General features: G+C 51.4%; 3 protein-coding genes across 6 annotated transcripts in view; all 3 read right to left on the bottom strand.

The window, feature by feature from the left end:
- SLC41A1 (solute carrier family 41 member 1) overlaps positions 1-5,106 on the bottom strand; it is a 21,721-nt gene extending 16,615 nt beyond the window's left edge. For 2 of the 3 annotated variants that reach the window (XM_059413266.1, XM_059413267.1), the window contains exons 1-2: positions 4,687-5,106; positions 1,920-2,961 (exon numbers count right to left, since the gene is read on the bottom strand). In XM_059413266.1, the coding sequence (XP_059269249.1) occupies positions 1,920-2,294 (375 nt within the window). In that variant the 5' untranslated portion in view covers positions 2,295-2,961; positions 4,687-5,106. The remainder of the gene's footprint in view (positions 1-1,919; positions 2,962-4,686) is intronic. The other variant, XM_059413265.1, reaches the window with a different exon arrangement.
- Positions 5,107-19,251: 14,145 nt separating this feature from the next.
- PM20D1 (peptidase M20 domain containing 1) lies at positions 19,252-40,101 on the bottom strand. Its single transcript, XM_059414092.1, has 13 exons — positions 39,858-40,101; positions 36,484-36,570; positions 34,787-35,019; positions 34,296-34,382; positions 33,091-33,224; positions 32,409-32,528; positions 31,646-31,721; positions 31,182-31,243; positions 30,852-30,930; positions 28,919-28,990; positions 23,888-24,056; positions 21,144-21,243; positions 19,252-19,963 (listed from the first exon to the last, which is right to left on the bottom strand). Exons 1-13 carry the CDS (start codon positions 40,024-40,026, stop codon positions 19,840-19,842), a joined length of 1,512 nt encoding a protein of 503 aa, XP_059270075.1. The 5' UTR covers positions 40,027-40,101; the 3' UTR covers positions 19,252-19,839.
- Positions 40,102-48,225: 8,124 nt separating this feature from the next.
- On the bottom strand, positions 48,226-77,053 carry SLC26A9 (solute carrier family 26 member 9). Of its 2 annotated transcripts, XM_059413268.1 has the most exons (21): positions 76,958-77,053; positions 69,109-69,251; positions 66,267-66,406; positions 66,032-66,142; positions 65,214-65,389; positions 63,234-63,398; positions 62,501-62,653; positions 62,108-62,190; positions 61,205-61,352; positions 60,778-60,891; positions 60,487-60,564; positions 59,834-59,929; positions 57,853-57,959; positions 57,150-57,219; positions 56,930-57,022; positions 56,701-56,814; positions 55,837-56,118; positions 54,723-54,777; positions 53,403-53,548; positions 51,685-51,756; positions 48,226-50,413 (listed from the first exon to the last, which is right to left on the bottom strand). In XM_059413268.1, the coding sequence occupies exons 2-21, from the start codon at positions 69,231-69,233 to the stop codon at positions 50,366-50,368; spliced, it is 2,376 nt and encodes a 791-aa protein (XP_059269251.1). In that variant the 5' UTR covers positions 69,234-69,251; positions 76,958-77,053; the 3' UTR covers positions 48,226-50,365. The 2 variants fall into 2 exon arrangements, with proteins under 2 accessions (XP_059269251.1, XP_059269252.1); XM_059413269.1 differs by lacking the exons at positions 69,109-69,251; positions 76,958-77,053 and having other exon boundaries at positions 65,214-65,342; positions 66,267-66,418.
- Positions 77,054-108,086: the final 31,033 nt, after the last annotated feature.

The following is a 108,086-nucleotide window of genomic DNA, read 5'->3' on the forward strand; positions in this document are numbered from 1 at the left end:
TTGCTCTTGTTCACTTTAGAATATGACTCCAATTGTTCCAGATTCTGATCCACCCTGTTCTTCAAGGGAAGACACAGAGAGCAGACTCCTCCCTAAGTCTTTAACCAATTGGTGAACCATGGACATGGTGTAGGCCATAGAGGTTCACGGCACCGGCTCTGAGTCAAGACGACCAGGGACAAGTTATCCAATCCCTCTAAGCCGAAGGTTCCCTAGCTACAAAATGGGAGATGATTATGTTTCCTCCTCACGGGCCTACCTCCAGAAGGGCCTAACAAATGCTCACCATTACTGTTATTAGTACCCAGAAAATAAAACAACTGGAACCTGGTGCTATGCCTCTATGTAAGTACCAAACCAGAACTCAAAACTCTTAAGAATGAGAATCAAGGTCAGAGGAAAGGGATGGAAGAGGCGGAGAAACTGCTACCCCCATCTTATTTCTCCTGCCACCAGCCCCCCTCACTGCCCTAGGAGGCAAAGCAGCCACTAGGGGGAGGGATCCAAGGCCTGCCTTCCCAGCTCCAGCCTGGTTTCCCAATCTCCTTGAGGAACAACCTGGAAGATAGTAAGTTAGGAGAGAGGGACCGCAGCACATTCTGGCATGACAAAAACACCATCCTCATTAGCAACAGGCTTCTCGTAAGGGCTCAAGTCAAAGTGGTCCGGGTGGACACCATTGACAGAACCACCTATAACCAACCACCCTCCGTTCCCTGGGACACCAGCATAGTGACCTCCATCCACCAGCAGGCCTCTCTGCATCACTGCACCGGTAGGGCTGGCTTGGCACTGAGAGGGGACACTGAGTTCCAAGTCCTCCTGGGAGATTTCATGGTTAGGGACAAATTGGAAGGTCCCCAGGGCCAAGGCCAGATCTCCTCTAGTCTTTGCATTTCTCCAAGTACCTAGGACAGAGCTCAGCATCCAGCAGGAATTTGATACCTGCTAATGATTACCTTTGATAACTCTAGAGCCTTGGGGGAAACTCCACCGCGCTTGTCATCCTCAACTTCAAAACTCTCCCCTGGTAACAAGACTGGAATGATGTCTTGGACCTGAAGGTTCTGGGTGAGTCCTAACCTGCCGTGCGTTACATAGCATATTCCTGGCTCTCAGCTTCCAGGTCCTGCCAGTTCCCATCCTTAAATTTACCCAGTAGCCCCACAAAGAGCCCTCTTTGCCTAGGGCAGGTTCATGAAAGACAGGTAAGAAGCAAAGAGAAGAGGGAGGTCTGCCCAGGCCCGGTTATATCCAGTCCCCATTTACGCCCCATAATTAGCACTTCCAGGTCTTGCCATGTCAACCCCCACCCCACCTCCTGCCCAAATCATGCATCAGATAGCATGTGCCCACCCCCGTTCCCCAAGGAGATCGTGCGGAGGTTACAGGCAGATAAGCAACACAGAATGCCTTTAAGAACCTTCCCACTTAATCTGAGACCCTCTTGGCAGCTGAATAAATTCCTACCCAGCAGGGGGATGGAGGGGAGACTTGAAACTGAACTTTCTACTGTGGCTATCCTTGAAACCCCAAGTGACGGGAAAAGAAAGCATAAAGAGGAGTCCCATGTAAGTGTCTCCCCTATGGAGCTGGCTCAGGAGGAACGCCCGGGAGGGACAGCAGGCAACAAGCTCATTCCATCTCTCCTCCTCCAAGCCTGAGCTCCGGAACAAATTCTGCTTCTGTTAAGCAATGCTGCGCTGACCACCTCCTCAGGGCTACTGGGCTTCCTCGAGGCTTCTGTAGAAAGTAACTAGACCAAGAAGAAATCGAGGACATGATCCAAAGGGAAACGGTTCTAGGAAGCAGCAGCTGCTTCTCACAGGGAGGTGGAGAGAAAGCTACAGGAGTCGGTTTCCCAGGAGGAAACGGTAGCCCCAGGCTCATGGTCAAGAGCTGCCCTAGCCAGGTCCTACCTGCACGATGTCCAGCACCATGCCAGCAGCCACAGTCCCAAAGCCTGCCAGGAGGAAGGGGAACAGCACTTGCAGCCCGATGGAAAAGGAGGTCTCCTTGAGTGGGGAGGGCGGTGCAGGGCCACGGTCCGTGCTGACATCATCACTTTCATTGCTCTGGCTCCCGTTCTCCAGCAGGGCGTCCTCCTCCCGGACCCCCTTGGCGTTGGCCCGGGACTCAATCACCACCACCTCCACCCCGGCCCCATCAGGCCCCAGGAACTCGGAGGTCCCGGCCAATGGCTCTCGCCCGGGGCCATCTGAAGAGCAGGGTGAGGGAGCAGGGCCAGTCCCGTTGAGCTGGTGGGTGTCCTTCGGCTCTGGCTTAGAGGACATGACGGGAAGGGAGGAAGGGAAGGGGGACCTTTCCTTTCTCTCTCCCTCTCTTTTTTTCTTTTTTCTTTCTCTCTCCCTAAGTCGGGAAAGCACTTAGTCTTGGGATGAACCCAGGCTTGGGCGCCGCGGGGCCTCTTCCCACGGCTCTCTGCTCCTACCAGGCGCTGCAAAAATGGATCCAGCGACAGGCAGCCCCATCAAGCACTGCAGCCGCGAGCTGGAGGGAAGCAGGAGACCCCCCACCAGACTCCACAGCCAGCCACCAGGGGTGCAGAGGCCTGACTCCGGCCGGCCAGCGCGCTGTTGCGGGGAAATGTATCTGGCCTCTTATCTTCTTTGGTTCTGAGCAGCAGGCTCCTCAGAGCCGAGGGCATCCAGAGTGGAAGAGCCCAGTCAAGTCGGGGGCACCCTCGGAGGTGGCCCTTCTTTCATGAAAAATAGCCTGAGTTCGAATCCCCCAGAAGGCAGCCTTGGCCTAGGGCTGTGGCTCCCGCCCACGCCTCTGGCTGGGCTCCTTCGGCTTCCCGCAGCTCCTCGGGCTCTGCTGGTCCAGGCGCACTGTCTGCTGTCCTTCCCCTTTGCTCCAGAGATTTCCTTCCTTCCTGGGAAGACCTTGTACTGCCCCAAATCCCTGGTCCTTCAAGTCACCGGAATCTGCGTGAAACACCTGGTGTGGGAAGGAAGAAGACAAAAAAGAGATGTCATGACCTAGCCGAGGACAGTTCACACCCAGACGACTTTCCCACAAGGCAGGCAAAAAGGGTTTGCTGATTTCCTCGTTCTTTTCACTAAAACTACCCATTCCTGCCCTGTGAACTCTGCAGGCCCAGCAGGAGCTATCCCTGCCCTCCTCCTGCCCAGCAGCCCACTGCTGCACAGGGATCATCTCACTGGTCAACAGCATTGAGATGAGGCCGGCCTGGGGATTGGGACGATGTGGCTGGCGCAAGAGACCTTGACATTGTCTTCTCGGAAACCAGGGGTGGACAGGGATGTCCTCGGGGAGATCCCTTCCTGAATGTTCATTAAAAACTCAGGATTATTTAAGTGTCGTCTCCCAGTGGGGTCAGTCATAAGTTCAGTCACAAGCTCCCTGCCACACAGCACAGACACCCCACTGTAGAAAGTGATTGTTTACAGTCACAAGACAGCTGCGCAAGAGAAACAGGCAGAATCTGATCATTAAATGAGAGTCTCCAGACCCCCAAATGTCCTAGCCCCCGAGACGGGGAAAACAAAACAAAACTAGGAGGACTCCCTGGGCAATGGGGCAAGGCTGCCAGACCAAGGCCAAGAGCCAGAGGCCTACCCACTCCTGCCCTTGAGAGTCAGCAATGTTACAAAAAGCTCAGACTCTGACTGGGATCCAGGCTTCTGTCTCTACTTCTCTCCCCCCTGCTCTTGGCCCTGTGGGTCTGTCAGATAGGACAAGAGAGTTATCTCAGTTTGAAGGGGGAGAGGGCAAAACTATTGGTTATTATGCACACGTTTCAGTTCCCTAGGTTCACCCTGTTCCCCTGGGTGACTGAGAGTTGGATATAGTGGAATTCTAAAAAACAAAAACAAAAAACAAAAGCAGCAAGCAAAAAAAAAAAAAAAAAAAAAAAAAGTAAAACAAAGCAAAGCAGAATACAAAGCAGTATAAGCCAAAATGCACTTGCTCCCAAAGGCCACCATCTAGATGGAATGGCCCCACTTTTCTTGTTTAAGGAATGCCCAAGCCCTGATCCCACTCTATCCCGTTTCACCAACATAGTTCTTACGAGGAGAAAAATAAATTTAAAGAGAATTTCCCTAGGCAGGATGAACAAGTACTTAAGTATTCCAGACACACACAATTAGTCAACTCCAGTTTGGGAAAGGGTGATTCAAACTCCAGTAACTGACCCATGGGAATTGTTTTCTCTTTCTATGGGCTCAAGTCACACATCCAGATTCCCTTTTCCAAACTCCTAAAACACAGTCCCGTGGTTCTCTCGGATTCTCTCAAAGACCCTCGCGGGAGATCCAGAAACTGCCCTCAAGGCGGGAGAGATGCCCCTATGCCAGCAGCGTCTGCTAGGACTTGACCCTCCCTCCTCCTCCCGTCTTCCTGCCAGGCCACCTAAACTGAAAGGGGGCTCGCAGGAAGAGAAGCCTGTCCCTCACCCCACTCCTTCCACTAAAGACACTCCGGACGGGCCTAAGGCCCTCGGATGAAAGCAGCAAAAGTGAACCAGGATGCCCTGAGGAGGGAACAAAAAAGACCCGTTTCAGTATCTGCAAACCCAGGGAGGGGGCGAAGTAACTGGGTGGCCTCCCCCGCCTCTCTCGCATTCAGACTCAGCAAATGCGCTGCGCGCCAGGGCTCCCGCCCTCCGCCACCCACCGCCCCAGACCCCACAGGACTGACCTGCCTCTCGCTTGGGAAGAAGGGGGGCGCCTGGCGAGTGGCAGCAGGGACCCGTGGTCTCGGGGGGTGCAGGGCTCCCCCTCTTCTCATCACTCCTCCTCGGCAGTCCTCCTCGGCCCCCGGCGTGCCCACCCCCCGCACCCCCGGCCAAGGCAAGCGTCCAGCCGCGACACCCGGCTCGCTACATTTCGCCTCTGCGTTACAGCGAGGCCGCCGCTCCGCTTCCACGAGGGGTAGGTGGCCGGGGAGGGCAGGATATACCGCCTCGGGCCCGGGCGGGGGGGACCCGGACGGGGGGACCGCGGGGCTGAACTCACTCGCCCCCAATCGCTTCTTGCCCGCGGACTTGGGCCCGACTGGTTGGCTGCTAGTGGCAAACGTGATCTAGGGCAGACTGGGTGGCACCCCCCCCCATCAAAAATAGGTTCGGGATGGACAACGGCAGCAGCCAATCGGAGGCCGGAGAGGGGGCGGGCTCGGCCTCAGCCCGGCCCCTTTCCTTCGCTTTGTGCCCGGGAGGCGGGGCGCCGGGGAAACGCAGTGCGAGGAGTGACGGGAGCTGCGGGCCCGCGGCCGGTGTCGCGAGCTCGCGGGTCCCCTCGCCCGACGGCCGGCGACCAGAGGTTCCCGCTGGCCGGCGCTCGCGGCTCAGGCCACCTCCTCCGGGGTCGTCCCGCCCCGCCCCGCCCCGCCCCGCCCCGCCGTGCCGGGAGCCCCCCTCGCCCTTTAAAGGCGTGTGCGCCTGTGCGCGTTTCCTCGCGCGTCTTGAGTGTTTCCTCCAGCCTGTGGCCTCCGGGAGGGCCGGGAAGCGTCGGTGTGGGGCTTGCCAGCTCTGGCCCCGCGGGCTCAAGCAGCCATCCCCGGGCTCCTTCCCGCGCTCGGCACCGGGAGAGAACCGTCCCCACCTCGTTCTTGGACACAGCCCCTCTCTGGTTGGCTCGGCACCTCGCGCTGCCTCCGGATCCCGCCTTCCTCTAAGCAAATGGCTCAGCCCTGACGGAACCGGCCTTAATAACGTCCCAGTTTTGGAAGGGGTGGGGATGGGCGGGCGGGAGGGAAAAGAGGTCAGACTCGCGCCGAGGGTCCCACGGGCACCACCTGAGGGAGGGGCGGGTGGGGGGAGCCTGCCTTCCTCTGACCCCCTGATCCTGGTGGCAGCACAGGGGAGAGAAGTCTCCATCCCGGCCTAAACGAAATCCAACTTTCCCTGACGCACCTTGTGGGATCAAAGAGGGGTGTTCCCATCGCAGCTTTTTTTTTTGCCACTTCCTCCCTGGGGTATCTCCACCTTTCCAAAGCAAACTCAGTACCAGCTCTCTTTGGGATGTTTTTGTGAGGGGGTGTGACCTACCCCAGAAAGGAATTGCCACCCCCCAGGTTTTCCCCTCTTGTCAGTGGAACCTGTGATCAGTGGTTCCTTCCTGCCCTCTTCCACTGGGAAAGTGGCTCAGGGGACATTCTAGCGTGACTCCAGACCCCTGGATGCGGTTTGGAATAGAGATGGGACTGGGGAGAGAACATAGTACTGGGTTTGAAGCTGTTGGCTGCCCCTTCCTCTCTCAGACACACAGGAAAGCACAAGAACCTTGAGTAGGTAATTCCTTTGGATGCGGTGACGACCATGAGCGCCTGGCCCCCTACCCCCGACTCTAGTATTTAGGATTATTTCAGTTTAGCTTAAAGGACATTTGCATCAACGGCCTGCCATCTCACAGGATCTCTAGAGGAAATGTCAGTGTCTTAGAACCCCAATTTTGGGGGCACCTGGGTGGCTCAGTCAGTTAAGCATCTGCCTTCAGCTCAGGTCAGGACCCCAGGATCCTGGGATAGAGCCCTGAGCAGGCTCCCTGACTTGAAGCCTCCAGAGCATCTCCCTGACTCTCTGCCCCTCCTCCTGCCCCCCCCACCTCTTTCTGTTAAATAAATAAATAAGTAAGTAAGTAAAATCTTACAAACAAAACAAAACAAAAAAAAACCCATCCAATTTTGGCTTAAAACATTGAGTCTCTTTGCCTGGAGACAGAAGTGGCAGTTAGACTGGGGAAACAGTGGGCTCCAGCCAGAAGGACCCGGTTTTGAATTAATAGAGGGTGTAGGATTAGGTGGGAAAGGAAGGCTGGTGTATCTGGAGACTTTTTGTCCAGGGACTGGAAACAATTCCTGTCCTGCTCGGTTCAACAACAGTCTTCCCTGCTGCTTTAAATCGGTGCCACAGCTCAGCCCCTTGGATGTAAAATCTTCATCTCCCCCTAGTCCCTCCCCACCTTCCATTTTTTACCCACCTGAAAACAGTTCGCTCTCCTGTGGGTTTTGTTGTTGTTTTTCATCAAAGTATACCAGACACGTGTGAACATGCACAAAGCCTAAGGGTACTGGTCAACAAATTATGACACAGTGAACATACCCATGTAACAGTGAACCAAGTTAAGAATTAAATCGTTGGGGCGCCTGGAAGGCTCAGTGGGTTAAAGCCTCTGCTTCGGCTCAGGTCATGATCTCAGGGTCCTGGGATCGAACTCCGCATCGGGCTCTCTGCTCCCCAGGAAGCCTGCTTCCTCCTATCTCTCTGCCTGCCTCTCTGCCTACTTGTGATCTCTGTCAAATTAATAAATAAAATCTTAAAAAAAAAAAAAGAATTAAATCGTTACTGGCATCTCAGAAGCCCTCCTCATTTCCCCTTCTAGCCACCACCTCACCCTCCTTACCAAAGGTGACCTCTAACACCATACAATGATTTTGCCTGATTTTGAGCCAGTATCATTAGGTATCATTTTGTGTCTGGTTTCTCTCAATATTATGTTTGTGAAATTCATGCATATCACATTGTGGTAGCAGTGATTCATCCATTTGCATTGCTTTACTGTATGGCATTAAATGAACATACTACAATTTAACTGTTATTCTCTCTCTCTATTTTTTTTTGTTTGTTTTTGTTTTGTTTTGTTTTGTTTTGTTTTAAAGTAGGCTCTATGCTCATGGAGCCCAACATGGGGCTTGAACTCACAATCCTGAGTTCAAGACCTGAGCTGAGATCAACAGTCAGTTATGATCTCATAACTAACCGAGCCACCCGGGTGCCCCTATCTGTTATTCTGTTGGTGGACATTTGAGTTGTTCCCAGTTTGGGGTTATTATGAATAATGCTGCTGTAGCACTTTTGTTTGTGTCCTTTTGGTATACTTACGTTCATCTTTCTGTTGGATATATACCTAGGAACAGAATTACTAGGTCATAGAGTAATCCTACGTTTAGTGTTAGTAAATGCTCCTAAATAATTTTTTGAGCTGCTCATGTTAATTATACTTCTGCCAGCAGTGTCTTAGAGTTCCAGTTACTTCACATTTTCAGCAGCATTTTGTATTATCAATCTAAAAAGGTTTAAAAATTTTAGTCATTTAAAATTAACAAGTCAGGAAATGACAGATGTTGGCGAGGATGTGAAGAAAGGGGAACCCTCCTACACTGTTGGTGGGAATGCAAGTTGGTGCAGCCACTCTGGAAACCAGTATGGAGGTTCCTCAAAAAGTTGGAAATAGAGCTACTCTATGACCCAGCAATTGCACTACGGGGTATTTACCCTAAAGATACAAATGTAGTGATCTGAAGGGGCACGTGCACCCGAATGTTTATAGCAGCTATGTCCACAATAGCCGAACTATGGAAAGAACCTAGATGTCCATCAACAGATGGATGGATAAAGAAGATATGGTATCTATATACGATGGAATAGTATGCAGCCATCAGAAAATGAAATCTTGGGGTGCCTGGGCCGCTCAGTAGGTTAAGCATCTGCCCTTGGCTTGGGTCATGATCCCAAGGGTCCTGGGACTGAGCCCCACATTGGGCTCCTTGCTCAGCGGGGATCCTGCTTCTCCCTCTCCCTCTGCCTGCCTGCATGCCACTCCCCCTGCTTGTGCTCTCTCATTATCTCTGTGTGTCAAATAAATAAGTAAAATCTTCAAAAAAATGAAATCTTGCCATTTGCAATGATGTGGATGGAACTAGAGAGTATTATGCGAAGGGAAATAAGTCAGAGAAAGACAATTATCATACGATTTCTCTGATATGAGGAATTGGAGATGCAGGGCAGGGGGTTGTTGGGGGTAGGGAGGGGAAAAAATGAAACAAGATGGGACCAGGGAGGGAGACAAATCGTAAGACACTCTTAATCTCGGGAAACAAACTGAGGGTTGCTGGGAGGTGGAGAGGGAGGGATAGGGCGTCTGGGTGATGGATTTTGGGGAGGGTATGTGCTATGGTGAGTGCTGTGAATTGTGTATTGTGTAAGATTGATGATTCACAGACCTGTGAATGAATCGAAGAAAATAATACATTATATGTTAATAAGAAAATTTTAGCCATTCAGGGGGGTATATAGTGGCATCGCATTAAATTGACATTTCCCTGATAACCCATGAGGGGAAGCACCTTTTCATATCTTTTGTCATTTGGATATCTGTTCAAGTATTTTGTCCGTTTTGAGGGGTCCATTTTTGTATCTGGCTTTCCGTCTTCTTGTTTTGTAGGAGTTCTTTAAATATTTCAAATATGATGGGGCGCCCGGGTGGCTCAGTGGGTTAAAGCCTCTGCCTTCGGTTCAGGTCATGATCTCAGGGTCCTGGGATCAAGCCCAGCATTGCGCTCTCTGCTCAATGGGGAGCCTGCTCCCCACACCCCTGCCCCACCTGCATCTCTGCCTACTTGTGATCTCTGTCAAATAAATCAATAAAATACTTAAACAAAAAATAAATATTTAAAAATATATATAAAAAATATGAGTTCTTTGTTGGCTTTAGATATTGGAAGTATTTCTACACGTACATAAATACAGAAGACTTTGGTTTTGGGGTTTTCTAGCCCCAGGACCTCTGGGACAAGACTGAGCTCTGGGTCCATTTTGATCACTAGTGTATTCTCGGTTCCTAGCCCTTAGCAGGACTCGGAAAATACACTGCATGAGTAATGGATGGGAAGCTAAGACTCGTCCAGGTAGTTTGTCCTGTGTTGTGCTGATCCCTAGGGTCAGACCTCCAGAGGGGCTGGAGGGAGCAGATTTCCTTCCAGCCCAGCCAGCTGTGACCTTGGGAAGGGGAAGACACCCAGCCCTTCCCTACTAGAAGAGCAGAAATAGCTACAATCTGTGAAGACAGAAGCACGGATGTAGGGAGCAGAGGTCACAGATGAAAAGGCAGGAACTAGCAGCAGGTAGCAAGCCAGCCAGATGCTTCAGAATGAGGGACCCAGTTGGGAGTGGATGCTCAGAGACCCCCAAGGAGACAGTGAGCATCACAGCACACAAGAACCTTCAAAGTTCACATGGGGCTCCTACTGCCTCAAGACATGCCCACTCCTAAAGCTTGACAGCTGAGGGAGCTCACCTCCACTTAAACACACCTCCCTCTCTGAAGGGGCTTCCTGGGGACTTCCGTTGCCTGGTCTCCTTCCCACCTCCCCATGCGGAACTCTTTTTTTCAGATTTGGGCCTTGATTTCCTCATGGCCTGTAATGTCTATCCTAAAGATGGGAAAAAATTACGTCACTCCCAGTCCCTTTTCCTGGAAGTCTTTGCCCAGGCCTGTGGCGTTCTCTAGCACTTCTCTGTCACTGTCCTTCTCTCCGGTGTCCTCTCCTTTCTTCCTTCAGCCATAGCAGATACCAGGTCAGCTCGGAAGTCTTTATAGGAGAGGGATTTCTCTCTTGCAACCCTCTAACACACTCACAGCGCCCCTCTCCCAGGTCCCTAGAGGACAGTGAGGTTAGTGGTGCCTTCAGAATTTTCTAGATAGGATGACTGTGAGGTAGAAGACTGGTGGGAGAGAAGCTACATGGCATGTCATGAAATGGTGTTTGTATCACACCCACAGTATTTTCCCTCAGAATATGAGATTTTTGGTGGGGTTGAAGGACTTGGGGGGAGGCGGAGGTGTTGCTCACTGATAGGGGCCTGTGAAGGAGCCTGTGAAGGAAGCATCTCTGTGGGGCAGGCTGCTTCAGTCTTGCATGGCATTTTTCCTAATATGGGGTTCAACCAGCCTCAATCCTGAGGTCCTCCATGTCTTGTGGCCTTCCTTTAGGGACAGCTGGTCTACCAATGGCTTCTCCATTGATTACCCGGATACTCATCCTGAAACATAAAATTCGAGAGCCCTGTTCATCCTGGATCCCCTAACGAGTGTGGCATAGTCACAAGACTAGCCCTGACATGGCTGGAAACTTTTCTGTCTTTTGTTCCTGCTCGGGAAGGGATGCCCCCTCCCATTTTTCCCCTTGCCATAATCCCTCCCCTGCTATCTCCCTCCCAGAGGTCAACTTCTTTCCTGCTGCCCAGAGCTGAGGTGATATCCCCTTCCGGCTTCATTCAGTTCTAGGAGGATGTAGTGATGGGGGTGGGATAGGGAAGTGTGGCCATCTGTGCTCAGGGCTGGTTGCTCTCACCATTGCCTTTGCTTCCCTATAACTGAGCTCCCCTTTCCCAAAGTCCCCTGGATACTCTCTCTGGATTCCTGTGGACAAGAAGGTTCCAAGTATTTCCGAGCTGCAGTTCTGAAATCACTGGCTATTGTTGGAAAGCCCCAGCTTCAAGTCAAATTATCTGGTGAAGAGTAACTATCCATGCTCGGCCACATATTAGGCCCATGACCTTGGGCCTTTTATGAGACCTTTGGGCTCTTTTATGTCTCTCAGGCATATCTGTAAAATGGAGACACTACTCCTTTTTGCAGAGATGCTGCGACGGTTGGTGATAATAGAGCCTTGGGAACACTTCCTGCACATGGTAGGAAAATTTTGATTCCACCAAAGAGGAAGAGGACGAGGCATCAAGGGGCAGGACGAGGCATATGGAAGGGGCAGGTCGGGTTCTCTCTGGGATGCACACCGAAGTATAGGCTTGAAGACTGTGTGGGTACTCCTAACTGGGAAGGGTTAGAGATGGACAGTCTTCAGCATGCCCATGCAGAGCTAGCAACCAGATATGGGTCATCTTTTTCTTTCCAGAGCCACAAGGCAGGAGGATCCTAATTTACAAATCAGATGATCATTTTGATCTGCCCTCCATGTTTTCTGTTCTCTAATTATTCAAAAGCCCAGGGTTTCCTCAACCGGCCTGGTCCTTGGAATCACCTGCGAGCACTTCTTTTAAAATATGGATTTCCAGGCCTCTCTTCTGGAAATTCTGTTTCCAGAATCTGCTGCCAGGCCAGGAAATCCACTCTTTTAATTGGTTCCCCAGATGATTCCCATGATCTGACCAATTTGGAGAATGGCACCCCAATCTGGTGGTTTTCTTTCTTTCTTTTTTTTAAAAGATTTTATTTATTTATTTGACAGATCACAACTAGGCAGAGAGGAGGAAGAGAGAGAGAGAGAGAGAGAGAGAGGAGGAAGCAGGCTCTCTGCCGAGCAGATGCGGGGCTCCATCTCAGGACCGTGGAATCATGACCTGAGCCGAAGGCAGAGGCTTTAACCCACTGAGCCACCCAATCTGGTGGTTTTCAACCACAACTGCCTATTAGAACCTCCCGGGAAGCTATAACAGAAACAGACCTTTGTTGTAGGAGGAAACACCGAACTTTGTCTGGGAAGGCTCTGGAAGTCTTCGAAGTCCTGGAGATGCTTCAGTTGAAACTTCCTGTGTGGATTTATCTATTAACTCACTTAATCCTAATAATTACACTATGAAGTGGGCTGTGGCAACACAACAGATCACAAACAAGACCATGATTCAGAGAAAGGTAGGTATATTGAAAAGTTATTTAGTTTAGTCCTTAGGGAAACGCAAATCAAACCACAGTGTGATACCACATCACACTCACTAGGTAGGCCATTAAAAAAAAAAAAAAAAGCAAATCCTAGGTTGGCGAGGATGTAGAGAGGTTGAAACCCTTGTACATTTGCTGGTGAGAATGTAAAAGGGTGCAACCACTGTAGAAACATTTCATTGTTTCCTCAACAAGTTAAGCTTAGAATGACCACGTCCCCAGCAATTCCACTCCTAAGTTGATGCCCAAAAGAATGGGGAGTAGAGAAAAGCATTCTAGTTGGAGGAAATAGTGAAATGGCAGGACAGGGAGAATGTGGCATTTTGGGGGGAACAGGTTTTTCAGTATGTAGCTAGATGCGTGTTGGGGTGCAGAGGGAAAAGACAGTGTGGTTTGTGATGTTATCAGTTGCACAGCTTGAGACTTATTTTACATGGACCTTTTGTTGGACATACTGGTTTTGTTTTCCCAAGTAGATTGCAAGGTCTTTGAGCATAGATACTTGATATTCTTAAATGTATACTAATTTTTAATGCCTTATATTTTAAAATTTCTGTGCTGTTGGCTGACACATTCTATTTTTTTTTAAAGACTTTTTTTTTTTTTTTTTAGGAGTAGCTTTGGATTTACAATAACAAAGGCACAGATACTTCCCATATACCTCCTGCCCCATAAACACATAGCCCCCCGTCATCAATCTCACTCACCAGAGTGGTACATTTCCTACGAAGGATGAGCCAACATTGACATATTGTAATCTCCCAAAGTCTTTTGTTTACCTTAAGAGTCCCTCTTGGTGCTGTACATTCTATGGGTTTGGACAAAGGTATAATGGTACGTTCATCATTAGAGTGTCATATACAGTATTTTCAAGGCCTTAACAATCCTCTCTGCTCTGCCTATTCATAACACCCCCTCCCCATGACCACCGATCGGATTATTTTCCTGTCTCCATAGTTTTGTCTTTTCCAGAATGTCCTATAGTTGGAACCATACAGAGTGTAGCCTTTTCAGACTGGCTTCTTGCACTTAATAATACAGATTGAAGCTTCCTCCATGTCTTTTCATGGCTTGATAGCTCATTTCTGTTGAGTGCTGAATACTATTCCATCGTGTGGACAGACCCCAATTTATCCATTCACCTACTGAAGGACATCTTCTTTGCTTCCAAGTTTTGGCAATTGTGAACCAGGTCTTTGTGTAGATAAATGTCTTCCGCTCTTTCGGTTAAATAAATACCAGGGAGTATGATTGGTGGATCTTACGGTGAGGGTTTTGTGAGAAACCGCCAAACTGCTTTCCAAAGCTGCTGACTGTATTCTCCCCAACAATGAAAGAGTGTTTCTGTTGCTCCATATCCTCACCAGCATTTGGTGATGTCAGTGTTCTGGATTCTGGCCATGCTAATAGGTGTGTGGTGGTAGTCTCATTGTTTTAATTAGCGTTTTCCTGATGATGTGTAATGTGGAGCATCTTTTCATGTGCTTTACTTGCCATCTCCTTTGATGAGGTGTCTGTGAAGGTCTTTTTATTTCTTAATTTTTAAAGATGTATTTATTTGACAGAGAGAGAGAGAGCACAAGCAGGAGGAGCAGCAGGCAGAGGGAGAAGCAGGCTCCCCACTGAGCAGGGAGCCCGATGTGGGGCTTGATCCCAGGACCATGATCTGAGCCGAAGGCAGACACTTAATGGACTGAGCCACCTGGGCACCCCAGGTCTTTTGTTTTAAACATTTTTAATTTGAGGGGCGCCTGGGTGGCTCAGTGGGTTAAAGCCTCTGCCTTTGGCTCAGGTCATGATCTCAGGGTCCTGGGATCGAGCCCCGCATCAGGCTCTCTGCTTGGCAGGGAGCCTGCTTCTCTCTCTCTCTGCCTGCCTCTCTGCCTACTTGTGATCTCTCTCTCTGTGTCAAATAAATAAAATCTTTAAAAAAGAAAAACATTTTTAATTTGAATTCAATTAACTATTATGGATTATTGGTTTCAGAAGCAGAGGTCAGTGATTCATCAATCTTATCTAACATTTATATAACATCATCTGTACATAACATTATATAAGGTGACATCACCTGCCCGCCTTGACGGCCACCACCCAGCCAACCCATCATCCCTTCACCTCCCTCCCTTCAAAGTCTGTTAAAGTCTTTGGCCCAATTTTTATTGAGGTTGTTTGTTTTCCTGTTGTCCTAAGAGTTTTTTGGTTATGTTTTGGATAGCAGTCCCTTACCAAAAATGTCCTTTGGCATTTTAATTTAAACTTACAATAAAGTTATGATACTTATAATAAAAGTTATAAAAGTTATAAACTTATAATAAAGTTAATTAAATAAACTCTAATTTAAACTTACAAATTGAGTTCTCCTTCCTCAGACCCTCAGATTGTGAGTCTCATTCACTCTCACCGGGTCAGTTTATGGTGTTAGGTTGATGACTCCCAGATACCTTTGCCTTAGTCTTTTCTTCTGAGCTCTGGGCTTGGATGTCTCAGTACTTTCAGCTCATAATATCCAAAATGCAGCTTGTCACTTCCTGGGTATCTGCTCCTTCTTCAGTGAATGAAGTCACACCTCTCATTCGCTCATGTCCGCCACCTGGGAGTACCTCTCGATGTCTTCCTCTACCCTACCTCCCTACTACCCATTGACTCAACCTTCGAAATACCTCAAAAAGAATTTTTTTTCTTGAGGTAAAATTCACACATAAAAATGAGCCATTTCAAAGCATACAGTCCACCGGCATTTGGTAAACTCACCATGTTGTGCAACCATCAGCTTTATTTAGTTCCAGGACATTTGCATCACCCCAAGAGGAAATCTTTTACCCCTTAAGCTCCACCCCCCTCTCTTCCCCAGATCTACTAGCCTGCTTTCTGTCTCTGTGGATTTCCCTACTGTGGACATTTCATATAGGAAATACGGAAACCATGCTATAGGTGGCCTTCTGCGTCTGGCTTCTTTCATTCAGCATGAGGTTTACAAGGTTTCTCCATGTTGTAGTGTGTGTCAGTATTTCACTCTTTTTTTATGGCTGAAAAGTAGTTCATAGTATGGATATAACATATTTTGTTTATCCCATTCATTCATTAATGGACATCTGGGTTGTTTCTACCTTTTGAATATTAGGAATAGTGAGGCTACGAGCTATTGGGTACAAACTTTTGTTTGAGAACTTCTTTTCAGTTCTTTTGGGTACATATGTAGAGGAATTGCTGGCTCATATAGTAACTCTATGTATCACTTTTTAAAAAGATTTTATTATTTATTTGACAGAGAGAGACAGCAAGAGAGGGAACTCAAGCAAAGGGAGTCGGAGAGGGAGAGGCAGGCTTCCCACTGAGCAGGGAGCCTGATGCTGGGCTCGATCCCAGGACTCTGGGATCATGACTTGAGTCAAAGGCAGCCATTTAATTACTGAGCCACCCAGGCACCCTTATGTTTCACTTTTTGAGGGAAACAACCAGATAATGAAATCTATTAAAAACCCAGGGGTTGGGGGGGCACCTGGGTGGCTCAGTGGGTTGAGCCTCTGCCTTCGGCTCAGGGCATGATCTCAGGGTCCTGGGATCGAGCCCCTCATTGGGCTCACTGTCCAGCAGAGAGCCTGCTTCTCTCTCTCTCTCTCTCTGCCTGCTCTCTGCCTACTTGTGATCTCTCTGTCAGATAAATAAATAAAATCTTTATAAAAAACCCAAAACCTAGGGGTGGGGCTCCTGGCTGGCTCAGTTGACAGAGCACACTACTCTTAATCTTGGGGTTGTGAGTTCAAGTCTCACATTGGGTGTAGAGTTTATTTAAAATGACCTCTTAAAGGGTGGTGAGATGGAGCCCTGCTTCCCGCTCCATGCTTGGCTTGGGGTCTGCCTGAGATTCTCTCTCCCCCTTCCCCTCCCACTTGTGCTCTCTTTCTCTCAAATAAAATTTCAGGACAAAAAAAAAAAAAAAACCAACAAAAAACAAACAAACAAAAAAACCAAGGATGTTTCTGTCACTTAGGGTTCAGCACGTGCAGAGCAATCTGTCCCCCGACCCACATATTCCTGAGATGAACACAGCTCCAGCCCCAGAGAAATATGTCCTCACAGAGCTTGCCCTATGTTGTTGGAAAAGAAATGACATGTGAACACCCTGAGTGGACTTTAGAGATGCCCGTGGCTTTGGAGCACAGGGAGGAACTGAGCTGCCCATGTGCTTAGCTCAGAGCAAAGAAAATTGACTTGTCAAATCCTTCCTCTCAGATAGCATGACTGCAACAGATTCTTGTGTGACACGTTCTTTCTCAGGAGTGCTGACTGTCCATTTTCCGGCTCCTCTTTGAGTTCCAGTTTCTGCTTCTGGACGTGGTCATGAGTGTAGTGTTTACAGCATTGCCCATGGTGGCTGAGGAATACTTTCTGGTATTAAACACTTTATATATATTTTTGTATTTGTAGGTTTGGGTGTAACCTACATGAAGCGTGCTGCTTATCCTTTTTATTGACAGCTACACGGATTCTGAACACTAAAATGGAAAATGGTTTCATTTTTATACAATTATGTACATTTTCCAAAGAAATGAATGAGTGCAGACTTTGTGTCTTTCTACTATCTCCTCTGGGGGAGAAGAATATTGGGTCCGAAAGGGCCAAGTTTTTAGCAACCCGGCTTCAACCTCCAAGGACTCCAGCCCCACTTTATTCCTTTCCTTTCCCTACTTCTTTGCATGACTATTTTGTCTTCCTTCCAACCTCAGGGAGTGAGGTGTGAGTAAGAAGCTTGAGCCAAGTCCTCGATGGGGATGTAGAGTACACCTGCGATTACTGTAGGAGATTTTCCAAGGTGGATTTGTGCAGTGGTAGATGGATGCAGGTAGGGGTGGAGGAAAGTTCCAGATTCATTGCCCCTTCCTGCCGAGTCTTAGAGCTCATGTTGTCCTGGTCTGGCCAACAACCTTTGCAGAAGCCTTCAAGGACCACAGGGCTGAAAGGTCTGCATTCTTGGAACTGGGATTTGGAGCAGTTCCCTGTTGAGGGCTTTCCTTCCCACTGCATTGTTTGGAACTAGACTATCCTTTCTGGCACTAGAAGAGAGCGGTGACACCCAGCGGGGACAAGGTCCCTGCTCATTCTTCTCCCAGTTATCCTGTGGATGATTGGAGACCTAGCTGTCCCCAAACTCAGACAAGGGGAAAAAACCGAACTCAGAAGCTGGGGTGGGGGTGGTAAGAAATGTTGGCAGACCGAGGGAGAGGTGTGAATAGAGAGGGGTCAGCCGGGGGAACAGCGAGAGCTTGAGCTATGAACCAAAGCCAACGGTAAAACAGCCTTTGTCCTTGAGATCTCCTTGGCCGGGTATGAATGAGCTAAACACCACGGGTCTGGGGGCGGGTAGTGGGTTAGGACTGCAAAAGCGCTGGACTTGGGCTTTTTGCCTGGCGCTGGAACTCCAGGGCTGCCCCTTAAGAGCTGTGGGATCTTGGGCAGATGACCTCTCTGAGTCCCAGCTTTCTCCCTCTTCAGTACTCTTAGCACAGGCTTTGGGCTCCAAGAGGTTTTGCCCTGAACACCTACATGACCTTGGGCAAATTACTTTATCTCTGGGTCTAAACTGCCTCATCTGGAAAATAGGAACAGTTTTCTCGTATCTTCCTCGGAGCTGTTGTGAGGATTCGGTACGATAATGGATGGGAAGTCGACTCCATTATTGATTGGGACCATGGAACGATGGTGCACTTGGGGGCCAGGTGACATGGGCTCGATCTGCCCCCAGCTGGGTGTATGACCCTCTGAGAACCAGTTCCTCATCTGTTCGGAAGGCTGGGAATACTTTCTTCATGGAGCTCTTCTGCGGCTCCGATGAAATCAGGTGTACGAAAGCACTTTCCGCAGTAGGAAGGTGAAGGATTATGTCTGCTCTTCAGCTCACCCTCTAACAAAGGCTGACTAAGTTCTGAATTGGCCGAAAAAAAGGAGGGTGAGGGAAGGAATGTGAATCTTAGGGGGAGGAGCAAAAAAGCTCAAATATTCCCCACACTGTGTTTCTAACTCTTTCCATGGAGCCTAAGCTCCAAGGAAGAGCCCGTGGCCAAGGGCACGGAGGGAAGTAAGGTGAATTGGGGGTATGGGGGTTGTGAGGTGGAAATGGGAGCCTTTTGCTGTCAAACCCCAGAACGGCATGAAAGGTCTTGGGTGAGGGAAGAGGAGGGAGTCTCTCAAGTCCCAGCTCCTCAGTCTCCCTCTCTGACCCCAGCTCCCTTGTGACTCACAAAGCTCAGCTCCCAGCCTTGAGCCAAGAAAGGCTGCCTTCCAGTGCCCCTACCTGGCAGCTACTAAGCAGATTCAAATCCGCTCAGGGTTGCATTCCAGAGAAAAAGGACAGGAGCGTTGCTGTGCCCTAAGGGAGCGTAGCTTACCCCTTCCAGGCCCACCCCATGGGGCAGAGCCCCTCAAGTCAGGCTCCTCCTTGCTCCCCCATGCCATACCCCCCACTTCCCTCTGAGAGGTCAGAACCAGGACCTGATGCCAGGGCCAGAGCCCTGCTGGTCCCGGGCCCCACTGCAAGGCGGGATCGGGAGTGCCCTTCTCTTGGGAGCTCAGCCCATAGGATGTGCCAGCAAAACGTTTCCACAGATTAGTGCCTCCCGGGGTGGGACAGCAGCAGCAGGTGGCAGAACAGGACAGGGGAGGGAGCAAAGCCCACGAAGCCCTTGGGAGGATCCCAAGGACAGAGGCTTTCTTCTCCAGCCTTCTGTCTCCAGAACCAAGAAGTTCTGGGGTTCCTGCAAAGCCCCTTGCCTCAGTTTCATCTCTCAGTGACTGATCGACGCTGCCTTGCTCACTTTATTTGACCAGTTGTTGTGGTAATTACAGGGGTCTTACAATTTGACTAAGTTCTGCTCCAGATGTAGCATCAACTGGAGGGATGCAGGGGCAGGAGAGGAGAGATGAAGGGCCAGCTGAAAACGCCAAGGGAAGACAGAGGACGAGAAAGGCAGTTACAGCGCAAAGAAACGTTATCAGTGATGGAGGGCAGCCTGGAGAGTGTGCCCTAAATTAAACACTTCTAGAAGATAAAACCTGGCTGAGGTTTTCCAAATCTGCATTTGTCGAGTCAGGCCTTAACAAGCAGCAGTTAAATAACCAGCATGAGACCAGCAAGCCTGGTAACTTGTAAGATCAGGGCATGAAGGCAGTAAATGCTGGTTCAGCCGAGGTATGCGGATGTCTGGAGGAAGGAGGAAGTCAGGCTCCTGCCTGCCCACCCCTACCCCTTGGCCTTTTTGGTGACTCTGGAGTGAGTAAGGCGGGTGGGTGATGGATCACCAAGTGGTTTTGACCCAAAGTTTCATCAACATTAGCTTTCCCCTTGGGTTAGTCACGGCTGAGGTCAGGCACCCCAAATCCAGCTGGCTCCTTGACCTCACAGTTCGTGCTGGTGGGGTGCTGGCTCCTGGTCTGCGTCAGCATTCTGGATGAACTCAAAGAGGAATTTCACCTGGGTCTCATAGGCCTGGACTGAGATTTTCTCATTGATTCCGTGGATGCTGAGCAAGAAAGTTTGGGGAAGAGAGGAGAGAGCCATGTGCTGTAATGGGTATTACAGAGAACCCCTCCACCCCACGTCCCCTGAAGCCACCAGCCTTTGACCCTCCAGGGGTAAGAAGTAAGGTTTCAGGAGACACAAGATCATCTCTCCAGGGTCCAGCCCCATGGCAGAGAACAGTATGGGGAATATAATAAAAATAAAATCCCAGGGAGTTCAGACTCGTTTCCTGCTTGGGAATCTACGTAATAATTTCTCCTCCGAGGGGAAATTATTTTCTGAATTCTCTTTCTCTTAGGCCAGAGTCTCCTGGCCCCCACTTTAATCCCTCTCCAAAAGGAGAGGGAGGGTGACTGCCCAGGGTCGCTGTGGGGCCTTCACTTCACCTGGGAACTACCCATCAGATCTCGTGCTCACGACCTGCCTCCACACAGCGCAACACACAACCAAACCACACATGTTCCTTCAAAGATAAATGTAACAGAGAGTAGCAACCTCCTCTTCCAGTTAACAGACAAAACCCACAAAGCTGTTCTTACACTCATATTCAAATGTTTTCGTTCTAGTGGCCTCTGACTTACGGGGAAATTAAACTGGGTATGATAAAGAACAGAAAGGTAAATGGAATTCAACGACCCCACCACCCCACACCCAGGACTAAAATTTTGCTGAAGAACCCACCCACAAAGTAGTAATTCACACACAGTAGTTGCAATTGGTGATCATGTCTTAGATTCCTACAGTGTGTTTTCTTCTGAGAATTCAAAGCATGTATCCATCTTTGACAACATACGGGTCTGGATTTCACTGAGTGGTCACTGACAAGTTTAGAGTCTCCCTTTTTGGGGAGAAAATGAAGTCCAGAGGGTAAGTACTTCTCCAAAGGGAGGAGGGAAAGGAAGGAAATCAGACCCAAGGGTCCTACTTCTACCAGGTCCTTTCCAATCGCCTGATTATCTCCATCCCCCCAAAATAGTGGCCAATTCGCCTACATTCTGGGGAGTGGCAAGACTCTGACAATGAGGAAAAAGTTGGCCAGTTGGGCTCAATAATGTCTCCATTTTAGTTTGTGCAAACCCTGGCTTTGCCCCATTCTGTGCACTGGCAGGAGAATGCGGTGGGGGTAGGCCAGATGTATCTCCTCTTTGGCCCTTGCTGTCCAAAACATCTCCCTCACTCACCTACGGAAGCTCTGAGGAGTCATGTAGAGGGGGTTGAACCGGTAGAGGCCAGCAGTGAGGTTTGCATAGTGTCTGCTGTCTGTGTTGCCAATACAAATGCCTAGATGGAGAAAATCAAGAATGGAGCTTTATGGGGGCCGCCAAGCCAAGGCAGATGGGGGAGGTGGGCTGACTGGGAAGTTAGGACTTCTGGGTCAATAAGAACATCACCAGGGCCCTCCAGGGAGCCTGCAGCTGTGAAAAGTTTTGTCCTTCAGGCTACCCATTCTTAAAACCTTACTAAAATGCTCTTTCGGCCAGAAGCATGGACTCTCGTCCCCATGACATGAGTGACCTACCCTTCAAATGACCCAGACCAAAGTGTCCTCTCTCCACGATGGCCAGGGAGGCCAATACCTTCATTTTATACCCTTAGCTGGGCTATTTCAGAAACTGAGCTCTCTAGAAATCTAGGTATCCCTTCTTTATTGCCTCAGCTCTTTATACCGCCCTAGCTCCAAAATAAACACCCTCCAGAGAGTGTTCCTGCTCTAAAGTGTAGTTCTCTTTAAGCAGAACATAATTTCCTGTTATTTTTATCCTCTGAAGGATGACTTTGTCTTCCAAGAGTCAAACTTCAGGTTAGGAAAGTCCCAGGACGGTCTCCAGTGTGTTCATCTCCAGAAGACAGTGGCAGCTCACCCCACGCTCTGGCTAGGGCTTGGGACCTGTCCCCACTGGGAGTGGTCTCTGAGAAAAGACATTCCCCCCACTCTCTACCCCGAATCACCAATTAAAGAATGGTGGGATGATCTGAGATGTTAACTGTGTTTTATTTCATTTTCCACTCCTGGTTTCCAAAGGGTAACTAGGCCCTTCAAACTCCTTGCTTTAGGGATTTCTACCAGTTGATGTCTGCCTATCTTTATTCTGTAAAGACCTAACCTTTAATGGGATTATGGTGGGTGCCCCAGAAGGGAGATGGTAGTTCAGGGAGGCTTTGAGGGCCAAGAAAGAAGAATTGGGACTAAGAGGGCCAGGATAGTGGAGACCCAGGCCTTGCTCTGTGGAAGGAGTTGGAAGAGATGGCCGACCTCAGAGGGGATGGCTGTCTGGTATGCTCAGGGAGGTGGGGTCTTAGGTCCAGAGTCAAAGATCCCACTCCCCGCACAGGCCAGGAAATCAATGGAGATCTCCAACCTGAAGTGACTTTCTAGCTGGGCCATGGATGTCTAAGGTAACTGCCCAGGACCAATGAACAATGGCCCAGGGACTCCCACGCCATGTTGCTTCCTAAGACCTCGAGGACTGGATTAAAAATGAGGTGGTGGTAGGGGTGCCCCAAGACCCTAACAGTTCCTTTAGTTGAATTGCCTGAATAGTGGGACTTAGAGCCAGATTTAAGTCGATTAAAAACCAAGGCTGACCTTTTCACACCTGAGGATATAGAACACCTGAGGATATAGAACCGTGTGCTCCTTAAGGGGCCTGTGCCCAGCATAGAGGCGTGTCCGAAGTTTGCGCTTCCAAAATGAGGGACCTGGGGCATATGGGTGACTCAGTTGTTACGTGTCCAACTCTTTTTTCTTTCTTTTTTTAAAAGATTTTATTTATTTATTTGACACAGAGAGAAATCACAAGTAGGCAGAGAGGCAGGCAGAGGCAGAGGGGAAGCAAGCTCCTTACTGAGCAGGGAGCCTGATGTGGGGCTCGATCCCAGGACCTCAGGATCATAACCTGAGCCAAAGGCAGAGGCTTTAACCCACTAAGCGACCCAGGTACCCCAAGTGTCCAACTCTTGACTCTTACTTTTGACTCAGGTCATGATCTCAGGGTCCTGGGATAGAGTCCCACGTCAGGCTCCTAGCTCAGTACAGAGTCTGCTTGTCCCTCGTCCCCCACCTGCTTTTGCTCTCACTCTATCTCTCAAATAAATTAACAAAATCTTAAAAAAAAAAAAAAGCAAATGAGGGTATCCATGATTAAACCTAGATTTTGAAAAACCTGGTCTTAGCATTAGAGCATCCCCTCTCCACATCATGGACTGGAGATCCTCAAACTGTGGGCAGCCATCACCTGGTCCCAGGATGCCCTCAGGGGATTTGTTAAAAAGGTGGATTCCAGGGTCCTGCCCAGATCGGGTTAGCCTGAGTCTTTGGGAGTCCAGATTACCTGGACCCACTTTAATGAGTTCCCTAGGGAATCCTCTGCCACTCAAACTGGGGAGCCACTGTCTCCCCAGCCTAGGTTTGGAAGGCAGGCAGGACAGGTAGGGAAGGGGCACAGAGGCACTGCTGCTGGGACTGGTCTGGGCTGGGAGAGCAGAATGGGGTTCCTGCCAATGGTATAGGCAGGGAGGCATTTCTGAGCTCTGATGCTGAGCTATTATCCTAGGATGGGCCAGAACCAGCCTCAGAGAAACTTGGCCCCTTTTGTGGCTCCTCCAGAGGAGTGTGTGTATATGAGTGTGTGTGGTGGTGGGGTGGGTTCTGGGCTGGGCTGATCCTGTCCTCCATGCCAGAGAGGCTGGACTAGGCTAAGCTAGGACCCAGGCATGACTGACCTAATTTATTGTTTCTGCTCTTTTCCTGTTTGCTTTCTGACTTCCACTCCGAGGGGAAAATACAGTTCCAATCTCATCACGAGGGGAGGCAGCCAGATGTTTCCAGGCTGAACAGCTGGGGTGGAGGTGGGGCAGGAGACATTAGAGAGGAAAACGCTTCCAGCCCCCACCTCCCTCCAGCCACAGCTGATGAAGTCATTACCTGGGACAACAGTGCTGACTTCCGGGAAGATGGACTGTATGGTCTGGCGGAGCAACTGGTAGCCCAAGGCCTGAGAATCAGAGGGGCTGATGGGAAGGGGGTCAACGGCAGTCAACACGTGGAACTGGACCCGGTCGTCAGCCACAATGTTCTTGACGAGGTCTAGAACCTTGAGGGAGCAAGGAGAGGGAGTCTGAATTCGTACTAGCTGCTCTCCAAGTACCACGTGAACTGCAATAGCTTTGATCTCTCTGCAGTAAGGCAGAGCCCTGCAGCACACGGGGGAGCCCATTTCTGCACTGGGCCATCAATTTCAAGCACACCGGCTGTAGGAGATGGAAGAGTTGGGTCTTCCTGGCAAGCAATCTACAGCATGGCGGACTGAGGTTAAGTGTTCAGGGGGTTTGCCTCACAGCCACAAGGCAGGCAGGGAATTAGAAAATTAGGAAATCGCATGTCCTTCCTGTGGGCTGAGTCATGGGCCGGGTGGAATGCAGAAGACACAGCAGAAAGGGGAACACGACCATCTTGAGGCAGGGTTGCAGATGTGATGACCTCACTTCAACCTGGGAATCTGAGACAGCTGAGGAAAGGGTCACACACTTTTCTTCCTCATCTCTGGGCATCCCTGCTTCCTGTTTGTAACCAACTGTACTAGAGCCAGGAAGATGAGCTCAACACAGACAAAAAGTCAGGAGTTGGGGGACTGGTATTCAAGTTTTCTCTCTGCCTCCTTTCCTCAGGAAGGAACCTGAGGAAGCTCCTAGAAAATTCAGTCTGAAACAACTAGAGTTGAATCCAGCACAAGTCCTGGTCCCAGGCAGGACGTAGACCAGACCCTGAGGATCAGGTTACAGGGAGACATGAGAGAATGGACCCGGAGGCTGGCTTAGGGAGGCCCCCTGCCCCAGCCCACCCCATAACCCAGGGAAAGCCCCAGCACCGGTCTCATCCCATCTGATCAGCAGTTGTTTGAACTGCCTCTGCCCTAGAAAGAGGGGTGTCTCACAGCTGAGGATCACCTGCATGGGGGGGCATTATCTCAAGAGTACCCCTTTTTATGGCACTGTCCCCTAGAATCATGCTAGGAACTGAGTCTGGAAAGGAATGAGGGTCCTATTTCTAGTTTAGAAACCAGCATTGAGCCAAACCAAACTCCCTGCTGCTGGATTAGTCTGAGGGTGGTAGAGGACAACTCACTTATCAGAGCTTTTTTTTTTTTTTTTTGATGCCAGCACTTCTGTCCTAAATCCTCTAGTATGTGAATTAGTACACAGTTGTGATGTGCCTTCAACCAACAGGGAAGTTCCCAGTCATCCCCTTTAAGGTTGGTTGGGACTATGCCACTGACCTCTGTCCCAAATTACTTGAACATTCCAGCCTCTGGAAAGTGAAGAGCGCACACAGATGGGACCCCCTAGCTCTGTGAGAGGCCACAGGAGCTCCGATTCCCCACCAACTCTCAGGCCAGGTCCTGATGCAAGAGGAGTGGCCACCTCATTTCTGTGTTTTCAGAACCAGGAACGTAAAAGGCATGCGAGGGATGCTGGATACAAGAACTTGAAAAGATAGGAACCAATAAAAAGAGTGGGCCTTGGCTCATGAACTTGTCCAGGATGATAGTGCCGCTGTGCTGGGTTCTCTGCACCTGGTCTCTGACTTCACAAGGATGAAGCTTTACTGCTTCCAAAGCGCCCCCGGGCTGAGGTGGTACAGAGCCGCACCCGCAAGAGGGCAGGGTTCGTTCAGATGGATTCCTTGGTGGTGTGGATTCCGAGCCCGAATTTGAAAGAAGGTCATGAAATGCATGAAGAGACAGTCTGAGCGGTAGAGGGCGTGCACACAAACTGGGGAGTGACACCCACCTTGCGCTGTGGGGGGCCTCTTCGAGCTGTGTGACCTTGGGCGAGCTCCTTAAGCCCTTGTGAACGTAAGGGTAACTAACAGTAGCGCTGACCTGGGAAGGGGGCTGTGAGCGCTACTCCATCCCGCCTTAGAGCACCTTGGTTGTGAATGTCTTCCTTAAGAGGAACTCAGATGTGGCTTCCTGAGCACCTCACCCCTCTCTTTTTTATCTTATGTATTTTATATCCTCCATGGGATACAGTACTTACAAGCCAGATCAACGGCATCTTACCTCTTTTGAAGTTTGAGGCCTGTGCCCTTGCTGCCTGGAGGCTGTCCCCAGGTCTCTGTTCTGCATCATGTCCCAGGGTAAATGTCACCCTGGAGGACTGACTGCCTGTTCCTACCCCACCCCACAGTCACTTTGTGACACAACATCCTAGGGTTTTCTTTATGGTACTTGCCTTTTAAAAAACCAACTTGGGGGGCGCCTGGGTGGCTCAGTGGGTTAAAGCCTCTGCCTTCGGCTCAGGTCATGATCCCAGGGTCCAGGGATCGAGCCCCACATCGGGCTCTCTGCCTGGCAGGGAGCCTGCTTCCTCCTCTCTCTCTGCCTGCCTCTCTGCCTACTTGTGATCTCTGTCAAATACATAAATAAAATCTTAAAAAAAAAAACCAAAAACCCAACTTGGTCATGTACTTGACCACTTGCGTGTTGCTGTCCCTTCCCCACTGGAACATCAGTGCCATCAGGATGGGAATCTTGGCTGTCGTGCGCACCGTTCTTCCAAGTGCTTAGAAGAATGTCCAGCTCATAGCAGCCACTCAGTAAATACTTGGTGAAGCAGTGAATGAAGGAAGGAAGGAATTTCCTGCGCTACGCTCTACAGAGGGGGGGCCATGACCCACCCCTTGAGCAGCTCATTACCATCCAAGGCGCCATATTCTTCCCCAACTCTCCTTCAAGTGGGGGCTTCCTGCAACAGCTCCCAGTGATCCCAGACACCAGCAGTGTCTGAGGGTAGAACCCGATGCACGGACAAAGCGGGGGTGGGATGGGGAGGGACCAGAACAAAAGGGTGCTGTGTGCTTTCAGATGCTGGAGGCTTTCCATTCCTCACTGGGCAGGTGGGCTGGATGCGCCCAGGGATTCCAGGGATTTCATGAGATAGACCGGGAAGGAAGGCCACTCTGGTGGGGGACCAGAGAGGAGGGAAGAGTGCCAGCAGCTGGGGAGATGAAAGCCCCAGCTGGTGGAAAACAGCCCTTGGAAAGGGCATGGAGTTGGAATGAGGCTGGAAAAAAACTGGTAGAAAGAAGTTCAATGAGGGGAATTCAGTGATTTCCTGGCCCCATGATCCTCTAGGGAGAGGACAAAGGTTGGCACTCGATGAAAAGCAGCAGAGCCCAGGGCTCACACCGGTCGCAGCTTCCCCCGAATGCTGGGTGATGCCGGGCTGGCCATCAATTCATTCCCCACCCCCCTGCAGGGAGGGTGTGCCTTGCACCCTGCGTGAGGATGAACAAAACCCTCCAGAGTGAAGAAAGTAGGGAGAAAGGAGTGTGGCTGACCCTCGAGGATTTGCACCAGAGACTCAGGGACCACAACCTGCTCCTAAGCCTGCTTCATTCTGGAATGTACTAGTCATTCCATAGTTGTTGCGCTGCGTCTTGAGATGAGTTTTTGAAGGATTAGATTTGCCTTTTGAACTTTTTTTTAGCTCAATCTGCTGTTTAAATAAGCTAGCCTTCCTGCAGATGCCAAACATTCTGCGCGACGGCTACTCAAGCCTGTATCTTTCAGGTCACATGTCACTTCCCCGGGGAAGCCTTGCCTGACCCCACGTGAGGTCTGGTTCCCTGTTACGTTCTCCACTAGCACCTGGTCCCTCTTCGTCATAGCACTCATCACAGCTTGCATTTATGCACGGATTTAAATCATTTTTAAATTGATGTTTCCAGAAGGCCACTCACTGTCAGGCTCTGTCCTCAATCCTCTTTACTTCTAATTTTATACATCCTTCCTATGGGCTTTTATTGACTCTAGAGGTTTCATTTATGTTAGTAACACTCCAGCCTGTATCTCTGGTTTATTCTATCTCCAGACCCGAGGTATTTATAATTGCCGAGTTATAATTTATAAGCTTCTCAACCATTATACTTCTCTCCCAACGTGCTCTACTTCCTGAACTCTCCATCTTTTGGTTAAAGGCATCAGCTCCTGGCCCACAATGCAGGTTAAAACCCTCGGAGCCATCCCGCCTTCCTGTCTCCCCTTACCCATGACGCACGACATTCTGCTGAACCCAGCCTTCTCTGTCCCATCACCGCCACTACAACCGCTGCCTGAGAGGCTGTCACAGCTTCCCAGCTGTCCCTTCCTCCATGCCCACCTCCTCTGTATCGCCACCGGCACCGTCTTCCCAGAAGCACATCTGAGGACATCGGGACCCTGTTTGAAGACCTCTGGCAGGTCCCTCTGTCCGTGGCACACAACACCCCGAGCCCCATGCTCCATTTTCACCACCTGCCACTTCTGCCGGGCTGTCCTCCTCTTCATCCCTACTTTACTTTAGCCGGAGTCTGAATGCCTGGCTTCTAGCTAAGTCCTACTTGTCTTTTATATGGTAGCTCACATGTCTTCTATACGGTAGCACTATTTCTACTGGTCAGGAAGCACTTTCTAGACCTTCAGAGACAGTGACAGTCCCCTTCTCTGCACCGGTCCTTCAGGAATTTATTCATCCCAAATCACTCTGGCCCTGGTCTGTTGTGGTGGTTGTGGAGCTAGACCCTTAGATGCGTCATCTTGAGTATATCACTTACCTGCCTTTTTGATCTGTGCCTCAGTTTCCCTGTTAAATAACGACCGTAGGGTGGCCATGGGCATTAAATGAATATGCACATACCTTAGAACAGTGTCACGTACCAAGCAAGCCTGCAGGATATTTCTGCTACTATTGTTATCATTCATCAGACTCCAAGCTCCCCCCGCCCAGAGGTCTCCTAATCCTAGTCCCGTTCTTGGAAGCCTCCAGAGAAGGCTGAACAAATGCTATTGGATAAACCAACCAAGGTTGGTTGAAAAATGGTGGCTGGCCAGCCTTGGGACGGCAGCTACACCCACATCCTGAGCACCAAACATCCGTGATACTGAACCAGTGGCTGGGAGCAGAAGTCACACACCTCCTGGACGGTCTGCGCAGAGTCAATCCGGAAGTTGACCACGGCCTGGGCCACTGAGGGGAGGACATTCACCTGGAGAGAGAACCACAAACCCTGGCCTGAGCCACACGTGCCTCCCACCCAGGAAAGGCCAACTACTACCAGTAGAGAAAGAGGAAGCTGATTTGATAAAGGCACAGAGCTCCATTTTCTGTCAGCTCCTTGTCTTCCTAGGGCTCCTGACAAGTGAGCAAGAGAGGTGTCTCTGCGATAGGCCAGACCTCCATGCTTCTTGGTCGTGGGGTGGGGGTCACAGAGAGCTGCTCAGTCCAAGACCGTTTTCTCTGAGGCCACGCAGACCTTGCTCTCCTGGCCCCATGCAGCATCGCGGGCTGTCTCCCGCACATGCTCTTTTCCAAGGCGCCTGGGCTGTCCCTGCAACAGCTAATGGTCACTCAGGACAGGGCGCCCTGAGCCACTGCAGGCCCCCATCACGCTGTGCCTGATCCCCACAGGCGGTGATCAGATGGTGGTCTCCCATGTCTAACTGCAAAATGTGCCTCTGTTCTCTGCCTGCCCAGGAAGAACCCAAGACTAACTGGAAAAGAGAACTGGGCTCTGAGTGGAGTTTTTCCTTGGAGGCCATGAGAGAACAGACTCCCCGACTCTGAATCTTTCTTTGAACTGCTATGGTGCAAAAAATCACTAGAGTAGGGGCAGGAGAGCTGGGCTGTTACAAATTAGCCATGGGATTTTGCGTAATTATAACTTGTTTGTGCCTCTGTTTCCCGAATGTCAACTGGGGCAACAGTACCAGGAGGGCTGTGAGCAGATTGAAAGGAGTAACAAATGTGACGGTATTCTGGACGGAAAAAATGGCATTCACACGCAAGGACACGCTATTACGATTTCGGGGAATACTCTAGGCACGCTGGTAAGGACAGCTCGGGTCCAGCGGACACACTGGACACTCCAGTCAGTGAAGCTAGGAGGTCAGTGATGTGCCATTCATTGGGGACCAGAGCTCCACGAGGCCACCCGGTAAGCTAGGGGTATGGCGCTCCCTAAAACAGCGCTGGTGGGACTGGTAGTAACTGGGCCAGTCTCACCTTTCTCAAGACTGCAGGAAGGCCTAGGCCCGGGCTATCCAGAGAGGCTGTGGCTTGTTCCTTGAAACAGACACACCCCTTTGTGGCCAACCCAACTGGAAGTAGACCAATTTGCTGAAAAGCAGTTCTTGGAAAAGAAAAATCCATCAAAGTCATCATTCACTCAAAGTTTATCTCTACAAGTGAATTTCTCCTAGAACTGAGGTCCTTTCAGATTACCCAGTATTAGTGTGTTTTAGGAAATGACTAATATATGCCTTTAGGTGTTGTATATATCACAAATGTTATTGTAGACTTTTTAAGTGGCAGGTGGGTTTCTCTCTTTTGACTCAGAATAGCACAAGGGTAAAATACATTAATCATGCATTAAATCTGTCGGCAGGATCAACCTTTCCAAGGATGGTGAAGAATAACCAAAAGACCCTTGATGGTAGAAAAGTTAGAACCTTTAGTCTGCCTGATCAAAACGCTAAATATTTAACATGCTGAATGAGTATCCTTCCAGAAATTCCCAATAACTTCCCTTCAAACCAGTATCATGGCTGTTTTTTTTTTTTTTTTTTTGAAGGGGTACAGATAGATCCAAGGAACCTGGGAGGGGCCACAGACACCCGCTAAAATACACATATGCAAAATCTGGCCAGCAATTTCAGAAGGTTTGTGACCCTCAGCTACATTTGTTTTTGAAGATTACCCAACCGGTACCACTGTGTAGTTCGGCCCTGGGCCTTCCTAGTATACGAACTGCAACCAGAGGAGGAAGAAGGGGTGGGAGACAAAGCCAAAGGTTGGAGAGGTGGGTGGACAGTGAGGAAAAGGTGTAGGGAGGATCCAGGAGATGTTACCTTGACTCCTGCGTTGAACATGGTGAGGGCCACAGTGGTCCTGACCAGAGCGTTGGTTATGTAATTCCTCTCCATATACCTAAAGCAAAAGGACTAAGGTCAGACATTAGGAAGAACCGTCCAATGTGGAGAAAGAATGGGTTAGACGATCACCCACTTTCCTGACTCTTGGAGATCTTTAAGACTAGGAGGGACATCCTATGTGTGAATCAGATGTAGTTCTGGTGGCAAAGGGATGATTAATCAGGCCCTGTTAAGCCAAGAAGAGGGGACTGGGTAGGGGGTAGGTTTGGGCTGGAGGATGAGAAAGAAGGAAAGATAAAACTTTACCTGCTTACAAGCGGCCCAAATAGCCACAGGTTGCTCAAGATAATATTGGCAGGGAAGGGGAACTGAAAGGGAAAGAACCAGATCAGCCAGATTTCAGAGGGGTCAAGGTAATGGGGTCCCTGTACCCGAGGCCTGGGTCTCTCCCTCCTTTAGATCTGCCTTGAGGGCCCTCAGCGGTAGCCTTGAGTAAGGACGAGTGGGAGGAACCAGCTCCCAAAGGGTGCCTGGGTGTGCCAAGTCTTAGGGTCTCAGAGGAGCACCAACACCCCTGGGAAGAGTCAGATCCTGGCTTTTACTGCCAGCTCTGTCTTGGCTCAGCCTCTGGCTGAAAACAGGTGAGCACATGCACAGCTCTGGTCAGCAGGTCAGCAGCGGGCCCCTCTACTACTCTGGAAGCTACATTTCTGCCACCCTTTCTTCCTCTTCCACAGCCAACCAGGAATGTGGGAGATGCCTTTTCCCACCTCGTGGGCCAGTTGCTGCAGTGTCATTTTCAGTGGCCCGCTTCCAAACATGTTCGGCATTGGGGTCTGCTCAAGGCTGGAAGAGAAACAGAATTCTCAAGACTTCCCCAACCCCGGTTAAAGGTCAGAGATCTGAACGCAAGAAGGAGGGAGACAGGATTTTTCAACAGGTCTGGCTAGGAGGTGTCGTCCTGTTCACCTGTCACCTCCACCTGTTTGGAGACCTCAACGCCCAAACAGGACACTTCAAGTCCATTAGCAGAAGCTGTCCCCGTCCGGCAAGTCCAAGCAGGTACCCCGACTCTCATACCACCTACCACACCGTAGCAGAGTTCTCAGTCTCTGTGGCTACCTGTGAGTTCCCTGAGGAAAGGGACGGTCTGTTCCTGGGCACGGAGCCTTAAACGTTGGTCATCAGTTACATCTTTAACTGAAGTAATATACTTCTTCTTCCCACTTTGCTAAGAACACCCAGCCGGAGGGAAGCTTTGTTGGGACAGACCCTGCTGTGCTCACCCTCAGTCTGCTGCCCTTAGGTCCTGCCCTGGCTTTTACTGCCAGCTCCTGCTTGCAATATGGGTAGATTCTTCTCTGACCTCTAATCCCTGCCTGGGTACTGGTGCCTCTGTCCTCCCAGCAGCCCCCATTGTGGCCTTTCAGCCCAGCTGCAGGGCAGGAAGCTTAGCCTCTTCCAACTCATAGTGGGAAAGTACCAGGTCTTCCATCCCGAGTGCGGCTAGGGAGCGGGGCCCGTGCTGCTTACCGGCTAACAGCGGCCGCGAGGATGCCGATGGTGGTCTCCTTTGGGGGAGCTGAGGAGTGGCCTGGACTCATGTTTACTTCAAGCCTGAGGTTAATTAAACCCTTCTCTGAGAGCCCAATCCTGCAGGAGAGAATCGGAGAGGAGCTTCCTGACTTCCTCCCACCCTGAATTATCCCATGGGCCCAGAGGTCTGCCTGTACGGTGGTCCGGTGGACTAGGAGATTGGCTTCATGCTGCCTAAAAAAACCAACCCTAGGGCGCCTGGGTGGCTCAGTGGGTTAAGCCGCTGCCTTCGGCTCAGGTCATGACCTCAGGGTCCTGGGATCGAGCCTCGCATCGGGCTCTCTGCTCAGCAGGGAGCCTGCTTCCCCCTCTTTCTCTGCCTACCTCTCTGCCTACTTGTGATCTTTCTCTCTGTCAAATAAATAAATAAAATCTTAAAAAAAAACAAAACAAACAAAAAAAACCAACCCTAGAGGAGAAAGGGAAAGGGGGAACCCAAACCTGGTGGGCATTCAGGAGCAGAGGAGTAAAATAAGGAGTTGCCTCAGTATGACTTACAGACACAAGGCTGGGGTCATCTGGAGGGGGATGAGAATACCTTCCAAAGTTGGGGTGGGCAGGGGTATAGCTCGGTGGTAGAGCATTTGACTGCAAAGTAGGGGTGGGGTACTTTACTCACATAGCAAAGGGCTTCTTGAGGTAGGGAATGAAACCATCCAAGATGAAGTTACCCTCGTCCACAATGAAGGCTAGCTTGACACCCCTTGCCTGTAGCAGGGCTGAGATCTTCTGGGCCCCATTATATCCCGACACCTGCAAACATTGAACCCATGGCCACGGTCCTTTGCAGCCAGACCTCCAGTAGCCAGTGGAGACACATTCAACATAGTTGGGGGCTCTAGAACCATCCTGCCCAGTCTCTTCCTGGGGAAGGGGCAGGGGTAAGGGGCCTAGACAATCCTGCTTCACTAGACCCTGGAATATCACAGCTGGACAGCCAGACCACCCTCATTTCACAGATGAAGAGACTGGGACCCACAGAATGGGGTTACTGGCCCAGGGTCAATGTAGGTGACATCACTGGAAACAAAATACTGATCCTTGCTCCCTGTTGGTTCTCTTTCTATCACACCCATGTTTCTCAAGGTGTCATGGATGGAACCTGCCTTAGACATTACCAGGGAGTTTGTTAAAAAATTCAGCACTATGCCTATCGCTAAATGAAAGAAGCCGATCTGAAAAGGCTGTATCCTGGATGAGTCCAACTATAGGACGGTCTGGAAAAGGCAAAACTATGGAGACAGTAAGGAAAAAAAAATCTGTGGTTTCCAAGACTTGCGGGAGGGAGAGAGGGATGAATAGGGGGAGCACAGGGGATTTCTAGGGCAGTGACACTACTCTGTATGACACTATAATGGACCCTATATGGTGGACCCATGTCACTGTTGGACCAAGCCAACAGAATGGACACCAAGAGTAAACCCCAGCGTAAACTAGGGCTTTGGGTAATTATGATGTATCAGTGTAGGTTCATCACTTGTTTCAAATACCCCTCCGCTGGAGATGCAGACAATGGGGGAAGCTATAAGGGAAGTCTGTAGACCTTCTCAGTTTTGCTGTGAATCGAAAACTGCTCTAAAAAATAAAGCCTTTTAAAACCAAATTCAGATCTATGGCTCAGGGTGTGGGAATCTGCACTTGGGTCCAGGGCCTTAGACCGTCCTGGCACAAAGATACCCAGAGAAGCTGGCAAAAACCACACACCATATTCTGGAGACCCTGCAGCTGGGGAGCAAACTGGCCTAGAGTGAAACTCCCTACCACCCCCACCGCCCCCCACAAACAGAGGTTCTCGAGATGGTTTACAGTGTGAGGAGGCTTTACCTCTTCATCATGGCCCAGAGCAATGAAGAAAGATCTTCGGGGGATGTAGTTTCTGTTCAGCAGGAGCTCCAGGGCCTGTAAGATCGCCTGGGGTGGGGAGAAGCAGAAGGGAAGAGGGAGAATCAGGGCATCGGTGACATACAGCTGCCTGCATCAGGCCTGCTGGGGCTGGCACCAGACACTCTCTTTAAAGAGAACACATTCAAGGGGCCCAGGGGGAGGGTGCTGAGGAAGCTTAGCTCCTTTCCTAGCATACATGTATCAGTTCACAGCTGAAAGTGTCCCTGGAGATCATCTACTCCAGTCCTTGTTTCGCAGTTGAGAAATCAAGACCCAGAAAAGGACAGTGACCAAGCGATGGCTGGAACCCAGGTCGCCTGGAGCCAAGGTTCTTTCCACTATAACCCCCTGAATCCCAGGGGTCAGCAGAGCGTGCCCAATCTGGGGGACTCTTTAGGGCCCCCAGGCAGAGGGAACAAAGCATTTCAGACCATCAGAGAGTTCTTGTTGTCCACTGTGCCTCGGCCGTGGATGAAACCATCACGCTCCAAGCCGGAGAACGGGGGCACCTCCCAGCCTTCTTCAGGGGCGGGCACCACGTCACTGTGCGCCATCAGCATGTAGGGCTGCAAGCTGGGGTCTGAGCCTCGGACAGTGAGCAGGTGGCTATACTCTCCTATGACTTCATGCTGAATAAAGCTGGTTTTGAAAATGGTCGGAAAGACTAGGGACAAAGGGATGAAAAGCAGGGAGAGAGAAAGCCAGATTTAACACTTTCCTTTGGATTTCTTACCATTTCATAGATGTCTTCCCGGGGCCCTGCCTTTTTAAAAACATGCAGCGTCCTGTAGGAAGCCTTCCGTCCTGTAGGAAGCCTTCCCGAACAAAGCCAGTGGGATTCCTGATGTGCCTGGCCACTCTCTAAAATTCCTCTTCCTCATATCTTAATGTGCTGCTCCTATGCAGGAATGGGCATATCAAGATTCTATCACGGTGACAGCTGACAGAGGAAGATCTGGTTTGGTGTGACTCACAATATGTTATCACAAGTATATGCTACTGGGCTATGAAGATGAGGAGTGCGTTAAATTTTAAATACAGCAGTCCCCAATATCCAAATTACTTGGAACCAAACATGACTTTTATATTAAAAAGAAAAAGAGAAAGGCCATTTTTTTACTTAAAAAATAATATTTCTACTGTGTGTATCACATGGAGAGAAGACTGCTCTGTCTAGCACAAGGCCACACTCCTGTGTGCTGGTGTGGATTTCTCAGGGTCGGTTACTTGGATTTCTCAGGGTCGGTTACTTGGGTTGCAGACGACGTTAGAGAGGGAGTTAATCACTATACACCTGGGCCGACTCCCCCCAGCTCTGACAACTATGGAGGGGCTGTTTTTTCCCTTTGACTTAGGAAGAGGGCCTCACTACTCTCCAGGAGCTTTCCACATGACGACTGGGGCGTTCCAAGCCTCCTGTTTCTTCTTGACCCATCCCTTCTTTGGCTCACATCGGGGTGACGGGCTGATAGCGCAGCTCAAAGTTGCCAAGGGCCTTGAAACTCAGAAATAAGTCAGTTAAAAATCTGGGGAAGGGCCCAGGTGGATGGAGTGTGTACAGAGGTGTGTAGGTGTGTGTATGGAGGTAGGGGTGGGAAGAGCCTGGGGTAGAGTTTCTAGAAACTTGCATGGGAAGAAGGAATGCCTATTCCTACCTTTTTTTTTTTCTATTTAAATTTGAGTATAGTGACACAAATGTCCCCTCTGTTTTCGGTATACAACGTGCTGTATTCACTGCAAGTGTAGCTACTGTCTGTCCCGACACGTGGCTGTTAGACTAGGACCAACTATATTTGTTCACCTGTGCCCTTTATTCCCCTTCTTCATTCCACCTGTTGATTACCTCATATTTACTGACCATAACATATTCAGGGCAAAGATCAGGAGAGTTGAAACTCCAACCCAACAGGGACGTGCTTTAATTTTTCAAAAGCCAAACAAAGCTTTAGTCTCTACTCTGCATTCAGACTCCTGGGGCACTTCTATTCCTCCCCACTGCGTGTAATAGGCCCACGGCAATTGGACTGTCCTCTGGTCAGTAACAAAAGACACTTCTTCATCACCTTATTAAAAAACTGTCTGCCGTTCTGCCCCCCCACCCCGCCCCTTTCCACAGCTTGTGGCAGACCTGTCTGAAGGTATTCTCCAAACTGAGCCAGGGCTGTTGTGTTCAAGTTCTCGGGGCTGAAGGACACTGTTGGAATCTGGATAGCACCTGTCGGGGCAGATAGAGATGGGAGATTACGGATGATAACAACCAGTGGTTTTCCCATAGCTCTCTGTGCAGAGAGAGTTCTGCCTTCTTACTGTGGAGGACAGAACGATCCTATGGGGTTATTTTCTCTAATGCGAAGGTGGGAAAACAAGTTAGAGGGGTTGGATGAGCTACTCAGGACTGTCCTGAAATAAGCAGCAGAACTGGGATTAAAACCCAGATCTTTAAGATTTTTTAGACTAATATATATATTTTTAATTTATTTGACAGAGAGAGAATGTGCATGAGCGAGGCTAGGAGCCTGGGTGAGGGGCCTGTTTCTCCCTCTGCCTACCGCTCCCCCACTTGTGCTCTCTTCCTTTTCTCTATGACAAATAAATAAATCTTACAAAAAAAAAATGGTGTGCTGACTATATTCATAGTTGCTTGGATTTACCCAGAAGATTTCCAGGATACAAAGGAAGCTAATGCAAGTAGCTACCTCTGCGTATTTGTGGGGGCAAGAAAATGGTGGTGGTTGGTGGGAAACAGGGCCACAAAGACAGGGTGGGACTGAGACACCCCCGCCCCCACCCCCGCCCTCTGACACTATTTTGGGTTTTAACTCTGTGAATGTATTACCTATCCAGAAATAAAGGAAACATTTTTTAATTGGCAAAAAAAGATGTGTGTGTGTGTGCGCCTGTGTGTGTATGTAATATTCAGCCACAAAAAGTGAAATCTTGCCATTTGTGACAGGATAGATGGACCTAGAGGGTATTATGCTAAGCGAGAAAGACAAACACCATATGATTTTACTCCTATGTGGAATGTGAAGGAAGGAGAGAAAGAGAGAAATTAAACAAATAATCAAATTAAAATAAACATAAATACAGAGAACAGACTAGGGGGTTCTAGAGGGGATCAACCATGTGTGATGGATGGGAACTAGACTTGTGGTGGTGATCATTTTTCATTGTATACAGATGTCAAATTACAAAACTGTACACTGAAATTTTAAAATAATAATAATAAAGAGTTAAAAAAAAAAAGGAAAATAAAGTCCAAGATGGGGGGTAGGGTAGGGGTAGGTGGACAGGAATAGATTTTGTGGATCCTGGGATCCACAGTGGGAAGCTGCTATAAATTGCTTCTAAGCCTCACTCTGCTTCTGAAACCATCATCCCTCCAATGAACCGGAGAAGCCCACTATCCTGGATCCCTACATGAGGGAGGCTTTGTGTGCAGAAAGCAGATTTATTCCTCATGGACTGGCTCACCCAGAGTCTCACTGATCTCTCAACAAAGGCCAGCATTCTGGCACATGATGGAAAGTGTGGATTTAGGGGCCCCTGAGTGGCTCAGTGGGTTAAACCTCTGCCTTCGGCTCAGGTCAGGATCTCAGGGTCCTGGGATCGAGCCCCACATCGCATGGGGCTCTCTGCTCAGCAGGGAGCCTGCTTTCCTCTGTCTGCCTGCCTCTCTGCCTACTTGTGAACTCTCTGTCAAATAAATAAATAAAATCTTTAAAAAATAAAAAACAAAACAAAACAAAAAAAGGAAGGTGTGGATTTAGAAACTCCTCTACTCCTCAGTCCTTAATCATTTCATCCACTTTACCCAGATGTGTCAGGTCTTAAGTTGCTACTAGGCCTGAAGGCTTTACACTTTGATCCATTATTACATGAAACACCTGTGGGAGGGGAATGCAGTAAGATAGGAGGTATTGATTAGCTATCCGGAAACACAGTGAGAAGAACACACACACCCAGGCATGCAGGCATTTATCAAGGGAGGGCCTGTGAAAGATATGCTTCCCTTTGTGAGTTTTGCTAAGGATCCGCCCTGCATCACAGTCCATCACATGTCCCACATAAGGAGATGTAGGCCATATAGCCACATGGTTATAAGGTCCCTACTGTGGGTTCTTTAAATAAGGAATCTTTTGCTTTCTTCTAGGTGAAAAGACTCTGGGGTGAGCAGCTGTCCCCCGGCTTTCAGAGAACTCACTATTTGTGCTGCTCTGCCTCCAGACCAATCGTTCAGGCACATGGACAATGTATCTTCAATCACGGGGGTTAGCACTGGGTCCCTGCATCTGCCTGCACATGTTTATGTAGGCAGTTTCTTTTAATCCATTATTTTAATGAAAGGGAAAAGACTGGAGCTAAGCCCAGTGGTGAGGGTTTCATTATTCCTTAGAATCTAGCCCTCCACAGAACCTTTCCTCTTTTCTCCTGGAAAACGCAGACTGAGAAGGCAAATGAGTTTTTTTTTTTTTCAAAGATTTAATTAATTAATTTATTTGATAGAGAGAGATCGCAAGTAGGCAGAGACGCAGGCAGAGAGAGAGAGAGGAGGAAGCAGGCTCCCTGCTGAGCAGAGCCCGATGCGGGACTCGATCCCAGGACCCTGGGATCATGACCTGATGAAGGCAGCGGCTTAACCCACTGAGCCACCCAGGTGCCCGGCAAATGAGTTTTTAACCTTGGTTTGAGGTCTAGGGGAGAGATGTCTGTTAATTTGGAGAGGAAATCTGCAACATCTCACACCCCAGGGTTTCGGAGTCCTTCCGAGCTGGATGGATCCTACAAGCTAGAGATGCTATCACACCCTGCTCGCTCCTTGCCCTGGAGTCTCTGGGGAAGGTCATTTAATTGACCAAAGCGTCAATTTCCCTCCACTGTAGATAAGATTAAGATAATTTAGTTTTAAATCACAGAGATTTCACAGAAGTGAAAACTTTCTAAGGTTAAAAGTACGGAAGAAAAGGGGCACCTGGGCAGCTCAGTGGCTTAAGCCTCCTCCTTGGGCTCAGGTCATGATCTCCGGGTCCTGGGATCGAACCCCGCGTCAGGCTCTCTGCTTAGCGGGGAGCCTGCTTCCCCTCCTCTCTCTCTGCCTGCCTCTCTGCCTCCTTGTGGTCTCTGTCTGTCAAATAAATAAATGAAATCTTAGAAAGTACGAAGTACAAAGAAAATTATTGCAGTATTGCAATACTAAGGAAAAGCAGGGGGGTAGGCTGGGTGATAAGCAAGGCAGCAGGGGCGGTGGTGGAAGCTGGGGTAGATTCCGGACAAGGCAGGGAACACCGGAGTCCCCCAGAAGCCAGATCTGGGGCAAGAGTGACGTCCCCAAGCCCCGGCAGGAGGTGCTGGGACTCGGGCTAGTGCTGGTCTGGGGAGTGTGGTGGCGCTCCAGTTCTAGTAATGGACCCTCTGCGGAGGGCGTGGGGCGGCACGGGTTGGGGCCCCAGGAGAGAGGGACCCTGTATCTGGGCGAAGCTGGCTGCAGGGGACCAGGCTCACCTTTCAGCGCTTCCTTCATCGCGAAGCGCTCGCCTGGGCTGAACTGAGAAGGGATTTGCGGCGCCTTCTGATGCTTCTGGCCCTTCAGGTCCTGCGATCTGGAGACTGTGGAGGTACCTAGCAGCAGCAGAGCCGCCAGAGCCAGCACGCAAACACACTGCGGAACCATGCTTCTCTCCGGTCTGCAAGTGGAGTTTGCACCTCAACTACCGAGACGGAGATTGTCGTCCTGTCATTGCTCCAATTCCCGCAATTGCATTAGCCCCACCCTATCCCCAGATCTGACCAATCGTCGCTGGCCCGGGGCTGAGGAACAACCAATCGGCGGGACGGCTCCGCCCAGGTGCGAAGGGCCTTTCGGGAGTGGTGGTTTCTCGGTCTGGGGCAGGCAGAAGTAGGTCGGAGGTGAGGGCTCCAGGTCCACCGTAGGTCTGGGGCGCCCTTGATCTTCTGCTTTGAGGTTCTCGGAAATCCCTTGCTATATGACAAACCAATTAAAGGGGGGAAACGCAAAATAAAATCAGCAAAGCGTGTCAGACCTTAATAGGCTTCTCACTTCTGAAGTTTAGAACTTGATTACCAGCCCCCTGGATGGGGGCTCCTGGCTTTATTTATTACCGGGCCCCCGGCTTTATTTAACCTGAAATTGAAACAGTATTCCTCTATCTATAGACGTGGCTTTGAATCAGCTCAGAGGGCTTGCCCCTGTTTCGCTGGAAGTGTTTTAGATATTAATGTAAACACTGCATTTTTGCAACTCTAGGCAAATACATGAAGACTGAAGGATGTTGAGAAAGATTGTGCTTCAATAATTTTGATGTACTTAATAAACTGAAATTTTAATAGCTGTTCACAGTAAAGGATCATTTTGGAAAAAGAAAGAAAAGAAAATTGGGACACAGAATAAAATTAGATTTATGGGAGCCAGAAAAAAACATTCCTTTCATATCCCTTGATGCAATTTAATCTGCCACCAGTCACATATTTTAGAATTCTCTAGAAAAAAAATCAACAGTAGGGTTGCATAGCTACTCATGCCCAAAGCTGCAAATTCACACTCCTGGTGTCTGCCAAAGCTCAGAGAGGGAGTGTTTTGTTCCCTTTCAGGAATAATAACAACAACAACAACAACAACAATAATAACAACAACAACAACAATAATTCAAAAAAAAAAAAGACTACAATCATATATTTACTTTTCAATAGCAATCTAAAAAACAGTATTATGAAACATTTCACACATACTGAAAGGTATAAAGAATAATATAATGAACATTTCTGTATTCACCACCCAGCTTAAGATCTAGAATATTAAAAATAGAGTTAAAGTGAGTTTTTAAAATTATAAATAGTGGGGGTGCCTGGTGTTGCCCTGGGTCATTAATTCAGGGTTGTGGGGTGGAGCCCTAGGCCTATTGGGGTATCTGCTTGGGATTCTTCCCTCTGTCCCTCCCCTTAAAATAAATAAATAAATCTTTTAAAAAAATGTGAACATTGGCAGAATTTTTATACAAAGTGGCTTAATTTCTACCAAACTTCAAAAACATTTTTAATAAGATTTTTATTTATTTATTTGAGAGAGAGATTACAGAGGTAGAGGGGAAAAGCAGGCTTCCTGCTGAATGCAGAGCTGGACGCAGGGTTCCCCCACAGGACACTTACCCAGCTGAGCCACCCAGGCACCCCCAAACTTCAAAATTTTTATGATTTTAAGATTAGTACACGTTTAGGCCCTTGCGAATTATTTGGAGAATACAAGGAAATATAAAGAAAACAAATTGTGCTTCTCACACAGTCCTTTTTTATTTTCTTGCTTAATAAATCTTTCTCTAGTTCAATATCATACATATATTTTGATGTGTCATCTTTTACAGTTTTAAACTTTTGCCTTTTATATGAAAAATAAAAAATCATTATGCAGAGATACTCACGCATAATATTTTGATGTGTTATTCAACTTTTTTATGCCCTCAAACACTCACATATAAGGTGTATGTTTTATTTATTTATTTAAAGATTTATTTTATTTATTTATTTGACAGAGAGAGATCACAAGTAGGCAGAGAGGTAGGCAGAGAGAGAGAGAGAGAGAGAGAGAGAAGCAGGCTTCCTGCTGAGCAGAGAGCCCGATGTGGGACTCGATCCCAGAACCCTGAGATTATGCCCTGAGCCGAAGGCAGAGAACACACACACACACACACACCTCAATGCATACTTTAAAAAGGAACCAAAAGTAAGGAAAAGTGATAAAGGATAGAGAGGAACAGTTCTGCTAAAATACAGATAAAGGGCTGCTCCATACAAAACAACATTGGGACTCTGAATCCAGTCACTCTGAGCACAAAGAAAATCACTCCACAAGGAACGTGGCTAAAGCTGCCAGCAAATTTCATTATGCAAAGCATAGGAGCCTTACACCCATTTTCCTCTGTATAGCATAAGTGAGCAACACTGCCAACAGGCCAGAGGATAGAAAGACACGCTCAGAGAAGGATGGCACCTGGGGATGAGAGTGGTGTGGTCTCACTCCCCAAAGCCCCTCTGTTCTTGCACCAGGCCAGGGCAGCTGATGGTTCTTCATTCTTGACATTTGACTTTCGACGATTTGATCTGGACCCTCACCCCCTCTATTCTTTCACTAGTGAACACGCCTTTATTTCAAACCTCTTAATGAACTTGAAGAAAAGTCCAGTGTTACTGGGGTGCCTGGGTGGCTCAGTCAGTTAAGAATCCACCTCTTGGTTTCAGGTCAGGTCAGGATCTTGGGTCCTGGGATCAGCCGGGTGTTGTGCTCCTGGGATCAGCCGGGTGTTGTGCTCCTCCCTCTCCCTCTCTCTTTCTGGAAGGAAGAAATAAATCCTTACCAACCCCCCCCCCAATGTTACTAAAATTAACTGCTGATATTCATACTGGCATGCTTTTTATTAAAAACTTAAAAACTTCAGACATGTAGCATACTTGGAAAAAATAATTTACTATGTGTAAATAACGATACAACAGGCAAGACCGAGAGTATGGTGCTCAAAGCATGCCCTAAAGGAGTCGATGACAGGGTGACATACACCAAAAGAACAGTTGTGAAACTCTTAAGGCCTAACACCTGCAGTTTCCCAAAAAAATATGTGTTCCTCAGGTGTTAATAAGGCATACCTAGAGACCAAGTAGAGATCTGAAGTAATGCGTTAGGAGGACGTTAGGTGGCGGAAATCCATTCAGGTTTGGTACACACAGAGCGTTACTCCGTGTTCAGGCAAGATGGGGAAGACAAAAAGGACACATACCTGTGCTTTGGGGGCACTTTCATGTGACTTGCATCTGGTACTGGGTTGTTGATTTTTCTCAAACACAAGATCCAAGTGCATTTGGGAGATCTAGCTCCGTTTCCCTGATTTAAATAGAAAGACCACCCAAGGGAGGGGGGTCAGTTAAATCAAGCAGGGTGGGGGTTGGGGGATGGGGATGACTAAATAAGGGTGTCCACTGCAGTCATTTCAGAGGACAAAGAGGGAGAAGTGATATATTTATTTGGTTTAACATCATCTCTTTCCAGTAGATCGCAAGTGACTTTAAATTAAACTCCTTTTTTCCCTGTATGCTTCCAACCCCTGTGCTCGCTTTACACTCATAACATTCAACTAACTACATAGATACTGCCCCAAATCTCTTCAATTTAGGGGCTTCCAATGTGTGTCTGTTTCAAAAAAAAAAAAACACAAAAACCAAAAAACCAGATACATACCATATACAAAGTCCTGTATTTTGCTTCTTTCCTTTAGCTTATATTAAAAACGTTTCCCTGAATTTAAATATCCTTTAAATTCTCTTACCATGTAACATTTGATACTCTATCTATGCAATGAAAGTGTAAAGCAAATAACACGACCCCAAAATCAATAATGGTAAAGGTGTGTGTGTATCCTAGTGCCTCGCTTCTTCCGTTCCCTGCTCTAGGTGACCACGCCCTGAAATGGGGTGTGTCTGAGTGTGCTTTCAATCATTCCACCCTGTATCGGGTTAGGAGAAAGAGAGAAAGAGAGAGAGTTTGGTTTCGCTTGCTTTTATAAAAGTGACAGCACGCTTTTTACAGTCTTTGCGGTTTTCACCCTACCAGGAGTTTGTGGGGTTTGTCCCTACTGTTCTCTCCCACTGCAGGCTGTTCGCATGCCCTGTGTAGGCTACTGCATTCTGCAAATACGTCATCACCCAGCATTCATGTGACCTGAGCCACAGGGGAAAGAGATTCTCGGAGGTCTCTACCTAGGAGTGGGAACGTTGGGTTGTATTATATGCGAATGATCAGCTTTATAAGATAATGCTGAATTATTTTCCAAAGCCATTGAACTAGTTCACTCCCCTCAATAAGCTGTGCTGAGTGTATGAGCTCCTGTTGCTTCATGTTCTGCATATTCTGACGAGCGAGTGCTTGGCATTTCAGACGTCTTAATTTTGCCCATCTAGCGGCCGGAAAAAGGATATCTCATCATGGTATTGATTTGTATTTCCAGTTTAGTAAGGACTTTAGGCATCTTCTCATTTGCTTACTGGATATTCTTGTATCTCAATAAAATCACTATCTCTGTCTTTTGCCCATTTTTATTTTGAGTCATTTGTCTTACTGGCTCTTAGGAGTTTCTATGCATATATTTATTTATTTTATTTATTTGATACAGAGAGAGACAGAGAGATCACAAGTAGGCAGAGAGAGAGAGAGGGGGAAGCAGGGTCTCTGCTGAGCAGAGAGCCGGATGCAGCCCTCAATCCCAGGACCCTAAGATCATGACCTGAGCCAAAGGCAGGGGCTTAACCCACTGAGCCACCCAGGCACCCAGGAGTTTCCATATATTAAATACTAATATTTTATCAGTTATGCTTATGTTGCCATATTTCTATCCATTTGTGTCATGTGTTTTCACATTATGGTCTTTGATGAACTAAAGTCTTAATTTTCATGTTGGTGAACTTATTTAAAAAAATCATTGGTACTTTTTATTTATTATTTAGTAAGTCTCTAGTTCAAGGTCACAAGTCTATTTCAATATATTATCTCTTAAAAGGTTTAAACTTTTACAGTGAAGTTCTTTTTTTTTTTTTTTTTCTCAAAGATTTTATTTATTTATTTGACAGGCAGAGATCACAAGTAGGCGGAGAGGCAGGCAGAGAGAGAGGAGGAAGCAGGCTCCCTGATGAGCAGAGAGCCCGATGCGGGGCTCCATCCCAGGACCCTGGGATCATGACCTGAGCCGAAGGCAGAGGCTTTAACCCACTGAGCCACCCAGGTGCCCCTACAGTGAAGTTCTTAATCCATCTGGAATTGACTTTTTTGTAAGTGGTATAAGATCACAGTACAATTTTATTTTTTTTCCAATGAGATAACCAGTTTTCCCAACACTGTTCCTTAAATAGGCTACCCTGTCCTCAGAGATTGGCAGAGCCAGCTCTGACATTTTACTATGTTTTCATATGTGAAAGGGCCTGTTATTGGGCTTTTTTTTTTTTTTTTGCCTTGGTTTCTTTGTTTATTTCTATGCTAATATGACTAACTCAATTATTATAGCTTTAAAATGTGTTTCCATATCAGGCAAAATGCTTTTCTCCCTTAGTCTGTTAATGTAGTGAATCACATTAATAAATTAAAAAAATGTAAACCACCCTGGGAAAAACCATTACTTAGATAAACCCACTGCTGGATTTTTCCTTAAGGATTTTTGCAATTCTGTTTATGAATTTGATTTTGGCCTGTAGTTTTTCTTTCTAATAATGTCTTTTGGATTCAATATCAAGTGTTCTAATAGCCTTGGAAATCCCAGACAAAATGGTAGAGATTTCCAGCTGACCCCCTTATCCATTCCCCTTCTTTCTAAGTAGCAAGAATTCTGAGTTTGAGCTCAGCAGTTGAATATTCAGCTGCAAGACCACATTTCCCAGCTCCTGGCAGCTGACCTCTGCCCTGTGACTACATTTGGAGAATGGAAGGCAAGCCAAACTGCTGCATGTGATTCAAGGAGGTGTTTTTATAGACACACTCTTGTTAAAGCCTTCCCTCTGTGCTCAGATGTGATGGCCATAGCTCTAGCAACCGTGTTGGACCATGATGGTGAGTTCTACACCTTGGGAGGAAAGTAGCCCGAGTCCTAGGGGAACCTCATGACAATCCCAGCCCTGGCATATATACCTTTGGATTACTTTTACAGAGAGAGAGAGACTTATTTTTACTAAATTTACACTATTAAAGGAGTGACTTTCCTCTCTCTCTCTTTTTTGCATTCTCTGTAATATTTTATATATATATGAAATTGGGCCCGAAACACAATATATTTTTCTAACAATTCTAAAAAATAAAGTAATCTGAGCCTGGTGCTTTCTCTGTTTTACCTAATGGCTGGAGGATTTTCAGACTTTCTACTGTTTTTTTTTTTTTAAATTTCATTTTGGTAAATTATATTTTATTAGCAATTTATTCATTTCACTTAAGTTTTTAACTTTGTAGTAGTTAAGAGCTGAAGCTCTAGAGCCAGATTACTTGGGTTGAAATCTTTTTTTTTTTTTTTTTTTTAAGATTTTATTTATTTATTTGACAGCAAGAGAGGGAACGCAAGCCGGGATAGACAGAGAGTGAGAAGGAGGCTTCCTGCTGAATAGGGAGCCCGATGTGGGGCTTGAGCCGGGGACCCTGGGATCATGACCTGAGCGGAAGGCAGCTGCTTAACCGACTGAGTCACCAAGGCGCACCCCTTGGGTGGAAATATTAAGCTCCTTCGTGTTCATGGAGTTGTGTTGAGTGGGAAACTTAGATGAAACCTGTCTGGGGGCGCCTGGAAGGCTCAGTCGGTTAAGTGTGTGCCTTCAGCTCAGGTCCTGATCTCCAGGTCCTAGGATGGAACACCTCGCCCTCAGTTCCATGCTGAGCAGGGCCTCTGAGCCCCCCACCCCTTGTGTTTGACCTCCCGCTCTCTCAAATAAATAAATAAAAATCTTAAAAAACAAACAAACAGACACACCTTTATGAGTTTCAGTTTCCTCATCCGTGAAATGGGGATAATAATAATCCCCCCTTCCCCTTGTTGGGAGGATTAGTTGAGTTAATATGTGTAAAGCATTTGGAAGCTTATAGTAACAGCTCAATAAATGTTAGCTATACTACCCTTACTATCTTTTTCTTTAATTTCTTTGAGTTTATTTGTTTGTTTGTTTTTAACTACCACGGTTGAATATCTGGTTCATTAACTGTCAACTTTTTCTTTTCTGTTTTTGAAGATTTTATATTAAGTAATCTCTACACCTAGTGTAGGACTTGAACCCACCCAGTGTAAGGCTTGAACAACTGGAAGATCAAGAATTGCATGCCCTACTGATTCAGTCAGCCAGGTGCCCCTCCCTGCAGGTATTTTTTTCTTCCTTAAAGATTTTATTTATTTATTTGACACAGAGAGAGAGAGAGAGAGAGACAGCGAACAGAAGCAGGGGGAGTGGCAGGCAGAGGGAGAAGCAGGCACTCTGCGGAGCATGGAGCCCAAGGTGGGACTCCATCCCAGGAGCCTGGGATCATCACCTGAGCTGAAGGCAGGCACTTAAGTGACTGAACCAGCTAGGTGCCCCTCTCTGTACTGTTTTGATACATAGTATTTGCATTCTTGTTTAAGTCTGAATGTTTTCAGTTTTCCATAGGATCACTTTTTGGACTCTGGGTTATTTAGAAGTATTTTTTTAAAAAATTCTAAAGGGGGGGTGTGTACCTGGGTAGCTCAGTTGTTAAGCATCTGGCTTGGGTTCAGGTCATGATCCCAGGGTCCTGGGATCGAGCCTTGCATCAGGCTCCTTCCTCCACGGGGAGCTTGTTTCTTCCTCTCCCATTTCCTCTGCTATGTTCCCTCTCTCAACTGTTGTCTCTCTGTCAAATAAATAATAAATAAAATCTTTAAAAAAATTTTAAAGGCATCCTTTTTTGGTGCAAGTTGTCTTTTTGTAATTGATTTGTAGCTTCAATGTGGTCATTGCTTGTGGAAAATGCCTCTTCTTCAAAATTTGTTGAGAATGATTTAGAGCCTAGAATGTGATCAACTTCTATAAATATGTTATGTGTACTTAGGAAGTAGAAATTTTAAATGTTGTGTGTGCAGTTTTACACATGTCCACCAGATCAAGATAGTTGACTTTGTTGTTTAACTCTTTCATATCATACTCCTTTTTTTTTTTTTTTTCCATCCGTATGATTTGCCAACAGTGAAAGAAATGTCCTGAAATCTTCCATCGCATTGGTGGATGGCTCCTAGCCCTTTGTGTCCCTCCAGGACAGAGCAAAGCAAGGCCAGCCTATTCTGGAGGTGACTTACTTTGCCTTGATGTAAAACCCGCCAAACACATGCATCTGTTCACATTTCAAAACCACTTTATTACCAAAATGAACAAAAGGAGAATGCTGTTTAAATTAAATAAATTACACAAACATCGCGAGTCCCGGGCTTCCCCAGGGATCCCATCGTCACAGGTCAGTATCAAGAAGAACATTCAAAAGTATTGAAATTCTGGATTATTTCACTACCTTGCCCTCTTTTCCTGCCTCAGTCATGTCCAGACAATGGTCTGTTTGACTTTGCTTGGGTTCTTTTCAAAGTCTTCCAGTAGTGAGGTTTTTGTCAAATCCTCCCTCTCCCAGATGTGTTTCCAATTTTACCTCCACTGTCTGGACACTTGGTTCAAAGGACACCTCTGCTGGGGATGTCTTGAGGCTCTGTGACCTCCCCCTACCTCCTGGGCCTGAGATGGACTTTGAAGGAGGTGGAGTAAGGGAGATGAGTTGTCATTGGCTAAAGTTCTTGTCCTCCTGGAATTTGGCACTTCGGGGGCTGGGCACGGTGAATCCCAGATAACATTGTCTTCTGCCTTCCAAGTCTTGAGTTCCATTGGCAGCCAGATGGCATAATGAAATCACAGAGAAGCAATGCTTGTAGGCCAAGAATCTGTTGGCTCTTTGCCAGCACCCTCTCCTTTAACTCTAAGAAGACTTGCTAGCTGACCAGCTCACTCAACACACAGACACACAGCATAGGTCAGGCTGATGTTAGGAATTGGGGCTTTTTTTTTCCAGGTTGGGCCAGCCCAACCTGTTGGGCAGGGTCATTGAGTTGAAGGAGCTTGGAAGAAACAGTGGAGGGAAGACGGAAAGGTTTTCTGGGCACTTCCATGGGAATTTCCCCAAATACTTGCACACGCCGTCTATTTATTTTCAAGTCAACAGTAGGGTTCTTCAATTAACCCTTCACATCCATGAAGAACATATCCCTCTTCTCATCTGTCCTAGACGATGACTTCAGGTCCTGAGTCTGTTAAGGAAGCCCGTGGAGGAAGACCCAATCTGGATCAGCCCTTTGCCGTGTTCTGCCCCCACTTGGGGGGGTGCCACTGGCTCTTGGGGGGGGGGGCTTCTTCCCCTGGCTGGCCGAAGGATCTAGGCTCCAAGCTGATAAGGGAGAGCTAAAATCATTGGCTCTTCACCAAGTGAAAAAGCACAAAGTTGATTTCCTAAGCGGGGGAGGCATTTATGAAGTCAAGGGGACCATCAGGGCTCAGGTCCCACCAGCCCTTGGTTGCCCCTAGTACACCCCACCCCCAAGTCTCTAGTACAAGAAAGGATTTCCAAGAGCTTTTATGCAGAATAACTGGCATCTGTTACTAGGTTGCCAGAGGACTTTGGTGGCTACCCACCTGTCCTTTTGGGTCTCAAGTGGAGGGGGGCAGCCCCTGAAGGCAGCAGGGAGAGATCATGTTTGGGGACAGCTACATTGGTGGGCTGCCCCAGGGGAGGTAGCTCTGATGGCCCCAGGACCCTGGCCACCCCCAGGCTTGAGTCTGAAGTGCTGAACAGCAGCGGAGCTCCCAGCAGCCTTGAGATGAGGAGGAAGGAGGCAGAGTCAAGACCGAGTCCTGGGTCGCAGGGAGCATGTGGTCCCAGGAGCACACAGCTGCCAGGGACAGAGTTGGGGCAGCAGGACGGGGCAAGCCATTGAGTCCTAAGCAAGTCCGTTCCTGTGTCCTGTGATGGCTTGACACCATCTGACACCAAACTGTTGGGGGCGCACTAGGTCCCTAGCCTTTGCACACTAGGTCAGCAGGGGCCCATTCTCCCTTCTGTTCTTGGCTCACTCTGAAAGGCAGCAATCTGGGCCAGGGAGCGGGGGTGCAGTGGGGGTCCCATCAGCTGCCTTGGGCAGGGCATGGGAGGGTGCGGTGGGGTGAGCTGTAGGCTTTCTCCTTCTGGCCAGGGCCCTGAGCATCAGCAGGAGAGTGAAGAGGTGGTTTTCCTTGTTGCTGAGGTTGGCTGGCTCTAGAGATGCCAGGAGGCCCGCGGGGGAAGGAGAGAGGAGGAGGAGGAGGGGGAGGGTAGGGAGGGGCGGAGGTCCTGGTGGATGTGCTCTCCTCTACCCACCCCTCCTCATGACCCCAGGCTCGTTCTTCTTGGGAGTCCCGGATGCCACGTGCTCTGGAGACAGTGTGGGGGGCTGGCTGGGCCCTCACAGGGCAGTCAGGGTTTCCGTGTGAAACATACTCCCAAACATCTCCTGCAGGAGGACAAGGGAGGGGAAGGGAGGGCGTTAGACCTGTCAGATTCCCAGTGGCTGCCACCGTGAGGTGACCCCATGAGCCCCTGGCCTGAGAGAGCTTCCTGAGGCAGCGTGTGAGTGTGAGTGTGTGCGTGAGCGGGGGAGAGGCGGGCCCCGCCTAAGAGGCCAACTGGTACAGAGGTAAGGAGAGGAGATGCTTGGAACCTGTGCAGAGTCACCTCTGGCAGGCTCTGTGACCTCCAGGTGTCCTCCTCCTTCTCAGCTTCACTTTCTTTGTTAGCTGACAGGAGGGGGAAGATCAGACACGCTCTAAAGTCCTTTCTTGCTCTGATAAGCTGTTCGGGGGCCTAGCCAAGGTTTTTGGAATGTGCTGGAGATTCCACGGGAGAACAGAAATCAGCCTGCTAAGTCTTTGTAGCTCCGGCTCTCTTTCCTAATGCCTCCCACACGCCATCAGCTCTCCCAGAGACCTGTTCGGAGGACACGGAACTCAAGCCCAGAAGGAATGAGAAGAGGTACAAAGTGAGATGCGACCCCCAGGCCCGAAGCCAGACTCCTCCCCAGCTAGTCATCTGGGTTTCTTGTAAGTCAGGCCAGGGGGGTGGTCCTAGTTTCTCTGGCAAGACGACGGGGCCCTGTGGGGATGCTGACGCTTCCCCCCCCCCCCCCCCATGGCCACAAGCGCTAAAGCTAAAGGGCTGGCCGTAGGCGACAACATTTGTAGTCCTCGAATTCTGACCCTCCCCAAATAGAAGTATCCTGAGGGCATGGGTCTCAGCACTGGATGCGCTGAGAACTGGGAACTGGGAACTGGGCCAGAACCCTGGAACTGGGCCAGGCAAGTAGTCCTCACATGTCTGTTGCCTTCGTGAAGGAACATGTGAATCCCTCACGGATCCTGTGAGGTAGACGGGGCCAGCCGTCCCCCACAGCTCCCCGGCTCTACAGTGATAGAAACGGAGGCCTCATGTGCTGTGCGTCCGTCCCAGATCACGTGTGGATACGGTGCAGAGTTCAGCATAGACGTCACCTCCTGAGAACCTTGTCCTGTGTCTCCCCCTTCCCGCCCCTCCCCCCTGTGATGCCTGTCAGGGAGTGAGAAGAGGTGGGATCTGCCATTACAGGAGAGTTGAGAGAGCAACATTGTGGCCTTCAAGGGGCCGGCTCCGGCTTGGTGGGGAGAGAGCCCGGTGAACACCGTGGGTTTGGGAGGGTCTCCTTCCCGCTCTGGGCCCCCCACCCCCCATACCTGCTGCCCCTCAGCTCACCTGCTCTAAGTCCCAGTAGCTGGGGCTGTCCTCCTCCAAATCATATAGGGACAGCTCCGGGTCCACTGGAGCCTGGAAGGGGGGAAGATGGGTGCAGGATGAGCTCCTGGCAGCCTCCGGAGGGGCACCATGTTTTCTGCCACATGACTCGCCGTCTTGCTTCTTCCCTCCCCTCCCTCATCTACCTCACAAAAAGTAGCACGGGTGCATCTGGGGCTGCCCTCCTTTGTGGGCACCTTAGAGGCAGAGGAGGTTGGCCTAGCTGACAAGGACGACTGGCTAGCTGCCTGACCTTGGGGAATCCATTTCCTTTCTCTGGGAATCTGTCTCATCACCTGCCAAAGTAGGATAATTGAACTCATTTGGTGGGCTTTCTACCTCATGATGCTGTCGAAAAGGGGTGTGCGTGTGTGTATAATTTATATATATACACATATGTATATGTGAATATATTTTGTAATATGTAAATATAAATATAAATACATTCTACATCCATAAATCATTTTAGATCTATAACCATAGTAACTGAGCATCATTTCTGCAGTAATAAATGGCGAGGATTCTTCCAGAATCTCCCTCTTTTTGCTCTGTGGAGCCCAAAGGCCTGTTGTTCCTGCTCAGCTGTTCTAAGAGTGGAAGACGGGTGCCAGGGCCCTGTGTTTTCCTGGGCAGTCTTTCAGCACTTAGAACAGATGGTTTCACCTTCATCAGTCTCTTCCAGCAAAGAGCAAATGGTTGCTTCAGGGCCAGAAAAGCCTTTCTTATGAGCCAGGACAGGGGAGGTTTTATATATAAGGAGGTCTCGGGCTTGGAGTCCTGGGAGGCCAAGGGCAGGGGCTGCTGAGCTGGGAGGGGCCCTGGGAGTGGAATGGGGGGGAGGCTGGGCAGGGCCAGTCTGGGGCCCCAGTCAGTGGGGTGGATTTCTTCTGCCTCCCAGCTTTCTGGAGTCCTAGACAGTGTGATTTGTAGCTCATTTGCATACCACTTAGTGAGCTAGCAAATTAAATGTCAAGAAACTGAGACCAAACTTGGATCCAGCTTCTTCATCCATCACCAGGCTGAAACCTCTAAGCTCTGCTAGATTAAAACGGGCAGAATCACTCCCCTCCCTTGCCCCAAACCTCTTCTAGAACTAGTGAAGGAGGAGGCAGGTAGACAATGCCAGAATCCTGGGCATACTCTAATATGCTTTGAGTGTTTGTGTGACCTGGAAATTAATACTAATAAAACATATTACCGAAGACAAAGTGCTTCCAAGTGACACAAAAGGCATGATTATCAGTTGATCTTAAAAAGGAAGCAAAAGAGGGCGCCTGGGTGGCTCAGTGGGTTAAGCCGCTGCCTTCGGCTCAGGTCATGATCTCAGGGTCCTGGGATCGAGTCCCGCATCGGGCTCTCTGCTCAGCGGGGAACCTGCTTCCTCCTCTCTCTCTGCCTGCCTCTCTGTCTACTTGTGATCTCCCTCTGTCAAATAAATAAATAAAATATTAAAAAAAAAAAAAAAAAAAAAAGGAAGCAAAAGAAAAACACTGTGAGGTAGGAAAAGTTAATTTAGGCTACTTGTCCCAGATAAGAAACTCGGTAATGACAGTTTTAGAAAAGTGAAAAGACAGACTTGGTGTTGGAACCTAGACCTTCTCCTATGTTCTTTCTCATGCCCCCGGTCTTGCCATTTCAGTGCTCTGGAGCCTTGGCTTCCCAACGTGCAGGGACCTTACCCCTTGGAAGTCACGTCCTGGGACCACTTCTCTGGCGTTTGCCTGGGCAAAGAGGACAGCATCATGTATGCTGGGAAAGATGTGGTCGCGCTCTAGACACCCATCTTCAAAGACGCCGCCGTGGCTGATGTCGTTGTACACCTGGGCTGGAAGGAGGAAAAGGCTTTCAGAAAGGTAACAGTCATGTGGTCTGGAGCTGGGGGTGGAGGAAGGATGGCGACAGGGAAGGAAGGGAAAGAGAGAGGACTGAGGGTTGTACTCTGGGGCATTCGCAAACGCCGGACCCAGGCATTGGCCTTGCAGTATCCATTCTGGCCAGCAGAGGGCAACGTGAGCTTGAGGATGCCGAACCTCCAACCCAGGGCAGAAGGAAGCAGTTTGATTTAGAGAGTTGGTACTTTGTGGGGATTGAGAGGGAAAGGCTAAACTGTCTCCAAGGACGCTGCTGGCAATTCTATCCCTGGACGGTTTGTTCTTTCTCTCATTTCTCTAGAACTTTCCCACAACCTCCAATGCATGGAAAAGCTCTCACTTTTACCAAATGCTGGAGATGATTTCTGGAGGACCGCCCAGTGAGGGAGGAGCCCACTGACTCTAACTGCCATTGCAGGTTCTCCCTCTGAGCAGGTTCCTTGGAGCCTGGGTCCTGCTCAGGCTAATTCTGAAGTTGGGCCAGCCCCCAGGAGGGCTCTGGATCTCTGCAGGAAGTGCGGTGTATGTGCCCCATCAGTCCTGTTATATGTCTGTGTGTCCTTGCTTTCGGTCCACGACCTCGCACTCTGCATCCTCATAGACGATGTGAAAAGTCTTCTGCTCTGTGGGCATGTCCTCAGGGCCATGTCTATGCACCCTTCGGAGATGGTGTGTATATAAAACAGTGTGCCTGTGTGTTCCCCAGAGAGCTACCATGCGTGTGTGCCATCTGCTCATTCACGGGCTCACAGGTTTGGAGAAGACCCCAAATTCATCTAGTCAGCCCCCTAATTTGACATAAGTAGAAACTGATGCCTAGACATGAAGTGACTTGGTCAAGGATGCAGGCAAATTAGTAGTGGGGCAAATTAGAATCCCGGTTGTCCCTCTTACACGTCACACCCTTGCTTTCCTGCCTCCTTCCGTTACTGAGACCTCTAGGCTGTTTCCCCAGTCTGGCCACAGGCTCTTCTGAGTTGTGCTCCAAGCACTTAGGCGCAGGCAGTGGTCGGGGGGAGTTATCTGAGTGCTCTCGTGTCCACCCTCCTACGCAGCGTTCCGCCAGCCTGGTCCTCCCCTCCCCCCCACCCCCAACCTTCGGGTCCTCTAAATGTCCTCCTCTCTCACCGTGGATGTTCACCAAGAAGACCTTCACACCGATCTTCCCATAGGTGGAGCTCAGCTAGAAGTGTTGGGGGAAGGGTGTTGGGATAGGGAGACAAAAAGAAAGGAATGTTCTGAGTAGGTCTCAAAGGTGATTCACAAAACGCACTTCAGAGGGGAAGCCAAACAAATAAGCAGCCCCAAGCACCCTGGCAGCCAGAGATAAACATAGCAGCAAAGCACACCCCTTCTCCCTGGAGTGCTGGCCGTCAGCTTTTCTGGAAAGCAGGACAGAAATGCACTTTGCCAATGAGGCGGGCACTTAAAGACACCGTGGCCCCTTCTTGTGGGGTCAGAGCTTTTCCCTCAGTAGCTTGGATGTCCGGGTTTCACCTCTCTTCCAACACTGGAGCTTCAGGCAGAAGCTGTGGGGAGGCTGGAGACAGGCCTAGACTCCAGGTCCCGGCTAGGGAAGCAGGCTGAGCCCACGGCTGGGGATGGGGGTCTTCCGGGCACCCAGCAGATGCTCTGTGTGTGATACTTGGTCTCTGTGCTGTCCATAGGCCTCGGTTTTCCCGGGCTGCCTCTATCTGAGCCAGCTCTGAGGCTTGCTGACTCCCTACCATCGGAGGCATTGCTGAAAAGGTATCAGATGGATAGATACCTCTACACAGGGTGTCCCATGGACTGCCGGTTTGGCCTGGGAATGTGGGGCACTAATGTTATGTCTTCTCTTCTCACTGGACTGGAATTGGCTGATGTTGGAGTATTTGGGTGAGGGTGGGAAGAACAGCAGACCGTGAACCGGGCCCGGGCCGTACTCTACTCAGAGGACCCTGGGGTGGGATCCTGGTGGCCTGAGAAGGACCTTAGGACGTCTCTCTGCTAGAGACAGGGGCTAAGGCAGGTGGGGCAGCAACTATCCCTCTGGGATTCCTTTCCAGCCGCTCATCACTGTGGGCTGTCTAGGCCTGCTTTGCAGAGAGCTGCCTCTCCTGGTCATGTCCAGAGGAAAGCTCCCTTTTGAAATGAATGAAGCTTCCCTTGTCAAAATGAGGGCTCCAAGGAGTGTGGGAGAGCAGCGGGGAGGGTGTTGGGGTGGAGGGTGGGCTGGCACTCCCTCTGCTTGGGGCCTCACCTTGCCCAGGGCTTTGATGCCCATCAAGTCCACAAAGCTGACCCCACTCATATCAAGGATGATGGTGTGGAAGGTGACAAAGGGTGGGACGCTGGCCAGCATGTCACTGGGCTCACTGGGGGTCTCAGCGGAGGCTGGTGGCTCACAGTGGGCCGCTGGGGAGCTGTCCGGGCTGAAGGTGATGTAGGAGACGCTGGCGCCGTTAGCAGGAGTCTGGTTGTTGTTGGGGTCCGTCGGGGAGGCGTTCTCGAAGTCCTGCTGAAGCTCCTGCAGGGAGACAGTCTGGGAATGGGGGGGTGGGGGGGCAAGGCATCATCAGACTGAATCAGACTTTGCTATAGTTGAGGCAGGGGCAAGGAATGTGCCGGGGGGGGGGGGGGGCAGTAACGTCAAGAATGTCGCGGTGGTGAATACGAGCCCCCAGAAACCTGCAGGGAGGGCACCTCCCAATGGCCTTTCCCCAGGTGGGGACTGCGTGCTCCGTCTCCCACCATCCAGACAACGCTGGAGGAGGCATCCGGGAGAGGCGTGGATGCCTCGGCCCATTCCGCTGTGGGAGAAAGGGCCTCTGGAAACAGCCGTGCCCGAGAACTCCCACCCTCACATCTAACCTGGGTGGGTACCCCAGCAAATTCACCGCTGCTCCCCATTTGGGGTTGTCCCTAAGTCTATGCACCACATCCCGTCTTAGCCAGAAAATGAGGAGGGGCCGTGGGGCTCTGTGGTTACCCCCAGGAGCTGGCACCCCCTCACCCAAGGGGAAGAATGCCCAGAGACTTTATGTCTTTGCTTCAAGAGGTGCTGGGAGGGGGGGCCCCCGGGGGCACGATCCAGGAGGATAGGCTCCTCCTAGCGTCAGTTCACCTTGGTTTTCATAAACAGAGACTTCCTCTGCTGTGTGGGCCTCAGCCTCCCCTTCTCCTGCCTCCTGAGGTATTTTTGCTTGGCTAGCAGCACTTTCTGGGGGTCCACACCCGTCTGCAGGGAGAGAACAATTGCAGTTTGGACCTCTTTGGAGGTGGCCTGCCTCCCAACCCTCTTTCTCCCATTATCTCTGATCGGCCCCTCTGGCCACCAGAGTCCTGAATCCTACCTTGGCAATGACCTTTTGCCTGAAGATCTCCGAGTTGGCAAAGTAGAGAGGGGAGCAGTAAGTGACAATCTTAACCCCTTCGATTTCCTGGACCTAGGACAGGGAGACTGAGCTCAGGTGGCAGGCATGTCTTTATTGGCTTTTTTTTTTTTTTTAAACCCTCTTTTCTTTGGGGTGGGGGCAGGGCAAAAGAAATAGGTCGTAACTTTGGATTACTTACCCTGTTATAGGTCTTGGGATTAACATAAATGTCAGTGTCCATGACCTGGGCCAAAGCATAGCCATTTCGACTGGGTGAAAAAGGAAAAGAAAAAAAAAAAAAGATCATGCTAAAAGCCAGTGGGCCTAGAAGGATACTCGGATGGGAGCGGGGGCAGAGGCAGGATGGGGTGGGGTCCCTTTCTCCTCCCCGGGCATGCTGGGTTGGTCTTTCTATACTGGAGACACATGCCTGGTGGCCTATGGCTGGGCTATGACCTGAAGGATGACAGGTGGGGCCTTGACATAGCTCCCAGCCTGGGGCTCGGCACAGAGAAGAGGTAGAGTATGTGAGGTGACAAGCTTGGGTGGCCCTGAAGTCACCACTTCCTGGTTCTGAGTTCTCAAGGAGAGAAGACAGTGCTACCCTCACATAGAGCATCCTTCCTGCCGTGGCCTGAAACCTCTTCCTGAGGTGCCCCTGGCCTGTACCCTTTAACCTTTTTATAGGAAGGACACGGCATCTGTCCTCTGGCCTGGTATTCCCCTGGGGAGGGTCCCGTTTGGTCTGTTCTTCCCCTACTTTGTCTGGCCCCCAGCACTCCGAGCCCGGGAAGGCTTCCTCTGGGGCTTTTGAGTTATGGCAATCGGTCAGCCCAGCCTGGGCGCGGGGTGGGGGTGGGGACACTGCTGTGCCTTGCGGGGGTGGGGGGGCTGTTACTTACAACTGAGTCTGGAAGACCACCACCAGGGCGGAGAAGGCGACGCCCACGGCCACACCGTACGGCAGACTCAGGAAGAACGAGGATAGGAAGCTTACCATCCAGACACACTGTGAGGACAGACACGTCAGAGCAGGCCTGGGGAGAAGGCTTGCCTCTTCTGGGAGGTCTTTTGGGAATAGCCAAGGCCTGTTTCTGCAAACTCAGACCCACCTTCCCCTTTTCACGGCATTTTTGCCCTGTCTTCTGTATTGTGGCTCTGGGCACGCTTGCCTGTCTCCCCCAGACGGAGCGTGGCTAGCAAGCTCGCTGGGTTTTTAGGAGGCGGCCAGGCCACCCAGGGAGGCAGTGTGGAGCACACTGAGAGCATGAGGGTCAGATCCACCCGGGGTTCAAAGTTTCATTCTCCCACTCACTAGTGATGTGAGCCGAGTTGCCGGACCCACAAAAGGGGAGCAGTGACACCTGTTTCATGAAAGGATGAAAGAGCTAAGCCACCTAAAGGTCCTAGCCTAGCAACAGGCACCCAGTGGTCACTCCACAAGTGTGAGCTCCCTTTCTCCACCTAACGGGAGGCTGTGTATGCCCGACACAGGCTCAGTGGTCTTCCCCGCCTACCCACCTGGGGTCTGGCTATGTGGGTGGGGGCAGGGTTGGCTGCTGTTGGTTGGACCCCTTGATTGTCCTTTACAGTCCCCCAAATTCCTCTAAAGGAAACAAATCTGCCCACGTTCCTGCAGAGAACAGTGAGGCTCAGACCGGAGCCCAAACACAATGTAAATCTCAGGGACGATTGTCATGGGGGAGGATTCTGGCAATGCGGTAAAAGCAGATCAGTAGGGTGGGCATTGGAACATGACTTTCCCCTATCCTCATCACTCACTGGGGGACCCCGGATGGACCCCTCACTCCTCTGGCTTTAAGGATTTTCCTCATGCAGGCAACCCCAGGAGACAGTACCACGCAGAGGTTTGCCTATCTAAGATTTGGGTTCCAATCCTGACTACTACTTACTACCCCTGTGGCCTTTGACAAGTTCTGTAACCTCTCTGAGCCTTGGTTTCCTTATCTTTTTTTTTTTTTTTTTTTAAGTTTTATGTATCTAAGTCATCTCTATACCCGACGTGGGGCTCGAACTCATAACCCAGAGATCAAGAGTTGCACGCTCGTCTGAGTGAGTCAGCCAGGGGCCCCTTGGTTTCATCATCTTGAAAGGAAGTCAGTAAATCCTCTCCTAAGTTATGGTGGAGCTTAACTGGGGATGGTGGTTGTAATTGTCGGTACCTGGTAATCTTAATACTCTTGTCCAACGCAAGATGCATTGGGACCATGACTAATCATAACAGTCATGTTTGCTGAGCATGGCATAGCTACCCGGTGCTTTCCCAGTGCTTTTCATTTAATCCTCAACCCCAGTGTGTGATGCGGCCATGACTGTCATCCCCATTACAGAGGAGGAAACAGCATTCCAGAGAGATCTGGCAACTCACTCAAGATCCCAGTACACTGGCTTTAGGTTCTAGGGTTTTTGTTGTCACTGTTTTTTTAAGAACTATTTCTTTCTGCTTTTGCTCTTTTTGTAGCTACAGATCATAAAAATAACCATAGCAACGTTTTACTGGACCCGGGGTACAAATCAGGTAACATGCTTCTTGCTTGTATTATCTCATTTCTTCCTCATAAACACCCCGGGGGGTGGGTGGGTACAGAGTATAGGATACCTATTTCTCAGATGAGAAAGCCAAGACTCAGAGAAGTTAAGGGACTTGCTGGTTTAGGGCCAAGCACAGAGCCAGTGAGCCGCTGAGATAAGGTGTGAACACAGGATATCTCACGCCAAACCCTGGGCTCTCGGCAGCTGGTTCTGCGACGAGGGAGCCGCAGAGCAAAGGGATCCCGGACAGAAAGAGCTGATGGGGCTGTGGGGTTGGAGGAGGGAACCAGGGGCCTGGAGGGGGTACCCAGAGGCCCCCCCTATACCTACACAGTCCAGCTTGCTCTTCTTCCACAGGTAGTAAGGGTCAGCGAGCTGCCTGAGCGAGTTCTTGAGGTTGACAGCGATCAGTGCTCCCAGCACAGACTGGAGAAACAGAACATCACTCTTCCTCACCTGGGGGACCCCCTTCTTCCTCCCAGCCTACACACCCCCCGACCCTGGTGTCTCACAGGACAAAGCTGCAGTTCCAGAACATCTCTGCTGCCAGAGCCCCCAGATCTCTGCACTCCATCTTAGGGCTGGAGAGTGCAGGTCCAAGGCCGTGGGGCCCCTCCTGGCCCTTCTCCATGCCACCCCACCCCCTCTCCAACCCCCCCTCCCCCATGCCAAGAGCCTTCTGAGTCAGACACTCCTAAGCACTTGTAAACACTGATGGGGGGACTGACCCTGGGGTCAGAAGGCTGGAGTTGGCGACCAGCCCTGCACTTATGAGCTGTATCACCACACATCATTAAGACTGCCTCAGCCTCAGTTTCCCTCACCTATAAAAGGAGGAAAGTAAACCCTGTGTTGTCTACTTTACAGGTTGTGGTCGGGACAAAGCATGACCCCGTCGTCACTTTGTAGAGGGTCACACAATGCCTAGGGATTGTTCTTACTGGAGTCTCCCGTCTGCCTCCGCTTTCCTGCTGCACTCTTACCTTGGGGAGAGGGTATAGATAGGACCCCAGGACCAGCATGGTGATCATCACGACCAGGGACACACACAGGCTTGCCACCTGTTCCGGAGAAAGAGTTGGGAACAGGGCATAGGGGTGATATTCTCGTTGTTGACTTATTTCCAACAGATGCCTTTGGTGGAGTGGAGACCGATGGGGGAGAGGAAGGTTGGAGAAGCAGCTGGCCCGCCTTGCAGGTGTCCCAGCTTCTCTGGGGCTGCTGTTTTGTTTCCCTCTCACCTCTCCCCCCAAATGCCCTGCTACGGCACTCACCTGGGACTTTCCTCCAGCACCATCCACAGCCAGAGTGACAGAGAGGGCACAGCAAATGACGTGGATTTTAAAGAAGGAGCCAAAGAAGTTGCTGCAGCCCAGGGCGATCATCTCCTGTGGGGACAGGGGCAGGATTGGAGGTGGGGGCTATGGGGGGCGGGCAGCAGGTAGAGACCAACATAGTCATCCATGCAGGCTGGATGTTGGGCCTTGGACTTGAGAATGACCCTACAGCTAGAAGGCCAGACACTCCCAAGCAAGCTGAAGGCAGCCTCCTGTGGTCAGAGCCCCTCCTGCTCACCGGCACGCACCTTGCTCACCGGCACGCACCTTGCTCACCACAGCCCCAAGAGCCCCACAGTACTTGTCGCCAGGCCTCTGTGGGACGGGGCCCATCCTGCTTTGCCCTGTAGGTAGCTGGACCTACCTGGTTCGAATCCACATCATAGCCGTGCTTGCTGGCCAGGGTCCGGCCCATGGCCAGGTTGATGACATAGCCCACAATGGCCAGCGAGAAGGCTGTGCCCATCATGTCCTTCCACTGGGAAACCACAGGCAACACGGGAGTGGGGAACCTGCCAAGGAGCCAGAGAGCAGGCAGGGCCCGGAAGTGTGAGAAAAGGAGGGCGAGTCCTTTCTCAACCCACGGGGACTGGCCAGGCTCCACAGTGTGCCCGGGTCTACGTCCTCAGTATGACCCTGTGAGGAGCTGCCATGCTCCCATCAACAAAACCAGAAGCCAAGACGTAGAAACTCACTCCTCTGAGGTCCTAAAGCCAGTAAGTGGTGGGGTCTCGTGTGTTCACGCCCAGGTTCTGGACTCTGTGCTCACTAGTCCACAGATCCACAATCCCCAGCTCCCCGCCCTCTCCTTCTCCCCCTCCAGCCTCTTCTCCAGCCCTGCAACACAGCCACCACCTTCCCCTCCCAGGGCCTGGCGTGGTGCCTGGCACAGAGTCGATGCTCCACACGTGTTGTTTTGAGGCTAATAGCTTCCTTTCCACATGGAGGAAAAGAGCCAACACATTAGAGCAGGCGAAGAGCCGGCAAAGGGCTGATCAGAGAGGCTTTGCTCTGGCAGCATCCAGTAAATGGGACATTTGGGGAGCTGTGTGGTGGTTAAGATTCGCTGTTTGTAATACAGCTAGCATTGGCTGATTGCATGGCTCTCTTCCAAAACAAATAACAGAAATCATTTCCACTTGGTCATTGTCATAGAGTCCTACAGTGCTTCCTCATCGAGGTTGTCCTCTCTGGGTCTCTGAGCAGAGGCCTTCATGCAGGACATGTTGTTGGGGGGTGGGCAGGCTTCTGGGGCACCCGGACTCACCCATGTTGGATCTCTCCCACGATCTGCATGTGATACTTTTGGGGCATCTTACAGCCCCCAGAGATAGCTGTCGCCACCACCACCTGCAAACCCCAAAATGCAGAATGGGAATGGGCAAGGCATGGCTCGCCCAAGCTTCCCTTTTCTCTGGGGACCCCAAATCCAACTCTCCTTCTCCCTCAAAGGGGAACAACCCAAGGAGCAGGGAAGAGTGGGAGCCATGTACAGGGGGATGGAATGGATTTACCCAACTGCCGGTTCTACTGGCTGCCAGTGGAGGGGGAGGCAGAGGTCGGTAGGGGCTCTCCCTTGGCCTTGGGTGGAGCTGAACTCCATTTCTCATGGCCTCTCCAGCCTGGCCCCCAACACTCCAGCCCCAGACGGGGTCCTTACCACGATCATCTCCGTAGGGATGGGGAAGCGGATCCTGTGCATGTAACGAGCGTTGAGTTCCTTCACCAGCACCAGGAAGACGCCACTGATGAGGGCGAAGATGAGCGAGGCGATGTTGGTGTGGGGGAGGTTTTTGCAAATGTCAATGAAGGTCTGGGGGAGAGAGCGCCGTGCTCATGGACTCCCACCTCTTCTTCCTGTGCTATCCCCACCCTGGGGTGTCTAACCCAGTGGAGGGATGTTGTCCATGTGAATGGAGGCACACCAAAGCAGTATTCAGACCCTGGTCTCCCACAGCTCCCCATTTTCCTCCTGCCTCTCCCAAAGGGTTTGCTGGGAGTTCACGCCAGTGTGGGAATGCTGATTCTTTTTCTCTTTTTCTTTAGAAAGAATCTGAGCTCAAGGAAGAGAGTTGGAGATAAGACGTAAGGAAGAAATTCCCAGGCAAGGAGGGGTTGAGGCACTCCATCAAGGAACTGATGGAGAATGGATAACTCCTTTTCTGCCGGGATTAACCATAGAGAGCCTCAGTGAGCCCTCAAGGTCATGGTTTCACCCTTGCTCCCAAAGTGGGAGCCCCCAGAGAATCCTTTCGGAACCGTGGGTCAACCGGGGGTCAACCTTGTTTGCGAACGTCGTGTAAGGAGGAGCTCACAGCTTCTTCCAACAGTAACACCTGCTCTGTGCCTGCTTGAGCCCCTCCCCATCTGCAGGGGTGTGCTCCTAGACTCACAAAGATGATGGACCCCGGGCCTGCGTAGGAAGGGATGGTCAGTCCAAAGATGTATTTGAGCACCGAGATCAGGATCTGCAGGCCGGCCGCCGTCATGAAGCCCCGGATGAAGGACTCGGACAGGTAGATGGCCACAAAACCAAACTGCACGAAGCCCAGGCCCATCTGAGACGAGAGGGGTGGGGGTGGGGGGGATGAACGAGAGGGGTTGGCAGTGCCCGCAACGGCCGGACCCAAACCCGGGCTGGAGTTCCAGGCAGCAGCCCCAGGGAAATGAGCCTTTTGTGACCGGGTCTGGCCCTCTGCTGTGCCAGGCGGATCCCAAGTCGGCGTAGGGGCACAGGCCTCTTTGTCGCTTCCTCTCTCTGGCTTTGGTTTTCTTATCTGAAGAATACACCGGGTCCTCCCCCAGAGAGGCCCCTCCTCTCTCAGTAGACGACACCACCATCCACCCAGTGGGCTAACCAGAAACTCGGAGGTCATCCTCCCCCAACCCCACATCCAGCCTACCACCAACGCCTTTAACGGCCCTGGCCAAATGTTCCATAAGTCCGCCCAATCGCGGGGGCTCTCTCCGTGGCTGCCACCCTGGTCTAGCCCTCGTGAGTCTTGCCTGGGCCTCTGCAGTCTCCTGACAGGCCCCCTGCTTGGGTTCTTCTAAACCGCTTCCCACTTCTCCTCTCTGTGGCCTGAATGACCTTAGAGACCGCCAATCCCACCCAAAGGCACTGTGTAGGGGACAGACCTCAGCTTCCATTGTCCAGCCTCTGCCTCTATTTCCAGCCCCGTTTCTGGCCCATCCCCCAAAGCCACCTGCTGTCCAGCCACCCCAAACTTCTTGCCTCATCATCCCTCAGTCAGTTCACACCCTCAGGTCTCCACGCTTTGGGGTGCGTTCCCTCTGCCTGGATTGCCCTTCTGTGCCTCCTTCATTCGGTTCCCGGCCAACCTCTACTCATCCTTTAGACTCAGGTCAAATGTCACCTCCTCTCTGAGGCGAGGCCTTCCCCGACTCTCGACACCCTCTTCGATACTCTCACACCCTTTGAACACAGCTCTGTTACGCAGCTTATCTCACGGCCTCCACGCTGATCTGTTGACACGACTACTTCCTCTGCGGGGCTGGGAGCAACTGGGGAACCGGGCCCCTTCTCTGCTTATTGTTCCCCTGAGGCCTAGCCCAGCGAAGCAACCAGAAACATCAACTGAATGAGCGGACGAATTAAAGGCGTCGTCTGAGGTTGGTTGCTTCCTGCTCTAGTGTCCCACCAGGCATCATTTCCTGTCATAAAACCTAGCAGAGGGGTGCCCGGGTGGCTCAGTTGGTTAAGCATCTGCCTTTGGCTCAGGTCCTGGGATGGAACCCCGCATTGGGCCCCCTTCTCCTTCTCAGTCTGCTCCTCCCTCTGCTCATGCTCTCTCTCTTTCTCAAATCAATAAAATCCAAAACCAGAAAACACCAAGCCCTCCCTCCCCCCACCAAAAACAACAACAACAAAAAAACAAAACAAAACAAAACCCACAAAAAACAAAAACAAAAAAACACCAAAAACGCAAACCAAACAAACAACCTAGCAGAGGCCTCTGCAATTTGTGTAACTGATGTGGAACAGGTGGGGCTGTGGCTTGGGGTAGAGGAGGTGGAGGGGGGTGGGGGATGTTAGAGAACTGGGATGACCGTGCTGGCAGAGGGACGGGCATTGGAGAGGGTGGCAGAGAGAGGCGGTGAGCCTTCCGGATAGTCTGGGACTCGGGACAGTTTTACCAGGGGCAGATGCTGGTCTCAGGGACCTGCGGGAGGCAGTGGGGAGAGACACCGATTTCTGGAGGTCTTTTGTGGCCCCAGGAATGGGGAAGTGGGAGGAGGTAGAGCCTTGAATCAGCTTCAGTGTCAAAAACTGGACTTTGGAGGCAGGGGCAGGACGGAAAAGATGCTCTCCCAAGGCTGAGCCCTCGGCAGGGTCGCGGCAGTCCCCTCACCTGGATGATGGCCGTCAGGCAGGCCAGGGTTGCGGACACGTGCAGCCTCTCAGCCTCCATGGCCGCCGTGTCCACGTAGCTCTTGTTGGTGGCATTGTCGAAGACCCAGAACTTCGACTCTGGGGCCAGCTGCAGACAGATGTTACCCACCAGGATGCTGATAACGGCAAAGGTACCTGCGGTGCCCACCCAGCCAGCGAGTCAGAGGTTTGGACCACAGCCCTGGACAAACAGAAAGGGGCCCAGCAGAGCTTCCCTGCCCTCGGAGGGATGGGTCCCCCCACCTCCAACGTTCCTCTCCAGCAACACAACAGTCGCTCACACGTAACCGTGACCTGCACTTTCAAGAGGCTTTCACCTCGGCTGCTAGTGTGATTTCGTCGGGCGCGTGAAGAAACGAGCTTGGAAACGCAAGCAGTGCCTGACCCAGAAACAGGCCTTGTGAGCAGGCCCTTGTCTCCCCGTCACTTAGCACCAGAGAGCGCCAAGTGTCTCTGCAGGGACCAGTGTGAGAGGGACAGGGCAGTTTCCCACGTCTGTTGGGCACTTTGGGGCTCACAGTATATCCTGGTCCACGGAGTGCTCCCCACATTCCGGGGAGGGGGACGGAACAGGGAGTGCTAAATGGGCTCACGGGCAGCTCCGTGGTTTCTCTAAGGTCGCAGGGGACCTGGGAGTGACGTTCACAGGGACAGTCCCTTCGGGACCAACGGGCACCCGCTCTAGGAGAAGGCAGATGGAAGACAGAAACCCCTCTGCCATGCCCCCTGTCCTCGGGGTCCAGGCCACCTTGCCCGCTGAGAGGGGAGAGGCCTTACCTGGCACCATCTGGTGTATACCCCCCAGGAAGAAGTAGGTGAGGAGGGGGAAGAAGGAGGAGTAGAGGCCGTTGACGGCAGGAAGGTTGGCCAGCAGAGCAAATGCCATGCCTGCAGAGGACAAACAGATTGCAGGCTCAGGGGTAGGGCTGCGTTGTGGAGGTCACAGGGGGCCGGGAGAGAAGGACAGGGGAGCGGCAGGCCACGGGCACCTCCTAGGGCACGGACCCCTCACCTTGTGGGACCTGGATGGATCCACCACTGAGTCCACCCAGCAGGTCGGGGATGATGTAGTCTTTGATCTTGTACTTGGGGAGCCAGGAGAGCACAGGGAGCAGCCCAAACACCACAGCTTTGGTCTTGGCCGAGGAACATCTGAGGGAAGAGGACAGGCTTCCAGTCAGCACGGCATGGTTTGGACACTCCGAGTTGCGGAGAGATTACAAGGGCCCGTTCCTGGTCATTCATTCATCCACTCATTCATTTGGAATTCATTCAGCATTCAGTAAGCACCCACGCTGGGCCTGATGCCGGGGACGCTGAGGAGAAGGGGGCGGGGCTTTCTTTAGGGAGCCGTCCACATGCCCTGGGCTTAGCTGGGCGTCTTCCGAAGCTGGCTGCTCCCCTGGGACATCACGTGACTTGGTGTGAAGGCATGGATTTGGGGTAGCTTAGCCTTCCAAGCCACAGGGTCCAGCCCCCATCTCAGATGGCCTTTCTCCAGTCTGACGGAACACAGGGCTGGGCACCCAGGTGAGCTTCCGCAGCTTGGTGTGTCTCTCGCTCACACTGGACAGCAAACCCCACCATGGCCAAGAGTCTGGCTGTCTTGTTCATCTTGTGTATCTTGTACATTGTATCGGGCTGCTTAGTAAATATTTGAGGAGTAACTGAATGAATGGATGATTGAAAGGGTGGGCTGGTGTAGTCGGAGTAGGGGCTACCGCCATCTTTCGCAGCACCGCCCCCCAAAGAAAGCTCCATTGTGCTTGCAGGGTATGCCTCTGCGGACCCACCGTCCCTCGTGTGTGATGACTCCGATGCTGGAGTTCTTCTTACTGTTAATTCATCAGGGGTGTGGAAAGAATCGGGGAGCTGCTCGTTTGTCAGGGCAGGGTGGGGAAAGTTCCCCACCTTCCCTGTTTGTTGAACACCTGGAGGTCTTTTCATCGAAACTCAGGAGTGCTAGGAACAAGGGCCTACAAACTTGAGGGTGACAGCTCGTGGATTGATGACTGGAAGGAGGTGGGAGGCGTTTGCTTTTCTTCTCCCAGTTGAGGGAACTCAAATACTCGGGGCCCTCGTGGTGACTCACTAGCCTGCTCCGATTAGGACTCCTTTCCTTCCCGGCACCAATTCCTGCTCTTTGCTGTTGTTCAACAATAGTTTCCCTGATCCCGGGTCCCCTGGATGGCACCCAAGACTAAAATCAATACAGACAATGCTTTGTAACCTGTGGAGAGCCTGGACAGATTTTCTGTCCCAGCCTCCACTCTGGGAAAGGCATCACCACCAACACCCTCTGGGGGCACGTGGCTGCCTCGCCCATCCTGGGGATGGTGGACAGGGCATTGGACCAGTGGCAAATAGCTGAAAGCATCTCTAAAGCTTTGTCCTAAGGGAGACCCAGCCCTTCAGGAACTCACTCAAGTTTGTTTGTGGCAGAGAAACTGGACTCCCCAACACAGAGCTGACTAGGGGAAGACACACCACCGCCCTGGAGCTCATACCTGCCTGGCTGTGCGGCAAACCTGCCGCATGTTGGGCAAGGCGATCTGAGGCCCCAGAGAAGGGCTGGAAACAGATGCCAAACACCTCTACAGAGGCTTCAGAGTCCAAGAGGGAAGTGGACAGAGGGATTAGTTTCTAGCCATTCATTCATTCCTTCATTGAACAAATATTTATTGGAGCGCCTTCTGGGCGTCAGGCACTGTTCAAGGCTCAGTGCCAGCCTCGTGGGAATTGTTGGTTCCCTCTACCACTTTATAGTTTTAATCTATAATCTTTTTGGCCAACAGCAGATACCCTCAACCCTCCAGCACAGAAACAACCCAAACTCCAGCATTTTGGGAACCATGGTTAGCAGAGCCCGCCTGTCCGAGGAACCCAGCTGTGGGTACGGTCCCCGGGCACTGAACACCCAAGCCTTTGGCTGTAGCCTGGCAGAAAGGAGTCTCCTGGGAGAAGCAGGGTTGGACCAGGGCTGGTAGTGAGGACTCCAGTGGGTGATTCCCCCAGCCTAAACCAGTTCCACCAGCATCTCCACTTCAGCCATTGCCAGTGACCTCAATCCAGGTAACTGAATCAGCTGTTTCCCCAGGGGCGTGAGGAAGAGCAAGCCAGCCCACAGCCAGGACCGAGCAAAGTCTGCCAGGACTGTAGGAAGAGGGAAGGTGAAGCTCATAGCCTCGGGTTTCTGCAGGATGAGCAGAGATCATCTCATGAAGCCCCTCCACCCCGCCAGTGGAGGTGAGGTTCTGCTGCCCCCCAGCACGGTGCCAGAGATCTGAGAGTGGAAAGAGCCCGGGGGTCTGGAAGGACTGTATCCTGGTAGGGCTCCTGTAGGAAAGCCCAGGAATTTAAGGGCTGCCTTTGGGCCATCTCTGGATCCACAGAAGGAAGGAACATCTAGGCAGGAAAGAGGACAAAGGGCAGGGAGGGGTGGTGGCTACAGATTTGTCTTGATCAGGAGGGAAAGGACATTAAAGGAAGGGCTCTGATGCCCCCACTGCCCCTGGGGTAGCACGCCCATCTAGAGCTCCCTTAAGAACCCAAGAGAGACTTGAGTGGACAGAGAATACGGCAGAATCTCATGCCAGGGATTGGAGATGCCCTACAGCTCTTCTGGAACTGGGGCTGCTAGTCCCTCCCCCCACACCCCCCGGCGCCACTCCAGGTGTGGGTGTCAGTCCAGGAGAGCTTGTAGGATCTTAAAGTCAGGGTTCCAGAACCTTCCCTCCCCACGGCTTCCCCCAGCCCTGTCTCAGCCGTACCGGTACAGGAGCCATACCCCGGTGCAGAAGGGATTTTTGGTGGGGAGCAGCAGAAAGAGGCGTCTGGGCTCTGGGCCATGTTACCTGAAGGCATGGCGAAGTTTCTCTCCCAGTGGGTACGTCCGGTCCTTCTTCTCAAACTCATCATCAAGGACGGTGAGAGAGTATACAGCTCGGTCTACCACGTAGCGGGGCCTGGGCTGGCTCATGTCTGGGGCATTGACAAGCTTTGGAAGAGGCAGAGGAGGGGGAGACGAGGGGCATCTCTGGCCGGCGCCGGCTCGGGCCTTCTCTCTCTCTCTCCAGTGCGCGCCAAGCAGGCTTTTATCCTGGTTTTTCCCCGCCCCCACCCAGCAAGGTGCCTCCCTTCCCGCTTTCAGGTCTTTCCACCAGACTCACTTCTTTTGGTGGCCTTCCTTCCCAGGCACGGATGAGGCACACACTTGCCCCGGCTGTTTTGCTTGGCGCCCAGCACGTGGCTGGCACACCACCCCTGTGACGTCACTGTCACCCCCGTCGCACACCAGGCAAAGAGGAGGTGGGAGTTCAAAGGCAGGAGTCACCGCTGGATATCAGCCCGTGGGTCCTGTCCCCCGCCCCCAGCCCCAGGCTCTGGTGCCTCCACAAGCCTCAGGGCGCTCTCCCCGGACCTCAGTTTCCCTGGCAGAAAGGCTCATACCGTTCAGCCAGTCATCTTGGGGGAAATCGAGAAAATGGCCTGCCTGGAGGCGGGGGGTGGGGGCGGGGAGGATGGCTGAGATGACCTCAAGAGGACCCTTCTTGAAAGAGACACCTAGGACTTCACCAACAGGTTTTCCCAGAGGGATAATGGCGCGTTTGGGGAAATCAGGATGGTCTGAACCGGCTGGCTCTCCCACGGCTTCCTGGGCCTAACCTTTCCCCCACCCTTGTGTACTGGTGTTTCTCTCCTCCTCGCTTTTTGCGCAACGCGGCTGATGTTCCAGGAGCTGAGCAGGGCAGAGCCGAGTGCCGGGGCCCCTGAGGCCCAGAGGAGCTCCCTGTGGGAACCATCCCCCATCCTTCCTATAACGACGGGTCCCTCCTCTTGTCCCCTGCTCCTGGCAGCTGGGAGAACCCCCTGGGAGGGGGGGACCTTGGAGGCAGGAGGGAGAGGGAAGAGGTAGGGCAGGTTTGAGGGAAGGAGGTGGGGAGTGTGGAGTGACCATGGCCAGTCTGACAAAAGACTGGAAATGGGGTTGAAAGTGAGAAACCACTTAGGGGGCTAGGGACAACCCTTGGCTTCCTCTGGGAGAACCTGGGTGCATAGGGCTTGTCGGTAAATGGTAAATGACTTTTGTGGAAGAGACCACGGCAGAGATGGAAAGTATATTAACAAGGGTCCAGAGGGGCACCTGGGTGGCTCAGTGGGTTAAAGCCTCTGCTTTTGGCTCAGGTCATGGTCCCAGGGTCCTGGGATCGAGCCCCGCATCGGGCTCTCTGCTCAGCAGGGAGCCTGCTTCCTCCTCTCTCTCTGCCTGCCTCTCTGCCTACTTTTGATCTCTGTCTGTCAAATAAATAAAATCTTAAAAAAAAACAACAACAAGGGTCCAGAAACCTGGCTTCCGGTCCTGGTTTACTGGTGAACGGGAACAGACATCACCCCACTAAGCCTCAGATTCCTTGTCAGTAAAATGGGAGTAACATATCTATCTCACTGGGTTGTGAGCACAGATGAGCTATGGGCAAGAAAGGGATGTTTAAAATGTACAAAAGCCAAGGCAAATGTGAGTTGCTATTATTGGTAAGATTTTACCCAAGCTGTTGAAGTTTGGGCTGGTGAATTCCATTTATTTGCTCATGGGACCCTGAAGCCCATCAGAACAGTAGAGGGACCTGGGAGGCTCAGTCAATTGAGCCTCTGCCTTCAGCTCAGGTCATGATCTCAGGGTCCTGGGATCGAGCCCCACGTCGGGCTCCCTGCTCATCAGGCAGCCTCCTTCTCCTTCTCCCTCTGCCCTTCCCCTCTGCTCATGTTTTTTCTCTCTCTTTTTCTTTCTCTCTCAAATAAATAAATAAAATCTAAAAAAAAAAAAAAAAAAAAGAGCCTACAAGCAAAGGTGGGGTGCCTGGCAAACCCCCAGGGTGATACCCAGCTGGGAGGGAGCTGGGGAGAGAAACTGCCCACAGTGCCTATGCCCAGCCCCTCGCCGGGCGCTCTGTACGTCCTCACCAAATGAATGCTTGTGGAACGAATCAATAAATGGTGTTTTGGAGAAGACATGGGCAGACATGAGTAAGAGCAATGACACAAGAGGCATTTCAGTGGGAGAAGCAAGAGGCAGAGTGGCGTAAAGAAAACCAGCACCTGCTTTAGAACCAGAATGAGCTGGGTTCAAAGATTCAGTTTCTTCATCTGTAAGTGGGGGTAATAACCGTCCCGGGGGGCTGCCGTGAGGACGAAATGAGACCTCGTGTGCGAAGTGGCTGGGCTTCCCAGGCGCCCAGGAGATGGTAACGGTGATGGTTCCTGTGATTAAGATGGGAGGTGCCTCCTTCGTCTTGGGAGAGACTACGGAAACACAACCAGCCCTCCACCTTCCAGTGAGGTGGGTGCCCTTCCCCCGTCTCCTCCCCACCCTCTCCAGGGGCTTCGAGGCTCTAGCTTTCCAGCGTCTTCCCTGGCTGGCCCTCTGGGACCGATGAGTAAGGAGCATGACCGTCCAGAGGAACCGGAGCTCCAGCCCGGCTTGGGAGTAGGACTTGTGGTTTAGAGGAAAGGGTCTGTCCCCGGCCACCCAACAGACTGTCTGCAAAGGAATGGCCAAGAAGTTCAAGGGGAGCTGGACCCGAAGAGAGAGAGAGCCCTTTGGGAGAGCCCCTTGGAAGAGGGGGTGGTGGGAGACCTTGCCTCCGTGCCCCTGGCAGGTGGTGGGGGGGCCCCTGAAGCCCCTTCCCAGGCTGCTCTCAAAGGTTCTAAGTTCTAGTGGGTGGGGGAGGGGGTTAACATCCGATTCCACCGAGCCCTGCTAACCCAGCGCCCCTCACTTCCCCAGTTCCTCCGTGGGATCTTCTTCCCTGTCACCCGGGCCACCTCCACATATGTCCCTGCCCTTTCTTTCCCCACCCGGCCTCCAACTTCAGCTGTTCACCAAATGTCATTGCCATTTCTTTCCACTGTCCCTCCTGTCTCTCACCCCCTCAGCTCTTATCTCACACCTGGACTATTGCATTAGTCTTCTGACTGATTTCCCCGGCTGCAGCCTACACCCCCTTATCAGAAACCCTCAGCCTCCTCATTTCCAGGTGGATCAAACCCCAACTCCTTATTTTGGCATGTTCGTCCTTTCCCCATCTGGCCCTGTTTTGGGGGAGTTGGAAGAATTGTTGGCTAGATCCCCTGACACCCTTCAGGAAACCACCCCCCCGTCCCCGACAGGCTTGGCCCCGTTGTACCCCTGTGCTCTGTCCACACTTTCTTCCTTTCCTGCAATGCCCTGACTCACTCTGCCTCCCTAGACCAGCCCAGCCTTAAGACCTGCTCCTCCCCTCCCCTCCCTCGCCTCTTTGCCGTGCCCTCTTCCTCCTCCTCCTCTTCCTCTTCTCTGAAGCTTTTCCTGACCACCCTGGCCTAGGATCTCTTCTTCTCCGCTGACCTCCCTTGATCTGAGCCCCTCCAGTCTGCACACCAGTGCTGGCTTTGGCTACTCCCAGCGGTCACTTCCAGGGAAGGGAGGGAGGCAAGGGGGTGGTGGTGGCGGAAATCCTTCTGGGAGGGGGATGACTCAGGACTGTTTCTGCCCCAGTGGCAGGCTTCCTATGGATGGGGACCAGATGCTAGGGGAGTCCCCGCGTGCACAGGCTAACCGAGGAGAAAAACTCCCTTGCTTAACTGGAATGCAAAATCGGCCTGGTCCCCTGCACTCTGCCTGTTTCATTCAAGAAATAAGGTGTTGAAATCGAGAAGGCTCTGGGAGCTCTCCCAATCCCGACTGGGTACCCCACCAAAGAAGAGGAACCCAGCAGCCAGCTCCACTCCAGAACTTTTGTCTAGAAGGGAACTTATGCCTGAGGCCGGTCTAATCTTCTTGTTTTGTCGATAAAGAGACTGAGTCTTAGCAGGAGGCGGTATAGGGAGTTGAACGGGGGCCTTGGACTCCATCTTAGCTGCTCCCGTTGGGTCCCCAACCTTCCAGGGGCGACCCTGCTCTTGCTTTCTGGGGGTCGTCCCTTAGTGGCCTCCAGAGTACTCCTTTCGGAACACCCCAGCTGACAAGGCAGGACTCCCGGGTTCTGCCTCTCCTCTCCAGAGCTCTGTAGGGGCTGTGATGGCCTCTTCATGCCCTTGGCTTTCCCAGGATGATGACAGACCGTGTGGCGAATCTGCAGCCACGGGAGCTGCCCCAGCTCCTGGTGAGGAGGTGGCCCGGTCCTACTTCCTAATTCCAAGAGTAGGGTTGAGGTGGGGTGGGGCTTAGGAGGGGGGTTACTTCATCCCTGGGCCAGTTCTGTGGGCTGAGAGGGAGAGGGGGGATGGGAGAGGCCAAGTGGCAGGAGGCAAGGGCTCTGGAGAGGGCAGGGGTTCCCAGGGACCCCCGGAGAGGGCACCTGCAATGCTAGATTAGGGGTGGGAAGGTGAAAGAGGGAGCAAGAAAGGGAGAGGTGTAGGGGACAGAAGACTTGATCCCTGGTTAAACAAACGCAGCCCTGCCGAGTGATGTCAGCCTCGCTGAAAAAAGTCGAGGGCTCTGTTGCCCTAGGTGTGTAGCAAGGAGCCCGGCCTCTTGTCAAACAGTGTCAGCCCCTCTGCGCCTCCCCTCCCCCACCGGATCAGGGAGAAATGGCAGGTGCCATGTGACAATATTGAGGAACAAAAGGGTGCCCCTGCCGCCTCCTGCTCTGTGGAGAGAAGGAGGGGCAGGTCCCGATTTGCTGGAGAGACCTGGTGGGGGGGGGGCGGCGGGGGAGAGCTGTGGGGTTTAAGGGAAGTAGAGGGCCAGAAGGAAAGGGCATGCAGAGGGTAGGAGGGGTGGGCGTGTGGACAATTTCCAAGGCTTGGCAGGGAAATGGGGTCACATCTGGGGCAAGGGGGATTCAGGGGTTTTGCGGCGCTAAGGAGCTGGTGGGGAACAAAGGGGAAATGGACTCCACGTGTGGGGCGGTATGGGCTGAGTAGCCCTCCTCCCGGGCTTCTTTGGGGCCCCTCATCAGGATCCTAATTCCCCCCTGCAGTGAATTCATGCGAAAGAAAGCCGACAGGTATCTCTTCTCCGCACGTTTCTAACTGGGTCTGTCTACATCTGTACAAAACTGTGGGCAGAGATGGGCTTGGGCACGGTGCCCGAGTTAATGCGTAGAAAGGCTTGGAACGGTGCCCGTGTGAGCGTGCAACAGACTCTGAGCGTGTCCTTATTGTTACCGCTTTGATTACTCTGAGGATTCTCTTCCTCTCTCTGCAACCTCGGGCAGGTCCTTCTGCCTTTCTTGGCCTTTCTTTTCCTTCCTTGGCCACAGCCAGGCCACCCCTTCCCTCTCCATGACCTTGTCCGTCTCAGATTTCCCAGAACTGGTGAGAAGAAAAGCAGAACATCTCTTTACATGAGGGCAGGACATCTAGGGAGCCGGGAGGCCAAAAGCCCTCTGTGGGGTTTGGGTCAGGTCTGGAGGTGATTCTGTCATTGTGGCCCAGGGTGACTTCCTCCTCAGTCCCGCTGTGTGTTGGGGGTGGGGGGAAGGGGAGGGGTGGGGGGGGGGGTTCCTGGATGACCACCTGTGCCAGGCACGGGAGCAGGCACGGGAGCAGCGCCGGCATGGCCAGCTCACCCTGGCATTCTTATCACTTGTCCCGACCTGGGCGGTCACTGTGTTCTGGGAAAGAAAAGGTCACTCTGAGGTTTCCTCTTTGCTTTAGCGGCTGCTTGCTTCCCGCCTCATCCAGGGCGGGACCCCCAGGGAAGGAGCCATCTCTGAGTGGGCTGGTGGGTGGGAGCTGGGGATGGGATAGGAGGCTTGGCGTCTCAGCTGGGGACTGTGTCCCCGACAGGAGAGGTGAAGGTATAGAGGCTATAGGTCTCCAAAGTGTTTTTATCAATATCCTTTTATTTTATTGTCCCCATGTTTCTTGGGCAAACTTCTCACCCCCTTTCTACCCTGGCATGATTTTTCTTATCAGTCACTTGAAGGGGAAGATGAGATGTCCCTGAGTGGCCTTCCTGTCCCCTGGCTTGTCTGAGGACACTTGCAGCTGAGAGATTCACAGTTACCAGCCCCAAATCCCACTCCTTATCTCTACGCCCACTCTCCCCTCCTTCTCTGCTGTCCCTGCTGGGGACGGAGATGGGTGCTGGCTGAAGGAAACCATCTCCAGCAAAAGGGATCAGGGTCAGACTCTGAAAAGCACTTTCCAGCAGGGAGACCCGACCAAGGTCATGGGCTCCCTGATACAGACACTTAAAATAGACTCCTAGAGGTCTGCAAGGAGAGGAGGCTTAGTCTTACTTGGAAGTGGGCAAATGGACAAGGAGACCAGCGAAGGACCCTGCTGGTCTCGATCAAGGAGTCCAGAGTTTCGTCCACACAGAACGGGTCCCTCTTTCCCTCAAGGAGCTCGCCGGTGTCAGTTTGGTTCAGTTCAACACACACTCTCTAAACACGACGATGTGTCAGTCTCTGGGAAGGCTCTAGACATTAAGAGATAAGAAAGAGTCCATCTCTGCCCCCTAGGGATTTATCCAGATGAGCATTTAGAACAGTCTTTCAGGCCTGGGAAGTACCCGGAAGAGGCCATTATGGTGATGGAGGAGACGTGTGTGTTGGTGCCCATGCGGCCCCGAAGGAGGGTTTTGCCAGGTTCTCAACACCAGGACTGTGGGGCTCTGGGTGTGAGGAGGGAGTGGGGAGGATTGTGAGGCTCTGGGAGAGGGTTGTCCGTGTGAGTGAAGCCATGGAGCAGGGATAAACTTCTCTTTAGTTCGCCCCCCTTGGGGCACTGTCCCAGCCGAGGGGCACACTCTGAAAGTGGGTCTTCCTCCTGGTGGCTCAGACCCGATGGGGCCAAGGATAAGTGGGGAATTTATGCTAGAAAGAGAAAAGATTTCTTGACCTAGGCTGGGGACCTCACTGGCTGATTTGGAGGAATGGGGGCACCGTCGGAGGGTGACCTGGGACCCCTCACAGCCTCAGGATGAGAAGTTAGGAAGCAGGGGTGCTGATGGAGATGGCCCACACCACTGTCCTCACCCCTACCCTCCTGTGCTGAAGCATTTGCCTGGGACCAGGTCCCCTGGGTCCTGTCTCCCCGACCCGATGGAGCTGGGCCCTTGCTGACCCTCTCCTAATCCTCCAGCTCCCTTCCTTCCGCCTCCTCCAACCTCTCAGGATTAATGGGGGCAGGTGGGATCCCACGCCGCCCATACAGCCGCCCTGAGCTGGTGGAGAGGTGAGTGAGCAAAAGAGAACATCTGGGGGGCAAAAGGAGGGGGAGACAGCCACACAGAAGCAAGCCAGCGAGCCAAGCATGAAGAGCTTTTTGCTTCCAAGACTTGAAAAGAGGGGAGCGGTGCAGCCAGCGACTTCAAAGGCCGGTGTTCCGAGGAAGAGCCAATATTTTTGTTCTTTCCTTTGCGAAGGAAAGCGGCCCTTGGGAAGGAGCTAGCTCTTCCCCCTCACTCTGTTTTGGGGTCTGGCAGACCTCCACGAGAGCTCCATTCCCACCAGCCCCCTTCAAGCCTCCTGCCCCACAGCTGAGGTCCTTCCATGCAAGGAAGGACCCTGGGGGCCCCTCACAGGTGAAGGACTGGGGGCTGCTCTCACACTTGGGGGCCCCAGCGGCTTTCCCACATGGGCTCAGGTTGACCAACAGCCTACCCCGTGACCGGTGGGCTCCTGTCAGCCCTCGTCTCTATGTCCCCGCTGCCTGCCCTCCTCAAGGGAAGACCCCCAGCCCCATGGCGGAGGCCCGGGGAGGGGTGCTTACCAGTGGGTGAGAGGAGCCGGCCGGGCAGGGCTGCAGGTGTGTCTGGTGTCTGGGGAGCGAGGAGCCGAAAGGTGTTCCGAGGTGTGCAAAAGGGCTCTGCTCAAATAATCCAGGGAGGCGTTTATAAATAACTTTACCTCAGGGCCACGGGGTGAGCCCCGGCTTCTGATTGGCTCTGAGGGGAAGTGGTTTTGAACACTACACCATAGCTAAGCCTGAGGAGATAGGAAAAGGAGATAAGGGGGAAAAGTTCCTAAATGAACAGCCCTTTTTTTGTTTTACCTGAGGAGCAGAGCTGTTTGATGGGAGCTTGGCACTTCCTAAATCCACCCCGAAGACAATAGGTCACATTCAGCGGGGCCCCTGCCCCACAGGCTCCCCCAAGGCTGAGGAGGGGACAAGGGAGACCCCTCTCTGAGCTTGCTGTCCTGCCGCTTGGAGGGCTGGGGTCAAGCCAAAGAGCCTCTTGGACAATGGAACCCATTGAGGCCACCCGAAGGGTGGGGTCCCGGGGCTGCTTGCTTTGAAGAAGGGAGAGCTGGGCGGGTGTTGGGGGGACAGTAGACCTCTGAGCGAGGGGACTAGCCATGGCTGAGAGCCCGCTAGACATATGGGCTGCCATGGAGATCTGGTTCCCCGTTCTGTCCCCAACCTTAGGCACTCCTCTGTCTGCCAGTGCCACGGGGAAAGTACGGCTTGCCCTCCTAACTTGCCAGGTAGGGTGCATGGGGGACGTAGGGGCTTGGGATCAGGTAAAGGAGCTCAAGAAACAGGATTTACCACAATTATATGTAAGGTGACTGAGAGGCTGGCGAGTCTCTAAATCACAGGCCTCTGTCACTCTCAGGAATTAATGTTTGCCCGGTCAGGGCTCTGCTCAGGCTGCTACCTGCCTTCTTGACGAGAGCTGCCTGCCCATCCCAGGCCCACTGAGCACTGTGGGAGAGCCTCCGACAGGGTCGAGGGCCGGGGGAGTTTCTGGATATATCTCCTGGGAGGGAGGCCCTGAGGCCAAGAGCTCCTTTCTTTGGAACACCTGGGGTCAGTTCTGGTCCTGAATTTTCTTCCCATCCCTCCAGAAGAAAACAGAGGCTCTGAGGTGAGCTGAGACCAGTACAGAATGCTTCAGTAAGGCCTGCCTGGAAGTCAGCGTGAAAATCCCCCTGGGAAGGCAAAAGGAGCTAGTTTCATATAATAGGGACTCAATAAATATTTGTTGAATGAACGAAAGAATGAATTGTATGGGAGCCCAACCCAAGGGAGAGTTCATAGATGCATTGGCCGTGGGGACCAGAGAAACGCCAGAGGTCACTGAGAGTTGTCAGGGTGTAGCCAGGGGCCGGGACGTGACTGCGGGGAGCTAGAATGCAAGCCACCCTACTACCTGCTGAAGGAAGGATGATGTGTGTATGGACACTTCCTCAAGAAGCCCTTCCCCAGACTCCCACGCTGGCTTAGCGGCTGGGTTCCCATGATGCCCCTTGCTTCACCATGGTAACAACACACTGATCGCAACGGATGGGAATGATGCATTCAATTATCAGCGTTTCTCCAAAGACCTGGAACTCCATAAGAAGGGCGGGGCATGTCTATTTTGTTCACTTGGATATCTCTACGACCTTGTCCCGGACCTGCATTTAGTAGGAGGTCAAAGCAGACGTACGGAATAAGGGTGGTCTGATGGAGTCTCTAAGCAAAGCAGAGCCAGAGTACAGGGCCCCATCCATGGACCTCTAGCCTCGTCCAGTGGCATGGGGAGCTTAACCTGTTCTAAATTTTGGGCAGGCAATTCCTAGAAAGTAGATGAGGCATCAGGCTCTCCTGAAGCCAGGGTGATAGGGGCTACCAAGATCCCACAACTAAAATCCCCTTCCTGGGACACCAGGCCAGGCAGGGAAAATTTTGGTTATAATTTGATTCTTTGAGAACAGAGAGGCATCGCCCAACTGACTGGAGCATCTGGGCTGCCTGCAGGTACATTTATTGTTGTTGTTTTAAATTGGCCCGTGGACATTCTGGTCTATCAGTTGGCCTAGTGTGAGTTTTGTTAATGTGAGTCAGCCTCCCCTGAGTCTGATTGACTTTCCATTGTAACATTTGGCTTTCACACAGGTGATCTGTGTTAATTCTCATAACAATCATGTCATATAGGTATGTTGTTCTTATTTTTCAGTTGAGGAATCTGAGGTTGACTCAAGTGAAATACCTTGTCATTAGGTCACAAAGGTCTGGAAGGAAGAGAAGGAATCAAGCCTGGATATTATGGTTTCAAATCTTACACTTACTCTACTATATCACTTTTATGCTTGAGCCTGCAAAGCTAGGAATGAGATCTTATCCAAGACCCCACCTTTTAGACACTTTCAGTTTCCCTTATAGGTTTATCTCCAAAGGTAACCTGGATAAAGACGACTGGGGCCTCCAGAATAGGTTCTGGGGCTAATAATTCATTGGCCGTCCTCTCTCAACCCCTCTCCTGCAGTTTTGGTGAAATTTGGGATGGACAGTTCTTGTATAATTAGGACAGGAAGGAGAGATGAACCCAGAGTTTTCTACAAAGTCACCAAGGGAGCTGGACAGAGGTCTCAGAATCTGGGGACTGGTTATGGGTGGGAGACCCAGGAAGGAGGCAGCCGGACCGGAGGTCAGATGAGCAGAGGACAGGGAGGGGGAGAAGCCCTGATCAAAAGGGCGTATTATGGGGGCCACCTGGGTAGCTCAGTGGGTTAAAGCCTCTGCCTTCAGCTCAGGTCGTGATCCCAGGGTCCTGGGATTGAGCCCCACATTGGGCTCTCTGCTCAGCGGGGAACCTGCTTCCCCCTCTCTCTCTGCCTGCCTCTCTGCCTACTTGTGATCTCTGTCAAATAAATACAAGTCTTTAAAAAAATAAAAATACAATAAAATAAAATTAAAAAAAAAAAAAGGCGTGTTATGGTATCTTGGGCAGAGTTAAACTGTGGGACAGAGGTAGGGCTGGTGGGGAGAAAACAAAGATAGGGAGAGAGGGCAGATGGCCACGGTAAAAGTATGCAGAAAAAGAGATTCAGAAACAGAGAGAGGAGCAAAAGCAAACAAACAAACAAAACCAAAAACACCTACTGTTTTGCTCCCCAAGCAGCTCAGCAGTGAGGTTTGCTAAATCATTGTTTTCACAACAAAAGCAGGTGAGCATCCTGCCTTTACCTCTCTCTGGGGCAGAATACATGTTCCTTTGCAAGCAAGCTACTTTGCCTCTCCCTCCAGGACTGGGAGCTGTGTTCATTCGTTCACTCATCCCTTCTCATTCATTCACTTAAAACCCCTAAACCTGTCCTGGGGATACTGAGATAAATAAGACACAACCTCTTCCCTGAAAAGATCTCACGCTGGTGGGGAAGACAGGTGAGGAAGGCACCGTCGTCTAGACCATGGGGTGCGGTGGGAGAGCAGAACAGAGACCCCATTCTCTGCCCTTGAGGGGAAAAGAGGTCGGAGCAGACTCCCCTGGGGTGGGGGAGCTGGGGGACCACAGAGGGCCTGCCAAGGCTGGAGCCTGGAGACTAACCCCAGGATGGCTACTGCTGTGAGGAGGTGGGACGGGGGCTGCCTCTGGAAACACTATTTTTAGAAGGGGTTTCCGGCTTGTCCCCAAACCCACTGACTTCTGAGCCCACTCAAGGTTTTCTGCCATAAGCCCATTTCTGTGTTTCCCTGTGACCCAGAGGTTGGTCATTCCCTTTAACCCTGTTGTTTAACACCTCTCAACACACACACACACACACACACACACGCACGCACGCACGCACACACTCACTCACTCACTCATACCAAACAGGTTTTGGAGATTTACTGAGTTATGCAGATAAAGCCAAAGCATTCACAAATTGCCCTCCCGACACCCCACTTTTGAGCTGGTCCAGTCAAGTTTTCAGATAACCAAATGGGGGCTAAACCGCCCAAGAAGGAGCCTCATTCTGCCACCTCTGTCCATCCTTGGGCCTCTGGCCTTATCTGTACCTGCTGGCCTCTTGCAAGTGCCCTCTCTGTGGGACCTGTGCCAAAGGTGTGGGCAGGATCATGTTTTGGGCAGTGACTTAAACAAACACCTCAAGGCTGGGGACAGAAAAATCTTTACCACCCTGCCCTGCAGTGGCAAGGTGCCTCCACAGCGACCAGTTTCACGAGTGCATGGGAACTGGGCAGGCTGTGGAGAAACCCAAGGAACGGCAAATTCTCACCTCTTTCCGCAGGGAAGCCAGGGGCTCCATCCCCCAGCTGGGAGCATCTTAGGCTGGTCAGGAGATGGGAGCTGGGGTGAGTAGGGGAGGCCAGCCTGTGTCTGGCCTTTCCGCTCAGGGAAGCTGAGCTCCTGCCATGTGCCTAGAACAGTGCTTGGTGCTGGGGACACAAGACCCATGGGAGCCAGTCCTTAGGAGATGGAGTCTGAAGGAAGCAGGCAGAGGGCTTCCTGGAGTACATCTAGTGGCATCTGGGGGGCAGTTGTTGGAAGGAAGCTAGCTGGGGGCTCTGAGGTATTGGCAGTTCCTCATCCCCCAAATAAACCTCCAAGTCATGTCAAATAAACCTCCTATGGCTCTGGGGGCTCAGATTGGAATTGGCCAAGAACCCCTGACATCCGAGGTCAGAGTAAAGGGGGTGTCGCAGACCCCCAGAACGTGGAGAAGAGCAATGAGCCTTAGGGTTCATCAGAGCCGTCTCCTCCCTGTGTGACAGATGAGAAGCTTGAGGCCCCAGAGATGGGAGGGCCTTGCTCAAGGTCACCCAGAGAGGCATTAACAGGCACCTGAAGTCAGTGCTCGCCCCAGGAATCCAGCCTGGCCTTGAAGCACAAAGCAGGTTCTGTGCCTACAGAGAGAACAGGGGATTACTTGGGGACCCCCTCCCAGTCCCCATTCTTGGTGTCGCTCAATTGTTACCCTGAGACATGCTGTTCTTCTTAGGTGGGCACTTGCAGAGGGACGGCCTTGCTCCCTGAGCGCCAGTTTTGTGAAGATTGGGGTTTGGGGGAAGCAGATGTTAAAGTTGCGGTTTGGGGGAAGCAGGTCTGTGTGTTGGGGCCCGAGAGCCCGGGGATGCGGTTCCTGGGTGGGCCAGTCCACCTGAGGAGCTTCCAGACAGAGGAAAAGATCCAGCTCAGAACTAGAAGCAGGCAGACTGGGCGAGGGTGGAGGCAGTTCCTGCCGCCCTGGCCATGCAGAGGATCAGGCTGAAGGTGGGGAGGGGGGAGTTCCAGGTTATTAACGTTGACTGACGGCCTCCTGGCTCTAATTCTGCTTTGGGGCCTTAAGCCAGGCACATATTAACCTGAGTGTCGGGGCTGCCTCTAAGCGGGGTGGGGGGTGTGTGTGGGGGGGTGGGGGGTGTGCAGAGGCCCAAGACCCCCAATTCAGGGAGGCTGAGGTAGCTGGAGGAGCTGGGCTCTGCTAAGGGAGGGTTCCTGGGCCTGATCCAGTCTCCAGGGTAGAGCTGGGGCAGCAAGAGAATTGGATCCAAACGTGTTGCTTTGTGACCTTGGGACCTTTGTGACCTTGGGAAAGTTGTAATAAAATGATGTCCCCTTTCCTAGTGCACATTCTCCAGGACAGAGTCAGAGTGGAAGGGACCTGCCCCCCACCCCCCTCGCCCCAAGCTTAGTGCTTCCCACTCTTCCTCCCAGGTTGCTGCCCGGACCACACAGATCTGTTCTCTCCGAACGCTGCTGTGCTGCTCTCTGAACCCTGCTGCTGGCCCAAGTGGGGGTGTTGTAGGTCTTTCTGGGTGTCATCTCCCTCACAGCTCCTTGTCAGGGAGAGTGTCGCTTGCCCTTGGCAGGATCAAAGTAGACACTAAGGGTTTGCTAGTCATGTGACCTCCGGCCAAGTAGGGACCCATCTGAGGCTCAGTCTGCTCATCTGTAAAAGGGGTCACCGGGCAAAAATGAAGTGCTTTCGTCAGGCTAGGTCCTTTCCTTTGGACACACACACACATGCCCCCAGAGGACTGCGCACGGCACAGCCATTGCTTCTCTCCATCAGCTCTGATAGCCCACGGCTTCAGCCACATCCTGGCTGGTGACACCCTTCCGCCCCCTGCACGGTGAATGCCCCTTATGCCTTCATCCCGGGGAACCAGCAAACTGGGGGTGCTGAGCTCCACTCACAGGTCTTGCCCTCACTCTCTCAGGAGACAGCCAGTTGGCAGCATGGATTCTGGAAGGCTCTTCTTCCAGGCTGCTATAGTAGAACAAAACAGTCACAGCATCTCCTGCACCCAGACTTTGGAGCCCCGGTCCCCTCTGCCCCCTTTTGCCTCTGGGCAGTGCCGAGGGCGGAGAGCGGGAATGTGTGCTGTGCGGGCTGGGCGAGAGCGGCTGCCTCTGTAAGAGGGAGCGGGCTTGGGGCAAGCTCCTCCCTCACTCCCCCTCCTTGCCTGGTCCCGTGGCAGCCAGCAGTCTGGTGGCCTGAGGGGAGCCCACTCACCCTTTAGGTTCTGGAGCCCTCCTTCCTGAGGAATAAACTCGTCCCTCTCGGATAAGACTCACAGGCGTGGGCAGCCTTTGCAAGAACAGAACCTGGCAGGGGGAGCTGCCCTCAGTTGGAGCGAGGCCACGTGGACGGGAGCGTGTCTACCATGAGTTTGTTCCCAGAGGCCGTTTGGGGGGACATGTCCAGGAATTTGGCAGTTCCCCATCCCCCAAATAAACCTCCAAGTCATGTCAAATAAACCTCCTATGGCTCGTTTTTGGTTGTTTTTCCACCTTCCAAGGTCAGGGCGCTTAGCCCCCGATTCCTCCCTTGCTTCCTTCCGGCAAACTCCTCTGTGCCATGCTACTCATGGGGGACTCAGGCAGAGGTGGGAGCGTGGTCACGGATAGCTTTTCAGCCCTCAAGGGGCTTGTCCACTCTGGGTACTGCCTGGGGCCAGCCGGTGCTGTGGCCTGGGACAGACGCAGGATTCGGGGTCCCTGAGGCTGCTCCGCTGACCAGCCTGAGCCCCTTTGTCCCTCTGGGAGTTGGGGGCATGTGGAATGTGGCTGGAATTCCCTGAGCACGCGGTCCCAGTGAGGGTGCAAGAGGGAGTTAGGGCACGGCCCCCCTGGGACTTCCGCCATGGCCACTTTTCTAGGTTTTCCAGCATAGCCGGCAGCGGTGGGGATGACAGGGGCGGGCTGGGTGGCTCTGGGGTCCAAAACTCAAGAAGTGCGTTTCCCTCAACACACACAAAACAGATAATCATGTCAAAAAATGGGCAGAAGGCGTGAACAGACACTTCTCCAATGAAGACATACAAATGGCTATCAGATACATGAAAAAATGTTCATCATCACTAGCCAGCAGGGAGATTCAAATCAAAACCACACTGAGATATCACCTTACACCAGTTAGAATGGCCAAATTAGCAGGACAGGAAACAACATGTGTTGGAGAGGATTTGGAGAAAGGGGAACCCTCTTACACTGTTGGTGGGAATGCAAGTTGGTGCAGCCAATTTGGAGAATAGTGCGGAGATTCCTTAAGAAATTCAAAATAGAGCTTCCCTATGACCCTGCAATTGCACTATTGGGCATTTACCCCAAAGATACAGATGGGGTAAAAAGAAGGGCCATCTGTACCCCAATGTTCATAGCAGCAAGGGCCACGGTTGCCAAACTGTGGAAAGAACCAAGATGCCCTTCAACGGACGAATGGATAAGGAAGATTTGGTCCATATACACTACGGAGTATTATGCCTCCATCAGAAAGGACGAATACCCAACTTTTGTATCAACATGGACGGGACTGGAAGAGATTATGCTGAGTGAAATAAGTCAAGCAGAGAGAGTCAATTATCATGTGGTTTCACTTATTTGTGGAGCATAACAAATATTTGTGGAGGACATGGAGAGATGGAGAGGAGAAGGGAGTTGAGGGAAATTGGAAGGGGAGATGAACCATGAGAGACTATGGACTCTGAAAAACAATCTGAGGGTTTCGAAGGGGGGGGGGGGGGGGGGAAGTTGGGCCAGCCTGGTGGTGGGTATTATGGAGGGCATGTATTGCATGGAGCACTGGGTGTGGTGCATAAACAATGAATTCTAGTACACTGAAAAGTAATTAAATAAATAAATAATTAAAAAAAAAAAAGAAGTGCATTTCCTACCTGCCCCCCCACAGCCCCCAAAGTGCAGGGAACAGGCCACAGCATGACTAGGTTCTGGGGAGTCCTGGGGACGGCTTGCTTGGCAGGGACTAGTTCCTGTCAGCTCTCCAGGGCCGGGCCCCAGCCTGGGTTACTCACAGAGCGGCTTTGTTCCCTGGGAGCCTCTCGAGCATTTAGCTTGTCTCGTCCTGCTGGGACATTCGTTGGCTGTGATTCCCACTGAAGACATCTTCAGGGGGCAGGCAGGGCGCCAGGCTTGTGGGTGGGACCAGACCTCGCCACTGAGCAGGGAGCTCCGAAGCAGCAGGGGCTCAGCAGCCCGTGGTGTGACCATCAGGGCCCTTGGCCAAGGGCCTCGGCAAGTTTGCCTGGGAAGTTCTGACGCCGTTGCTGGCTCCGGCTGGGAGGCTCAGAGCAGACACAGGACTGGCCCTGGCTCCCCGGCAACAAGCTGCCTGTTTATGGGCAAGTTACTGAACTTTTCTGAGCTATCGGTTTCCTCATCCACAAAATGTGGATAATAACACACCTACCTCAGAGTGGCACTGGACAGATTAAACAAGGCCATGCGCGGAAAGCACTGGCATTTTCTACCCACTCCCCCAACACTGTCCTTTCTCTTCTGCCTTCTCCCCAGGCAGCTTGAAATACTCTCTCTTCCCTTCTCAGTTGTCCATCGGCTCAAGCCACACCTCCTCCATGAAGCCCGCCCTTTTTGCTCTGATTGCACCCACACTCCTGCAGCACTCTCAGGTGATAACTGAAGCTGGGAGCCTGACCACGTGCTGTTAGGGATTTGGCTCTAATGGTTTGCAGAAAGCTACCTTCCTGCACCATAGGATTTGGGTGTTTGACTTCTGCAGTGTCCTTCTCTGACCAAAGTGTACTCTGCAGACTAACACAGAGTGCCCCCATTCTGGGCCCTGCCCACAGCAATGAGAAGAACCAGCATTTCTTGCGGTGGAGGTCCACGGGCGCTGAAGAAGGCTTCGGTCACAGCCACACCCTAGCAGCTGGTGCGCTCTGATTATTGTGACCTGCTCACAATTTGCCAGCTTTTGCCCTCTCCCTGGGACTCAGAGTCTGAGTCTCCCATGGCTTGGGAGGCTCCGGGGGTCTCTGGATAGGTTTTCTGCTTCCAGATCATTCTTACTGTCTGTGGTCCACCAGCCATGGAGAGAGGGCTCTCCTTTGAGAATTCTGCCTGGCTGCTTCCCGGGGCTTCAATCCCGAGGGCCCAGCATCTCAGCGCACACTGTAATAGGCACCCTCTTGATGTGTCACACAGAAATGTGGGTGGTGGCTTCTCCCCGGTCTGTATCACATTGCGTAGGCCCCACCCCGGGGTTGCTGTGGTACACTGCTAGCTCCTTACCATCAGGGACAGTATGACCGTGAGGCACATGGAGGGAGGCTGGAACCCGTTTCCCAGTTCTCCTTACAAGGAGGTGTGGCCATGTGACCGAGCCCTCAGCAGTGGCATGTAGAATGAGGCGGACCACTTCCGGGTCTGGCCTTAAAGAGCTGGGCATGCCTTGGTCACCCTCTTCCCTCCTCTTGCCACGCTGGGGACCCAGCTTCCATCGTGCATGGTGACAATGGCCTGGCAAACGGGAAAGCGACGGGTGGAGAGGACCTGAGCCCACGAAGGACCTCAGACAGCGGAGGGCTCCGCCAGGCTGGGCGGTTCACCTTGACACTGCTGTATGGGAGAAAAAGTCCTATATTCTGTGACGCACGGTGCTGGGGTTCTCCACAGTGTGCTGGACTTGAGTCTTTAACACACACAAGGGCCTGGTGTGATGAGAACACAGCCCGTCCAGCCTCTGCTGCTAGTTCCACACCCAGCACTCTTGGCTGGGTCTCCGCACCCAGGACTTGGCCTGGCAAAGGAGTGGTAGAGACCCATTTCCTGGGTTCTCTTTCTCTGTTCCAAAGACCTGACCACTGGGGTTCTTCCTCTCCTGTAAAGAAAGGTCTGGAGCGCCTCTGATTCACCCAGGCTCTGGATCCCAGTTTCGGGTCAGCTGGGATGCCCAGCCCTGTGTGCCTCTAAGAGCAGGATTTTCCTGGTGGATACCTGCAGTGAAGGCGAACCTCCCTGGGCGAGGAGGGCTCAGCCCTCCTGCTTGAGAAGACTGGGGCAGGCGTAAGGGGTCTTCAGGGTCAGGAAAGCCCCCCATGGGGTGATAACTTCTAGGCTGTCCTTCATAGGCTCCCTGGGACTAGCAAGCTGGTCATGTACAAAGTTGTGCTACTAATGGAGGTTAAGAAAAAATAACGCTTTAATGACTGCTTGCGTCTGCAGACTTACCGTGTACGGGGTGCTTTCACATGGGTCATCTAATTGCTGGCCACGTCCTGGGACGTGCGTGGGGCTACTCAATCCATCTTACATTCTCGGAGACCGAGGGTCAGTTTCCCACTCAGCTGGGAAAGGCCCAGGCTCGCACCAGACTTCAAGGTTCCTGATCTTGTGCTCTTGCCGGGCTAAATAGCCATGTGTTCTGACGTAGGCTCGGGAGGTGCTGGGCACTGAAGGCCATGTTCAAAAGAAGGTACTGCGTAGACTTCGCTGAGCCTTTAACCAGCCCAGGCCTTAACTTCTTCTGCAAATGGGAAGGACACCCCTGTCATTCCCCGACCAGGCAGAGGCTTTGTTGTTCCTCCCATGCACCCTGTCCCCATCCAATTCCTGCCTTTACTCCAAGACTGCAAGGTGAATCGGTCTGTGGGCACAGTTGTCTTGTCCAGGGGAGTTGGGGTCTGGGGAAGAAGAGGCATCCTGAGGCCGTTGCCCCCAGATGGGCCCACCTGGGGAAGACCGGTCTAGGCCATCCCTGGGAAGTGTCATGGAGAGAAGTCCGCAGCCTGGGGAGACTTGGGGGAGGGGGAGGGGGACTTGCTCTTTCACCTTGAGCAGCCCGGCCATACCTGGTGCTTGGGTGGAGTGTAGGATAAGGGGCCAGTGGGAGAGAAAGGTTGGTTTAACCTCAGTGGCCCTGGTTTTGCTGCCCCACCAATTATACAAACACAGGCCTGTGCACCTCACACGAGAACACCCACGTGCCGGGCGCCACCGACCCTAGGGCCCACAAAACTTTAGCTTCTGTAGAAAAGCAGCCCGTGGGACTTAAGTTAGACACAGAGGAGAACTTTCTGGGGGTGAGAATATTAATCAGAGACTGAACAATATGAAATCTTCTGAAAGAAATATGGTAGCCTTGATAAGTGTGGAAGAAATGCTTATCCCTCTCCCTTACCCCTTACTATGGGGGATAAAGATGGGAGAGGGGAGACCCTTAAACCAGACTTGCCCGTAAGCAGCTGTGCAATAAAGGCGTGCAGTCCCTGTCGGTGAGCTGCTTCAAGCCCAGGAGGAAAGAAAAGGAATGAAGGACCAAAGTAAGAGATGCAGAGGAACTATACCCCTTATTTCTGTGCCCGGGGATGGGAGAGAAAGAGAGATTCTAGGCTTGGGAATTCAGCAGTGAGGAGCTACTTGCCTGCTGGCCAACAAGTTATCCAGGAAGCAGGATTCTTCCGTCTTTAGAACAAGGAGGTGGTGAAGAGTCTGTGGGATGCGGCATTTCCCTGTGTCCAGCGGGCTGGTGACAGCTGGAGCGGTCGTCAGGGCACTGGGTCCGCCCAGGCACCAGAACTCTGGTGTCCGAGCCGGAGGGGAACCTGGTGATGAGCACTAAGAAGGGTGACTGGCCCCTCTGCTCAGCCAAAATCTACCAAGTGGAATGAGCCGAGGCCCCGGGAGAGGGATAGAGAAAGTCCTAGGGAAGTAGGGTGATTCCCTGATGACTGGATTCTCTTTAAACCCATGTGCTGTTAGGAAAATTGTAAACATACAGGTCAGCGAGCTAAATTTCCACCATCAGAAATTCCGCAAAATGGCTTCATCACATCTGTCCAACTCGCCATCCTTCTATCTGTCCATCAGCCCCTCGTATATGGGGACGTGTTTTATTTATTTGTTTGTTTGTTTGTTTATCTAAAGATGTTATTTATTTGAGAGAGAGAGAGAGAATGAGCAGGGAGAGGGAGAAGGAGAAGCAGGCTCCCCGCAGGGCCTGGGATCGTGACCTGAGTTGAAGGCAGGCACTTAACCGACTGAGCCACCCAGGCGGCCCGGGATGCATTTTAAAGTAAGGTGCAGACGTGAGTACCCACCTCGCCGGTTCCAGGACCATAGCCTTACCAAGAGTTCAGTATTTTTCGGTTAATTATTTAAGTCTTATTGGTGACAACGTGTGGATCTCAAGTGTGGTATGTATGAATTCCGACGAACACCTACACCTGTACAGTTCAAACCCCTCTCAAGGTACAGAATTTGGTGATGGCTCCAGAACGTTCCCTTATGCCCCTTCCCCCTAAATCCCACCCTTCCCCCACCCCACAACTGCCCTGATATTTTTCTACCGCGGATTCGTTTTGCCCGTTCTACAACTTCATTCGTATAATGGGAATCATGCAATAAGTACGCTTGGAAAGGTTTCTCTCCCTCAGCAAAATGACTCCACATTCTCTGGGAAAGCGTCTACTTTAATAAAGTCAGGCGTTTTTTTTTTTTTTTTTTTTTTCCCCAAACTACCTAAAACCTTGTCCCCAAATCTAATCTTCATCGAGTGCAGGGAAGCTGTATTTACAAGGGCACGGTCAACAAACAGCTCAGCACGCCCATTCTGTTTGTCCTTGACCAGCCAAACAGGGCTGAGCCCCCGGCGATCTGTGGGGTGTGTGAGGTTTCTCAGCACGCCCTCCTCTCTGCTTCGAACTGCCCTCCCTCAGCCCCGTTTTGTATCTTCTTTCCACTTGGTGGCGGATGCACTGACTGGTGCCCTGAGGGCTCTGCCTTCACCACTCACTCCCCCAACCCAGCAGGATCTGATAACCAGTCATTTATACACCATAACTGATAGCCGGTTACACTGTAACTAGACCGCCTTCCACAGTCCCTGCCTCCTCTGGGTATAGACGTGTTCCCGCTTTTATCTCCCAGTGGGGCGTGGATAGGCTTCCCAGCCCTCTGTCTCTCTGACTTCCATGGAGGCTCCCTAAGGACAGGGAGCCCTGACCGCGTCCCTAGCTAACTCAGCAGTGCTCAGGGGGCGCTGAGTTTCTCCGAAAAAAGCTATCCTAGGTTTTTAGTCATTATTAGGATCCACCCAGAGATCTAGCACCGAAGGCTTAAAACCTGGACGGCAGAAATTAATGCTGTGTGGCAGAAACAGGGAGTAGGGGTGGTAGGGTATGTTTCTGAAAGACCCAAAGGCAGCTGCCAGAAAACCCCAAATGACAAAAATTCGGGGAGGGGGGTAGACCAGACGAACAGTTTCAAAAGTGTCATTGAAGAATTGTGTATTTCCTCAAAAGTGCCTGTGAGTGAGCCATCCCACGATAGACTATGTTCAGGTTTATTTATAATATGAGACGCCCCTCCCCCCAAACCCGCCAGATCTCTGAGTCAAAGCCAGCTTTAGGATTGTATCTAGATTTCCGGTGGTTCAGAGCTCTCCTGGGCACCCGGTCCCGCACACATCCTGGGTTGAAGACACAAACTTCAGCAAAGGCATTGTAGCCATTGGTGGGGAATAGGAAATGGGTATGTCGAGTCCACGGGACCCAGACAATCTCTCTAAGTCGACCTTGTTGGACCTGAAGGGAAATCCGAATTGGTCCTTTTATCAGGAGTTGGTTGTTGGAGGGGCTACCCAGCGGGCTGGACGCCTCTCCACAGCCCCCTGTCCCCAGGCACCCCCAACCCCTCTCTGGGCTCTTTAAGCAGTGGAATCAATGATACAATCTTGGTCTATGATCCCCAGAGAGGAAACTTGAGTTAAGTTATGGGGATCGGACTCCTCCTAGCCTTTCCTTTCCAGGGCATTGGTAGTAGGGGGAAAAAAAGAGAAAAAAAAAGAAAAAAAATCTGTAGGAAGAGGGTGAGAAGGGCCTAGCCCTAAAATAAAATTTCAAGCAGCAGGTGAAGGTGTCTTTCGGGATCGGGGACATTGTTGGTGCCCCTCAAATTGCAACCACTTTCTACAGTCCCCACTGTAAATGTGTGTGTGTTTGATTGGTTCATCCAAATTATGGCTTGCAAGTTGCCTCTTCCTTGTCTGTCAAAGGACAAATAGAGGAAGCGCCTACTAATACTGAGGGTATAAAAAATAAGTGTTATCTGTAGAAAACTCCTTTTGACCTTTCAAAGGAGTTTTCTCCTTTGAGGAATATATATATATATATATATATATATATATAATATATATATTATATATTTCATGTATTTTAATATTTTATTTTTATATTATATATTTTATATACATACCATATATATATATTTAAATAAATGACCTTCAAAGAGCTTCAGGCATTTCGTCCTTCACTGGTCTAGCCCAGGTTCAGGCTGGGGAGTGAGGTGGTGGAGCAGAGACAGAGCCAAGAGAAACACTCTGATAAGGAGCCTGGAACCCTTTCAAGCTGCCAATGAAACCACCTCTCAGCTTCACCCCAGCCTGGTCCCAGCCTAACGGAGCTTTAGCAGGGGGACACCAGAGCCCCGCAAATCTGCTTACTCCCTAGAACACATCAGCTTAAGTTGATGGACATTCCCCCTGGGCTGCCCTGTGGCAGTCAGGGAAAGGACTCCCCCAATTAATGAGCACTCCAGCCACTGCCTGGGGGCTGGAGTCAGACCCACTGCTTCTCCAGGCCCCGGGGACTTTTGACAGCTCCCTGTATTTCCCCCTCCAATTTCATGCTCCACAAACACCGTGCTTCTTAAAGTTCCATCGTATGCAGAGCAGCCTTTCCTTGTATATATATATATTTTTCTGCTTACAAAAGTAATTCTTACTCAATGCAAAAGTTTCACCCAAAATAGTAATGTACAAATAAGAAAGCAAAAGCCTCTATAATCTAATTTTCCTGAGATAACCAGCCTTAGCAGCTGAGTGTACACCCTTCCAGATCTTTCTCTAAGCAGGTGCAGTTTATTCATGTCCTGCTACATGTTTCTCCACACCTCCGCTCAGGCTATCTGTACTTGCTTATTAGAATGCCCTTGCTTCGCTTTTGCTGGGTTCACAACTGTACATTCTTCTGAACTCAGAGCACATTTTCCTTTTGTCACCCGTCTACCCGGACCAGGTGCCTCTCCCTGGGCTCCTTGAGCCTCTGCACAGCCTTATCACAGCAACTAGCATGATGAACAATCAATTCCTTGTTGACGTGTTTGTCTCTCAATTCGAATCTAGGTTATTGGTCAAGAGATGAGGGTCATGGTGGACCGCAGCCCCTCTGGCTCTGCTGGGCTGTCCTGTTCACTTTGGCATCCTCAGGGTCTCGCACACTGCCTGACTGACCCATGATCGGCATTCCTTATGTGTTTGTTGAATGAGTGAGTGAATGAGTAAGTTCTGGGTCATGGCCGCTGTCCCCACCATGGGACTTTTATATGATGAAGGTAGAGAGCTACTGAGGGAGGCCACAGCCCAAGAACAGAAGTTCTATATGTTGCCTCGTCTCAAGAGCTGCCTCTAGTTTACTTACAGGAGTTGTGTAATCTTGGGGGAACAGTCCCTTCAGGGTGTTGTGAAGGTAAGAGTTTATGAAGTGAGCTTACCTCCCATCCCCTACCTCAACAGCTCTCCTGCTCGCACCCAGGAGGCAAGGGGCCCTTTTCCCTCAAGCCCAGATAAACACGAAGAGATCAGGTCTCGGATAGAGCTTGTCCTAACTGGCTTCCCAGGGGCAGAGCTCCGGAGCTGCTAGCTGTGTGACTTCAGACGGGTGGACGCAGGATGCTAAGCCCCCTTCCACGAGAATAAACTGAAAATGCTACTAAGGACACCTGCCTCCCAGGTTAGAGAAGACTCAATGAAAGATGATCGCTAAGCACTTTGTAAATTCCCCAGCCCTTATCCTTATCCGTCCCAGTGGGGTTCAGAGTAAGAGCAGCGTGCCAGGAAATCTGGACTCCAGTTCTGCCCCTCTCTTCCAAGGTGACCTTGGGCAGGTCACTTCCTGTTTCCTCATCTGTAAAGTGGAGGTGGGAGAGGGATGTGGTCTCTAAGTTTCCTTCCAGCTCTAACATTCAACACGGTCTGGAAAGTAAAAAGTATTGCAAAACATCCCAGTTCCCTGTACTATATCATCTGGCCATGGGCAGAAAGTTCTCTGCTAGTGGCCGGTACTGCTGAAGGTGGCGGCGGGGGGGGGGGGGGGCGTCTCTCTTTCCCCAAAGCCACAGAATAGGAGCAGTGAACACTGCCACTGGCAGGTCCCCAGCTAGAATGCCCCTCCACCCCACCTCTGGTCCTGTTTTCTGTGCTGGGTCACTGTGACCTCACCTGATATTACAGAATCCTCTGCTAGCTTCTGAGTCCCCAGAGAGGGACTGGCTCGGGGACAGCTTGAGCGATGTGTCTTTCAAGACATTTGAATTCTTTGGAACCTGATCATTTGAGGTTGGGATTAAAGAGATAAATTCCAGAGTCTGCTCTTGGGGAGGGCGGAGTGTCTGCGGGGAGAGAAGGCTGATGGGTGACCTGGTCTGGGGAGTGACGGAAGAATTCATACGTGGGCTGGAGTCTGCAGGCTTGGGAGTTGCTTAGGATTTGGGTTTACAGAGGGACGGTGTCTGAAGGCCATGGACAAGGCCAGGACAAGGCCAGGCCAATTGAGGCTGAGCGGCCAGTGTCTGGGCAACAGAGTGCACAGTATTTGATCAAGCACTCCTTTTCCAGAGAGTGCCAGATACCCCCCAGCAGGAGCACTGGGAGGACATGTTTATTTGGAAGTCACCTCCTTGAGCACCACAGAAGCTGACTAGACGACCGCTTCTGTTGGTTCCCCGGGCGGGCCTACGGTAGGAGCATGGAGAACATTCAAAGGGAGAGGTTCACATTAGACGTCTCCCGACAGTTTATCTCGTGGTCTGATTTTCAAGGGCGCACTCTGGGTCCCATTAACAGACAAAGAAACCAGTGCTCAGAAATGCCAGGACCCTACCCCAGGTCACAACGCTGGTTAGCGGCAGAGCCAGGTTTCCGGGGCAGAAAGGCCTCCTGCTCCAAGTCCCGAGCACCATGCTGCCCGGAGCCCCCTGGGGCTCCCTGAGATGCGGCTGGGTGGGGGGCAGCGGGGTCTCACAGAGCCTAGCTGAACCTGGGGGTCGGAGTGCAGGACTGTGGAAGGGCCCCCGGACCAGGTGGAGAGAAGCAGCAATTTGGGATGTTTTCTGCTCGTCTTTAGGCTGAGGGACGCTCAAGAGCCTTGAGCTGTGCTGTTGAATGAATCCTGAAAAACAGAGGCAGAGACTGAAGGGACAAAGGGACAGCCATACAGGTCACAGAGGGACCACTCCCCTGGTGGAGGTGGATCATCGCCCAGCCCTTGCCCCCTCATCCAGCAATCCGATGTCCCCGTTAACCAGGCAGCCAGGCTGGGCTCGTTTATTGCCCTGGGACCCAGGGACCCAGGGACCCAGGGAAACCTTTGTCACTAGAGAAGTTGCCTGTCCAGGTTGTATCATTTCTTCTCTGGGGCTTGTCTGCCTTTCCCTCTCTGGCTTCTTGCTACTCTGGGCCCTGAGCTGAGGGATGGTGGGAGAGGGTGTCACTTTCCCATGGTGGCTAGATCCCAGATCCTGGCTCGTGTCCTGCCCCACCGCTCCGTCTGCCTCCCGCCTGGTGTGGGCAGCAAGACCGACTCTTTGCTTGCTTGCAGGAGCTGTCCACCTCCCATCCTGCCCTCTGGGCTCCTAGGAGGGGTGGTCTGGGGGCAGTGCTCTAGACCTGCAGCTCCTGGGAGGCTGGTTAAAGTCAAGGTGGTTGGGCTTTAACCCAGAACCTTGGGATCGGAATGCCTCAAGATGGGGCTCGGGAATCTGCATTCTGACAGGCTCTCTTGAAGAGTTCTGAGGAACTGAAGGTCAGGAGCCAAGAGCCCCGGCATGAGGTCATCATACCGTACCCTGCTGGAGGGACTAATCTTCCAGGATGCCAGGAAGGAGTCTGGGTCGGTAGCAGTGAGATAAGACCGGTTGAATGAGCAGAGTTTCAGAAACCCAGGCAGGAAGGCAGTCCCCTGGCTGGAGGCCCTTGAAGTGGAAAGTCGCTCTCACCTCCCACCCCCACCCCCACCCCACCCCCACCTCGGGCTTCTTCACAGGAGAGCTCTCTTGGCCCGAGCCAGCCAGGAATGCTCAGGTTCGGGTCCAAGGAGGAAATGTGAGGAAGGGCTTGGAGATGGGCCAAGAGGAGAGCCAAGGAAGTGATGAAAGATATTTTTAGGATTACTTATTCCAGCAAAGGCTGAGGGGGCGTCTTATCGCCATCCAAGAACTTGGAGAGGTTTATTAGACTCTTGACCTAACAATCAGAGATTAAACAAGAAAGGACCGAGCTAAGACGGCAGGAAGGGACCTTGTGAGGTGCTGACACGGGTCCAGGACCAAGGCTGTGGAAGCTTCTATCCTGGTGTTTTCTGAGGACAGTTTGTCCACTTGTTTTTCTCAGATACTGTTTAATGTCTTAAACAGTACACCGGTGTCCACCACTTCCTCAGTACAGGGAAGAGAAGGATCAACCAAGGCCTGATTCCTGCCCTCCTGAGCGGAAGTTTACGTGGAGAGTCCCTTCTGCCTGGAAAGCCTTTGTCCTTGTGTCCGCCCAGGGCAGACTTGGGAGGCTGTGGCTCACAGAGTTGTGGTTTTTGCCCAGAGGGACTGGCATGGTTTGGATCCCCAAAGCGGGGGCGGGAGAGGAGTGAAGGATGTGTGGGGTTCCTGTGAGCGTGGGAGGTGGTACAGGTGGGGGGTGCTGGAATGCCTTTCTGTGGCGTCATTCTCCTCCCTGGGGAGATATCTGTCCCCGCCCCCCCCCCCCCTGCCTTCATGATCCTGCCGGGAAACATCCAGAGAGCTGGACTGGTGGCCAGCTTTCAAGCATGGGACCTCATTTCCACAGGAACCTCTTTCCATAGGACTATGAGGGCTGTGGGCAAACCTCTGACTGTCCCTTTGGGAAAACTCCTGTTTTCCAGTGCCCCCAGCCATGCCTGCCAGGGATCTTCCTGGAATGACCTTCCCACCCCCCTGGGGGCTGCCAGAGTCACTAGGGAGCTGCTCCCCACTGCTGGATGCCTGGGCCACCAGGGCACCCCTGCTGGGTGCTGGCATCCTCAGGTCGGTTCAGGTTTCCCTGGGGAACCTGGGTGATCAGGGAACTCCTTCTGCCTCACCGTCTGTCAGCCTCCCCGCTATTTTGTTTCTGAGGGTTCCTACAGCCCAGCACTGCCAAGGGGTTAAGAGGTACACGGGAGAAACCTCTGTCACTGCGTCCTGGGGTGGCCTGGACTTGTACGCATGAAGTAATGAGAGAATGATTCAAGTCCCAAACCACAAGGAAATGGGAGTAGAAACTGGGGCACCCTAGGTCTGTCCAACTCCCCTTCCTGAGTCATCAGTAACCCGTGTTAAGTTCCGGAACCTCTCTGGGTTCTCCTTCTGTTAAATGGGAGGATGACCTGTGTGCTTCCCCAAACCGAGGTGAGGCTGAGTTCGGGGACAGGCTGAACAGTGGCTTGTCCCCCTCGAGCCCGTCAGAGGTGCGGGCAGCTCTGCTAAATCTCTTCATCATTTCATCAAAGCTTCTTGGCGGCCCCAGGAGGTAGCGCTGCTATGACTTCTGTTTTACAGGAGAAGACGTTGAGGCAGAGAGCGATGGGTAACTTGGGCCCTGAGTGGTTGGATTCAGCCCCCAACTGCCCAGGGTTTTTTGCTTCCAGTAACCAGGAGAGTGAAAGGGCAGGAAGGAATGGTATAGCTGTTTTCAGGCCCGGTTGCCTCCTGGGGTTTCCAGTCCTAGAGACACAGACTCTCAGTCTCGGGCTTCAGACCTGGAAGCAGGACCTCCATGTCTCCACCCAGCTCCTGTGACAGGTGGCAGCGGGGTGCCTGCTGGAACCTTCCACGTCCTGCCTGAAGAACCCCATTGCCACTCTTGAGGTGGCCTCCTTGCCCTGAGCCAGGGTCCTTCACATCTCCCCACGAAGCAGCTCATGCCTTAGCTTCTTGGCCATTTCCGGAACATTCTCTTCACCTTCCCATTGTTTTTCTTCCCATTTGCCAGAAGAGGGGACTGAGGCTCGGGGGTGTGTGTGATTGGGGGGTGGGAATCAGAGACTCACCAAACATCCTATGGGTGGTAAACTCTCAGCTCAGTAGTACTCACCAGACAGATGCCTCCAGAAAGCCTGAGAGATTCGTGGTCCTTCCCCTCCCCAGGTCCCTTCATGACTCCACATCACTTTGGTCAGAATTCTGGGGACTCAAGGCCCAGGCATGGCCCACACCTGCTGAGTTCATTCAGCCATTCATTTATTGAACCATACTCACCTGCCACGCTCTGGGAGTTGTGCCGTGTGGGGGTGCCGTGGGGAACTGCCCCCCCGGGTTGCTCAGAGACGTGGATGTCAGAGGGGCGGGGAAGCAGACTCCGAACTGATGGTTATATTCCCAGGTTTGAGTACTGAGGAAGGACACCTAAATTTGAGAAGCAAAGATGGCTTCCTGGAGGAGGTGATGAGGCAAAATCTAATCAGAGACCAGAAGGATGAAGAAAACTAGCTTTGAAAAATGAGGCTGATGAATGGAAGGGAGGAATGTTCCAGGCGGGGGTAATAACATTTGGGAAGGCCTGATGGAAAGGAGTATTTATTTGGTGCCCTTGCCCCCGTGCCCAGCCCCCACTTCCTGTCTGCTGGGCAAGCGGGGTGTGGGCACCTTTGCATCCGCCTGCCCACTGCCCTGGCCTGGAGATGTCCGTGCGAATGTGGGTTATTTCCCTCCGGGGGTAACTGGAGAAGACGCGGCAGGTGAGGCGGCAGGTACATAGCCAGGAACATCCTGGCGCTGGCTCTGTCCTGGAGACCCGTGGAAAGCCTTTGTCCCCACTGCCTGTAATGGGTTTCAGGAGAGAGCTTTAATATTTGCAGCAAACAGAGGCACAAAAGATGTGGAGGGCTATTGTGGGCTCTCCAAAGAGGAGCTAATCCTCAGGCGAGCCACCTCAGCTAGAAGGGGTTCAAGAGCTGGGCGGGGGTGTTGTCATTTATGAGCAACTGTAGGAGATAATAGCAGCGAGGGGGAAGAGCTCTACACAGGTGGAGGGAGGCGGTGAGAGGCACAGAGGCACTGGGGGTGGGGTGGGGTGGGGGAGGGGACAGCACCTGTCTTGAAAGCTCAGGGCACAGGCGACACTCTCCCACCCCCACCCATCACCGCCGGGCTCCTGTTCCGGCTCTGTGCCCCAAATCCGAATGGGCTCTGCAGCTCCCTCCAGGCAACCTAGACCGCCTTGTCAGCTGTCCTTTGCCCCGGGGGTCAGCTGAGTCTGGGGGTGGGGTGTCCGCCAGGGCTCTGGGCCTCTCTTTCTTCCTTTTCCTTCTCTCGAGCTTGCTCTCTGGGCCTCTTTTTGGTCCACTGCACATAGACAAGTCATTTCTTGGCTCCAGGGGGGCCAAGGAAACTAAACTCAGCTGTATTTGCATATCATTAGCATAAAAAGACTCTATTAGCATGAGTCTGTTTTCAGCTCCTCCCTCCTCCAAACCAGCCCCATCATCTCTAAGTCCGGTGCAACAATGTCCTATCCAGTCCCTAGGACAAAGAGAAATCTTGGCGGGGCGGGGGCGGGGTGTTGGGAACTCGGCTTTGCCCTAGAGCGGGTGTGGAGGGAAATAGCCCAAGTAAGAAATCTGCAGTCCTAGAAGGGAGAGGTTGAAAAATCCAACTCTGCAAGCTTTTCATTATTAGGACAGGGGGTCCTGCCAGAATCCCCTCACCCCCAAACAACTTCAGGGGTACAAAGGCTGAGGTTGGAAATAATGAGGAGGAAATGTGACTGTGTACTGATTGGCATTGCAATTTGCATAATTCTATGTGATTTGCCGGGCAGGGACGGGGGTGGGGGTGGGGTGATTCTGTTTTCTAGAAATTTTGAAATACAATCTTTTTGCTTCTTAAAAGTTGCTTTCTTGGAGTTTTCTTCCCTTTGCTTCTTCTCAGCTTCCTAAGATGCGAATCTGCTTTCTCTCTAGGAGGGAGGAGAGGGCTAGATAGGAGCACAGAGAAGGGGACAGGGAGAAGCCTGGCTGTTAGATGCCTGACTTGGAGAAGAGAGGCAGGGCTCTGCCAGGACCCAGGACATCCAAGGATCATGACGTGTGTGGGATGCCCTCTTAAAGCCCTCCCTTGGCCATTGCTCTGTGGGATCTTGTCTCCGCTTGTACATTCATAGGCGTGGCACTGAGATGAGGCTGGGTCTGTCTGTCCACTTCCCATCACTTCCCACAGGACAGCCAAGTTTATAGGATAAGAACCCAGAGAAAGCCCGACTCCCAGGCCATGCTCCAAGGGAGACTGAACTGATGGGGGAAATCCAGAGCCTTGCTCCTGGGGAGAAGGTTCCCCCAAAGGGCTCAACAGTACCTCCTCCAGACAGAAGGAGGTGGGTCCCCTCTTCCCCAGGGTTATGAGCCACCTCTTTCCTTGGGGTGGAAAGACAAGGGAGAAGAAATCTGATCCCTCTTGTAATGGAACCCTGGACATTGATTTAGTTATTTCCATCTGCAGCCCATTATTATTATATATAAGATGAATGAGGCTGAATTCAGTCGAAGCTGAGCCGAAGGAAAACACCTGCAAAGTCCTTTGTTCGCCGAACGACTTTCTCTACTCCCATCCTGCTCCACCTTCTCTGCCCTCTTTTGTTCACTCTCTTCTAAACACATTAAAAATATATTGTTATATTTACTATTAACAAACCTCGATGCTATTTATTTATTTATATATTTTCAAAAGTTTTTACTTCCACCCAGCGTGGGGCTCAAACTCACGACCCCAAGATCAAGAGCGGCACGCTCTTCCCATGGAGGCAGCCAGGACCCCCTCCAATGCTATTTAAACAATAATAATATCTCTTCTAAAACACAAATCAGATCACATCCCTCTTCTGCCTGGAAACTCTGGAAGCTTCCCCGGTGCTCCTTTTGGCCGTGTCTAAGGACCGGCACGGTATGGGTCCGGCTCCCTTTCTCACCTCACCCCTTACAGCTGTCTGCCTTTCTCAGGACTCTTCAATAACTTTTTATTTTTATTTTATTATTATTATTATTTCTTTTAAGATTTTATTTATTTATTTGACAGAGAGAGATTACAAGTAGGCAGAGAGGCAGGCAGAGAGAGAGAGAGGAGGAAGCAGGCTCCCCACTGAGCAGAGAGCCCAATGTGGGGACTCGATCCCAGGACCCTGAGATCATGACCTGAGCCGAAGGCAGAGGCTTAACCCACTGAGCCACCCAGGCGCCCCTTAACTTTTTATTTTTTAAAAGATTTTATTTGAGAGAGAGTGGTGCTGGGGGAAGGGGGAGAAGAAGAGGGAGAAGAGCAGCGGGGGAGGTAGAGGGATCAGAAAGAATCCCCAGTGAATTCTGTGCTGAGTGTAGAGCCCGACTCTGACTCCGGGTTCAATCTCACCACCTTGAGATCATGACCTGAGCTGAAATCAAGGGTTGGAGGCTTAACCCACTGAGCCACCCAGGCGCCCCTCTCCAGACTCTTTAGGCTCAATGGCCACCCTATGGCTTGGAGAAGCCCACCTCACTCCCACCTCGGCTTCTTTGTCTTTGTTGGTTCTTCTGCAAGGTCTGCTGGAGACCAGCTTCTTCCCACGGGGCAGTCTCAGTCTGCAGGCGCTTTCTCAGGCAGATCCTCCTTAGTCTCCCTCCCTGGACAAGAGTCTCGGAGTGTCACAGCAGCGCCAATCTTCCTCATTTGTTAAATCATTCATCATGCCTTCCGTCGGCCTCACTGGCCTCCTCCATCTCCATGTAAAGCTCCTGGAACGTGCTCGTGAAATATTTGCTGCACGAAGGAGTGAGTGCGGATAACAATATCCAAGGACAGCTTGGGGTTGGTGACAGAGCGTGGATTTTGGAGTCAGAGAGATGCAGCTTCCTGTCATGGGTCTATCACTCCCTGGGGAATGGCCATGGGCAAGTTACTCTGTCCTCCTGTCCTCTGTCCCTCCTCTGGGAACAGGGATAACAGTAACATCTACAGGGAATATTAAATTCAGCATTATGTATGAGTGTCTGCCACTAGTAGGGGCGATTAAAGAGCAATTATTGGCATGAATAATTGTACCTCTGTTTCCTACTTCTTGTGTACCAGGATCTGGTCCTGCCCTCAAAAATGCACAGCTGAGGGGCACCTGGGTGGCTCAGTTACTTAGAGTCTGCCTTTGGCTCTAGTCATGATCTCCCAGTCCTGGCATCGAGCCCTGTGTTGGGGGGCCCCTGTTCAGTGGGGAGCCTGCTTCTTCCTCTCCCACTGCCCCTCCTCCCCCTCATGCTCTCTCTCTCTCTCAAATAAATTAATAAAAATATATTTTTAAAAAATTCATAGTTTATTGAGAGACACAGAAAACTACATGGCCAACTATGAAAACAACAGGGGGACACACTAAGTAGAGAGGTGAACTAAGCAGTACAGGAACAAAGAGACAACCACAAACGCTACAATGCCTGTGTTGGGAGAGCCTTTTATGGTTTATATGCCACGTAGACCTCCTGAGACAAAGCCCGTCTCAGTATGGCCACTCGACAAGAAAACAGTGGCCCAAAGAGATGACAACATTGGCCCCTGGACCCTCTATTCCCCTGCCCTGTTGTCTGTGTGTCCCTCTAAATTCATATGTTGAATTGTAAAGTTCATTTGTTTATTTTTTTAAAATAATTTCTATGCCCATCGAGGGACTCAAACTCATGACCCCAAGATCCAAAGTGGCCAGCTCTTCTGACCAAGCCACCCGGCGCCCCCATGTGTTGAATCCTAGTCCCCAAGCCGATGATGTTAGCAGGTAAGTCATGAGAGTGGAACCCTCCTGACTGGCGTTAGAGCCCTTAGAAAAGAGACCCCAGGGGAGCTAGCACACTTCTTCCACCTTTCAGAGACACAGCAGGAAGTCAGCCATCTGTGCCCCCGAAGAGGGTTCTTACCAGAACCTGACCTTGCTGGCTCCTGATCTCCGGCCTCCAAAGCTGTGAGGAATAAAAGTCTGCTGTTTATTCTTTTTGTTTATACCCAGTTGGTGGTATTTTGTTATAGCAACTCAGACTATGACACCTGCTTTGTTTTTCTTCCACTGCCCTCGCGGCTCTGGACACCTTGCGGGATTTTGGCGAGTGGATCTCCCACACTGGAATGCAGGCCCTGCGTCAGTCTGTCTCATTTCCTGGGGCAGCATTCGGTAAATATACGTGGCGTACGTATTTTAGTTGGTAAATGGCAGAGGTAGGCTTCAAAACTCTCAAGCAGGCAGCAGAAAAGGGCCAGATTCTGGAGCCTGACCGTTTGGGTCTGGATCTCAGCTCTGCAACATGCTAACTACTGTGCAACTTTGACAAGTTACTTAACATCTCTGTGCCTCATCCCCCCAGCTGTCAGATGGGGGTGATCATTCACCCCTTAGTTCGTAGGATTGTTGGCAAGGACTACATGAGTTAATATTCATAAAATGCTTGGAATGTGGATGGTGTGTAATAAGTCTCGGTACATAACTGACAGCTTACAACCAACCAACCAATCAACCAACCAAGTCAGTTCCATTTTCTTTTTTTTTTTTTTAAAGATTTTATTTATTTATTTGACAGACAGAGGTCTCAAGTAGGCAGAGAGGCAGGCAGAGACAGAGGAGGAAGCAGGCTCCCTGCGGAGCAGAGAGCCCGATGCGGGGCTTGATTCCAGGACCCTGGGATCATGACCTGAGCCAAAGGCAGAGGCTTTAACCCACTGAGCCACCCAGGCGCCCCTCAGTTGCATATCTTGACTCTAAACGCAATATTCTTTCTCTACATCACATTATATAGTGCTGGAGAATTTCCAAATCACCCACATAGTCACGATTTCTTTTATCTTCACATCATCTTTGTGAAGGAGGCAAGAAATAATTATTGCCCCATTTTCGAGAGGAGAAAACCACATGATGCTAGACTTCAAGGCTGAAGGTCACCTAAATGCTTAAGATGGTCTGACTTCAGATACCCAACTCTAGCATGATCTCATACCTAATTCCCTCCCCCAGAGGTATCCTCTGAAGCGGGGTAAAAAAAATCTAATCAGAGATAGGTAGGGATTCTAGAAGGCCTACAAATATCAGTCTCTCCTATTTTCAGGGTTTGGAAAACCACTTATATTTCCCTTATTCATGGGCTGTCATTGTGTGTAAGACAAATGCTGCTGAGACTTGAAGGTCAAGGGAAGCTCCTACGATTCAGGGGTGACGGCCCAAGGCTACAAGAAGGTCCGGGAAGCTCCCTGCAGACCAAAGGCCTCTCATCTCCCAAAGCAGCTGTCTTGGTGAGCACTGCGTGGGCCCAGAACTCTGCCAGCTACTGTGGGGGCAGGGAGGGCACAGCGAGCTCCTCCCCCAGGGATCTTTGGTTCGGTTTGGGGAGCGGAAGCAGGATCAACCCCTAAGCTTGCTGGCTGCCTGTTTCTAGCAACTCTGGGTGGGTGTGAAGAATGGTATTATAATTTTGTTTGAAGTGACCATGACGCTAAGCAGACCATTTGGATCTCGGAGCTCACTCAGGGGAGGACGCGTAGAAATACGGATGAAGGATTTCATTCGTTTATTTGCTCATTCATTCACTTAATTCCCATCTACTTCACCCTTAGCCCGCGACAGGGATGCCAGAGTCTTACGCCTTTATTTGCAAGTAGATTTAAAACAGACACTCCTGCAACTGTTCCTGACCCAGTGCAAACCACCGTCTATTGAATATTGAGCACGAATTAGACACCATACGTACAGTCTCCCCGGAAGCAGGTGAACTTCCTGACGAATCTCAGAAGGTCAGGAGCAGCCTCATGGTTTGCCATAATGCCTCAGTCACTCCCCACACTTCATCTCATCAGGTAGACATGTTGTCATGTCCCATCATCACAAGAAGGGTGAGTACAGTACAATTAGAGATTTATTATAGTGCATTGTTATAATTGTTCTATTTTTTTATTCGTTATTGCTGTTAATCCCTTGCTGTGCCTTACTTATAAATATACATCCACAGGAACATATGTAGAGGAAAACAGCATAATACATAGGGTTCAGTACTATCTGTGGTTTCGGGCATCCCCAGGAGGGAGGGTCTAGGTATGTATCCTGTACGGGAAAGGGGCGGGACCGATTGTACCTAACTAGAACCCTGCAAGGTTAGCATCACAATTCCCACTTTACAACGGAAAACTCTGAGACAACAGAAGCTCTGAGAGGTCAGGTCATGTGCCCAAGGTCACACAGCGATGGAAGAGAGAGTCAGGGTTCAAACTCAAGTGAGCTTGACTCCAGAGCCCAGGCTGTTGTTGAAGTTTTAAAATCTGGATATTTGAGGGGTGCCTGGGTGGTTCAGTGGGTTAAGCCTCTGCCTTTGGCTCAGGTCATGATCTCAGGGTCCTGGGATCAAGCCCCCACATTGGGCTCTCTGCTCAACAGGGAGCCTGCTTCCTCGTCTCTCTCTCTCTCTCTGCCTGCCTCTCTGCCTGCTTGTGATCTCTGTCTTTCAAGTAAATAAATAAATAAATATTTAAAAAAACAAAACAAAAAGAATTTGAATATTTGAGTCATAAAAAGCATCTGTGTACCACACATCTAAGATGCAAAGTGTCGTAGTAAGGGGACTGCCTGTGGCCCCCCAGCCCCGCTGGAGGACTGGACGGTCCCCACATTGTCCAGTTGCCTTGTGTGTCTCCCCAAACCAGACCCCCATCCAAGGTAACAGCTGTCTGAGTTTTGGGCTCACCGTCCCCATTTGGATGTTTTTTTTATTGTTCTATGTTGTCTTACCAGATGTGTTTGTGATAAATATGTGTGAAGATAAACTGTCTAGTTTTGCTTGCTTTTGAACTTTACTTAAACGGTAACCGTCTGTCTCCTTCCATGCTTGTTATCTTCCATACGCTTTTGAGATGCCCCCAGGCGATGTACGAGGCTTTCGTTATTGGTTTCCACTGCCTTGAAATTCCATTGTTTCACTGTATCACGTTTTATTTATCCAATTTTCTGTAGAACAACTGGGTCATTTCCAGTTTTGTTTTGTTTCTCTCCTTTTCTTTTTTCTATTACAAACAGTGCTACAGAGAAAATTCTCGATCATGTCCTAAGTGCCCACCAGCAAGGGTTACATATAGGCAGGGTGGAGTTGCAGGGTCACCGAGCCTGTATGCCATGTTTTTATTCAATACAGCCCCGATGTACCTGTTTCAGTTGATCTTGGAGCTCACCCTTGGAGGAGGATCTTTTCTGGGGTCAGGGTTGGGCTTAGGAAAGGGGGCTCCAGAGTGTTGACTAACTGGTAAGTCTTGATATTAGGCTTGGGGAATACCTACCCCTGTGTATAGTCACTCACATGGTGATGCACAGAGCAGTGTGCAAACTAGATTGTTTCTCTCCCGTGCTAAGCTTCTGGGGTTGGAAACACCTGTTCAGTTATTGACCAACATCCCAGGGGAACCAAAAACCCAGACAATCTTGTCCCACCTGGGAGACTTGGCTCCTTGGCCAGAGCATGTGGGCTTGGGGGATTTCTTATGTGTGCCCTTCTACAACAGAGTCCGAATTCGTCAGCCCTGGATTTAGGGCTCTGTGTTGTAACTGACCGAAGGCAGCTGGGTCTTGGTTAGAGTTTGACCCATTTCCCTGCTTGTTCTTTTGCCTCTTCTTTCTTCCACCAATATTCATTTTCATTTTTAAAGATTTTATCTATTCATTTCAGAGAGAGAAAGAGAATGCACAAGCAGGCAGAGAGGGAGAGGGAGAGGGACAAGCAGACTCCCCACTGAGCAGGGAGCCTGACCTGGGGCTCCTTCCCAGGACCTTGGGATCAAGACCTGAGCCGAAGGCAGGTACCCAACTCACTGAGCCACCCAGGCGCCCCTGTTCATTTTCCTTTTCAAAAATGTTTGATCACATAATAAATTCAAAGAGTTGAAAATTCAAAGTGTAAGATGACAAAAGCAGACTCTGATTCCTGTATCTGACTCCCACCTGCCCAGCCTCCCTTTTGAAAGGTAGTCACTTTTATTAATTTTGTATACATCCTTCTAGAGTTTTCTTTATGTATAAGCAAAATGAATACAAAGGGGCACCTGGGTGGCTCAGTCAGTTAAGTGTCTGCCTTCGGCTCAGGTTATGATCTCAGGGTCCTGGGTTCGAGGCCTGCATCAGGCTCCCTGCTCAGTAGGGAGCCTGCTTCTCCCCCTCCCTCTGCCTGCTGCTCCCCCTGTGTGTGCTCCCTCTCAGGCAAATAAATAAATAAAATCTTTTAAAAAAATGAATATAAAGTCTTACTTAGTGCTCTTTTTACTGAAAAGATAGCATCTTATACATAAGACTCCACCATTGCCTTTTCAGGCAGCAATGCTTCCTGCTGCTATACTCTGTGTCATCACCCAGAACGTTCCATCATCCTCTTTGACACACGTCTCTGCTGACTGCGGGGGGCTAATGGTGAATCAAGGCCAGCTTTAGGGAGCCCACAGTCCAAGGGCACGTGGACGAACGGTTAGGATGAAGTATTCCAGGAGCTGATCTTTCCAGAACATTTACCGGGAATCACGGACTTGTCAGGCAGTGCTCTGGGCGCAGGGCGGACAATGGGGAGCACAGCCGCAACCCCCGCCAACACCTGCCAACCCCAGCCAACCCCCGCCAACCCCCGCTGTGGCGGAGCTGGTGGTCTGGCACAGAGAATGGGGGGCCTGTGGGGGGCCCATGGAAGACCCCGACCTGGTCTGGGGGTCCGAGAAGCCTGGCTAGCAGCTGAGGAGGACTGGCCAGGGGAAGCGTTGGAGGGAGGCATCTTTGGGGAACCCAGAGAAGTTCCTGAGTGCCGAGCTGAGGGGGGGGGGTGGCCAGAGCGGAGGCCTGGGCAGGCAGCACCCCGGTGAGGGCCTTGTGACCACAGACAGATTCTGTCCCCATGGGTGCCACGGGGAGGGTCGGAGTGTGGAGTGGCTGGGAAAAGAACAAGAGGGCTGGCAGGAGCCCCACGGGGAGTGCCGAGGGTGGTCCAGGCATGACAGGCCAGCCGCCCTGGGAACGGTAGAGCAGGGGGGAAGGGGGAAGGGAATGGCTTCCCAGGGAGTCGGGGGGGGGGGGGCCCCGGGACCGGGGGGGGGGGGGGGGGGGGGGTCACCAGGACACGGTGGGCTGTGTGGGCCAGGATGAGGGAACCTCAGCCATCTCCTCTGAGCCTGAGGCTGACCCCTCTTCCATGGGCTCTTCTGGGGCCTCGCTGACACAGGGAAAGCCCTCCCCGGTTACGGTTACGTTCCACCCCTCACCCCTCACCTCGACACCTATTGTACTGCTGTCATCCAGTCTTAGAGCTTCTTTAGAATCTTTCTGTACTTCAGTGAGGGAAACCCACTGTCTCGCCCTCTCAGTCCCTACTCCCCTCCCCACCAGCCACACAAACCCTCCCCGCCAACACACACACCATGCAGATCTAAAGGCACACATGTACCCCCCCCCAGCACACATCCTAGAAGGAGCCATCAGGGACGCACACAGTGAGCAGGTCCTCATGTCCTCAGGGCATGAGGTGACAGCAGGGCAGCTACTGGCTTGTGTGTTCCTGGGAACCAGCTGCCTGGTGGGTGCCGGCCACCCATCTGACTGCTGGGAGTCGCCTGTGGCTGGGGACAGGGCAGCGGGGGAGCCTCTGCTGAATGGGAGCAAGCAGCAGAGAAAGTCAGCATTCCACCAAATCCCTGGGGGCCGTGCACCACCCCCCCACCCAGGCCCAGCACAGATTTACTTGGTAGTAATATTTGGTTTTGTTTTTTTCCCAAGGCCTGGGCCTGGGCCTAGACCCTCCCTGTTATTCGTAACAGCCTGGAGCGCCCCTCGGAGCAGGGCTGCAGGTGGGACAGGGG

The sequence above is a fragment of the Mustela nigripes genome, chromosome 10, assembly GCF_022355385.1.
Source record: "Mustela nigripes isolate SB6536 chromosome 10, MUSNIG.SB6536, whole genome shotgun sequence".
Classification (NCBI taxonomy): domain Eukaryota; kingdom Metazoa; phylum Chordata; class Mammalia; order Carnivora; family Mustelidae; genus Mustela; species Mustela nigripes.

What these genes read in the sequence shown, in the direction of transcription:
- PM20D1 (XM_059414092.1), bottom strand. Translation starts at nt 40,026, where the DNA reads ATGGTTCCGCAGTGTGTTTGCGTGCTGGCTCTGGCGGCTCTGCTGCTG. An exon ending in ACAACAAGAACTCTCTGATG is followed by an intron (nt 34,383 to 34,786) that starts GTCTGAAATGCT and finishes TCCCCACCCCAG; the next exon opens with GCGATCTTACAGGCCCTGGA. An exon ending in CTCTGGGCCATGATGAAGAG is followed by an intron (nt 33,225 to 34,295) that starts GTAAAGCCTCCT and finishes CAATGTTTGCAG; the next exon opens with GTGTCGGGATATAATGGGGC.
- SLC26A9 (XM_059413268.1), bottom strand. Translation starts at nt 69,233, where the DNA reads ATGAGCCAGCCCAGGCCCCGCTACGTGGTAGACCGAGCTGTATACTCT. An exon ending in GTGGGAGAGATCCAACATGG is followed by an intron (nt 61,353 to 62,107) that starts GTGAGTCCGGGT and finishes GCTCCTTGGCAG; the next exon opens with GTTCCCCACTCCCGTGTTGC. An exon ending in GTGCTGGAGGAAAGTCCCAG is followed by an intron (nt 60,565 to 60,777) that starts GTGAGTGCCGTA and finishes TCTCCGGAACAG; the next exon opens with GTGGCAAGCCTGTGTGTGTC.